This window comes from Manihot esculenta, chromosome 18 (assembly GCF_001659605.2).
Source record: "Manihot esculenta cultivar AM560-2 chromosome 18, M.esculenta_v8, whole genome shotgun sequence".
NCBI classification, from domain to species: Eukaryota; Viridiplantae; Streptophyta; class Magnoliopsida; order Malpighiales; family Euphorbiaceae; genus Manihot; species Manihot esculenta.
This window is the reverse complement of record NC_035178.2, coordinates 31,987,228-32,131,406: the sequence shown is the minus strand read 5'-3', so window position 1 is coordinate 32,131,406 and position 144,179 is coordinate 31,987,228. Positions and strand designations below refer to the sequence as shown.

At 38.3% G+C, this 144,179-nt stretch overlaps 4 protein-coding genes across 10 annotated transcripts; 1 reads left to right on the top strand and 3 right to left on the bottom strand.

The window, feature by feature from the left end:
- Positions 1-37,742: 37,742 nt before the first annotated feature.
- On the bottom strand, positions 37,743-38,830 carry LOC110606302 (root phototropism protein 3). The gene is made up of 3 exons (XM_021745048.2): positions 38,610-38,830; positions 38,448-38,517; positions 37,743-38,339 (listed from the first exon to the last, which is right to left on the bottom strand). Exons 1-3 carry the CDS (start codon positions 38,720-38,722, stop codon positions 37,743-37,745), a joined length of 780 nt encoding a protein of 259 aa, XP_021600740.1. The 5' UTR covers positions 38,723-38,830.
- Positions 38,831-39,618: 788 nt separating this feature from the next.
- On the bottom strand, positions 39,619-40,697 carry LOC110606303 (zinc finger BED domain-containing protein RICESLEEPER 2-like). The gene is made up of 2 exons (XM_021745049.1): positions 40,235-40,697; positions 39,619-40,085 (listed from the first exon to the last, which is right to left on the bottom strand). The coding sequence occupies exons 1-2, from the start codon at positions 40,695-40,697 to the stop codon at positions 39,619-39,621; spliced, it is 930 nt and encodes a 309-aa protein (XP_021600741.1).
- Positions 40,698-43,338: 2,641 nt separating this feature from the next.
- Positions 43,339-116,266, top strand: LOC110606503 (probable cyclic nucleotide-gated ion channel 20, chloroplastic). Of its 7 annotated transcripts, none has more exons than XM_021745345.2 (14): positions 43,341-43,500; positions 45,322-45,846; positions 47,775-47,966; positions 50,642-50,740; positions 64,551-64,688; positions 64,854-64,924; positions 64,997-65,102; positions 74,108-74,377; positions 76,706-76,851; positions 94,277-94,354; positions 109,540-109,669; positions 109,838-110,084; positions 114,920-115,082; positions 116,018-116,266. In XM_021745345.2, exons 2-14 carry the CDS (start codon positions 45,337-45,339, stop codon positions 116,142-116,144), a joined length of 2,277 nt encoding a protein of 758 aa, XP_021601037.1. In that variant the 5' UTR covers positions 43,341-43,500; positions 45,322-45,336; the 3' UTR covers positions 116,145-116,266. The 7 variants fall into 7 exon arrangements, with proteins under 7 accessions (XP_021601036.1, XP_021601037.1, XP_021601038.1 ...); XM_021745346.2 differs by having other exon boundaries at positions 43,342-43,500; positions 74,111-74,377; XM_021745344.2 differs by having other exon boundaries at positions 43,339-43,500; positions 45,355-45,846; positions 64,854-65,102.
- A 2,155-nt stretch (positions 116,267-118,421) lies between these two features.
- On the bottom strand, positions 118,422-122,088 carry LOC110606304. Its single transcript, XM_021745051.1, has 7 exons — positions 122,068-122,088; positions 121,831-121,905; positions 121,583-121,719; positions 121,529-121,533; positions 121,352-121,409; positions 120,371-120,509; positions 118,422-118,556 (listed from the first exon to the last, which is right to left on the bottom strand). Exons 1-7 carry the CDS (start codon positions 122,086-122,088, stop codon positions 118,422-118,424), a joined length of 570 nt encoding a protein of 189 aa, XP_021600743.1.
- Between the last annotated feature and the right edge of the window lie 22,091 nt (positions 122,089-144,179).

Sequence of the window (144,179 nt, the reverse complement as noted above, 5' to 3'; positions counted from 1 at the left end):
TGTTGCCCATCTAGAGCATATGATGAGAGCTCTAGTATGTGGGTTTATGCTTCCAGAGATCACAGAGATAGTGCATGCACAGGTCAAGCTTGGTCCAGGCTTAACGTATAGTATGTTAACCCAACTGGAGCATTTTATGAGGGTTCCAGTAAGGGGTTTTTATGTTTACAGTTTCAGAGTGATACCAGAGCAGGTATCGGTTGTAGAGCATGCTTAGGTTAAGCCTGGTATATAGAGAAAAGTTTTAAAGTGAAATGAAAAGTTCAAAGTTTTATGGAAAATGTTGATCATGTATGGGATTTATCAGATACACAGAGTTCATAGTAGGCTTACTACGGGTCCCGGCGACCTTAAGTCGATCTGGATTCTAGCGCCGGTAGCGGTCCGAATTCCGGGTCGTTACAGTTTTGTAGATGTAAAGTTTCAAATTTTTATGGAAATTGTTGATCATGTATGGGATTTATCAGGTTTACAGATTGCATAGTAGGCTTGCTACGGGTCCCGGCGGTCTTAAGCCGATCTGGATCCTAGCGCCGGTAGCGGTCCGGTCACCGGGTCGTTACAAGAATGGCCTTACGGATTCCCTTCTTATAGCCTGGCATGAGATGCCTTGCTTTGTGGGACTAAAATCCGGATGACTTGACGGATACTTGCCTTGTGGCCTGGCATAGGATGCCTTTATCTTGCGGGACTGACACCCGGATGGCCTGATGGATTCCCACCTTGTGGCCTTTTGACCTTGCTTTTGTCTCTATGCTTTCATCCGATGTTCCTGATAAAAAAAAAAGGTTTGAAGAACACATCATAGTTTTGTTTATAATATTTCTGTAAATGCTATGCATTCTGTCAAGAATAATTAAAAGACTTCTTTATCTAACTCAATTAATTTCAAAACTATAGAGTTTGACTCAGGGGCTAAATATCTTGTGACATTCTATTTCTATAGGCCCTTATTTACAGTCAGCCCTAATAATAGGAATAGCTCCTTTAGGTTCCCTCTCACGGGTGGTCTCGTGAGTTGTTGCCTCGAGTTCAAGTCTTCTCTCCTTCCTACTCTTTCTGGCAAACTTTCGAAGTGTGCCTTCCTTTATTAACCTCGTGATCTTGTCTTTCAGCTGTCGACACTCCTTCATCATATGTCTGTGGTTTTCGTGAACGTGGCAGTACCTGATCCTATCTCATATTTTGGCTTTCTTAGGTTTGAGCTCGGGAGGCCACCTAATCTTCTTGTCCTTTTTCCTAATCCATATTAGAATATGCATTTGTAAGTCCTTTAACGAAATATAATTCTTAGACTTACCTCGGTCATTCTTTATTCAGGAGACTGGATAACTTTTGTGGTATTCCTTGTATCCTTACTCCTCCGGCTTTCGGTCTTGCTTTTGAATCATCTTTTTATCCTCTCTCAACACTTGGACTTCGTCCTTGTAACGACCCGGAAACCGATACCCCTCTGTAACGGTCCGAACTGCCACCGGCGCTAGGATCCAGATCGGCTTAAGGCCGCCGGGACCCATAGGAAGCCAAACATACCTCCTATCACCTGGTCAAATCCCATACATGATCAAAACTTTAACATAAAAACTTAAACATATGATGTAAATACCGAGCTTGACCTGTATGCGACATAACTGAAAATATCAAGAACCCCCTACTAGAGCACTCATCAAAACTCTAGCTGGGTCAACATAACATACATCAAGCCGGAGCCACATCCAAAGAACTAGAACCTAACCTGTGCATGCATCAGAACCACAAATATAAGACCTCCACTAGGGTCCTCATCAAACACTAGCGTGGTAAACAACACATGCCACCAGTTTAGTTCAAACACAACTCAACATCTAAAACATTACATACATCATGAATTAAACAGGGACTAACCAAATCTTAGGGCCAAGCACAATACTAATCCATAAACAATACTCTACTTTGCGTGCATCACAATATATTTCATTATCTTACAATCCATTATATCAATTTACATTACATTACATGTCCACACAACTCTAAATTATTACATAAGCACAACCTTAACCCTTGAGACTTCCCGGTCGACCTTCTACCTGCAACACTAGGGTTAGGGGAGAGGGGTGAGCTAAAAAAGCCCAGTGAGTAGAAACAAAGAAAACAGTTCATTAATTGCATGCTTTCATGAAATGCGTCACAGCACAAACATTTCACATAACAGATTGGACATGACCACCAAAACTCCCTCCTATATCGGTATGCCTGGCCCGACCAGGTCTTATAACCCCTATATGCCTGGCCCAGCCAGGTCTTACAACATCTGTATGCCTGGCCCGGCCAGGTCTTACAACAGCTGTATGCCTGGCCCGGCCAGGTCTTACAATAGCTCTAGGGCTATTGGGGTCGCCTTGGTCCATCCACATCAACAATAAATAATGCAATGCGTCATATTCGTGTAACTAGTGCAATCAACCTATTACATATAAACATGATGCATGAGCATGCTTTAGGCATTTGAATTCATAAATTAACAGATTAAGTTTAGTTCTACTCACCTCTGGCAGACGCTGGACTGACTCTGCAACTGCTAACACTGATGGCCTCCTCGGTCCCTCGGGTCCAATCCTACACAGGTGGACTCGAATGAGGTGCCAAACACACTCTAAACAACTCATAAACAACTACCCAAAAACCCCCTAAAACATCACTTAAACATGCATAGAAAAACAACCATGAAAAGGCTGGACAGGGCATTTCCGGCGGCACCTTCGGCGGCCGAACCCTCTCTCTAGAGGCGAAACTCGGGCACTTTCGGTGGCACCTTCGGCGGCCGAAAGTCCCTCTCCAGAGACGAAAGTCAGGCACTTTCGGCGGCCGAACCTTCCTTCGGCGGCCGAAAGTCTGCTTTCAAGCCAAAACTCAACTTTCGGGGGCAAAGTTAGGCGGCCAATCCATGCATCCAAAGGCAGATTCGGCGGCCGAAACTTCCTTCGGCGGCCGAAACTTCCTTCGGCGGCCGAACCTGAGTTCATCCAGAACTCAGCCTCTGCATACAAGCCTCCCAAGCCTTCCAAACACCCCAAAACAAGCACCCAACCTTACTAAAACATGCATAAACCTTTAACCATGCACAAAGGAGCTTAAACAAGCTTAAACTCCAACAAAGAACATCATAAAGCATACATAAAGAGCTTATGACCCACATAAGCCAAAACCATCAAAATTACTCTAAACCTCACTTGCTCTTTCCCAATCATGCATACACTCTCCCACATGCATAAACTAGCTTAAACCTTCAACATAACTTCACATAAACATACATAAACAAGCATAAGTATACATTGGGCATAAAACCCACATAAACCTAAACATGCATATCTACCCATACTCAACCATTAAAACCTCTTAAAACTTCATTAAAACATGAATGAAAGCAAAGATCTACACTTACCTCTTGGAGCTCGAGGGTTGGTGTGATCCCTAACTTGGAGATGGGAGGAAACTACTCCTTGGGTCTCCAAGCTCCCAAAACTTAGATCTAAGCTTGAAAACTCTTCAAAGCAACCAAGAAACTCATAAAGACATGAAGGAAATGATGAAAAATATGAAAACGGCCAAGGGAGGACAAAAAATCACCTGAGCTCGAGAATGGGGAGAAAACTCGCCCATTTCCGATATGAGGGCTCTTTATAGGTGGCCTGGTCGAAGACCTTCGGCAGCCTAACGTGCCCCCTAAACTCATGCATGTTCGGCGGCCGAACTTGAGGTTCGGCGGCCGAACCTTGGCTCGTTCAAACAAGACTTTCGGAGGCCAAAAGCGCTCCCAAAATCTTCATATGTTCGGCGGCCGAACTTCACTTTCAGCGGCTGAACCTGGCAAACGCCTTCTTGGTCTTTTCTTTTCAAAACTCAATTCTTTTCCATTTAAAACCATGAAATCAGTAAAAACATTTTAAAAAACACATTTTACCCCTCTAGAAGCCTCTGGCATCTTCAGAATTCCAGATTCCAACGGAGATTCCGCCGGAAGGTAGGGATTCCGATGCCGAAATCTATCCGGGTATTACATTCTTCCCCCCTTTACGAACATTCGTCCCCGAATGTTCCACAAACAAACAGGCATTCTCAAATCATAACATCAATCATACATGAACATGCAAGCAAACAAGCAAGCAAAACCTAAAAAACCTCTCTCCTAAATGAGAGACATAGGTACTGCTAGAGTATAAACTCCCAGGTTTCCCAGGTACCCTTTTTCCAAAAGAAACACCTTAGCAATACCCAACCTTCTCCTGAACTCCACACGCTTCTACTGCGCTACTCTGATCCTTACTCTTCTCTTCATCTTTACTAACTGGTTTCTTCTCACTGCTAACCCAAAACTAACTCTAACTCTCACAGGTAGTGCCCGGATTTCAGATCTATCTTGGAAAACAAACAGCTCCTACTAGCTGTCCAAATAGATCATCCATCCTGCATGGGAATACCTGCCTTTGGTAGTGACCTTGTTCAACTGCTTACAGTCAGTACAAAGTCTCAAGGATCCATCCTTCTTTTTCCACAACCATACTGGAGCAATCCAGGGTGAGGTACTAGGTCGGATAAAACCCCTTTTCTACCAAGCCTCACAACTGCTCTAACAACTCCTACAACTCTGCAGGTGCCATCCTGTAGGGGAGAATAGAAATGGTTCTAGGTCTAGACACCACTCCTATGCTCAATTCTATTTCCCTAACAGATGGTGAACCTGATAACTCGTCTGGGAAGACATTTAAAACTCTATAACCAAAGACACTGAGGCTGGTTCCCCGACCCGACTACTAAACTCTCAAACAAGAGCTAGAACCCTCTGACAACCCCTCCTATGCACCCTACGAGTCTGAAAGGCTGACAACAAACCTCTAGGCATCCCTACTGTGTCCCCTCAGAAGACTACCTCTGACCCATCTTGTCCTCTGAACCTGACTACCTTGTCTCTGCGGACCAAGATAGCACTACAAGTAGAAAAACCCAATCCAACCCTAAACTGACGTCCAGACAGTCAAGTCTAGGACCTCAAAGTCGGGTGGAAGGCATCTACCCTCAGCTGACACAGAGCTGAACCGGCAGACTGACTCTGCCACAGATGGATCACACTTGGGTCCATTGACCCAAAGAGAACACTCTAGCCCAGAAGCTATCAACTCAACCTCTCGACGGCTCCTAGAGCAACTAAAGAAAGAGAACCACCAGAGTTTACAAAACATACACATCAGAACATTTGAAAGTGAGCGTACCTGACACCACTGTGTTCGATGTGTCTACCTCCTGTTGAGCTTGGGTGAAGATCCGAGCTGGAGCTGACGGACCTTCTCTGCAGGAACCTTCAGAAGAAAAGGCTGACCCTCTTCCTCTGCCTCGACCACTAACCTGAACCAGGGCTAGAGCTGCTGGCTGAGCCGCTCTTCCTGAAGTTTTCCACTGGGATTGAGCCATCCAGGGCGTAGTGGGACACTCACGTGCTATGTGCCCCTCCTGTCCGCACCTGAAACAAGCTGTAGTCCCCGCCAGACAGACTCCCTTGTACGGCCTTCCACACCTCAAGCATTTTGAACTGCCTGAGCCAGAGCTTGAGCCACCAAAACCCAAACTAGCCTTCAAATTCTTCCAGAACTTCTTCTTCTTCCCCCTCAGGGTTCTGCCCCACTTCTTACTTTTCGTGGAGGCTGTACTCAGAGCGGAGGGATCAATCCCTCCTGCACCTAAAATCCTGGAATCCTGAGTCCGAGCATCCTCCTGAGAATCTCCCATGCCTTCCTCTGGCACTCTGATTCCCAAACTGACATCTCTTCTCTGAACATCCGACTCCTCTTCCCTCACACTAGCTGACATCCTTCTTGGAGCCATTCCTTCTCTGTTTACATCAAAAGACCTTCCCGGGTCCCTTGATGTTCCCCATCTGCTGACTCCCCACGACTGCGCTCTTGGCAGAGCAGGGGGAAAGGTGTCCATACCTTCCCTCTCAGATGGAACTCCAGTCGATTCCACAGATCGACGAGCACTTCGCATTCTGGCTCCTCTGAATAACAACACACAAGCATACAAACAAGCATTAGCATCATACGGTTCAGGTGGAAACACATGAACCTGCAACATACATAGCATACATAACATAACATACATAACATTAATGTACATGCATAAACTCATGGCATTTCACATCATCATCATACAAGACAGGACTCTACATCCTATCCTAGTGGACATGATTTTGCCTATTGTGCTTGCCCTTCTATGACCTCTAAACCAACCTCTTTCCGATGTGCAACACACCGTACTCTCGAGGCCCAAAGCTCTAATACCACTCTGTAACGACTTGGAAATCGATACCCCTCTGTAACAGTCCAAACCGCCACCGGCGCTAGGATCCAGATCGGCTTAAGGCCGCCGGGACCCGTAGCAAGCCAAACATACCTCCTATCACCTGGTCAAATCCCATACATGATCAAAACTTTAACATAAAAACTTAAACATATGATGTAAATACCGAGCTTGACCTGTATGCGACATAACTGAAAACATCAAGAACCCCCTACTAGAGCCCTCATCAAAACTCTAGCTGGGTCAACATAACATACATCAAGCCGGAGCCACATCCAAAGAACTAGAACCTAACCTGTGCATGCATCAGAACCACAAATATAAGACCTCCACTAGGGTCCTCATCAAACACTAGCGTGGTAAACAACACATGCCACTAGTTTAGTTCAAACACAACTCAACATCTAAAACATTACATACATCATGTATTAAACAAGGACTAAACAAATTTTAGGGCCAAGCACAGTACTAATCCATAAACAATACTCTACTTTACGTGCATCACATTACATTTCATTATCTTACAATCCATTATATCAATTTACATTACATTACATGTCCACACAACTCTAAACTATTACATAAGCACAACCTTAACCCTTGAGACTTCCCGGTCGACCTTCTACCTGCAACACTGGGGTTAGGGGAGAGGGGTGAGCTAAAAAATTCCAATGAGTAGAAACAAAGAAAACAGTTCATTAATTACATGCTTTCATGAAATGCGTCACAGCACAAACATTTCACATAACGGATTGGACATGACCACCAAAACTCCCTCCTGTATCGGTATGCCTGGCCCGGCCAGGTCTTATAACCCCTATATGCCTGGCCCCGCCAGGTCTTACAACATCTGTATGCCTGGCCCGGCCAGGTCTTACAACAGCTGTATGCCTGGCCCAGCTAGGTCTTACAACAGCTCTAGGGCTATTGGGATCACCTTGGTCCATCCACATCAACAATAAATAATGCAATGCGTCATATTCGTGTAACTAGTGCAATCAACCTATTACATATAAACATGATGCATGAGCATGCTTTAGGCATTTGAATTCATAAATTAACAGATTAAGTTTAGTTCTACTCACCTCTGGCAGACGCTGGACTGACTCTGCAACTGCTAACACTGATGGCCTCCTCGGTCCCTCGGGTCCAATCCTACACAGGTGGACTCGAATGAGGTGCCAAACACACTCTAAACAACTCATAAACAACTACCCAAAAACCCCCTAAAACATCACTTAAACATGCATAGAAAAACAACCATGAAAAGGCTGGACAGGGCACTTTCGGCGGCACCTTCGGCGGCCGAACCCTTTCTCCAGAGACGAAACTCGGGCACTTTCGGCGGCACCTTCGGCGGCCGAAAGTCCCTCTTCAGAGACGAAAGTTAGGCACTTTCGGCGGTCGAACCTTCCTTCAGCGGCCGAAAGTCTGCTTTCAAGCCAAAACTCAACTTTCGGGGGCAAGGTTAGGCGGCCAATCCATGCATCCAAAGGCAGGTTCGGCGGCCGAAACTTCCTTCGGCGGCCAAACCTGAGTTCATCCAGAACTCAGCCTCTGCATACAAGCCTCCCAAGCCTTCCAAACACCCCAAAATAAGCACCCAACCTTACTAAAACATGCATAAACCTTTAACCATGTACAAAGGAGCTTAAACAAGCTTAAACAAGCTTAAACTCCAACAAAGAACATCATAAAGCATACATAAAGAGCTTATGACCCACATAAGCCAAAACCATCAAAATTACTCTAAACCTCACTTGCTCTTTCCCAATCATGCATACACTCTCCCACATGCATAAACTAGCTTAAACCTTCAACATAACTTCACATAAACATACATAAACAAGCATAAGCATACATTGGGCATAAAACCCACATAAACCTAAACATGAATATCTACCCATACTCAACCATTAAAACCTCTTAAAACTTCATTAAAACATGAATGAAAGCAAAGATCTACACTTACCTCTTGGAGCTCGAGGGTTGGTGTGATCCCTAACTTGGGGATGGGAGGAAACTACTCCTTGGGTCTCCAAGCTCCCAAAACTTAGATCTAAGCTTGAAAACTCTTCAAAGCAACCAAGAAACTCATAAAGACATGAAGGAAATGAAGAAAAACATGAAAACGGCCAAGGGAGGACAAAAACTCACCTGAACTCGAGAATGGGGAGAAAACTCGCCCATTTTCGATCTGAGGGCTCTTTATAGGTGGCCTGGTCGAAGACCTTCGGCAGCCTAATGTGCCCCCTAAACTCATGCATGTTCGGCGGCCGAACATTGGCTCGTTCAAACAAGAATTTCGGAGGCCAAAAGCGCTCCCAAAATCTTCCCATGTTCGGCGGCCGAACTTCACTTTCGGCGGCCGAACCTGGCAAACGCCTCCTTGGTCTTTTCTTTTCAAAACTCAATTCTTTTCCATTTAAAACCATGAAATCAGTAAAAACATTTTAGAAAACACATTTTACCCCTCTAGAAGCCTCTGGCATCTTCAGAATTCCAGATTCCAATGGAGATTCCGCCGGAAGGTAGGGATTCCGATGCCAGAATCTAGCCGGGTATTACAGTCCTCCAACCTGAAGTATTTTTGGGCTCTGTCCATTAGCTGCTGGTCTGTGGCAATTGAGTTGCTGATTAGGGAGTAAGATGTATTTTTCATGTGTTGTGTTGTTTAATGACAAGGAACGATGGGGTTGCCTTCTTCAAAAGAATGAAAGAGCACTAAACAAAGGCCATAAGGCAATTGCCTGGCCATCTGGGTGTTGGACCCACTAAACAAATGCCATAAGGCAATTGCCAGACCATCCGGGCGTTGGACCCACTAAACAAAGGCCATAAGGCAATCACTAGGCCATCCGGGCATTGGAGCCACTAAACAAAGGCCATAAGGTAATTGTTTGGCCAAAAGATCGAGCATTGGTCCCACTAATCAAGGCACTCATGCTAGGCCATAAGGCGAGTTCTGGCAAGTAAGAAAGATTGGGTGGTGGTCCCGCTAATCAAGACACTCATGCTAGACCACAAGGCAGATTCTACCAGGCCAGAAGAACGAGTGTTAATCCCCCTAAAAAAGACGTTCATACTGAGTCATAAGGCGGGTCCTGCCAGGCTCAACAACCGTTAGTACCCCATAGAAGTTTCTAAGACATTTGATACATATAAAAGTTTCTAAGGCATTTGATTCCCAAAGGCAAGTATCCGCTTGGTACAACGGCCGAATGTTGATCCCATATACAGATTTCTCCAAGTCCTTCCATGCTGCAAGGTGGGTATCTGTCAGGCCATACGTCTAAGTGTTAGTTCCATTTTATAAAAGGGACAAGTTATTTTATGCCTAACTGTTGAACCAATGACCGTGTGATATGATCGGGTGTTCACCCCTTGGCAATTCTTATCAATTATTCAAGTCTGGATTGGCAAAAAATTGAGGAGAGTTATGGGTGAGTATAGATCATACAAAGTACGCAAAGATAATGAAAATATGATAAAATAATATTTTTTTCATTAAAGCCTTAGTAAAATTACAAAAGAGAAGGGATGACTCAGGAGACTCAATCACATCAGCATTTCCTACATCTATTATATTTTCTGCAAGGGCTCGATTAATATCATCAATCCTCTCCTCCTCATACTCATCCTCATCTCCCTCCTCCTCGGGAAGGATGTCATATATCCAAGCAAAGTCTTTAGAAGGAAACTACTTCACCAGCTCCTTCTTGACTAATTCTTAGCCCTTGATGAACATCTCTCCTCCCCGAGCCACTGTCTCTTGAAACTCGGCCTTTAATTCAATAATTCTATTGGAGGCAGCCCGGTTCTCCTCAATCTAAGATTGTAGCTCCTAGATTTGGCACTGAAACTTGGCCACTTGATCCTGAGCACTTTTAGCCCGGTTCTTAAGGGCAAGTTAAGAAGCATTGGCCTCACACAGGTTTGCCTGGAGCTTGTCCACTAACTCTAGAGCTTCTTTCATTGTGCCTTCCACTTTATCAACCTAAGTCTTCAATCTCAAGTATTCCTCTGCTAGGAGCCTACTATCCATTTCTTAAGCACCAAAATCCCACCTCATGACTTTATTATGCTCCATGGCCATATAGGCACAGAGGCACTCTCTAAGGTAGAATGCATAACATTGAAAAAAGCTCATCCGTCTCGACCTCTTTCAGGAGACAACAATTCCTAGGCTTCAAAGCATTCTTGGTTAGTAGGACTAGATTAGGATCCTCAAGAAAAAAGGGCATTCGAGTTAGCGCCAAAGCCAAGCGTTGGATGCTATGAAGCCACGAGGAATCAACCCCCATGGACGCAGGAATGGGCTCAGTAGAAGTAGGGACTGTAGCAAAAGGCTTGAAAACAGGGATAGATGTGGAGGTTCCTATCACAGAAGACTCATGCTGAGAGTGAGCCAGCTCTTCTATTGTAGGTTGAGGAGGAGGAGGAGGAAGCATGATTACTTCTTTCGCTCGACGAGCACGCTTTGGAAAGGGACTGGTTACCCCAGCGATAGCTTTGCCTTTATGGGCAGCACGCGCTGCTTCAACAAATTTGCTTCTTAACCCGGCCATATCTGCATAAATTGAAAAGTAAGTAAGGTAGTTTAAAATCTAAAAGAAGGCAGAAAGAAAAATACCTTAATCTCTAACTAGGAAAGTACTCTCCCTAAGGCTGAGAAGGCTGGGTGGGTGAGGACCTCGAGTCTAGGTTGCCTGGAAATAACTCTGCCAAGAAAAAATGGCGTTCCTCATTGCCTTGGTAATGTCCATTTTCTGAGGGGACCTAGCCATTATCAAGAGAAATCCTAAAGCCTCATCCTCATCCCTCCTTAGTTGGACCCCATCCTTCCTTAGTTCTACCCACAGACTCCAGCTCGTTTGGAGGCATCCAAAACCTCCGGACATCCGGTGACAGAGAATAAAAAACTTGTTCTTCCACCGCTTTAATAAAGAAGGTATCCGGTTTAAACATTTTCTGGCATTTTTACCTACTAAAAAACCAAAACTCTTCATTTCTTTGAGTACCCAACTAGTACAATTGGGAGAAGAGGGCCACTCTCAGCTCAATGTTGTTATTAGAAAAAAAAAATAGAAGGCCACTAGGATTCTCCAACTGTTGGGATGCAGCTGGACAACTAAAAGATTATGAAACTGGAGGACCTCAGCAAAAAAGGGGTCCATAACCTTTAGCTGCTCTTCATAAATTATAATGGTATCCTCTAAAAGTATCTGGTCATCTACGCAGATGCTTGAGGAAGGAGCAAAAACGTGAAAGGTTCCTTGGGAAATTTAGTATTTATCATGAAGGCAATCTAATCTTGGTCTGATAGGATGGACGTGATATCACCAATCAAGCTACCTTCATTTTCTTGAGCCACTCTTAGTAGAACGGTAGGAGCTGGGGTGTGGATGGAGCCGTCGGAGGAGGAGTTTGAGAAAAAACCTCCACTAAGAGTAAGAGAAGAAGAGAAAGTATTCCTATTCATCTTAAAAGGAAACAGAAAAGAGAAATTACCATGAAAGCAAGGGAGAGAGATCGAGTCTTTCTAGAAACAAAGATTACAGTTGTAAGCAAAAGTGATATTTGGAGAAGAAGAAGGGTACTTATGAGACGATTTTGATGGCAAGCTTTAAATACGGCTCGAGAAACAAGGTAGCCATCATTGAAGAGTTTGGTAGGAAAAACGACATGAGCAGGGAAAGACCAATCTCAATGGGCCACATGTCTTAGATCGTGAGAACAATTGTTCCCTTCGAATCTAAAGAATCAAAGGCCAGCCGGAGGACCTCTAATATTACACTAGAATCGTCCAAAGTGAGTCATGAGTTGTCACCACAAAATAGGATCACATGACAATGATCTGATAAGCTGGCACTCTGTCCCACCCGAGGAAAGGAAGATCGAACACCATTACACCCGATTCTTCACTAAGACTCGCCCTCCTCTGACGAGGTCAAGCATCGCCATAAAGTTATCGTTAACAGGCAAAAGTCAGTATATCCCCATTACGCCTGTAATCACAGAATTACTGATCAGTTAATTGGTGAAATCTATTATCAAATAGTTGGTCATATCATCACCAGATTATCAGAAAATACCATATTAACTCCGTCCTCTTTAGAGTATAAAAACCAACGATCACAGAAATAAATATACGCAATTCTCTTGCACAACTACTCTCAAGTTCTACATTTATCCTATTCTTCAGTCTACTAATTTGAGCATTAGAGTGACTGCCATGGGCACCCATGACCTTACGTTCTCTTCGTTGCATGATTGATCAATCACAATATAACTCTACTTTTGGCTGCATCATAAAATATACAAAATAATTATTAACAATTTAGTGATTTAAAAAAATAAAATAGCAAAGCGACTATGTTAATTATAAATATTAGTAATTTTATTATTATTTAAATATTTAAAATAAAATAAAATTCTGCTGCAAAATACCATTGTTGTGAAAACTTTAAAAAAAAAAAAAAACACTTCTTGATAGCTTCTAAAGTTGTAAATTTAGAGTTTTGTCTCGAAATAATAAACAAACTGAATCGAACAAATCGATTCTCTATTTTCATATGTAGACTTATTTTGTTTCCTTAAATTTTATTTATTTTTTATTAAAAAGTTATTACTGATTGTGTATGTATATAAATACAGTAATTTTTATCACTGAGAAATGAATGTCATTTTATTTTATAATTTTGTTATCATTTATATAAAAATTTAATTTTCTCGAATACTAAAAAATCTTCTATAAAACAAGTAGTAGTATAGTACGTAGGATAATAACTTATCAGTTGTAATTGAACTGGAAGAGATAATTTTTTTAATCTCTAATTAAGTTTTTTATTAAATTAATTAAAAATTATTTTTTAAAATAAATTTAAAATAATATAAGTATCAATAAAATTACAATTAATAATTACTCGTAATTTTGTTATTTTATTTTATAATATATGATATTTAATAACTATAAAATTAATTTATTGAATGTTATAGCAATTTTTTTGTTATAATATTTATTTAAAGTAAAAAATATTTATAATATTGTACAAGTGAATTTAGTTTAATGTTATTAATTTTAATAAAAATATTTTTTTTTGAAAACAGTAAAAATAATTTATTAAATTTAATATATTTTAAGATTTAAAAATTTTAATTATAAATATATATTATATAGTCTACATTTATCTAATTAGTTATAAGTATATAATTAAAATTTAAGTAGATAATATTTTATTATTTAAATTAATTAAAAGTTAATAAAATTTAAAATTTGTATATATTTAAATCTGGATGATAATTTTATAATTGAAATTAACTATATAATAATTTTATTATTTAAATTAATTTATCATTAATAAAAAATTAAACTTTAAATTGTATATAAATAATAAAAAAATTAAATTTTTGGCATAAAATTATTAAATAAAATAAAAAGTAATTATAAAATTATTAAATAATTATAATTATATATATATAATATTATAACGAGTATTAAACGTCCAACAAACGTTGAATAAGACTAAAAAAAAATATGTACAAATTATTAACTTAGATGTTAGATTTGAACATGAATTTGATGGAAAAATTTACTTTTTTTTTAGTTAATCTTGTATATATAAATTAATTTTAATTGTAAAATACATAATAAAATTATTCTCTATAATAATAGAGTAAAATTATTTTATTCACTAAATTTGATAGTGTTTTTTTAGAGTAGAATATGAGAACTCTCAGATTTATTAGATACACTTGCCACTATATTAAATCTATAAGTGCATTTGATAATGATTTTTAAAACTATTATTTAGACGATATTATAGATAATTTATTATGTGCTTTTAAATGTATGATAAATTATAATTTAATTAATATCTAATTAATCGATTTATATTTTGAAAGGTTATAATTTAAGCATGTGTAAATAAAAATAAATGGTCTTAGACACACTAAAATAAATTTACAATAAATATAATTGGTCATATTTATATTATTTTTTTAATATTAATATTCACTATTATTATATTTTATTTAAATTTATATATAAAAAAACACTCACAGATTTAGTTTGATAGTAAATGCATTTAAATAAATATGAGAGATTTTAGATTTTATTCTTTCAATCTTCGATTTCCAATTTTAAAAAAAAAATTATTCTAACAGTTATTTCCTCTATTCTCTATAAATTAATGCTTTTAATTGTAAAATATATATAGTAATTGTTTAAGTAATTGAGTATTATTATCCGCAATTTAAAAATAATAATATTAATTTAAAGTATTGTAATAAATAAAATATGGATCGTAATTAAAATTAAAAAAAATATATGATACTATATTTTTTTATTATATTTATGAAAAAAATTTAGTTTATAAGATTGTTAGTTTTTTTATTGATTAGTTTTTAATTTATTAATTTTGAAGAAATCAATAATTTAATTAAATAATTATATTAAAATTAGAGATTTTTAATTATTATAATCGGTAATAATATTTTCATTTAAGTTAATCAGTAAAAAACCATGAGAAACGGAATTTGCTATATAAACATTCATTGGGGAGGGGAATTTGAAACGGTATTTATTACTTCGGTGAAACCTAATAATTGAATTCAACCCAATCAATTTAATTTGACCGATTTAATTTTTCAACTTAATAATTTGATTTTTGATTTTTTATATTTTATAATTTTTATTTTTATTTTTTCATTGAAAAAATTAAAATGAATCAACTGTTAAAATTATGTAATTTTAGGGCTGTAAATGAGTCAAGCTATTCGTGAGCTACTCGAGACTCGACTTGATAAAAGTTCGATCGAATTCGGCTTTTTTTTTAAACGAGCCAAACTCGAACTCAATTTTGAGGCTCGTCACTTAAACGAGCTGAGCTTGAACTTCATAGTATTCGGCTCGTTAAGGCTCGCGAACTGGCTCGTTTTTAGGTTTGCGAGCTGGCTCGTTGAGAAGGCTCGCGAGCAGACTCGTTGAGAAGGCTCACGAGCAGGCTCGTTAAATAGGCTCGTGAGTAATATTGTTTAAATAAATTGGTGAACCAATTCGTTAAATAAATTTATGAACAAGTTCTTATATTATTAAAAAAATAAAAATAACTATAAAGTTATAAAATTTGTATTGAAAATTACAAATAATTAAGATTAATTATTATAATTAATATTCTTTAAAATTAAATTATAAAAATCTTTTGTATATAATTATTATAATAAGATTCCATAAAATTAATGTATAATCACAAATAATTAATATTAATTATTATAATAAGTATTCTTTAAAATTATAGTACTACATGATAAATTGAGTTGTAAAAATTATATACATTTTAAAATTAAAGTATAATTATAAAAAAAATTTTGTATATAATTAAGCATACAATATAAAAGATGATAATAATTATCAAAATATATTAATAATAATTAATTAAGGTTATATGGATGTTGAACTTGAAATTCAAGTTAACTAATTGAACAAGTATGAAGATGATTATGAAAATAATTAAATTATATTAGCTTGTTTCAACTGTTGGAAGTTGGAATCAACTTTATTCGTTTGATATTAAACTTTGTGTGTAATTTAATTTTATTATGTTGTTGAATTTATATTTATTTGTGTTATTTTAGTTATAAATTGTGTTACGTAATTTTTTTTATGTACACTCTTTTTTTTTATATTATTTAAATTAATGATAATTAAAAACTGATTAAAGTGTAATTATTAATTCGAGTTCGAGTCTGAAATTGAGCTCAAACCAAACTTTTTAATTTTGAGTTCGGTCTCGAGCTTTTTTAACGAGTTTCTTAATTGAGCTTTCCGAGTTCGAACTCGAGTTTTATTAACGAGTTTCTTAATCGAGTTTTTCGAGTTCGAGCTCGAATTAGGCTCGTTATTAAATCGAACGAACCTTTCACGAGTCGAGCTCGAATCGAGCTCGATTATAATATTTAATTCTCGAGTCGAGCTCGAATCAAATATTAGAGCTCGAGTCGAGCTCGAACTCGAACTCGAATCGAGCTCGAACTCGAACTCGAGTTTCCAAACTTTTTTAATAAACGAGTTTGAATTTTACAAAGTTCGACTTGGTTCGATCCGATTAGACCATTATGTAATTTTAAATTTTATATATATTATTTTAATTTAACTCTAAATTTCTTTACAACCATTTGCTTTATCGTTTTGCGTTCTCTTCTTATTTTTCTCCAATCCTCTTAAAACACATCATCTTATTCCTCCTTTTCTTTTATTACTTGTTTGTCGTGCTGCTAACAAGCTATGGACACCTGCATATAGAAGGACTTTATTGAGCATCAAAGAGAGTATATCTCGAGGCTACCTGCAGTCATCGTATCTCACAATACCGACAAACTCTTCCATTTACGTGCAAAAGACAAGCATCACGCCATTAAATTTAAAATAAATGATTTGTTAAATTAATTTTTTATTTTTTTATTTCAGTTATTCGAAATTGATATTGAGTTTATAATACATAGCTAAACTTAGCCGGAAAGAAAGTCATTCTTTCCTCTTTTATTTTTATTTTTATTTTCTTTTGTTCGCTAAAGAGATTTAACGGCTTTTTTATTATAGTGTTACATAGTTCTATAATTTAGGTCTATATATATAAAAATATCAGGACTTTTTTCTATATCAAGCGACCATTTAATTTTTTTTAATTATTTTTAAGTTAAAAAGAAGCCACAACATATTTATACAGAAAATTTAGAAGCCATATTAACGTTATGCAAAACTTAGCCTGATATATATAGTTGGGTAATTTAACTAAATACCTTCAAGTTTTCAGAAAGAAAATGATAAAATTATATTTATTTAGTTGATATTTTTAATTTATTTTTTAAGAAGTTGAGAGCACTTTTTTTTTTTTAATGAAGAGGAATAATTTTTTTTATTTATTTAATTAAATTACTTTTTGAAAAATTTACTTTTTAAAAAATAACTAATTCAAACTAAATAATGCCATATATTTGAATAAATTCTGAAAGTACAATTATTATGCATATTGATAAATTTAATAATTGACAGTTAAGTGCATTAATCATTTAGTAATTGATTTTTAACTAAAATATATTTTTTTTTTAAATGGAACTGAAATACTTAAAAGTATTTATTTATTTTAGTTTATATTAATATAAGTTTAGGCCGGTGATAAGTGTATTTGAATAAATTTGAGAGATCTCAATTCTACTCGCCCAATTTTCGATTCTCAATTTAAAAAAAAATTATTTTTAAATTAATCTAGTATTATTGCCATTTGTTGCCGGTGGATTTGAAGGTGGCGCAATTAGCCACTATTAACTATCTAATTTTTTATTAGTTAATTAAAAAATAACAATTTTATATCAAATTATGTATTTTGATACTAATTTTATCTTATTTTCTTTTAGTTTTTGAATTGGTTTAGATATAATATTAATTAAATTTTTTTATATTTATATTATTATTAAAAATGTAATGTTTTAATTCAATTATTTTTTACTTTTATTTTAATTTTTAAATTTTTTAATTTTAAAAGTTAAAATTAATTATATTTTTACATATACAATATATTTTACAAATATATTATTTTATCTCTCTAATTATTTTAGATATAATAATTTTTTAAATTTCTATAAAATTAAAATTAATCACATTTATAAAAATTAAAATAATATATATAAATTATTTTTTTAATTTTTAAAAAATTAAAATTAGTAACGTTCCTAAAAAAGTAATAATAATATAAAGAAATTATTTTATTTTTTAATTCATATAAAATTAAAATTAACCACTGAAAAAAATAGTTAAAATAATGTGTAAAAATTATTTTATTCTTTATTTTTTAATTTTTATAAAATTAAAATTGATCACATTTATTAAAAAAATAAAAAAATATATTTAGAAATTTTTTTTTATTTTTTTATTTAATATTTTAATTTCTAAAAAATTAAAATTAAAGTTTTGACTTTTATTTTGAAGTTAACTTTTTTTTTTTAGTTTGTAAAATTTAATAGTCTATAATTTATAAAATCAGTTAGGTATTGTTTGATGTAAATTTAATTATTTTATTTAATTTTATCGATATTTTTAATTTATAATTTTTTAGTTATGTTTTTATTATTTTAATAGACAATATTTTTTCTTAAAACTAACTTAATTTTTTTTCTTAATAAAATATTTTCTTATTAATTTTTTTTTAAATGTTTCAAATATCAAAAAAGTTAAAAAATATTTTTTAGTAAAACAGAAAATCTAAAAATTTTATATAACCATAAGCTCATATATCTTTTATTTATTGGGTAGTAATGAAAATGTGTCTTGTGATTTTAGATATTTTTTAAATTAGGGTTTAAAGTTAATTTTGTGACAAAGTGGATAATGTATTTTTTTTTTAGCAAAATGAAACTTTTTTTGTTAACATATTAAGTTGTAATAGCATAACATTAAATATTTATAAATAAGAAAAATTATAAAAAGGTCACGTGATTTTTTTTTTCAAATTAAAATCTAATATCAATTTTATATGAAAAAAATTCTGTAATTTTTATCAATGACAAATCATAACTTTTTTATTAATCCATTAATGTTTGAAGATAAAGCATTAAATATTTAATTCAAAGTAACATTTAATTATGAATGTAAGTTCCATTTTAAAAAACTAAAAAAATAAAGGTTGAATTCAGATCACTCTCAAATTTACTTTAATGTGTTAGATGCTATTTGTTACCCACCCAAGGAGCTCCCATGTCCAATTGGCAGAATAATCCAATTGGCCAACATCATGGGCTATTGTAGGCAAGAAATTGGCTTGTGAGTCTTGGCGGGCTGAGTTGCTAAAATTGAATGTGGATTGCCTAGCTCGGATTGGCTGGTAGGCCTGTTGACGGATTGATTAGGAGGGTGAAAGGCTTGCTTGGCAGAATTGATAGGCGGAAAAATCTGCTGGGCAAAATCAGCCAGCAAAGTGATGCTCAGTTGGCCTGGCAACAGGCAGCTCGGATGCCCCGTAGGCCTATCAAGGATGAGCTTGGATATCTCGTAGGCCTACCATTGATGAGCCTCAGATGTGTCGTAGGCTTACCACAAATGAGTCCGGATGTGTCGTAGGCCTACCAAAGAGGAGCCCGGATGTCCCGTAGGCCTACCAAGAGGGAACTTGGATACTTGGCAGAGCTGATTGCTGCAGGAAGGCACGATCTGCGGAGTTGGCTAGGGCAGCAGGAATCCTGGGTTGCGGAACCTCAGCAAGGCAGGCTGAACTCCTTGATTGGGTAGCGGGCTTGGCAAGGCTGGTAGTCCGTAGGCCTGTGACCTCGCTAAGCGCTCGAGACACGAGGGAAAGGTGCGTAGGCCATGCCCCAACACGTCCCAGACCCATGCCAGCCCTTCCAGGCGAAGATGGACAAAGGTGGGTGAATTCTCCAAAGAATTCTGGAATCACCAGGCTCAATGTCGACAACACACCTCCTTCAAGGCACATTGGCCAGATGGAAGCCTCTGATTGATCCAGCTGTCCCACCATTTTTGTGGTTGAAGAATTTTCTTATTTTTAATTTACTTTCTCAATTAATCTTAGCCAATAGTTGAGGAGGTGGAGGAACACTAGAAATAGCCCTCCTGCTGAGAATTGTAGATACTGTACATGCTGCATTCTGAGTGAGTGTGCTGTAAAGAGAGCCTCTTGTAATTCTGTTCTTAATCAATAAGAAGCAAGCTTCCCACATTCAATCTTCTGCAAACATTCATCTTCCTTCTTTTTTGCTTGTGTTCATTGGCCATTGCTTCCAAGAGTGTTGTGCACTCTGCTGAGTTCAACCTCCTATTGGTGAACTGCTGTTGGAGAGAAGCTGACTTAGCCTAGAGAGTGGTCTAAGTACCACACGTGGCCTTGAAGAGATGAATTTATTGAGTCTTCTGGCAAGGAACGTGACAAGTGGCGTTAGAGCAGTTGGAAGTGAGCATGGCAGATCCAATTGAGCAATCTGTCCATGATGGCCAAGCTGGTGGTGAGGAGCAACCTGTTGTGGTGTCTCAACCTGCTGGACAAAAGAAAGGGTCCAGAGGTAAGTCTCGTGAACACTCTAGAATCTCTAGTGAGTTGGGTGATATGGAGACTAGGCTGGCCAAGGTAAAGTTGAAGCTCGTGGATGGCGAGGAGAATTTCGAGGAGATAGATTTGCACTTAGAAAAACTCATGTCGGCTACTTATGAGTTTTGGGAGGAAGTGCAAATTGCCTTGAACGGTGCCATCAAAAGACTAGCCAGCGATAATGAGATGACTCGCCACAGTCTGGGGGAGGAAATAGCCATGCTGAAGGAAGAAAATATGTTCTTGCAGGAAGAGCTTGATAGAGTGCTTGGCAGAGTGAGGGAAGTGGGGGATGAGCTTGCCTTGCTGAAGAAAGCTGTGGTACAAGGCAGTGTCGCCAGTCCATCTATGTCCGTGGGGATGGCAGCCACTCCATAAAGGATGGAGGTGTCGAAACCTGCCCCTTTCAAAGGTTTAGGAATACCAAGGAGATAAACAACTTCTTGTGGAGCATGGAGCAATTCTTTAGAGCCATGGGGATCACGGATGAAGGTGTCAAGGTGGACAGTGCATCCCTATACTTGGTAGACATCGCCATGGTATGGTAGAGGAGGCGCTATGTTGACATAGAGAAGGGCCTCTGCACAATTGCTACCTGAAGTGACTTCAAGAGGGAACTGAAGAATCAATTTTATCTAAAAAATGTTGCCTTGGAGACAAGAGCCAAGCTGCATAGTTGACAGGCAAGAGCCAAGCTGCATAGGTTGACCCAACGGGGGAGTATTCGGGACTATGACAAGGAATTTTCTGAGGTAATTCTTGAGATCCCTAACTACCTTGATAATGAAGCCTTGTTTGCATTCTTAGATGGATTACAGCTTTGGGCAAGGCTGGAAGTCCAAAGAAGGGGAGCTCAAGACTTGGCCACAACAATTTCCATTACTGAGTCCCTAGTGGAATTTAGAAGGCAGCCTAACAAAGGCAAGGCCAAGCCACACAAGGGCAAGGGAGCTGCTGATGCTATCCCTAGGGCAAGTGATAACCAAAAGAGTGGCAAGAAGGAGAATACTTTTAAATTCAAGAAGCCTAAGTATTCCTCTAACAAGAACACAGCAGCCTGGCTGCCCATGAAGTGCTTCCTTTATGAAGGCTCTCACTGTACTAGAGACTGTCCAAAGATGTAACGACCCGAAAATCGGACCGCTACCGGTGCTAGGATCTAGATCGGCATAAGGCCGCCGGGACCCGTAGCAAGCCTAACATACATCCTATAAAACTGTTTAATCCCATACATGATCAACAACATACATAAAAATTTGAACTTTTCTTTACATTCATTCATTCTTTCATTCATTCACCAAACTCAACCTATGCATGCACTATACATAACATGATCATAAACATCAACTCCTCTTTGGAATCTCAACAGTGCCCCAATGGGGTGACATCACATATATTGAGTTTGGTTACATAAGCATCATTAAAATCATGAACTCAAAGGGATTAACGACAAACTGGGGTCAAGCACAACTATGAACCTCAATAGATCTCATTACATTACATTTCCATACTAAACTTATACATAACTGTACTCAACATAACATATCAACATTTTATCATGTCCACACTAACTATTACATGACCATGACTTCATTACTCTTGCTGACCTCCTGGTCTACCCTGTACCTGCAAACCTGGGGGATTAGGGAAAGGGGTGAGCTACTAGAGCCTAGTGAGCAGAATAATGAAACATTTAAATCATATATTAAAGTCTCATGCTTTCATGTAATGCAACACATCACAACAAATCATATCAAGGATGGTATTGTCACCAATAGTCCTCTACATTACAAAGTGCCGGGACGTAGAATGGGTCAACCGGTCTTTCTCTTAACATAACATATCATAACATTCCAATGTGCCGGGACGTAGAATGGGTCAACCGGTCTTTCTCTTACATAGTGCCGGGACGTAGAATGGGTCAACCGGACTTCCATACCATAACATACCGTATCATATCACATCGCATCATATCGAGGACTAAGGATCATCCAACAGCCATCCACATCAACATAGAATTATGCAATGCAACATATTCGTGAATTCTAATGCAAAACAACCTAGGATATCACATGGCATTCATGATGCATGAACATGCTCAAAACTTTATAATTTATTCGCCTTAAAATGTAAAGGTTTATTCTACTCACCTCAGCTAGCTCTGATAATGACTGAAGCAGCTGACTCACTGCTGGGGTCCTCGGTTCCTCGGGTCCGAACCTACACAGGTGGACTAAAAGGAGGGACAAAACATACTAGAACATAACTCTAAAAACATCCCCCAAAAACCCCCTAAAACACCTCAAAACAATCATGCAAAACATGCAAAGGAAGGCTGAACAGGGCACTTTCGGCGGCAGGTTCGGCGGCCGAAAGTCCCTCTAGAGCCGAAAGTCAGGCAGGTTCGGCGGCACCTTCGGCGGCCGAAAGTGCCCTCCAGAGACGAAAGTCCCTTTTTCGGGGGCATGCTTCGGCAGCCGAAAGGCTTGCCTCCCAGGCAGGTTCGGCGGCCGAAAGTCCTTCGGCTGCCGAACCTGGTTTCTGCCAAAAGGGCATAAACTCGGCTCACACATGCTCCCATGCCTCCCAAACCTTCAATCATGCATACCACTCAACCAAAACAAGCATAAACACATACATAAGCTCCTAGGGGCTTCAAACTATCTTAAACCCCAACTACAACACATCAAAAGCAACTCAGCAACCTACATTATACATAAACACAACCCAAAACCTAACAAAGCTCAACCAACCTAAGCATGCATTCCTACCCCAAGAATCAACTTAAACTTGTTTAAAAACATAAAACGAGCTTAAGATCGGCTTTTACCTTTTGAAGATCGAGAGAGAGACGACCTAAACTTGGAGAACGGTGGGAGAGAGCTCCTGTGTCTTCCAAGCTTCAAAACTTGCTCTAAGCTCAAAAATCTTCAAGATAAAGTAAAATCTCATGAAAATCATGAAAGATCTGAAGGAAGAAGCTAAAAATTGAAGAGGGGCAGCGGAGAGCTCACCTTGGCCGAAAACGGGGAGAAAAGCTCGCTCGTTCGGACATGGGGACCCCTTTATAGGTGGCTGGCCAGGCCACTTTCGGGGGCCTAACATGCCTCCGCATGCATGCCATGTTCGGCGGCCGAACCTGGACTTCCCTCACTTATGCTTTCGGGGGCCTAAGGCACACCCGAAGTGCATGCACGTTCGGCGGCCGAACCTGGGTCTTCCTCCAAGATTATTTTTCATACAAAAACTCATTTCTTACTTGATTAAAACCATAAAATACATTAAAACATTTTATGAAAACATGGTTTCACCCTTCTAGAGGTTTCCGACATCCGAGATTCCACCGGACGGTAGGAATTCCGATACCGGAGTCTAGCAGGGTATTACATTCTCCCCCCCTTAAGAACATTCGTCCCCGAATGTTCCTCAATTAGCACAAGCAAGGCATAATACACATCATACATAAAACACATGAAACACACATAAAACTAACCTTAGAAAAGATAAGGGTATTGCTGGAGCATGGACTCCCGTGTCTCCTAGGTGCATTCTTCCATATTGTGGTGGTTCCAAAGGACTTTCACCATCGGGATTTCCTTGTTTCGCAGCTTCCTGATCTGGGTGTCAAGAATCCGCACTGGCTGTTCAACATAGGTGAGATCCTCTTGGATCTCCACATCAGGCTCACTAAGAACCTTGCCCGGATCTGACACGAACTTCCTCAACATGGAAACATGGAAAACCGGATGGATTCTTTCCATTGAAGCAGGTAAATCCAGCTTGTACGACACATTCCCAATCTTTTGCAAGATTTCAAAGGGTCCGATGTATCGTGGGGCTAGTTTACCTTTCTTCCCGAAGCGAACCACTCCTTTCATAGGAGACACCTTGAGCAATACCAATCTCCCTCCTGAAACTCTACCTGCCTTCTGCGGAGGTCTACATAACTCTTCTATCTGCTTGTAGCAGTCTTGATTCTTTCTCTGATTATGGGTACCACCCTGCTGGTGATCTCTACTAGCTCAGGCCCTGCCAAGGCCTTCTTTCCAACTTCCTCCCAGCAAACAGGTGACCTGCACTTCCTTCCATATAAAGCTTCATATGGAGCCATCCCGATGCTAGCATGATGGCTGTTATTGTAGGCAAACTCCACCAAGGGTAGATGTTGCCTCCAAGAACCGCCAAAATCCAGCACACACATTCTAAGCATATCTTCAATGGACTGGATGGTCCTCTCTGACTGTCCGTCAGTCTGGGGATGGAAGGCAGTACTGAAGTCCAACCTGGTACCCATAGCATTCTGCAGACTCCGCCAAAACCTAAAGGTGAACTGGGGCCCTCTATCAGACACTATCGAAACAGGAACCCCATGCAGCCTTACCACTTCATCAACATACACCTGCGCTAATTTATCCACAGAGTAGTTGCTCCTGACAGGGATGAAGTGAGCAGATTTGGTGAGTCTGTCCACAATCACCCATATGGAGTCTACTCTGTTGGATGTTGCCGGTAACCCCACCACGAAGTCCATAGCTATATTCTCCCATTTCCACTCTGGAATAGGTAGTGGGTTAAGCATTCCAGCCGGCTTCTGATGTTCCAGCTTCACCCTCTGACATACTTCGCAGGCTGACACAAACTGTGCCACTTCCCTCTTCATAGCTGGCCACCAATAAACTTTCTTCAAATCTTGATACATCTTGGTGGCCCCTGGGTGAACACTGTACCTGGCATTATGAGCTTTCCTCATAATGTCTCCCTTTAGACTGATGTCATCTGGTACACATAATCTGCTCCCATAGCAGAGGATCCCCTTGCTGTCAAATCTGAATTCACTATCTTTGCCTGACTGAACAGTCCTGGCAATCTTTACTAACTCTGGGTCCTCATGCTGCTTTTGAGCCACCTGCTCCAAGAACACAGGTGTCACTATCATCTGGGCTATCAAAGCACCTGTACCAGACAACTCTAGTTGTAGACCTTCATTAATAAGCTTGTAGAACTCTTTCACCACCGGTCTCCTCTCAGCCGTGATATGGGATAAGCTGCCTAGCGATTTCCGGCTTAAGGCGGCTGCCACCACATTCGCCTTACCCAGATGGTACTGAATCTTGCAATCATAATCACTCAGCAGCTCTACCCATCTTCTCTGCCTCAAGTTCAAATCTTTTTGACTCAGGATGTACTGCAGGCTCTTATGATCTGTGAAGATCTCACATTTTACCCCGTAAAGGTAATGCCTCCACATCTTGAGTGCAAAGATTACAGCTGCCATTTTCAGGTCATGTGTAGGGTAATTCAACTCATGCTTCTTCAGCTGCCTAGAAGCATAAACAATCACCCTTTCATTCTGCATTAACACACAACCCAATCCCACTCGGGATGCATCACAGAACACTATGAAATCCTCCTGACTGTTAGGCAAAGCTAACATCGGTGCTGACGTTAACCTCTTCTTAAGCTCTTCAAAACTCTCTTCACACTGGTCGGTCCACACAAACTTCTAATTCTTCCTGGTTAACCTGGTCAGAGGAGCTGCAATCTTGGAGAAATCCTAGACAAATCTCCTGTAGTAACCTGCCAAACCCAAGAAACTCTTGATCTCTGTCACTGAAGTGGGTCTAGGCCAGTTAGCCACAACTTCTACCTTCTTGGGGTCCACCTCTATTCCATTTTCCGATACAACATGCCCCAAGAATGAGATGCTCCTCAGCCAGAATTCACACTTGGAGAACTTGGCATACAAGCCATGTTCCCTCAAGGTCTGCAGAACCAACCTCAGATGATGGGCATGCTCCTCTGCATTCCTGGAATACACTAAGATATCATCTATGAAGACAATAACAAAGTGATCCAGGTACTGGCTAAACACTCTGTTCATGAGATCCATGAATGTTGCAGGGGCGTTGGTTAACCCGAACGGCATCACAAGGAACTCAAAATGCCCATATCTGGTTCTGAAAGCCGTCTTTGGCACATCCTCTTCTCTTATCCTCAGCTGATGATACCCGGACCTTAGATCTATTTTGGAGAAACAACCCGCTCCTGCTAGCTGGTCGAATAGATCATCGATCCTAGGCAAAGGGTACTTATTCTTGGTAGTGACTTTGTTCAACTGTCGGTAGTCGATACAAAGTCTAAGGGATCCATCCTTCTTTCTCACGAACAAAACTGGAGCACCCCAAGGTGAGGTACTCGGTCGGATGAAGCCCTTGTCTACCAGCTCTTACAATTGCTCTTTCAATTCTTTCAACTCAGCTGGAGCCATCCTGTAAGGAGGGATAGAGATCGGTCTGGTTCCAGGTATCAATTCTATCTCGAACTCTATCTCCCTAGCAGGTGGTAAACCTGGCAGCTCGTCTGGGAACACGTCTAAAAACTCTCTGACCACTGGCACCGAGGCGGGCTCTCTAACCTGACTGCTAAGCTCTCTCACATGAGCCAAATACCCCTGACATCCCTTCCTAAGCAACCTACGAGCCTGAAGAGCTGATATCAGACCTCTAGGTGTACCCCTCCTGTCTCCCCTGAAGACAACCTCTGACCCATCCTGACCTCTGAACCTGACTACCTTGTCCCTGCAGTCCAAGGTAGCACCATGGGTAGATAACCAGTCCATCCCTAGAATGACGTCAAAATCTGTCAAATCTAGAACCACCAGGTCGGCGGACAAGCATCTTCCCTCAACAAACACTGGACTACATTGGCAGACTGACTCTGCCACTGATGGGTCACACTTGGGTCCACTGACCCATAGGGGGCACTCTAACCCAGAGACTATTAATCCCAACCTCTGAACGGCTCTCGGAGCAATAAAAGAATGAGATGCACCATGGTCCATCAAGGCATACACATCTGAACAACCAATGACGAGATTACCTGCCACTACGGTGTTAGATGCATCTGCCTCCTGCTGAGTCATCGTGAAGATCCGCGCTGGAGCTGATGGACCTTCACCTCTGAAACCCATTGAAGAAGAGACTGACCCTCTCCCTCTGCCTCTGCCACTGGCCTGAGTTGTGGCTGGAGCTGCTGGCTGCGCTACACTACCTGAAGCTGTCTGCTGGGACTGAGCCATAGGTACTGTCCTAGGACACTCCCGAGCCATGTGTCCCTCTTGCCCGCATCTGAAGCAGGCTGCTGTCCCAGCCCGGAAAACTCCCTTGTGTGGTTTACCACACCTTGCACATACTGCATTATCTGCACCAGAGCTTGAGCCACTCCCTAATCCCAAACTGGACTTGATCTTGTTCCAGAACTTATTCTTCTTGGGCTTCCTAGTGGTGTTACCCCACTTTCTACTGCCCGAAGCTGCTGCACTCAAGGATGAGGGATCTAGCCTTCCCTCACCCGGGGTCTTAGAACCAGAAGACTATGCCACTGACTGCTTAACTGTCCCCTGAATGATGGCACTGGCCTCCATTTTCCGGGCCATATCCACTATGGCATGGAAGCTCTCCCTATCTGCTGACTGGATCAAGGAGGAATACCTGGAATGGAGTTTCATGATATACCTCCTTGACTTCTTCTGGTCTGAGTCAAGATTTTGCCCTGCAAATGGCAACAGCTCCAAGAATCTGTCTGTGAACTCATCCACACTCATATCATCAGTCTGCCTCAACTGCTCAAACTCGATCATCTTCAGCTCCCTTGAACTATCAGGGAAAGCCCATCCTGCAAACTCATTTGCAAACTCTTCCCAAGACATGCTGTCCACCCTCGGGTTCACATAATTCTTAAACCACTCTCGGGCCTTCTTGCATTTTAGTGTGAACCCAGCCATCTGAATGGCTCTGCTGTCATCAGCTCCTATCTCATCAGTAATTACCTTGACCCTCTCAAGATACACAAACAGGTCATCCCCTTTTTCATACTGAGGGGCACCAAGCTTCATTTAGTCGGTCATCTTGACCTTGCTCCCTCCAGACGAGCTAGGTTTAGGTACTGGGGTTTCTGGATTTGTGGGTTCTGTTGGTGGAGGGGGAGGTGCAGCATCCCCTGGGGTAGGGTTTGCTGTACCTGGATAGTAAGGTGGAGGTGGGTACATGGGGTACTGTGGGTATGGTGGGTAGTAAGATGGGTATGGCATGTGAGAAGGGTAAGGATTAAAGCTGGGGTAATCCGATGTACCTCCCATCGAATACCCGGGATTTTGAGAAAATGGTGGGTAGTGAGGTGGCTGAACAAATCCCGAGGCCTGGGTGCCTCCTTGGGACTCTCCCATTCCCTCTTCCGACATGCTCACTCCTAAACTGCCATCCCTCCTCTGATCCACATCCATCTCATCCCCCATATCAACTGACATTCCTCCCTGAACTGTCCCCCTCACTGATCTGCTTCTACCCAGATCCAAAGACCTTCTAGGGTCTCTTACTGTTCTTTCTCTGCTGGACCTACTTGACATTGCCCTAAGCAATGCTGGAGGACGGGCATCAGTGCCCTCGTCCTGGGGTGGTACTCCAGTCAATCGTGCAGATCGACGAGTTACTCTCATCCTGTTTTCTGAAAAACAGTACACATCACATAAACATTAGCATCATATGGTTCATGTGAGAACACATGAACCCGTATCACATACATATCATTCATATCATGGCATTAATGCACATGTATATAATCATGGCATTTCACATCATCATACAAGACAGGACTCCACATCTTATCCTAGTGGACATGACCTTTCCTGTTGTGCTTGACCTTCTATGACATCTATGAGCCCGACACTCTAGGTCCGACCATATGAACCTAGGGCTCTGATACCAATATGTAACGACCCGAAAATCGGACCGCTACCGGCGCTAGGATCTAGATCGGCATAAGGCCGCCGGGACCCGTAGCAAGCCTAACATACATCCTATAAAACTGTTTAATCCCATACATGATCAACAACATACATAAAAATTTGAACTTTTCTTTACATTCATTCATTCTTTCATTCATTCACCAAACTCAACCTGTGCATGCACTATACATAACATGATCATAAACATCAACTCCTCTTTAGAGTCTCAACAGTGCCCCAATGGGGTTACATCACATATATTGAGTTTGGTTACATAAGCATCATTAAAATCATGTACTCAAAGGGATTAACGACAAACTGGGGTCAAGCACAACTATGAACCTCAATAGATCTCATTACATTACATTTCCATACTAAACTTATACATAACTGTACTCAACATAACATATCAACATTTTATCATGTCCACACTAACTATTACATGACCATGACTTCATTACTCTTGCTGACCTCCTGGTCTACCCTGTACCTGCAAACCTGGGGGATTAGGGAAAGGGGTGAGCTACTAGAGCCCATTGAGCAGAATAATGAAACATTTAAATCATATATTAAAGTCTCATGCTTTCATGTAATGCAACACATCACAACAAATCACATCAAGGATGGTATTGTCACCAATAGTCCTCTACATTCTAAAGTGCCGGGACGTAGAATGGGTCAACCGGACTTCCATACCATAACATACCGTATCATATCACATCGCATCATATCGAGGACTAAGGATCATCCAACAACCATCCACATCAACATAGAATTATGCAATGCAATATATTCGTGAATTCTAATGCAAAACAACCTAGGATATCACATGGCATTCATGATGCATGAACATGCTCAAAACTTTATAATTTATTCGCCTTAAAACGTAAAGGTTTATTCTACTCACCTCAGCTAGCTCTGACAATGACTGAAGCAGCTGACTCACTGCTGGGGTCCTCGGTTCCTCGGGTCCGAACCTACACAGGTGGACTAAAAGGAGGGACCAAACATACTAGAACATAACTCTAAAAACATCCCCCAAAAACCCCCTAAAACACCTCAAAACAATCATGCAAAACATGCAAAGGAAGGCTGAACAGGGCACTTTCGGCGGCAGGTTCGGCGGCCGAAAGTCCCTCCAGAGCCGAAAGTCAGGCAGGTTCGGCGGCACCTTCGGAGGCCGAAAGTGCCCTCCAGAGATGAAAGTCCCTTTTTCGGGGGCATGCTTCGGCAACCGAAAGGCTTACCTCCTAGGCAGGTTCGGCGGCCGAAAGTCCTTCGGCTGCCGAACCTGGTTTCTGCCAAAAGGGCATAAACTCGGCTCACACATGCTCCCATGCCTCCCAAACCTTCAATCATGCATACCACTCAACCAAAACAAGCATAAACACATACATAAGCTCCTAGGGGCTTCAAACTATCTTAAACCCCAACTACAACACATCAAAAGCAACTCAGCAACCTACATTATACATAAACACAACCCAAAACCTAACAAAGCTCAACCAACCTAAGCATGCATTCCTACCCCAAGAATCAACTTAAACTTGTTTAAAAACATAAAACGAGCTTAAGATTTGCTCTTACCTCTTGAAGATCGAGAGAGAGACGACCTAAACTCGGAGAACGGTGGGAGAGAGCTCCTGTGTCTTCCAAGCTTCAAAACTTGCTCTAAGCTCAAAAATCTTCAAGATAAAGTAAAATCTCATGAAAATCATGAAAGATCTGAAGGAAGAAGCTAAAAATCGAAGAGGGGCAGCGGAGAGCTCACCTTGGCCGAAAATGGGGAGAAAAGCTCGCTCGTTCGGACATGGGGACCCCTTTATAGGTGGCTGGCCAGGCCACTTTCGGTGGCCTAACGTGCCTCCGCATGCATGCCATGTTCAGCGGCCGAACATAAGGTTCGGCGGCCGAACCTGGACTTCCCTCACTTATGTTTTCGGGGGCCTAAGGCACACCCGAAGTGCATGCACGTTCGGCGGCCGAACCTGGGTCTTCCTCCAAGATTATTTTTCATATAAAAACTCATTTCTTACTTGGATGCTGGTTTTATTCGGCCTTCAAAGTCGCCCTATGGAGCTACTGTCTTGTTTCAAAAGAAGAAGGACAACTCATTGCGAATGTGTGTGGACTATCGGGCCTTGAACAAAATCACTGTGAAGAACAAGTATCCAATCCCATTGCCTGCAGACCTCTTTGACAGGCTTGGTGGTGCACGCTGGTTCACCAAGCTAGACTTGAGATCGGGCTACTAGCAGGTTTGCATAGCCGAGGGGGATGAACACAAGACGGCTTGTGTGACGAGGTATGGATCCTATGAGTTTCTTGTGATGCCATTTGGGCTCACTAATGCACCTGACACATTCTGTACTCTCATGAGCAAAGTGCTCTATCCTTTTCTTGACAAATTTGTAATAGTTTACTTGGATGACATTGTTATATATAGCAATACATTGCAAGAGCATGTTGAGCATTTGAGGCAGGTCTTTAAGGTGCTGAAAGAGAATGAATTGTATGTGAAAAAGGAGAAATGCCTCTTTGCACAAAGGGAGGTACCCTTCCTTGGCCATATAGTGGGAGAAGGCAACGTGAGAATGGACAGAAGCAAGATTAAAGCCATTAATGAATGGGACCCTCCAAAGCAAGTCATTGTAACGACCCGAAATCGAACCGCTACCGGCGCTAGGATCCAGATCGACTTAAGGTCGCCTGGATCCGTAGCAAGCCTAACATACAACCTGTCATACCTGATAAATCCCATACATAATCATACATTTACATAAAAATTTTAAACTTTCCATCTACCAAGCTTGACATGTGCATGCACCATAACTATAAACATAAAACTCCACACTAGAGCTCTCAACAAATGCTTTAGTGGGGCAACATATCAAACATCAAGCTTGGTTTAACATTTCTTAACATTAAAACATTTCATAACGATCATGTACAAAAGGGGATTAACATTACATTAAGGCCAAGCACAACACTAAACCTCATAACATTATTGTACAATACTTTACATCACATTATCTTTCATGTCCACAACTAACTATTACATACACTATACCTTTACTCTTGCTGACCTCCTGATCTATCCTGAACCTGCAAGCCTGGAGGTTAAGGGAAAGGGGTGAGCTACTAGAGCCCAGTGAGCAGAATAGTAAAACAATATATTAAAACATATGCTTTCATGGAATGCATCACATCACAAACAATTCACATCAAGGATAGACTTGTCACCAATAGCCCTCTACATAATCCAACAGGCCAGGACATAGAATGGGTCTCTGGTCTTTCCCTTAAACATAACATATCATAACATTCCAATGTGCCAGGACGTAGAATGGGTCTTCTGGTCTTTCTCTTACATTGTGCCAGGGCGTAGAATGGGCCTCTGGACTTCCATACCGCATCATCATCATCATGCCATATCAAGGGCTAATGGGCCATCCAATATCCATCCACAACAACATCAAATTATGCAGTGCAACATATTCGTGAATTCTAATGCAAGTAACCTAATATATCTCATGGCATTCGTGATACATGAATATGCTCAAAATTTAATTACTTTGAAACATAAAGATCCATTCTACTCACCTCAGGCTAACTCTGAAAAGACTTTGAAGTAGCTATCTCACTGCTGGGGTCTTCGGTTCCTCGGGTCCGAACCTACACAGGTGGACTCAAATGAGGGACCAAACATACACTAACATGACTCTAAACATCTCCCCAAAAACCCCCTAAAACATCATAAAACACTCATAGAAAACATACAAAGGAAGGCTGGACAGGGCACTTTCGGCGGCAGGTTCGGCGGCCGAAAGTCCCTCCACAACCGAAAGTCAGGCACTTTCGGGGGTAGGGTTCGGCGGCTGAAAGTCCTTCCAGAGCCGAAAGTCACCCACTTTCGGGGGTAGGTTCGGCGGCCGAAACTCCCCTCCAGAGCCGAAAGTCTAACTTTCGGGGGCGAGTTTAGGCGGCCAAAACTTGCCTCCATAGGCAGGTTCGGCGGCCGAACATAGCTTCGGCTGCCGAACCTGGGTCCTCCAAAATGGCAGAACCCAAGCCACAAACACTCATCCAGCCACCCAAAACCTCTAAACTCAAACCAAACCACTTAAAATCATGCATAAACACATCCAGAAGCATTTAGGGGCTTAAAACTAACCTATACCCCAACAACATCAACATTTAACATATATTAAACATACATTTCATCATTTAACTCACATAAACCCTAACATTTTACAACTACTCTAAACATGTATGCAACACCCTTCAAACCCCTCAAAACTTACTAAAAATATGAAAGAAGGGTAGGATCTACTCTTACCTCTTGAAAATCGAGAGGAGAGGCGATCCAAACTCGGAGATGGGGAGAAATCGAGCTCCGGGTCTCCAAGCTTCAAAATCTTGATCTTAGCTCAAAAATCTTCAAAACCAAGTTAAGACTTGTTAAAACTTGAAGAGATTGAAGGAAAAACTCAAAATCAACCAAAGTAGGGCGAAATCTCACCTTTACCCGAAAATAGAGAGAGAAAACTCGCCCATTTTTGGACAAGGGGCCTTTTATAGGTGGCTAGCCAGACCACCTTCGAAGACCAAAAGAGCTTCCGCAAGTCACCAACGTTCGGCGGCCGAACATGAGGTTCGGCGGCCGAACTTGGCTTTTCCAACCTTGGTCTTTTCTTTCAAAACTCAATTTCTTTCTTTATTCAAAGCATAAAACATGTAAAAATATTTTATAAAAACATGATTTTACCCTTCTAGAGGGTTCCGACATCCGAGATTCCACCGGAAAGAAGGAATTCCGATGCCGGGGTCTAGCCGGGTATTACAGTCATGGAGCTACGATCTTTCTTTAGATTGGCCAACTACTATCGGAGATTCATTAAAGGCTACTCTTCAATTGCCGCCCCACTGACTGATCTGTTGAAGAACAACAACAAGTGGGATTGGGATGAAGAGTGTCAAAGGGCCTTTGAAGCACTGAAGTAGGCCATGACTGAAGAGCCAGTGCTTGCCCTGCCCAATTTTTCTAAGTTGTTCGAAGTGCAAACTGATGCCTCCAACTTTGCTATTAGTAGGGTGCTAATGCAAGAAGGCCACCTAGTTGCCTATGAGAGTAGAAAGCTGAATGACACCGAGAGGCACTATACGGTGCAAGAGAAGAAAATGACTGATGTGGTGCACTGCTTGAGGACGTGGAGACACTATCTTCTAGGGTCCAAGTTCATGGTGAGAACGGACAATGTTGCTACCAGCTATTTTATGACCTAGAAGAAGTTGACACCAAAGCAGGCTCGGTGGCAAGCTTTTTAGGGGAGTTTGATTTCACGATGGAATACAAGCTAAGTCGTGCAAACCTTGTAGCTGATGCTTTGCCCAGAGAAGCAAAATTGGTAGCCACAAGTGTGCTGACATTACCACTAGAGGAGCGGATAAAAGAAGGTATGAAGCATGACAAGCACTCGCAAGAGTTGCTGGATTGGGCATGACTTGGCAGAGTGCACAAGTATTCTATTGATGGGGAGCTTTTGAAGACAGAATCAGGCTGCTTGTATGTCCCAGATTGGGGAGACTTGCGTAAGGATATTATAAGAGAATGCCATGACTCTTTATGGGCTGGTCACCCTGGCATGAATCGCATTAAGGCGTTGGTGGAGCGTGCCTTCTCTTGGCCTCGGTTGAAGCATGATGTTGAGGCCTATGTTAGAACTTGCCTGGTGTGCTAGCAAGATAAGGGTGAGCAGAGGAAACTAGTTGGACTATTGGAGCCTTTGTCCATTCCAGAAAAGCCATGGGAGTCAATTTCTATGGATTTCATTGTGGAACTTCCAAAAGTGGATGGATGTGGCAACATTATGGTAGTTGCGGACAGATTTAGCAAGTATGTTACCTTCATTCCTATTCCGGATAAATTCAATGCTGAAGATGCTGCCCGGTTGTTCTTCAGATATGTTGTCAAGTATTGGGGCATATCTCGGTCAATTGTGAGTGACCATGACATACGGTTCACGGGGAAATTCTAGACTGAGCTGTTCAAACTACTGGGCACAGAGCTGAACTTTTCAACCTCATTCCATTCGTAAACAGATGGGCAAATGAAAAGGGTGAATGCTTTGCTGGAAATGTACTTGAGACACTTTGTCAGTGCCAATCAAAAGGACTGGGTGCAGCTCTTGGATGTGGCACAATTCTCCTACAACTTGCAGAAATTTGAGGCCACTGGAGCTAGCCCGTTTGAGATTGCCACGGGGAGACAACATCTCACTCCTCACACGATTGCCACAAGCTATAGAGGGAGGAGTCCAGGAGCTTACAAGATGGCTAAGGGATGGCAAGAAAAGAGAGAAATTGCTAAAGAACACCTTAGCAAAGCTTCGAAAAAGATGAAAAATGGGCTAATGCATCAAAAAGGCATGTGGAGTTTAAGAAGGGAGACTTGGTGATGGTCAAACTCCTTCCACACTTGCTAAGAAACTATGGAAAAGTCCATAAAGGTCTTCTTCGGAGGTATGAGGGCCCCTTCCTGATTGAGAAACGGGTTGGAAATATGGCATATCGAGTGAAGTAGCCTGAGCATATTGAAGCTCATCCTGTGTTCCATGTGAGCATGCTGAAACCATTCCACAAGGATGAAGGTGAACCGAGTAGAGGAGTGTCTCAATGAGCACCAGCTGCTATTGGCAGGAGCTATGCTAACCAAGTGAAGGAGATAATATCGCATCAGGTGGTGCCAAGGAGAGCCAACCATCCAAGTTACAAAGAATACTTGGTACGTTGGAAGGGCCTGTCTGATGCCGAAGCAACTTGGGAGCATGAGCTCAATCTATAGGAAAATGAGGATGAGGTGCTAGCCTACTGGCAAGGGGCGACGAGGGCGTCGCCACATTAGCTGGAGGAGAATGTTACCCGCCCAATGAGCTCCCCCAAGTCCAATTGGTAGAATGTCCCAATTGGCCATCATCAGGGGCTGATGTAGGCGGAAAATTAGCTTGTGAGCCTTGGCGGGCTGGGTTGCTAAAATCGGATGTGGGTTGCCTAGCTTGGATTGGCTAGTAGGCCTGTTGACGGATTGGCTGGTAGGGTGGAAGGCCTGCTTGGCAGAACTGATAAGCAGAAAAACCTGCTAGGCAAAATTAGCCAGCAGCGGATGCTCAGCTGGCCTGGCAACAGGCAGCTCGGATGCCCCGTAGGCCTACCGAGGATGAGCTTGGATATCTCATAGGCCTACCACGGATGAGCCTCGGATGTGCCGTAGGCTTACCACGGATGAGCTCAGAGGTGCTGTAGGCCTACCAAGGAGGAGCCCGGATGTCCCGTAGCCTGCCAAGAGGGAACTTGGATACTTGGTAGAGTTGATTGCCACAGGAAGGTACGATTCGCGGAGTTGGCTGGGACAGTAAGAATCCTAGGCCGCGGAACCTCGATAAGGCAAGTAGAACACCTCGATTGGCCAGCGGGCTTAGCAAGGCTGATTGGCCAGCGGGCTTGGCAAGGCTAGTAGTCCGTAGGCCTGTGACCTCGCTGAGCGCCCAAGACACGGGGGAAAGTCGCGCAGGCCACGCCCCAACACGTCCCAGACTCGTGCCAGCCCTTCCAGGCGAAGATGGGCAAAGGTGGGTGAATTCTCCAGAGAATTCTGGAACTACCAGGCTAAATGTCGGCGACACACCTCCTTCAAGGCACATTGGCCAGATGGAAGCCTCTGATTAGTCCAGCTGTCCCACTATTTTTATGGCTGAAGAATTTTCTTATTTTTAATTTATTTTCTCAATTAGTCTCAGCCAATAGTTGAGGAGGTGGAGGAACACTATAAATACCCCTCCTGTTGAGAATTGTAGATACTGTGCATGCTGTATTCTGAGTGAGTGTGCTGTAAAGAAGGCCTCTTATAATTCTGTTCTTAATCAATAAAAAGCAAGCTTCCTACATTCAATCTTCTACAAACACTCATCTTCCTTCTTTGTTGCTTGTGTTCATTGACCATTGCTTCCAAGAGTGCTGTACATTCTGCTGAGTTCAACCTCCTATTGGTGAACTGCTGTTGGAGAGAAGGCTGACTTAGCTCAGAAAGTGGTCTAAATGCCGCACGTGGCCATGAAAAGACGAATTTATTGAGTTTTCTGGCAAGAAACATAACATATTTCTCCTAAAATTATTTAGAATGCTACTTACTGGTAAATCTTAATGCTTGATTTCTGATTAAACTCTCTCTCTCCTCATTGTTTTATTGATACATTGTTAGGGGTGTGCATCGGTTGGTTCGGTTCGGTACCGAATCGAACCGGCCAAAACCAATTTAACCGAATTGTTTCAAAATGTAAACCAAACCGAACCAAATAAGACAGAAAATCGAATCGAACCGAACCGAACTAGTTCAGTTCGATTCGGTTCGAAATCGATTTTTGAGTTTTTTTCTAATTTCATTGAATTATATTATAATTTGAGCCTAATAAGAATTTATTTAAACCTAATATATTTAATTAATCATAAAATCCAATCAATTAATCATAAAATCCAAATTAATCAACAACTTCTAACCTAATATACTTAATCAATGAGGTACTGAGCTTCACCAGCTTAATTGCTGTAATAACTCTAACAAAGTGATCAATTCTAAGGATTGAAACATCCTCAAACCACCAATCAGGAGGAACCAACTGATTTCTACTTGGCCTTGAATCAATCATAGGTGGTTTTCCAGTGTATGCCCATCTGATCCCTCTCGGATTTGCACAAGCTTTCCAAGCAATGGATTCACTGCATCTTCTTACAATCTGGAGATTCTCCGCCCATGGTGAGAGCTTCTCACAGCTTTTCAATACTAATATAGAATCCCTCCATGATGATAACACCACATAACTAAGAAAAGCTTCAGTTTTGAATATGAGATTACCTTCTTCTAAGTCCTCTGTCATTTCTAGATACTCTGCTGCACATCTAAGGCCAGAGATATTGGCTGCTGTCAGATCAACAGCAATTCCATAGCAGAACTTTGCTACAAGCTCAAATCCTTCAGCTCCTCTTGGAAGATCATCTAATGCTATTTTACTCAGGTCTGGGTCACGTGATTCATATATTAATCTGTTCATTTTTCCACACCGAGAAAACAGAGGATACTTGTGCAATAACAGAAATGGAGAAAATGGGTAGTCAATATAAATCAAGAACTAATTTTTCTGCCATTGAAGTTTGAATTTGGAGCTTGAGAGAAGTAAAATGACTACCTTATGCAAGTGGAAATATACAACTCCAATCTGAACTAAAAGATCACTTGGAATATCAGTTGCAACATACCTGCAGAAGAATGATTAGAAGCTAAACTATTAGCCAAAACAAACCAAAACTTGAAAAAGAACAGAACTTTTAATTTCATTTAGCAAACACACCATGACTGGCCCCTGAGCTCAAACCCATCGAACTTGACGCCATGCTTGCTTGAGCTAAGAACTCCATTACCATAATCTCGACCAACAACAGATTCACTCTCAGACTCCCACATGATTGTAAACTAAAATCCAACAAAACTTGGGCAGAATTTTCTCATAAAAAGTGCCTAAAAACTAGAGTTGCAGCAGAGCAACGAATAGGAGAACAGTGGAAAATAAAGGGAAGAATTCCACATGGGTTGGCTTATTAAAACAACATCAAAACAATATCAAAACAATATCATCAAAATATAATAATAAGTAGTCCACACTCCATATTATGTCTATATACTTCATATAATCCACTAACAACCAACCATATATCCATATTCAGATATCCTCCATTTAATAAACATAAAACCTAATAAAATAGTTAATTCCAAAATATCCATCAACAATTATGTCACCAACAATCAACCCTCTATTCTTCAATTCCTTCATTCTTCAAATGCCAATTAATTTCTATTAAAACATGAAAAAAAATATTAGAATTGTTAAACTAAATGAACAAATCCACTGATATATATATATATATATATATATATATATATATGAATAATTACCTAATTTACCTTCAACTATCCAAATTTATCGTATTTTCATTTGTACTATTGCTCATGTCCACATTTGCAAATACTGAAAAATTAAAAAAAAAAGTAAAATTGATACTTTAAAATAAAAATAAATAAAACATAAAAAAGCAAATTAAATAAGATTAATACATACATTCTTCAAGTCTTTCAAGGTCTGCAATTTGTTCTTCAATCGATTTGTGATGTTGGGATTTTCGCAACCAATTTTGTGTGCATATTAAGGCTTCCACTATTTTAGGAGTTAAAGAACTCCTAAAATAATCAAGCACTCTACCTCCAGTGCTAAACGCTGATTCTGAAGCAACTGTGGATATAGGAACCGCTAATATATCTTTCACCATGTGTGATAAGATAGGAAACCTATTAGCATTCATTTTTCACCATTTTAATATGTCAAAATCTTCTTTCCCATCCAAAACTAAAATGTCCTCATTCAGATAAGAATCTAAGTCAGACTTGCTCTTCGCTTCACCAATCTTTATTTTATGTTGCATGAATTGATGTCCCAATCTCATTTTAGGTTTCTTTTTTGTTCCATCTTCGATGCTCTTACTTACATTTCCAATGTGTTCATTTGCATTTTCAGATTGAAATATTCTCTTGTAGTCATCAAATAATTCATACACAAACAATTTAACCTTCTTTGCCAATTCTATACCTTTTTCTTTTCCATACACAGTTGAAAGAGCAAAATGCATAAATTCTAACTTATATCGAGGGTCAACCACCACTATAATGTAAATAATTTTATTCATCTTATCAGGATCCCCCCAATATTTATCAAATTTAAGCTTCATCTTCTCTCCCATACATGACAATTCCAAGTTATTACTTGATTTCCACTCTTGCAACAAACAGTCAATAGAACTAATCTCATCAAAAAATATATTAGAAATAACATATCTAGATCCAGAAATTCTCAAAGTTCATAAAAATGTCCCAAAAATTCAACAATTTTTTCAATATATTCTCATTCTAGACTATCTGGCACACCATTACCCTCACATGATTGAAGATCAATTTTAAAGTATGGATCTATAGTTGCATATCTGTCAAATGCATTTTCAAACTTCAGTGCAGAACTTAACATCAGATAAGTAGAATTCCACCTAGTGGACACATCTAAGCATAAAGAACTCTTACTTTGAATCCCTTCTATCTCACAATATGCCTTAAACCTTTGCAACCTCGCAGGAGATTGCCTAATATACCTAACTGCATCTCTAACCTTTTTAATTGGAGTAAGACCATCCTTCATTCCATCAACAACAACTAAATTGGTTATGTGGGCAATGCATCTCATATGAAGATATTTGCAATTTAAAATGCTAAACCCCCAAGCATTGATTTTCTTTTTCAAATAGGAAATTGCAACATCATTTGAACTGGCATTATCAACAGTTACAGTAAAGACTCTCTTATTTCCCCAATTAAGCAAGCAACTTTCAATTGCCATCCCTATGTCATCACCTTTATGACTTGTAATAAGACAAAAATTAATAATTTTCTTCTGCAGTGTCTAATTATCATCAATAAAATGTGCAGTGACATACATATAGTTGATTCTTTGCAATGAGGTCCATGTATCTGTAGTAATACAAACCCTTTGACTAGTTTTCTGAAAAAAAATTTTTAATTTCTTCCTTTCTTCTAAATACAAGTCATAACAATCCCTAGATACTGTCCAACGAGATGGTATTCGAAACCTAGGCTGTGTATATTCAACCCATTCTCTAAACCCTTCCCCTTCTACAAACATAAATGGAAGCTCGTCAACAATAATCATCTTAGCTAGTTTCTGCCTCGAAACATTCTGATCAAAATGCCATGAACTTAATGTACCTATCTGTGTTCCCCCTCCTCCCTCTTGTGTACTACAGGTAGGTTGCAAAGACAGTTGGAATTGTCTTGTAGTCATACTATGAGGGTTCTTTATGCATACAAACATATGATTTCTAAGTGAAGTAGTACCATTCTTTTTTGGATCAGAAAAAAATTTCTTATCACAATAATTGCACTTGCCTTTTTGTGTACCAGTATTATCGACAAACTTAGTGAAGTGATCCCAAACAGTTGATCTTGGCTTCATACTCTTTCTTTTTGTTTTGGAAGTAGCTTCTCCTACTTCAGTTTGGCTTGAAGTAATTGGAGGTTGATTAGACAGTATCAAAAGAGGATTACTTGATACTCCTTATTGTGACTCTGTCATCTTCAAATAAAAATTGATCTGTATAAATTGAAAATATAAATAGTTACACACAAATTTAAAGTATTATAAAGCACAAAAAATAAAAAAATAATGCACCTAAAACTAGATTAAACCTGACAAGATGAAATCATAAATGAAATCATAGATGATTTATTCTAGCAGAATTTACAAGATGAAATCATAAACGATGAAATACACCTGAATAAATAAATAAACTTTCCTTAAACTCCCAAATTCTTACCATACAGCAGCTAAAAATATAAAGGCAATCATACCAGACATGAAATATATTAGAAAACAAAGGACACTTACTCATGACTGTGATGATAATGACATTATAAAATATAAAACTAGTACTGCAGGGAAACATGTTGTCACTAGAAACACCTCTCAATTGGCTGTAATTGATTACTAGAGCAAACACTAAAACTTACAAGCTAGAATAAATCTCGCGAGAGAGATGGCTGTCAAACACTGAAACTTACAAGCTAAACTTACAAGCTAAGTTCATGAAACTTACAGTGAAAAGAGTCTCGCGAGCGACAGCTATGAGAGAGAGACGTGAGCGATGGCCGTGAGAGAGACACGCGAAGGATGGAGAGAAGAGACTCTGGCTTTGGCGAGTAGGTGGCAGGGTGGGTGGCTAGTGGGTTGCTGTGGGACTGGCGATTGGGTGGGTGGGTGGTTGTGGCTGCGGGACTGAAGCGGCAAAGGATGGAGAGAAGAGACTGGCTTTGGCGAGTGGGTGGCAGGGTGGGTGGCCGATGGGTGGCCGGTGGGTGGCTGTGGGACTGGCGACTGGTGTGAGTGGCTGTGGCTACGGGACTGAAGAGAGATGAAGGTATCGTATGCGCCGCGTGAAGAAGGACGTGGGAATGGGATGGGAAGTGAACTGAATTGATATAACCCTATAATAAAACGCTGCGTTTCAGATTAAATTCGGTCGGTTCAGTTCGACCGAACTATTTTGACTCCAAAATCGAATCGAACCAATCAATCCGAAATTTTTAAAAATTAAAATCGAACCGAACCGATTTTATTTTAAAACTAAACCAAATTATTAAATTAAATCGGTTCGGTCGATTATTTCAATTCTGACCGAACAACGCTCACTCCTATACATCGTCATTGTCATAAAATTTATTTTGCTGGTAGTTGTGATAATTACTTAAAATGATATGAGCTTGCATTATTAAAGCAAATGAAGAATAAATGAGGAATGAAATGGATTAAAAGATGTAATTCACTGTTTTGTTTTGTTTTTATTTTAAGTGGGATTTATTTTGATAAAAAAATAATTACTTACCTAATGTTACGTCATCAGAAGTTATAGTTTTAAACTATTAATAGAAAAGTGCTACTTGCTAATATTGTGAAAGCATGTGTGTATCTATTAGAAACTTCAAGTTTAAATCTTTAATTAGAAGATATAGCGCAGCATCTCGCTACAAACTTTGACTTCCAACCTAATTAACCCCCAGAGATTTTTGTAAAACCCATATCTTTTAATCTCCAACATTGAAATAATAATATAAGGATCGATATTTTATAATAAAAAATTATTGCTAATCATTATAATATAAAAAATTTACTAATTAATAGTTTAATTTTAAAAATTTTTAAAAATATATTAAAATATTATTAATATTTTAAAAAATTTATTAATTAATTTTTTTTTGATATAAAAATATTTTATTTTTTATAATATTTAATGATTAAAATTAATAAAATTTTAATATATTCTGTTAATTTTTCATAATTTACCTTTTATAAATTTATAATTGACCTTTATCTTTATTAAATTAGTCTCGGGCCTTCACCGGGTCTAACCATGAGTATTGGTGAATAGCAACGTCTGTGACTCTGACATAAAACAAATGATAGGAACCCAACAATTGACTGACTTTTCTAAGTCTTTGCTTTTCTTCACGTTCTTCTTTAAAGTCTCTTCCCTCTCTTCTCTTTTGATCTCTCTAAGTATCTATGCCTCGCTGCTTGATGTTCTTTACTTGCTTTCTATGCTCGGAAATTTCACGCCTTCAGCTTACAGGTTTCTTTGCCTCTTTACATTTTTATAATCAACACTATTCTCTCTTTTGGGTTCTTGTCCGTCGTCATGCATATATTTAGATGGTTGGAATTTGGATGTCTCAGATACTTGGATTGTGTTCTTAATTTTAGTTAAAGCTCTTCAAAAATGCCGAAATTGGGTTTGCATTTTCATTTTCTCTCTCTCTTTTCCACTTGGGGTTCTTAACTGACTTTTATCATTGTTGATTTCCCATTGTAAGTCAGATAGTAGTTTATTTATTTCTTTATTTTGGGCTCAAATATGGTTAAACAATGACTGTGATTGAAAGAATAATTTACTGCAGGTTAGGCTTATGGTTAACTTTATCCAATAAACGAACTCTTAGTCAATTTGTCTGTTTTTCTTTTTGGGCTCAAATATGGTTATACAATGACTTGGATTGACAGAGTAATCAGCTGCAAATTAGGATTGTCATTGGATTTATCCAGTGAATGAGCTCTCATTAAGCAATTGCATTGCACGGTGAATTCCCATATACTGCAATGTGAATTGGGTTCTCTTCCATTTTAACATTATTGATTTAACCAATCTTGAGACAGAGCACTAGCGTTATGGCTTGTTCTTCAGTCTTAACCTTACAGCATAGTGAATCAGAGTATATCTTTACTGAGCAAAATTTTATATAGAAATCCATTCCATTCACTTAGAGAACCTGTTGATTTTACAGAGGTCCCAGTTCCTGCTTCTGCTTGGGCATGGTTCATTCGATACGCTAATATCTGATGCATTATTTGTGGCAACTGAACAAATTTATGCTTAATATGTCAATTGAACTAATATGATGCTTTATACACTACCATTAGCAAGCGGGAAAATGTATGCTTAATGTGGTGATTGAACTAATATCTGATGCATTATTTGTGTGATACACTACAGGCGGTAAATAGTTTTCATCTATTCATAATTAACTTTGTTTTCTATAATCTTCCATAGGATAGATCAGGCATTGGATGTGGGTCTGAAAGTGTGTGCCCAAAGACAGATTCAGATAGTGCTTTCCTTGCTATGGTGTACGAGGAATAGATAATAACAGATAAAAGGAGTGTGGATGTGCCCTACTGCTACGTAAAGACATGTTGACCATCAATTTAGTTGCCAGCAAGTGTATATATTATACAACCCCATAAGATGGCTAACATAAAAATTAAGAAGTCATCTGAAATGCAGACAAATACCTACAAGGGGTTGGAAATTTGTGTACATGTAGGTATGGAATGTGTTTATAGGTTTTAGGAAGACCAAAGTATGTAAGGAATAAGTAAGGATAGAAATGATAAGGAAGTAAAGTGCCAATAGCCAGCAATTAAGTTCAGAATTTTCTCTAGTTGGTACCTTTTGCATGAGAACAGCAATAGAGCACAAAGCTAAAAGTGCTGGCTGACATAGCATCATAAATGGTAGTAGGATATTAGTCAGTTGTATTCTATTCACCATCACTGCATCATAATGTGTTTGAGTGGACGTTTTGGAGTTCTGTCCAGTGAGTTCAGTTCATCTTCATTAATTTTACAAATATAGGAAACTAACTGTCGTACTTCTGTCCTACTATGTTATATCAGGATTGCATTGTTTGTGTTTAACATTATGTATTGATGTTATGCATTTGTCGACAAATTTTTTTGAAGCTATAAATATTTGTGCATTGTGCTTCTACTTTTTCACTTTTTATTATCATTTTATTTTGTTGTTAGTCAAATTAATTTTTGTTTGAATTTTTCTTTTGTTGAAATAGTCGCTTATTTATATTGAATATTGAGCTTTTTTAGCAATCTTCTCTAGGTCTTATTTGTTAAAATGGCTAATTTCGACAAGGATGAGGTGCCCATGTTGTCAGATGTGCATCCCCAATTATTAGATGAAAACGTGGATTCTCGAGTCCAGGCATTTACTTCCTGGACTAGGAGTGCGTCAATTTCTATTCCTACAAATTCCATGGAGCCCTTTGGAAATGAAGCCAACCTTGTTGGATATACTGGTCCATTACGTAGTGAAAGAAGAGCTCCATTGATACAAATGAGCGGTCCAATCTATATCAACCGCAAAGCTGAAAACCTTTTTGATCTAAATCATGGTGTAACAGGTCACAAAATAGTAGAACCCAAGGCTGAAAAATTTCCTTCTTTTAATGGGATGGATCAGCATGACTGGACTGATGACAGGTATGCTGGCAAAAATGAACATTTACTGAGGTCCGGGCAATTGGGAGTGTGCAATGATCCTTATTGCACAACCTGCCCAACATATTACAATTTCAAACCAGCACAGCAGAAACATTCGAAAGCTTCAGTTATTTTTGACCCCAAGGTGAACATTGTATTTTCCCTTTTTCTTTTGCTTTAAGAAAGAAATTAGAATTTCCCACGTTGGTAGTTTTTCTAAACCATGTTATCCCATTTCTTGCCTGCTATCTTATGAATGTGGAGTCAAAAGTTCTATTTGCATAATGGATGGATACTTCAACTGTAAATGACTATCTTTTCGCAAATATTATTGTTTTAGTGGATGACCTTGTTCTTGCAACTTTTCCTATTAGAAGCTTATGGGAGTTTATTAGTTTATGACTTTCCATATATATTATTTTTCTGATTTGACTCACAGACAAGCCACATTAATATTACATTTGCAGGCATATTTTTGTTGAAAGTCTTATTTTTTGAGGCTTCTAATGTTTTAGCAGGAAAATACATTTTCCTTTGAATTTTGCATCATATTTGGGCATATTAGTTTGGTTTGCTGTTGCAGTTTTCCTGGGAGCAAATAGGTTGTTTAGTTTATTAACATGTCGAGATAAGATAGCTCACCATTCATGTGTCACCTATTTGTGTTCTCACAGTTTTGTGACTGGAACACCTATCAATACTTTAAGTGGTCTTCATAACTACACTGATGAGATACGTAAACATTTTAACCAATGAATGTATTGAACTGGCTGGCTTTATCTATGTCAGAGGGCTACTTTTGCAGTGAAAAGTGACGTTAAATTCACCAGTTCAAGTGTTCAACAGCCCACAAAAATGTGGAATTGTTTGTTACTGAGGAGATACAGAAACATTTCAAATAATGAATGTACTGAACTGGCTGGCTTTATCTATAGCAGAGGGTTATTTTTGCAGCGAAAAGTGGCATTAAATTCACTAATTCAAGTGTTCAACAGCCTATAGATATGTGGAATTGCTTCTTAGCCCTGGTAGAGATCAACTTCTACCTAAAAGCCAGAGAAGAAGATACACAATTTGTTCTTAATAAATGAAAGTTATGATTGATGATGGTTATGAAAATGCTATAATGGTGTCTCATTTCATTAATATGCTCTCTCAAATGTTGTCACGTTAAGGAATTGCCTACTAATCCTAATTGAGTTACAAACAAGGATAATTGAGTTAAAATGTTAGTGTTGAAATTTATGGATTCTGAGATTTAGAACTAGAAAAGAAGGGTTCGAGACTATTTTAGACTTGACTTATTAATAAATTAATTGAGGTGAAAATGGACTTGTTTTTCTGCCATGAAAAGTATGTCAAATTCCAGTTGTAACAGAGAACAGTGAGCATGAAGCAGGGAAGAAGGAGAATGGGTAAAAAGAACTTCTTTGGAAAAAGAGTAAGGGAAAGAGAGAAATCTCACATTTTCATGCAGTCTGCAAACTAGTTATAATATTAATAATTCCTTTGCCAAAAAACTTATGCAAATAACTATTTACATATGACATGTATTTATGGAGATTATGAGTTGTCCTAGTGTAAATAAGATTTACTAAATAATTATCCCGAATAAAGAATTTGATGAGAAAGGTATAAAATATAGTAATTAAGAATTATGTGACTGTAAATCAAAATCTCCATTTTCTTGGCTGCATCAGTACACAGTAAATCAAAATCTCCATTTTCTTGGCTGCATCAGTACACTTCTTTGAAAAGTTTCTCTTTTGATTTTTTTGTAATGAAAACTTTCATTATCTACCATTGGTATTTTATTTTAGTTGCATATTTCATGTCACTTTTATACTTCTAAGTGTGAGGAAGCACTCTGAATCCAATGATCAGGCCATAATTATTGGAGTAATTTGCTTGATGCTATAAGATATGTATTGTATGGTTGGTAGATAATATGTTTGTTTCCTTCACTATCCCTATGCTTTATTTCCTAGAATTATATTATAATATTGCAATTTGCAACTACACTAACATTAATGCATTTTCTTTTTGTTTTTTTATTTGTTGGCTCCTTTCTAGTTCCATAATGCTCTTTACGGTGATGCGAAGGGTTGGGCTACGAAATTTATATCTTTCCTAAATTCATATATTCCTGGAGTTATGAATCCTCATACTAAAGTCGTTCAACATTGGAACAAATTTTTTGTCTTTTCATGCTTGGTGGCAGTTTTTGTGGATCCTTTGTTTTTCTTCTTGTTGTCCGTGCAACAGGTAAGGCTTTGTTTGTTTTTCATCTTGGAATATTCTGGTAGTTGAATTATAAAGTTCATCCGTTGTTCTTTTATGTACACCTTTAATTACATAATTCTAACAAGCTCTCAAATAAGTTTACAAAATAGTAAATTGAAATATTATGCAGTAATTTAGGAATTGTTATGGTCCCAGCTAATGGATTGCATCACAGGATGATTTGTAGTGAGGACTTCATTAGAGATAGAGAGAGCTAGAGCTCAAACTCGTTAATGAGAGAGTCTTAAGTCTCAATTATGTTTGTTAATTTGCTTGCTTTATCACTCGTGAATTAACCCCTTATATGTAATAAAGGTTATACAATAGCAGAAGGTTTCTAACAAATTAAAAGACCTATAAAATTTGATAATAATTAAAAAGTTTATCCTAATCTAAACATGATAATTAGAAAGTTTGTCCAAATCTAAACAATAATAAAGATTGATCATAATCATAAAGTTTATCCTTGTTAAAATTGATGAGATTCTAAGCTACAATTAAGGGGAATGTTATGGAAAGTTGAATCTATTTAATATAGGAGTTATATTTATAAATAGATAAAATAATTATGTCTATATGTTCCTATGATTATAGGATTTGATATATTCCTATTATAGTCGGAGAATCTCTTCATTTATAGTATCATACCATATATATCTTAGATCTTCCATTATAAATAGTAAACCCTTTATATTAGTGAGATAATCTAATTCACTAAAGATGCAACTAAAGATGTAACCCTTTTGAGGTTTTGCGTCTATGAATGTAGGTTCTCATAACCAAATCACATAAATCTTCTTGTATTATTGTCTTCTCTCTCTTCTGGTATTCTAAATTTAACAATCCTAATCTAAATAATAATTGATATTTATCAGGAAGTTTATCCTAATATAAATACTAATAAAGATAAAAAAGTCCATCCGTTATCCATAATATCACTTCCCTCCTAGAGAAAGAGCTTGTCCTCAGGCTCAAATTCTAGATAAGCTTGTATAAAGTGATATCAGAGCCAACAATTTTTTGGTTCTTGATCCTTTATTTAAGGAAATTAGTCGTTATTGGCTTTGATTCTTGTAACAAACTAGATTTATAGGAAATAGTTGATGTATTTATTCTATTCTGAATGGTGGTATTTATACACATGTACAAGACCTTAAAAAGGAAGAGATCCTACATTTAATCCTATAATTGATCCTATGAATCTTCCTATGATTATGCACTCTATACAAAGTAAGGTAATTATCTTGATTCTCTATATTTACAGCTGTATATTACAACACCCTCCCTTAAACTGAAGCACAAATGTTAATCATGCTCAATTTATTATAAAGATACTCTACTTGATGCCTATTTATGCTTTTGTCAATAAATTACCTAGTTGTTCTCTTATCTTCACAGATTCGGAAGAAATTATATTTTCTTGAATCTTTTCTCGGATAAAATGACAGTCAATTTCGATGTGTTTTGTATGCTCATGGTATTATCAGATTGGAGGTAATGTAAAGGATAACCTGACTATCACACCACAATTTTTGTGGGAACGAGACATCCAAACCAATCTCTACCAATAAATGATTTATTTATAAAATTTCACTAGTGGATTAAGCTATAGCTCTATATTCAGATTCTGCACTGGACCTCGATACAATACTTTGCTTCTTTCTTTTCCAAAATACTAGATTTCCTCCTACAAAGACTAAGTAACCTGTAGTAGACCTTCTATCACTTTTTGATACGACTCAATCAGCATCTGAAAAGCACTCAACTGTAGTATACCTATGATCGCTATAGAGTATACCAAGTCAAGGGTCCTTTTTAGATAATATAAGATTTGTTCTAGAGTGATCTAATGTTTAACTGTAGGTGCAGACATAAACTGGCTTACAATATTTAAGTGAGATAAGATTGTAGCTAGGACTCTTCCTATTAGTTCGGAGTCTATTAGTGTTCGTATTGATTTAGAAGTCTATTTTAGAATTTGCATTTTATATTGATTAGGAAAACTCTCATAGCTTGTATATAAATTATACTCATTATGAATGAAAGAAAATACAATTTTCCAATCAATTAACAATATGTATGCTCCAAATTAAGGGAGAGCGTTGAGATAGAGATGAGCAGCAATTATGTTATATAATTTAGGGTAAGAATTGTGCATAGGAGTGATTGTATTTCATATCCACTTTAATAGTATAGAAACCATTTAGCTTGAGGGAATAATCATGCTTTCTGTTCCCATTTCTCTTCTACTCTCTCTCTTTATTTTCTATTCTTCAATTAGCAATTGAACAAGGAAAGCTAATAAAAACCTTACTGCATAAAATTGATGGAAACTTGGTTTGAAATTTAAGACATGGTAGTTCAACTTCTATCTTAATCTAATCATTTAAATTCTCAAAATGATTTACTTGAATTTGTGAATATTTTCTTATGGTTGTTGCTTCTTTGCTTCCATACATGAACTTTTGGGGTTTATGGTGTTTAGTTTTTCCTTCTTGACTTGTTACTTGCAGCTTTTCTAGTTTCTCAAATTTCTTCTTAGGTTTTCTATTTTTGATAGTTAGGAGAGGGTTGTCTAATATTTACATGCTTTAGATGATATTCTCCTTTGTTCATTACTTCTGCTTTTTTATTTTTTATTATTTTTTTTGATGCAGGACAATAAATGCATAGTTATTAATGGGCCCATGGCGACAACGATTGTAATTTTTAGGAGCATGACTGATTTTGTTTATCTATTGAACATACTTCTTCAGGTACACAACTTTTTTAGCTGCTTGTATTAATCTTTTATTTTTTTTTTTGGTTTATTGTCAATTGATAAATTTACAATGTCATACTCTGTTTTGCTAAAAAATCTCATCATCCTTCAATAACCTAGAGGTCATGCATTATTCCAACTTCATCCATACTGTAGAAATATAATATTTATTATTATCTCACAATAGAGATTACAACCTATTTATACATGAGAGACAGTATCTAAACAGGAAGGAAAATCAAGCCTATGATTTTACAATCTCTAAGATTAAGCAACTGACCCATCTATCAATATTTACTTCCTATATTAACATATTTACTTTCTATAACTTATAACACTCCACCTCAAGTTGGATCATAAATGTTAATCGTGCTCAACTTGTTACATATATAATCAACTCGAGTCCCATTCAGAGCTTTAGTGAAAATATCTCCTAATTATTCTCCAGTTTGAATATGTGCTGTTGATATTATCTTTTGTTGGACCTTTTCACGAATGAAATGACAATCAATCTCGATATGTTTAGTCCTCTCGTGAAATACTGGGTTGGAGGCAATGTGGATAGCTGCTTGATTATCACATCACAACTTAGCAAGCACCGAATTTGTGAACCCAACTTCTTCCAACAGTTGACGTACCCACAAGATTTCACAAACGGCTTGTGCCATAGCTCGATATTCAGATTCAGCACTAGAACGGGAGACCACATTTTGCTTCTTACTTTTCCATGAGACCAAGTTACCTCCCACAAAAACACAATACCCAGTAGTTGACCTCCTATCAACTTTCGAGTCTGCCCAATCAGTATCAGAAAAGCATTCAATATTTGAGTGCCCATAGTTACCATAGAATAGGCCTCGCCCTGGGGCCCCCTTAAGGTAACAAAGAATCTGTCCTAGAGCATCCCACTGGGCAACAATAGGAGAAGACATAAACTGACTTACCACACTCACTGAATATGCAATATCAGGATGAGTCACCGCCAAATAATTCAGCTTGCCAACTAATCTTCTATATCTTCTAGGATCTGCAAATGGCTCACTGTCTTCTGTGGTAAGTTGAAGGTTAGGGGTCATTAGGGCATTACAAGGCTTAGCACCCAATTTTCCTGTTTCTGCCAATAAATCAAGAACATATTTTCTTTGAGATAAGAAGATGCCTTTCTTACACCGCATAACTTCGATTCCCAAGAAATATTTCAAGGAACCCAAATCCTTTGTATGAAACTGTGTTTTAAGAAATTCTTTTAGGGATGTGATGCCAGCAATGTCACTTCCTGTAATAACGATATCATCCACATATACTACAAGCAGAATTACTCCACTATCAGAATTTCTATAAAATACTGAGTGATCACACTTACTCATCTTCATTCCAAACTGTTGGACCACCTCATTAAACCTGCCGAACCATGCCCGAGGACTCTGTTTCAAGCCATAAAGGGATTTTCGAAGTTTATAAACCTTACCTGACTCCCCTGAGCAACAAAACCAGGTGGTTGCTCAATATAAACCTCCTCCTGAAGTTCACCATGAAGAAAATCATTTTTAATATCCAATTGATGCAAAGGCCAGTCATGAGTAGCCGCCAAGGAAATAAACAATCGGACATATGCAAGCAAGCTTGGCAACTGGAGAGAATGTATCAGAATAGTCAACTCCATAAGTTTGTGCATAACCTTTGGCCACTAAATGGGCCTTGAGGCGAGCAATAGATTCATCAAGGTTTACTTTCACTGCAAACACCCATTTGCACCCAATAGCCCGCTTTCCTGGGAGCAAGGACATCAACTCCCAAGTACCATTAGTGTCAAGGGCCATCATTTCCTCTTCCATTGCAGCACGCCAACCAGGATGGGACAAAGGCTCAATAACAGTTTTGGGAATTGAAATAGAATCTAAAGCAGTGACAAAACAACGAGAAGAGGAGGATAATTGATCATAAGAGACACAAGATGAAATAGGATAAGTGCAAGTACATTTATCTTTGCGAAGAGCAATAGGCAAATCCAAATCAGACAGTGAAGGATCAGTGGGAGCAGGATCGGTCGACGAAGAAGCGGGTAGCGGAACGGAGTCAGAGTCCTCTAAGCGTCTAGAATACACATGAAAGATGGGAGGGCGACCTGGCACATGAGCGAAAGGTGTAGGAGTAGTCTGAGGAGACAGAGAGCAAACAGTGTATAATAAGAGGTCATCTTCCTCCTCCTGGGTGTTATAAACAGATGATGGCGGAAAAAACGGAGTGGACTCAAAGAATGTTACATCCGCAGACACAAGATACTGATTCAGATCAGGAGAAAAACAACGATACCCTTTCTGACGTGGAGAGTAGCTAAGGAAGACATATTTGAGTGATTTGGGATCCAATTTAGTAACCTGTGGACGAACATCACGAACAAAACAAGTACAACCAAAGATACGTGGCTCAATAGGAAACTAAGATTTAGTGGGGAACAAAATGTTATAAGGGATATCACCATGAAGGATGGAGGAAGGCATGCGATTGATCAAAAAACAAGCAGTGGATACAGCATCAGCCCAAAAACATTTAGGTACCTTCATTTGGAATAAGAGGGCTCTGGCTACTTCAAGAAGATGTCGATTTTTTCTTTCATCAACTCCATTTTGTGAAGGAGTGGCAACACAAGAGGACTGATGAAGAATCCCTTTTTATAACAAATAAGATTGAAATTCCCCAGAGAGATACTCTTTAGCATTATCACTTTGCAATATACGGATGGAAGTACTGAATTGGGTTTGGTTTTCAGCATAAAATGCACAAAAAATAGAAAATAATTCTGAACGACTCTTCATTAAAAATAACCAAGTAGTACGAGAGAAATCATCAACAAAAGTAACAAAATACTTAAAGCCAGACTTAGACACAACAGGACAAGGACCCCAAACATCTGAATGGACTAACTCAAAGGGGGACGAAGCCCGTTTATTGACTCGAGACAGTGTAGGTAAACGATGATGTTTGATAAATTGGCAAGACTCACAATCTAGAATAGACAAAGAATGAAACTTTGGGTATAACTTCTTCAAAGCCGAGAGAGAAGGATGCCCAAACGACAATGAACATCAAAAGGTGTTAAACGCGTGGAGCATACCAGAGATCGAGGAGATCGAGATAGTTGCTGATCCAAGACGTAAAGACCCTCTGACTCACTCCCTCTACCAATAATCTGCTTCGTCGAAAGATCCTGAAAAACATAGTGATCAGGAAAGAATGAGACACAACAATTTAATGGACGAGTGAGTTTACTCACGGAAAGCAAATTAAATGCGAACTTAGGGAGACATAACACAGAGGATACAGAAAGAGAAGGGGTTAACTTGACATGATCAGAACCCATGACATAAGATTTAGTGCCATCAGCAAGAGTAATATAAGAAGGCGATGTATGAGACTCAAGATTGGACAAAAGAGTAGAATTACCTGACATATGATCGGTAGCACCAGAATTAATAACCTATTTGGAGGATGAAGATACAAGACATGCAGTAGAGTTATCTGACTCGGCAATTGTAGTGATAGAGGAGGAATTAGAGGAGTTTAGTGATGCCTGGTATTGGATGAATTGTGCATACTCATCTGCAGATATCAAAATTCCTTGATCGGAAGATCCATTCAATTTGTGTTCCGTGATTTTAGTCATCATAGGAATCACATCAGTTACGGTGGTGGTTTTAACTTCAGCCATAAGGACAACCAACCCAAAATGATAGCAACAAAAGAAACACAGAATCAGAAAACAGTACCCGGCGTGAACAGTACCACGTGAACAGTATCGATGAACAATACTCGTGAACAGTGCCGATAAACAGTACTGTGAACAGTACCAGTCAACAGTACCCGAATATGAATAGTACTTAAAACACCTCCACCCAACACCCGAACGACAAATAAACTTCAGATCTGACAAGGGGACGGTGTGGCGACTCTAACGACGGTGAGATCCAAAGTAACCCAAATGAACAGAGCCCTAAGTCTCCAAAAAAAAAAAAAAACTTGAGAGAGAAAAAAATTAAATCTCTACGAACCAGGCTCTGATACCATGTAGAAATATAATATTTGTTATTATCTCACAATAGAGGTTACAACCTATTTATACATGAGAGACAGTATCTAAACAGGAAGGAAAATCAAGCTTATGATTATACAATCCCTAAGATTAAGCAACTGACCCATCTATCAATATTTATTTCCTATATTAACATATTTACTTTCTATAACTTATAACACATACAATGTAATTGTTAAGAGAATAGTCCATTTGTTATTTGGGTTTAGACAACATAGAAAATCAACAAATAGAAGTATAACTCCCATAAAAATAGTTGTGCACTTGATTCACCGGTTTGGATAGCTTGGTTTACTATGTGGATGGAATAATACTAATGATTTACCATGAAAGAAATTATAACTTGTTTTAACAAGATTTTGATTGTGAACTTCATGTGTTTGTTATTGAGCCTGTTAGAATATGGGAGATAAGATTTGTGAAGTGAAAGCTTGATCATTCCCTTAAACTTGGTTGGAATTTAAAATATTATAGTATATACAAAATAGGAAGCTTACATGATTGCACAACTATGACCTATTTATAATAGTGAATCAAGGGATAAACCACAACATATCTTTATGCTTCGCTTCGATCTGAGCACCTCAAAGAGACTTGGTGAGAATATTTGCCAACTAGTCATTTGAGTTTGTTAAATCACACATCGATTGTGGAAAGTGTAATGTGCCCCTTATATGAGCCATAGGCACTCCTCCTCCAAGAGCTAGCTTTTGGGGTGAGTTAGGGCTGACTCAAATTTAACATGGTATCAGAGCCGCCCATCCGATGTTGGGCCTCCCATAAATATGTCACGCACTAGTAAAATTCTTGGCGTGAGGGGGTGTGTTGAATCCTATATCAATTGTGGAAAGGGTAATGTGCCCCTTATATGAGCCATAGGCACTCCTCCCCCTTGAGCTAGCTTTTGGAGTGAGTTAGGGCTGACCCAAATTTAACAGAGTTGATGAAATTGGTAGGAGTATATTGTTTATTTTTTTATTCAATAAAATGACAATCTAACTCTACATGTTTTGTTCTTTCACTAAATATGGATTTGAGGGAATGTGGATGGTAGCTTGATTGTTGCATATTAGCTTCATTTGCTCAACTTCTATACACATTTTTTCTTGGAGAAATTGTTTTAACTTAATAAGTTCACAATTAGTTTAGGCCATAACTTGATATTTTGCTTTTGCACTCAATCTAGAGACTATACCATGTTTCTTATTCTTCTAAGATATTAGATTACCTCTAATTGTGACACTTATTCTTCTAAGATATTAGATTACCTCCAATTTTGGCACTTATCCTGAAGTGGATTGCCTATTTGTAGATCTTGCTCAATCCACATCAAAGTACCTAACAATTTGTGATTGACCCTTATTTTCATATGTCAAACTCTGTCATACAGCTCCTTTGATATTCCCTAGGACACGAGTCCTTTGCATGCCAGTAGCTATTTCCATGGTTTTAAATTGATCGCGGTCGTGTTTGCTTGAAATGGAAATAGGGCTACAACGATTATAACATAATAATAATGATAGCTCTGCATCTGATGAGGGGAAATATGAATATATAATGGATATGGATATGAATTTGAGAGGGTACACTTTCAAATTGGCTCTTGTAGAGAAGTAATATTTCTTATATATATTACAATATAGATTATAACATATTTATATATAAAAAAATCTATCTAGAAAGGAAAGAGAATCCTTTTATCAAGTCTATAATCATGCAATTCCTAAGATCAAGCAACTAATAAATTTATCTATATATACTTCCTATATCAACATATCTACTTACTATAACACACCTCCTCAAGTTGGAGCATAGATGTTAATAGAGATTACAACATATTTATACATAAAAAACCTATCTAAAAGAAAAAAGAGAATCCTTTTATCAAGCCTATAATCATACAATTTCTAAGATCAAGCAATTAACAAATCTATCCATAATTACTTCCTATATCAACATATCTACTTACTATAACACTCCCCTAAAGTTGGAGCATGGATGTTAATCATGCCCAACTTGTTATATATGTAGTCAATTCGAGTCCCATTTAGAGTTTTAGTGAATATATCCCCTAATTATTCTCCAGTTCTGATATGTCTTGTTGAGATTATCTTTTTTTGGACCTTTTTACGAATAAAATAACATTTGATCTCGATATGTTTAGTCCTCTCATGAAATACTGGATTAGAGGCAATGTGGATAGCTGCTTGATTATCACACTACAATAGCATGCACTGAATTTGTGAACTCAACCTCGTCTAACAGTTGACGCACCCACAAGACTTCACATACGGGTTGTGCCACAGCTCGATATTCAGATTCAGCACTAGAACGAGAGACCATATTTTGCTTCTTACTTCTCTATGAGACCAAGTTACCTCTCGAAAAAATACAATATCCAGTAGTTGACCTCCTATCAACTTTTGAACCTGCTCAATAAGCATTAGAAAAACATTTAATGTTTGAGTGCCCATGGTTACTGTTATAGATTATAGGAAGTAAATATATTAATATAGGAAGTAAATATTGATAGATGGGTTAGTTGCTTAATTTTAGGGATTGTATAATCATAGACTTGATTTTCTTTCCTGTTTAGATACCGTCTTTTATATATAAATAGGTTGTAATATTTATTATGAAATACAACAATAAAATATTGTTAAATTTGGGCCAGACCAGGTTCGTAGAAATTTATTTTTTTCTCTCTCGTCAAGTCTTAAATTTTTGGAGACTCAGGACTCCTGTTCTTTTGTGTTATCCATCTAGGATAATATTTGTCTCTCACTGTTCACCTAAAGAGGATGTCAAAGTCGCCTTGCAGCTTCCTTGTCAGATTTGCAGTTCGTTTGCTGTTTGGGTGTTGGGTGGAGGCTTTTTTTGATACTATTCATTTGGGTTACCCATAAAGAGTAACTTTTGGAGACTTAGGGCTCTGTTTATTTGGGTTACCCATAAAAGGGTAACATTTGGAGACTTAGGGCTCTGTTCATTTGGGTTACCTATAAAAGGGTAACATTTGGAGACCTAGCGTTCTGTTCATTTGGGTTACTCGTAAAGGGTAACATTTGGAAACCTAGGGCTCTGTTCATTTGGGTTACTCGTAAAGGGTAACATTTGGAGACCTAGGGCTCTGTTCATTTGGGTTACTCATAAAGGGTAACATTTGGAGAGACTTAGGACTCTGTTCATTTGGGTTACTCACAAAGGGTAACATTTGGAGATTTAAGGCTCTGTTCATTTGGTTATCCATAAAGGGTAATATTTGGAGATTTAGGGCTCTGTTCATCAGGTATTGTTCACGGGAATTATTCATCGGGTATTGTTCACGAGTACTGTTCATCGGGTACTGTTCACGAGTCACGAGTACTGTTCATCGAGTACTGTTCACAGATTCGAAATTCTATTCACTGTAAGGTGATTAGTCTTATTAATCATTTTGAATTTGTTAAATAATTAATGGAGTATTTAGAATTTCTATATTCTGGCAAAGGGAATATTTCTCGTATTTATGATGTGTGTAAGGCGTTTTACCAAGCTGAGAAAATGTGGTCTCCCGTTCTAGCGCTGAACCTGAATGTCGAGTCATGGCAAAAACCGTTTGTGAAGTTTTGTGGGTACGTCAATTACCGGAAGAAGTTGGGTTCACAAATTCGGTGTTTGCTAAATTGTATGGGACGAGTTGATTATATATGTAACAAGTTGGGCATGATTAACATTTATGCTCCAACTTGAGGAGGAGTGTTATAGATTATAGGAAGTAAATATATTAATATAAGAAGTAAATATTGATAGATGGGTTAGTTGCTTAATTTTAGGGATTGTATAATCATAGACTTGATTTTCTTTCCTGTTTAGATACCTGTCTTTTATATATAAATAGGTTGTAATCTTTATTATGAAATACAATAATAAAATATTATATTTTTACAGTTACCATAGAAGAAGTCACGTCCTGGAGCCCTTTTTAAGTAGCAAAGAATGTGCACCAACGCATCCCACTAAGCAAAAGTAGAAGAAGTCATAAACTGACTCACCACACTCAGTGAATATGCAAATATCAGGACGAGTTACCGTCAAAGAATTCAACTTGCCAACTAATTTTCTATACATTTCAGGAGACTTAGAGCTCCATTTGTACTGTTCTTTTAGGTTACCCATATAGGGTGACATTTATCTCTCTATCGCCCACCCAGGAAGGACGCCGGAGAGCCGGCGACATTGTCCTAAAGAGCTGCTGAAACAGCCCGGCCCAATCTGGCCCAAATAACTTTTGGACCCACTTTCCACTTGGCCCAAAATGGTTAACCCAAGTTATTTAGTAGTTTCATGCTAGCTATGATGTACAATTCAGAATTACCGTAATTTCCCAATGTGGGAAGCGGTATAAGCTGGCAGCTCAAACAAGCAATTGATTCTTACACTCTCCCTACTAAATTTGCGATGTCCTCGTTGCAACTGAATCGAATACAATTGCTAATCAGGGTCGGACCCTTGGGTATTGTGGTTCGCTAGTACCTCAGGCGGCTCCACCTCGTCTCTCATGGGTAGCCCTTTCCTCGCAGGTCCACTAGCCTCGCACAATTTGTCTGATCCAGGGTGGCTCTAATACCAATTGAAATAGTCCAGCCCAAACTGGTCGAACGCGATACAGGCTGGCAGCTCAAGCAAGCAGCTGATTCTTACAGCTGCGGTTGTCTGACCGGCGAGTGGCCTTCACGCCCCACCACAAGTTTCTAACACTGTCCCACTCGCCAGCACGTGAAGACGCGTCGCGTGTCCATTTTTGCTCTAGTCACCATCACCAGATCGCCTCAAAGTACTCTCTTCAGTTCTGTGGTCAGTATGCCGTTTGGGTGTTTTATGGAGGTATTTTTGGTTTGGATTGCATTTTTGGATACTGTTCACATCACTCTGGTACTGTTCACATCCCTTTTTATTTTTTCCTGTGCCTTATATTGCCATTGCTTTGGGTGGGTTGTTCTCGTGGCTGAAATTAAGAACACCATAGCTGATGTGATTCTTATAATGACTAAAATCACGGAACACAAATTAAATGGATCTAATTTTCTGGATTGGAGTAAGACTATCCGTATGTATTTACGAAGTATCAGAATGGACGATCATTTAACCAAGGATCCTCCAATTGATGACACTAGGAAAGATTGGATGAGTGATGAAGCTTTATTATTTTTGTAGATTCGAAATTCCATTCATAGTGAGGTAATCAATCTTATTAATCACTATGAATTTGTTAAAGAATTAATAGATTATTTAGAGTTTTCATACTCTGGCAAATAGAATATTTCTCGCATTTATGATGTGTGAGGTGTTTTATAGAGTTGAGGAACAAGATAGAACTTTGACTTCATATTTTATGGATTTTAAAAAAGTGTATGAGGAACTTAATGGCTTGATGCCTTTTAACACAGATGTGAAAACTCAACAAGCTTTACAAGAGCAAATGGTTGTTATGAATTTCCTTGTAGGTCTCCCTCCAGAGTTTGAGACAGCTAAATCTCAGATTCTTTCTGACTTTGAAATATCATCGTTATATGATATTTTCACTAGGATGTTGCGTATAAAATCTTCCTCTCCAGTTCCTTCACACACCACTAGTGCCCTTGTTAGCCACAATGACAATGGTAGACAGGATAACAGTGGTGGGAACAGTGGAGGTTTTAATGGTGGTAGAGAATCTCAGCGTCCTGGGAAAGCAGTTTCTACTTCTGACTCTAGTAGAATCATTTGTTATTATTGCTGTGAACCTGGATACACTAAGAAGACATACTTGAAACTTCAGAATAAGAATCAACACTCACAAATGGCGCACATGGCAGTTGAGGCCTCTTCTGATCGTTCTGATCAGGGAATTTTGATACCTGCAGATCAATATGCACAATTCACTTAATACTAGACATCTCTGAAATCCTCTAATTCTCTTCTCACTGCAATTGCTGAGTCAAGTAACTCTACTGCATGCCTCGTGTTTTCATCCTCAAAATAGGTTATTGATTCTGGTGCTATCAATCATATGTCAGGTAATTCTACCTTTTTGTCCAATCTTAAGTTTCACACATCGTCTTATTATGTTACTCTTGCTGATGACTCTAAATCTTCTGTCATGAGTTCTGGGCATGTCTTTTTAAGTTCTCCTTTAATTTGCTTTCTGTTGGTGAACTCACTCATGTACTAAATTATTGTGTCTCATTCTTTCTTGATCGTTTTCAAGATTTTTCGACGAAGCAAATTCAGTCCCCAAAACTGTTATTTAGGCTTTATCCCAAAACTGTTATTGGGAGTTGGTGTCCTTGCCCCTAGGAAAGCAGGCTATTAGGTGTAAATGAGTGTTTGCGGTGAAAGTAAACCTCGAGGCCCATTTAGTGACCAAAGGTTATGTTCAAACTTATGGAGTTGACTATTCTGATACATTCTCTCCAGTTGCCAAGCTTGCATTTGTTCGATTGTTTATTTCTTTGGCAGTTACACATAATTGGTTTTTGCATTAACTGGATATTAAAAATGCTTTTCTCTATGGTGACCTTCAAGAGGAAGTTTATATTGAGCAACCACCTAGTTTTTTGCTTAGAGGGAGTTAGGTAAGGTTTGTAGACTTTGAAATTCGTTTTATGGCTTGAAACAGAGTTCTCGGACATGGTTTAACAGGTTTAGTGAGGTGGTCCAACAATTTGGAATGAAGATGAGTAAGTGTGATCACTCATTGTTTTATAGAAATTTAATAGTAGAGTAATTCTTCTTGTAGTATATATGGATGATATTGTTATCACAGGAAGTGATGTTGGCATTACATCTCTAAAGAATTTCTCAAAACATAGTTTCATACAAAGGATTTGAGCTTCTTGAAATATTTTTTGGGCATTGAAGTTATGCGGTGTAAGAAAGACATTTTCTTATCTCAAAGGAAATATGTTCTTGGTTTATTGACGAAAATAGGAAAATTGGGTGCTAAGCCTTATAGTGCACTAATGACCCCTAATCTTCAACTTACCACAGAAGACAATGAGCCATTTGCAGATCCTGCAATGTATAGAAGATTAGTTGGCAAGATGAATTATTTGACGGTGACTCGTCCTGATATTGCATATTCAGTGAGTGTGTGAGTCAATTTATGGCTTCTCCTATTGTTGCTCAGTGGGATGCTCTGGAACAGATTCTTTGCTACTTGAAAGGGGCTCTAGGACGTGGCCTCTTCTATGGTAACTATGGGCACACAAACATTGAATGTTTTGCTGATGTTGATTGGGCAGGTTCAAAGGTTGATAGGAGGTCAACCACTGGAATTGTGGGAGGTAACCTGGTCTCATGGAAAAGCAAGAAGCAAAATATGGTCTCTCGTTCCAGTGCTGAATCTGAATATCGAGCTATGGCACAAGTTGTATGTGCAGTCTTGTGGGCGCATTAACTGTCGGAAGCGATTGGATTCACAAATTCGGTGTCTGCTAATTGTGTGATAATCAAGTAGCTACCCATATTGTCTCTAATCCTGTAATTCATGAGAGGACCAAATATATTGAGATTGACTTTCATTTTGTTTGTGAAAATGTCCAATAAAAGATAATCTCAATAGGACATATCAGAACTTGAGAATAATTAGGAGATACCTTCACTAAAGCTTTAAAGGGGACTCGAGTTGATTACATATGTAACAAGTTGAGCATGATTAATATCTATGCTCCAACTTGAGGGGAGTGTTATAGGAAGTAAATATTGATAGATGTGTTAGTTGCTTAATCTTAGGGATTGCATGATCATAGACTTAATTCCTTTTCCTTTCTAGATAAAGTTTTCATGTATAAATATGTTGTAATCTCTATTGTAAGTATTAAATTTGGGCGTGAAGGGGTGTGTTGAATCCCACATCGGCTGTGGAAAGGAGTAATGTGCTCCTTATATGGGTCATAGGCACTCCTCCCCCTTGAACTAGCTTTTGGGGTGAGTTAGGCCTGTCCCAAATTTAACGGTAATATACATAACAAATATTACCTTTCTACACATATCAAAAACTTGGGTCAGCTTAAGTATTTTTTAAGAGTCAAAGTCTTGAGGAGTAAAAAAGAAATTTTACTGTTTCAAAGGAAGTATATCCTTGACTTGCAGAAACTGGGAAGATAGGAGCTAAATCGTGTAGCACACTAATTATTCTTAATATATGTCTCACAAAATATGACGGAGACCCTTACGATGATCAGAGAGGTACAGGAGGTTGGTTGGAAAGCGAACTACCTTATGGTGATAACTCGGTCAGATATTGTTTTTGTAGTAAGCGTTGTAAGCCAGTTCATGTATGCACCTACGGTAAAATATTAGGCCGCTCTATGTTATCTAAAAGGGACCTTTAGACTCGATATACTCTACAGTGATTATGGGCATACTGCACTTAAGTGTTTTTCTGATGTTGATTGGGTGGGATCCAAAAGTGATAGAAGGTTAACTACAGACTACTGTGTGTTTATTAGAGGAAACCTAGTATCTTGGAAAAGTAAGAAGCAAAATGTGAAATCCAGATCTAGTGTCAAGTCAGAATATAGGGTCATGGCTCAATCCACTTGTGGGATTGTGTGAATAAATTATCTGTTGAAAAAAGTTGATATGGATGTAGCATCACTCACGAAACTTAGCGTGATAATCAGGTTGCTCTTTACATTACTTCTAATCCATTATACTACGAACGAACTAAGCATATTGAAGTTGATTGCCATTTCATCCATGAGAAAATTCAAGAAAATTTAATCTCTACCAGTTATGTGAAGACAACAAGAGAGCGACTGGGTGATCTACTCACCAAAACTTTAAATGGGCCTCGAATATAGTATCTTTCTAATAAGTTGGACATGATAAACATCTATACTCCAACTTGAGGGGAGTGTTAAAGTGCGAATATAAATTGTACATAATTAAAAGAGATTACATAATCATAAGCTAATTGATATTAATTGATTGATACATGATTTTTAAGAGTCGCCTTAATAAGACCTTATAATTTGTACGTAAACACACTTCAATAGAAAAAAAAACGCAGAAATTACCCAATTATTTATTGTCTTGTTACAATTGTTAAAGGGCTATTAGATGTAAAAGGCCAAAATTTTATGTTTAATTATAATTACAGTTAAAACTTTTAATTTTGAATGACAAAATTCTACATATTAAATTTATTGCAATTTTAGCTAATCCTTAAACTAATTTGTTAAATTGGGCATAAAAGTCTATACCTATACTTTTAATCACAATTAAAAGGTCGGAGTACAAACTTGAAAGTTTTTGGCAATAATCGTGATTAAAATTTAAGGTTTACACACTTTTTTGTCCAATTGGATAATTTCTTTTAGGGATTGGCTATAATTGCAGCAAATTTGGAAAGTACGGCTTTCTCATCCAAAAATGAAAGTTTTGACCATTGTAAAGTTTCGCCTTTTATGTTCAATAAGCCTATTTTTAACTATGCTATAAATCTAGTTGACCGACTCTATGGACCCATATCATTAATTATAATTATCTCAAATGCAGTTGTTGCGATTAATATTTCTTTGAAAAATTGTTTCCATGTTATATGAATGTTCATCTATACAATATTTGATTATTGTCCATATATTGTTAAAACTTATTGAACTGGATGCCTTAGTGCTATTAAATAGTAATTTTTATTTATTAAAGAAATCAATTGCATAATATTCATTTTATTTTATCTTTTTTGTAGTTTAGGTTGGCTTATGTAGCTCCTGAGTCTAGAGTAGTTGGTGCTGGAGAATTAGTTGACCATCCAAAGAAAATTGCTCTGAACTACCTCCGTGGATATTTTTCTTTCGACTTGTTGGTTGCATTGCCGCTTCCTCAGGTACGTTCATTTCTTTTTGCATCTTGCGTGGTGACTAGTTGATGCTTCTCCTTCTTCATCATCTTTTTCTTCTTCTTCTCTCTCCCCCTGTTCTTTTTTATCCATTAACTTTATGGTTAAAATTCTTGCATCTTTATGCTGCCTCGTAATGATAATCATGTGCAGATTATTATATTATTTATCCTACCACGTTCATTGGGATCATCAGGAGCAAATTATGCCAAAAACCTTTTAAGGTTAGCGGTGCTTGTCCAATACATTCCCAGATTGTATAGGTTTTTACCTCTTCTTGTTGGTGTCTCTCCTAGTGGCTTCATATTTGAGACAGCATGGGCAAACTTTTTCATAAATCTTCTCACCTTTATGATGGCTGGCCACGTTGTTGGATCATGTTGGTACCTCTTTGGGTTGCAGGTGGGCAAAAGGCCTTATAATGTCCAAATATGCATTCTTATTGAGCTTTTATTTCTTTATATATATATATATATGCATATATATCGCCTATTTCACAGTCTTAAATATTTTATATAAGCGTTGATACCCTTGTTATTCATTGGTTCATTTTTCATTGCTGTATATTGTAACAAGACAATTGTTGTAGGAAGTAAATATATTAATATAGGAAGTAAATATGGATAGATTTGTTAGCTATTTGATCTTAGAAATTGCATGATTATAGGCTTTGTTGAGATACTTTCTGTAAATAACCTAGATTTGTAGTAATTGTGTGCATAATTAGGTGCTTAGTTTATGTGATATAATTGAGATATGATTAGGCTATAATTAGGGAATTGATTTATGTTGACTTATTTGCTGATTCTAGTGATATGATTCGATTTGATTACGAATTCTAGGCATAAATTAGAATCCTTAATTATCTCTGTAATTATTCTTTAATTATTTGCTTTCTGTTTAGTTGTAATTCTCTGTGTATAAATAGTCATGTCAATCACCGGTATAGATCAAGAGTGAAATACAAGAATACTTTAAAATTTTCCAAAATTCTTTATGATATCTGATTTTAGGGATTAAATTCAATTTTTCCTTTTTAGGATTTCAAAACCCTAAATCTACCATTTTCGTACTACCCTATCTAGAAACCTTTCCACCTCTCACCACTGGCACCACATCGCCAGCCCAACCACCTAGCTTCGACCCTGGAAAGTCCTGCACGTGAGGCTCATGCACCCTCCCTTCCCGGAGCGTGAGACATCATTCGACGCTGCTTCACTGCTTTGATCACTCCGGCGCCGATTTCGATCGTCTTTCCGGCCTTCCCATGCCGCTACTTGGTTTTTTAGTGATTCAGTTGGGCTATTTTGTGTGTACAATCTTGTGTACCTCCTATTCTTTCACGGTTCATTTGTTTTTATCATGGCAGAAGGTAAAAGAGTCTCGATTCCTAACTATGATAATCCTTCCTTGCAAATTAGTCCCGTAAAACTTGATGGAACCAATTATCTTGCTTGGTCAAAGTCTTGTTTGTTGTTTATCAAAGTTAGAGGACTGCAGGCTGATGAATCCCACATTGGTTGTGGAAAGGGTAATGTGCCCTTTATATGGGCCATAGGCACTCCTCCCCCTTGAGCTAGCTTTGGGGTGAGTTAGGCCTGATCCAAATTTAACATGGTATCAGAGCCTCCCATCCGATGTTGGGCCTCTCATAAATATGTCACGCACCAGTAAAAATTCTGGCGTGAGGAGGGTGTGTTGAATCCCACATTGGTTGTGGAAAGGAGTAATGTGCCCCTTATATGGGCCATAGGCACTCCTTCCCCTTGAGCTAGCTTTTGGGGTTAGACCTGATCCAAATTTAACATGATATCAGAGCCTCCCCATCCGATGTTGGGCCTTCCATAAATATGTCACGCAACAGTAAAAATTTTAGGCGTGAGGGGGTGTGTTGAATCCCACATCGGTTGTTGAAAGGGGTAATGTGCCCCTTATATGGGCCATAGGCACTCCTCCCCCTTGAGCTAGCTTTTGGGGTGAGTTAGGCCTAACCCAAATTTAACACAGGCTATGTCATCGGTAATAAGAAGTAACCGGATGAGAGTGATCCAGATTTTTCTCAATGGGACTTAGATAATTGCTTTGTTATGACATGGTTATTTAACTCTATGCAACCTCATTTCTCTAAGTCCTATTTGTTAATTGACACTACTGTAAAAATATGGAAGGTTGTGTCCTTAACTTGTTCTAAGATTGGGAATGATGCCCAAATTTATGATATTCAGAATAAGATCCATAGTACTAAGCAAAGAGAAATGACTGTCTTCTAATTTTATTCGGAGTTATGTGGCTTATGGTAGGAGCTTGATTACTATTAGGACTTCCAGACAGACTCTACTGGAGATGCAGTCAAATTTCGAATAATGATTAAAAAGGAATGGGTCTATGATTTTCTTGCAGGGTTGAATAACGAATATGATTCAATTCGGGTCCAAGTGTTGTGGAAAAATCCTTTTCCTTCTCTAGAAGAGGCCCATGCCCATGTTAAATAAGAGAAAAGTCTCCGACATGCTATACTCTATACTGCACCAGTTGAAAAGGCTAGGTTGGCTACTAGTTTGAGTACACTGCAGTCTCCTAATTCTTAAAAAATCACTTGCATTGTGACTATTGTAGGAAACTGAGGCATACCAAGGAGACTTGCTGGAAGTTACATGGTCATCTCACTGGAGGCCGTGGAGAAACGAGTTACCTCTGGAGCTCAAGCTAATTTAGTAGAAACTGTGGATGAACCCTTTAAGGAGACAACAACTACTAAGTTTCTTTTCCTTAATGAAATTCAGAGTCTCAAGCGCCTCATGTCTCATATTGACACCTCTTCCTCCTCTGGTACCACATCTAACTTTGTAAAGTCAAGTAGTGCTTCTTCTCTTGATACTATTCCATGGATTATTGATTTTGGTACGAATAGACATATGACAGACTCTTTTAAAGGTTTTCTCAATTATTTTCCTTTTCTAGCCAAATATAGTGTTGAAATTGCTGACGACTCTTTTACTCTCATATCCGAGACAAGTTTTGTTATTTGTGCACCCACTATTAAATAATTATTTGTCCTTTGAAACCTTTGATGAAAAGAAGAAAAAGAGAGCAAAAGATTTGAGAGAAAATACTTGATTATTCCTCTCAAAGCAATTGGGGTATATATACTACTTATAAGAGTACATACTAGGTAAAAAAATAAAATAATTTCCTAATTATAGCCTAATCATATTCCAATCATATCACATAATCATATCCCTAATTATCAGTACAAATCTAGGCTATTTACAGAAATAATCTCAACAGTCCCCTTTAAGCTGGAGCGTATATATCATATGCTCCAAGCTTGTTACAAATATACTCGATTCGTGGTCCTCGAAGTGATTTTGTGAAAACATCAGCTAGCTGATCATTTGAGTTGACAAAGCTAGTAAAAATGCATCCGGACTTAATCTTTTGCCTAATAAAATGGCAATCCACGCTATATGCTTTGTCCTCTCATGAAAAACTGGATTTGATGCAATATGGAGGGCAGCTTGATTATCACATATCAATTTCATTTGGTCAATATCGCTATATTTCAATTCTTAAAGGAGCGGCTTCATCCAGATGAGTTCGCATGTTGCTAAAGCCATAGCTCGATATTCTACTCCTGCACTTGATCTTGCAACCACACTTTACTTTTTACTTTTCCAGGATATGAGATTCCCTCCAATCATAATATAATATCCTGAAGTAGATCGTCTATCTGAAAGGGAACCTGCCCAATCTACATCAGAATAGCCAATAATTTGTGAGTGACCCTTGTCCTCATAGAGTAGACCTTGTCCTGGAGCTCTTTTGATATCTAAGAATGCGAATGACTGCATCCCAGTGACTACTGTATGGAGTTTGAAGAAATTGACTAACCACACTTACAGCAAAGGAAATATCTGGTCGTGTGATAGTGAGATAATTGAGCTTGCCGATTAATCTTCTGTATCTAGCAGGATCTTTAAGTGGCTCTCCCTGTTCAGGAACAAGCTTAACATTTGGATCCATGGGAGTGTCCGCATGTCTACAGTCTAATATGCCTGTTTCTTCCAATATATCCAAAGCATATTTCCGTTGAGAAATTGCAATACCTGTCTTAGACTGTGCCACTTCAATTCCCAAGAAATATTTCAGTTTCCCCATATTTTTAGTTTGGAAATGACTGAACAAATGTTGCTTAAGCTGAGAGATTCCATCATGATCATTTCCTGTAATAACAATATCATCAACATAGACTACCAAGTAGATGCATCTATCACCATTATAACGAAAAAATACGGAATGATCAGAATTACTTTGAGACATTCCAAACTGTTGAACTACAGTGCTAAATCGTCCAAACCATGCTTTTGGAGACTGTTTTAGCCCATACAAAGAGCGCCGAAGACGACATACTAAGCCTGACTCCCCTTGAGCAACAAATCCTGGAGGTTGCCCCATATAAACTTCTTTAGCGAGCTCTCCATGAAGAAAGGCATTTTTAATGTCCAGTTGACGCAGGGTACAGTGATTAATTGCAGCCAATGAGATAAGGAGGCGAACAAAAGCTATTTTGGCAGGAGAGAAAGTATCACTGTAATCAAGCCCAAAAATCTGCGCGTAACCTTTAGCTACAAGGCGAGCTTTAAGGCGATCAATTTTGCCATCAGGTCCCACCTTAACTGTGTAAACCCATCGACAACCAACAGTAGACTTACCAGGTGGTAAGGATACCAATTCCCAAGTTCTATTGTTATGCAGAGTAGTCATTTCCTCAACTATGGCATTACACCAACCAGGATGATCCAATGCTTCTCTAACTGTCTTGGGTATGGAGACAGCAGACACAACAGAGACAAAAGTACAATAGAAAGGAGACAAACGATGGTAACTCACAAAATTATAAATGGGATGAGGATTTCGGGAAGAGCGAATACCTTTTCGAAGAGCAAGAGGAGTAGCTGCTGTTGTTGAAGGCATGACCGAAGTAGGTGATGACGGAACGGGAGGGGAGTCATTAGAAGTACCTGCATTAGGGAGAGAAATGTCATTGTTATTAGCAGATGGGTGAGACCGATGTGTATAGACCTGAAGAGGTGGCATAGGAATGGGAGATGGACACACTTGCGGCAAAGAAGGAATAGGAGTTAGAAGTACAGGCAAAGCGCTAGGGACAAAAGTTGTGTGTTGGACTAGAAGAAAAGTAAGGAGAGACTTCAAAAGAGGTGACATCTGCAGACACAAAATATCTGTTAGTAGTAGGGTCATAGCATTTGTAACCTTTTTGAAGCCGTGAATAGCTGAGAAAGACACATTTAATTGATTTGGGTTGGAGTTTGTCTTTGCCAAGAGTATGATCATGAACAAAGCATATACATCCGAAAATACGCAGAGACAACTGGGTGGAATTCTGGTTAGAAAATAGGACAGAATAAGGACTTTGATGCTGCAAAATAGAGAAAGGCATTCGGTTAATCAAGTAACAGGCAGTGAGGATAGCTTCCCCCAAAAACGCAACGGAATATTGTGATGTAGGAGTAAAGTGCGGGCTGTTTCAATTAAATGCCGATTTTTCCGCTTAGCAACTCCATTTTGTTGTGGGGTATAAGAGCAAGAAGTTTGGTGAATAATACCCTGAGTAGACAAGAAATGAGTGAATGAGGAAGACAAATATTCTCTTGCATTATCATTTCGCAGTATCTTAATGCGAACACCAAATTGATTCTAGATTTCAGCATAAAACTTTTGAAAAATAGGAAACAAATCAGAACGATTCTTCATCAGAAAAAGCCAAGTGCAACGAAAATAGTTATCAATAAAGGTAACAAAATATTGAAATCCCAGAGTTGTACTAATCCGACTTGAACCCCAAATATCTGAATGAACAATGTCAAACATGGAATTGGCCCTATTATTGATTCGCTTGGGAAAAGAAGCTCGAGTTTGTTTTTCGAGTTGACAAGACTAGCATTCTAAAGAAGGCAAGGAATAGAGTCTAGGAACTAGTTTTTCTAACTTGTTCAGACTTGGATGTCCGCAACGACTATGAATGAGTTCAGCGGAGGTGGAAGACATAAAAGCAATTGGAGAGTTAGAAGTGAAAAAATAGTACAATCCTTATGACTCATATCCTGCTCCAATCATATTTCCGGTACTCCGGTCCTGCATAACCACAGATTCAGTAGTAAAGATGACTGAACAGTGAAGATCTTTAGTTAATTTGCTAACAGAGATTAGGTTGTATGGACAGTCAGGGGTAAATAAAACATTAGTCAAGGGGATCGAAGGAAGAGGATATACGTTACCGATCCCTTTAACTTGAGTTTGTGAATCATTAGCTAATGTGACTTTAGATGGTGTGGAGGGTGAAACAAGAGTAGAAAAAAGAGAGGGATTATCAGAGATATGATCAGAAGCACCAGAGTCGAGGATCCATGAACCAATGGGTAAAGACCTGGTTAGATAAGTAAAAGAATTACTAGAATGGGCAATATTTGATTGGGCCATGGAGACTGAATCTGAATCTGCCAAAAAAGAAGGATCTGCGCCTATAAACAGTAAATCCGACGTTAGATGGGCTCGGCAAGCGATCGGACCTACTGGGTTAGAGTTGCTGGCGCTGGGCGATGCTGGAAGAGTCGCCGGTGTGAAACAGTTGCCGGAAGATGGTGCACACGCCCGTGCGTGAAGGCGGGCTGAACAGGCGACTGGACCTGCTCGGCTGGAGTTGCCGGCGCTGGGCGATGCTGGAGGAAGAATCGCCGGCGTGAAATGGTCACCGGAAGATGGTGTACGCGTCGGCGTGTGGTCAGAGACAGGCTGCTTGGGGTGGTGTGTGGGGCCGGATCTGGAGGCGGCGCTTCACCGGAAAGCAGATCGGAAGCCTGCGTGGAGAATGGGCTGCGCGTGGCTGGAGATAGGCTGCTTGGGGTGGCGCGTGGGGCCGGATCTGGAGACGGTGCTTCACCGGAAAGCAGATCGGAAGCCAGTGTGGAGAATGGGCTGGGTGTTGAGACTAACTGATTTCCAGAAAGTCATCAAAGCAAGGTGGCAGATCTGCCACTCAAAGGTGAACCAAGTTTCTTGGCTCTGATACTATGAAACCTTTGATGAAAAGAAGAAAATGAGAGCAGAAGATTTGAGAGAAAATACTTGATTATTCCCCTTAAGCCAATTGGGGTATATATACTACTTACAAGAGTACATACTAGGTAAAAAAATAAATTAATTTCCTAATTATAGCCTAATCATGTCATACAATCATATCCCTAATTATTAGTACAAATCTAGGCTATATACAGAAATAATCTCAACATCCTTCACGTTCTCCATTTTTCTGTCATCAATGCTCTTAACTGTAAAATTAGACCCGGTCATTGTGTAAAATTGAGTTCTTTACTGACCATTGAATCTTCTCATAGGGAAGAGGATTGATAATGGTAGATTGCATGATAGCTTATACATGTTGAAGGTGATCTAGTGTTAACCAACATAGAAAGTTTCTAATTAGGAGGATTCAGATCTTTGCGATCCTAATTAGGCTTGATTATAGATATTTTATTCTTGTAATAAGATACGAAATAACTGGGCAATTTCAATATATTTCTCCATTGAAGTAAGTGTGTATATATACAGATTACAAAACCTTATTAAGGCAACTCCTAAGAATCCTCTATCAATCAATTGGCCTATAATTCTGTAATCTCCTATGATTATATACAGATTTTGTTCACACTCTAATAATTATTATTGTAAATATTCATAATTTAGGTTGATTCTTAGTATATATCAAAATAGAATAAACAATTCCTTTCAAATTCTTTATGGTATCAGCGCCTAGTTCTCAGATTTGTAGCTCCTTTGGTCTGTTGGTTTAAAATTTTTCGGTAGCTTGAGTCTCAAATCTGCCATCTCTAAATCACCCGTTTAGGATGAGTTGTTTGTATCACCACCCCTACAAATCAAAATCGCAGCACAAGATCGGCATCATGTCCAAGTTCGGCGACCAGATGAAGCGCATGTAGCCCACATGCGCCTTCCTCTCTCTTCGCTCCGACTCCACGCGCCAGCACGTGTGTCCTTTTCACGCGAGATCAGGCGACTCCCTCTCCTCTTCTGGCATCGATTCGGCCTGGGTATTGCAAGCTTGGGTGATGTTTTGAGGTTTGGTACTCCATTTAAGGTGATTAGCCTTAGTAGATTTGGATTTGGCTTTAGCTACTGTTTGGGCGTTCTGCCACTTGGCAATTCTGTCTCTTGATCTACTAATTCCATTGGTTTTTTTTGTTGGTCTTTTAAATTTGTTTCGATGGTTTTTTCCGGCAGTGATTCTTTTCGGCATACTAGTCATCAAGTCGCGGCTTTGATTTGCCTGATCTTCCACTGTTTTTGACAGAAAAGTTTTTTTTTTTTTTGAAATGGCAGCGACTTGTGTGGGTAATATAAGGACTTTTGATAGTGGTTTTGTTTTGTTTTTTGGTTCTGCTCCGTGGATTATTGATTCTGGTGCAAATAGACATATGACGGACTTCTCTGAAAGCTTCCTTAATTATCTTCCATGTCTATAAAAAGACACTGTCAGAATTGCAGACGGTGTTTTGAGTTTAGTTCATGTGACTTCTACCGGCCAACTTGCTGATGTGTTTACTAAAGGACTCAACAATAGAACGTACCATAATCTGATTTGCAAGTTGAGTATGTGTGACATCTATGTACCAACTTGAGGGAAAGTGTTGACTTATTTGCCGATTACTAGTGATATAGTTTGATTGATTATGGATTCTAGGTATAAATTAGAATCTTTAATTATCTCTATAATTATTTTGATTATTTGCTTCCTGTTTAATCGTAATTCTTTATGTATAAATAATAATGTAAATCACTTGTAAAGATTAAGAGAGAAATACAAGAATACTCTAAAATTCTCCAAAATTCTTCAGGTTCCTATAATATCTATTCTTTTTTGGTTCCAGTACAGTTCTTCAGTTTCGGTATGAGACCCCCAAGAATCATGCATAATCCAAATGCTAATGTTGAAACAAACTGAACTTTTTGAAAATTTGTACCTCTTAAACTTGTCAATGTCAATATAATTTTTATTGTGTAATTTGAGAGCTTGAATGTTATGTGAATGTTGAAATATTCGTTTGATATACCTTGAGGACAATAAAATAGGTGCCAAGTCATTTAGGATTCAATTTCATGATATTTTAAATGTCTTCTTGAGTTCTTTCTGGAATCTTGGAATGTTTTTTTTGTGTTAGGCATTTTGCTTGTTTTCTGATATTTATGTTCTTAGTTTGTGGGAGAAAATTCTGAATGTATTTTTATTAGTAATAATACAAATATACAATCCTTAAGTGATAGTTTTTAAATAATTTATTCTCAATTAATCCTCTCACTTATTTTTGTAGCAGAGGGTTAATCAATGCCTTCGTGATGCCTGCCATCAGTCTAGTATTAAGGAAGTGTGTATGAGTTTCATAGATTGTGGGCATGGGGATAAGCATGCAGAACTTGGTTCCGACCAAACTTGGTTGAATTGGACAACAAATGCCAATGCCACTGCTTGTTTTACTCAAGATGGTTTTCCATACGGAATCTATGTCCAAGCTGTTAACCTCACATCATCAAAGAATAGTGCTATCACCAGATATGTGTATTCACTATTTTGGGGATTCCAGGTAACTAATCAGGCGCATTTGCTTTTAATGGCTGCTCATCATCATCATCATCTTCTCTCTAGTGCACTGATTGTTGTTTTCTGTTGTTTACAATAGGAGGACATTGTATTTATGTGGCTTGTTTGTTTTAATTCACTTTCCCTCTCATGGTTATTTTCTTTTAAAAGATAATTTTCATCCATTTAATCTTTTGTTCTCTTGTAATCATTTCCTTCACCAACTATCTAATTAAATTTTTTCTACGAGTTTGTTGTAATTGTATATTGGACTTATCACTTACTAATTTTGCATTCCCAACAAGTGTATCCAAAATTTAATTCAAGAAAATTTTGAGATGTATTTTTGAAATATTTCATGAGCATTGAGGGGTTTTGCTGTAAGAAAGGTATGTTTAATTTAAAAGAGATTATGTACTTGACTTGAAATCTGGGTGCAGAGCAATGCAATGCACCTATCACTTATAATGGCAACTCAAAAAAAGATGTTAGATTGTTTGAATACTTTGAGAAGTATAGTAGACTGGTTGATAAATGTAGAAATATAATATTTGTTGTTATCTCACAATAGAGATTACAATCTATTTATACATGAGAGACAGTATCTAACAGAAAGGAAAATCAAGCCTATGATTATACAATCCCTAAGATTAAGCAACTGACCCATCTATCAATATTTACTTCCTATATTACATATTTACTTTCTATAACTTATAACAATAAATTAAACTCATTTTGACGTTGCTTCTTAGTTTTACAACTTACAAGTCAGTTCATGTCTCCTCCAACATTTAATGATTGCGCAGCCTTAGATCTTAACCTATGTTATTTGAAGGAAGCTCCATAACTTGGTCTATTTGTTGACGAATCAAATTGATTAAGCAGATTCTAGGCATAATTTCAGTCCTTGAATTGACCTGTGATGTGATCCATATCCAGGGGACTTAACAAATTGATTGTCATTTTGTTCGTGAAAAGATTCAACAAAAGCCATCTCAACGGAACACATCAGAACTAGAGAGCAATTAGGAGACATTTTCACTAAATCTCTTAATGGAGCTCAGGTTAACTACATCTATAACAAGTTGAACATAATTAATGTTGTGCTCTAACTTGAGGGAGAGTGTTGTGGAAATCAAATGTAAATATAGTGTACATTCCTTTCTTGTTAGGTAGCTTGATTCTAGGACTGCTTTAGGGCTTGATTTTAGGATTTAATTAGGTTTTACATTCCTTTTTTAGTAAGAGGACATATATATATATATATAAATATGTATTATTTTTCTATTTGAAAATACATCAGATTATTGTCTTTTACAAGGCTAAATAACAGGACCCATCACACCTTGGTTGCAAGTTGGGCATGTGTAATAGTTGTGCACCAACTTGAGGGGGAGTGTTGACGAATCAAATTGATCAAGCTGATCCTAGGCACAACTTTAGACCTTGAATTGAGGCAAAATTATAGATCTTAATTATAGTGGAATATTTGTATTTATTTGTTCTCTTTTTTGTTTTCAGTTCTCTGTGTATAAATAGATATATAATTGTATGTAACAATTAAGTAAGAGAAGTTCAATATAGTCTTAAAAATCTTCACTATTTTATGGACATCATGGGAATGCTAATGTTAAATGTTTTTTAGATATAGATTAGGTTTTATCCAAGGTTGATAGGGGGATACACTAGTAGATATTGTGTATTTGTTGGAGAAAATTTGGTGTATTGTAGAAGTAAGAAGTAGAATATAGTAACTCGTTATATTGGAGAATCATAATATAAAGTTATGATGCAGTTTATATGTTAGATTGTATGGATACATCATTTATTGAGTGAAGTTGATCTTAAAACCTCACTCCCTGCTAAGTTTTGGTATAAGAATTAAACTGCTCTCCATATTGTTTCTTATCTTATGTTTCATGAGTGAACTAAATATATTGAGATTGATTATCGCTTTGTTCGTGAAAACATTCAACAAACGATTATCTCAAAGAGATATGTTAGAATTGGAGAGCCATTAGGAGACATCTTCAGAAAGCTATAATTGGAGCTTGAGTTAACTTATTTGTAACAAGTTGGTATGATTAATATCTATGCTCCAATTGGGGAGCATTATAGAATACCGAAGTTGTATTTGTGACAAATATTTAAATTCTTGATTAGCATGACTACAAGGATAAAAATATAGATATTCCACATTAGTTAGTTTAATCTTGGGAATATTTGTTTATAAATTTGTATAAACTCTTAATGAAAAGGCACAAATTTTCTGTCCCAATAGCACTAACTATTATTTTTTGCTGATATCATGTGTTGTTTTTGCCTTCTGAAGCAAATCAGTACTCTTGCTGGAAACCTAATACCAAGTTATTTTGTTTGGGAAGTTCTCTTCACAATGTCCATTGTTGGACTTGGCCTCCTGCTCTTTGCTTTTCTGATAGGAAATATACAGAACTTTCTCCAGGCTCTTGTTCGGAGGTACAACTTTTTCTCAAAATGTCAAGCAAAAAATTCACTTGATTTTTTTCTTTTATGTTGATTTCTCTTTCTTTTCTTCTAGATTTCTATCGCTGAACATTCATTTTTGGTGTACCCATCACATATGATGATACTTGATTTCTTTTGAGTTTTTGTTGAAATTCATTTGTGTATTCCTTTCATATGATAATACATTGAAATTGTCCAATTATTCCTTATAATATTGATAAACCTTCTCAGGTTACGGATGTTCCAGGAATGGGAATGACTTGACCATTTAACTTAGTTAGCTTATACCTAGGGGGTGAATAACCTTTGAGACTTGAACGATCATTTTCAATTCTTGCCAACTTATTAAACCCGGCGTTGCCACCCGTCACATCTATTCTTTTAAGGACTAGATCCCTGCGTTGAAGGCACGTGGTCTAACCTTACTGTTGAACATTTGCGACATCTTGTTTCTGTAAACTTCCATTCTAATTGTGGTCTTTTTCCACTGAAATTTTGCTTGGTGCAAATTGAAATGCATTTCTTTTGGATTTTGTGATATCTCAGGGTATTATGTCCTGAAACTACCTACTTGGATTTTTCATTGGAATGACTGCCTTGGCCCCGTATACAAGAGAAAATGGTGTTTCTTCTGTAGCTGTGGGTGGTTCTATATGCTCATAGTATGTAGGGTAACTCTTTGTGCCAGTTGCCCTTGGCCTAGTCAAGTTTTTTTTTTTAGACCCGTAGGATAGTCCTGTTAGTCACCTCAGTCATACAATTGGTCTGGGGGTGATAAGCTGAGGTAAACCTTAAGTTAATTTCTCATTTCTTGAAGAACTCTTTGAACCTGGAACTTGCAAACTGAGTTTTATTATTAGTGATTACTATCTTTGGTATTTCGAATCGAATGAATATATTTTTGCTGACGAAGAAAATCGCTTGTTGGGTGATGATGGATTGTACTGCTTCAGCCTCTGCCCACTTGATGAAATGATCTACCGCATTACACACTTTCTTGACCCAGTTACCTTAGAGAATGGGCCAAGGATATCTATCACCCACTGAAAGAAAGGCGAGGGACTTCCAATATCCGTTTGCATTTCTTCCAGGGTCCTTGGAATGTTTGCATGTACTTGGCATCTTTGACACCTTTGGACAATCTGCTTCACGTCTTCCATTATCATTGGCCAGTAATATGTCTAAATGCTTTCCGAGTTATTATTCGGGCTCCTTCGTGGCTCCCACAATCACCTTTATGGATATCCCTTAAGATTTTATGGTCTTCCTCGGTAACATATCGCAGCGACCTCCTGTACAACCAACCATTAATTAGTGTGTATTTAGAAGACTTCCTTATTACCTTTTTGGCTGATAACTCATCAGCTGGAAGGTCATCTTGTATTACGAATTTGTATAATGGTGTCATCCTTGACTTCCTTATTACCATTGCTGGAGTGTGCAATTCCTCGAATTGAAATAGTTGGGTGAGGTGCTGTTCACCCGCCGTTGCCATTTTGGCTAGAAAATCTGCCTCTTCATTGTTGCTTCTAGTCACCTAGCAATGTTCGCAGCTGTCTTGCTCACCTTTGATCCTATTCATCAGGGACTGAACCTTCTCCTCATACTTGATAAGGTTCGATTCTTGGACTTTGAATTGTCCTTGGCATTGATTAACAATTAATTGTGAGTCACTAAAAATAATAGATTTTATATACCTAATTCCTTGTTGATTCTTAAGGCCATTATTACATCCTTGTATTCGACTACATTGTTAAGGCATTAAAGGCGAGTTTGGCCACATATCGAATCTTTATTCTTGTTTGAGATTGTAACAGGATCCCAATTCTTGAACCCCTGCTCCGTAAGCTCCATCTGTCTAGACCTTCCATTGCTCTGTGTTCTCCTCTGAGAACTCTGAAGGTTCTAACAGCGGAGTCATCCTTGCAATAATGTAGGCTAGCACCTGGACTTTCATGGCTTCTCTTGAGACATACCTGATATCATAGGCTGACAGTATTACCGTCCAGGTGGATAACCGCCTTGACAACTCCGGCCGGTGTAGTACCTTTCGCAAAGGCTAATCTGTTCTGACTTCTATAGTATGTGACTCGAAGTATGGTCGTAACTTTGTGGATAGAATTGCGAACGCTAACTTTTCAAGAGGAGGATAGTTCAACTCTGCCCCCTTCAACACCTAGCTGGCATAGTATACTGTACTTTGCTCTCCATTGTTTTCATGAACAAGTACCGAGCAAACAATTTATTTTGTCATAAACAAGTATAGAAACAAAACTTTCCCTTTAACGGGTGGGCTTAGCATCGGAGGGGATGATAAGAAGGTTTTTAGACTTTCAAATGCCTCTGCACACTTTTCTCCCCATTCAAACTTGCCTTTGCCTTTCAAAGCCTTGAAGAGCGGAAGACACCTTCTGGCTGAGCATAATATGAAATGACCCAAAGCACTGACCCTCCCATTCAGCCTTTGTACCTCATTAGTGGTTTTAGGTGCTTTCATATTTTGGATGGCGCTAATCTTCTCAGGGTTCACCTCTATATCTTTTTTCGAGATTATATATCCTAGGAACTTCCCAGCTTTTACTCCGAAAGTACATTTTTCAGAGTTCAACTTCATGCTCGCCTTGTCTAGAACGTCGAAAACTTTTCGGATATCTTCTAGATGGTCTTCTAAGGATCAACTCTTCACCATCATGTCATCCATATACATCTCCACTGTTGATCCCACCATTTGCTTAGAGATTCCTGACACCATCCTTTTATACGCCGTCCCTACATTTTTCAATCCAAAAGACATTACTTTGTAATAGTAAACTCCTTCATCTGTTATGAACGCGATCTTTTCTGCATCCTCAGTATCCATCATGATTTTGTGGTATCCTGAAATGGCATCAAGGAAGGAGGCCACTGCATGCCCCGAGGTCGAGTCCACTAATCTATCAATGGATGGCAACGGGTAGTGATATTTTGGACATGCTTTATTTATTAAGTCAGTGAAGTCAATGCACATCCTCTAATTTCCATTAGTCTTCTTTACCAGGATCGCATTGGCTAGCCATGTGGGATACTGGACTTCCTTTATTAATTCTGCACTTAAAAGCTTATCAACCTCTTCTTTGATCACCTGATGCCTTTTTGGTGCGAACTTCCTTTTCTTTTTGTTGGATTGGTTTGACGGTCTTATCGATGGATAACTTATGGGTGATGAGAGCCGGGTCTACACCTGTTACATCTTATAAAGACCAAGCGAAAGTGGTTACTTGATTTTTCAGCAACTCTATTAACCGACCTTTATTTTCCCGGTTAACACAGTGCCAAACCGCACCTTTTGCTCCTTCCCTACCTGGACCTTCTCTACCGGATCCGCGGGTTTCAGCTTTATGTGAGATTCCAATTTCTCCAGCAAATCAATGGGCATGATTGCTTTTCCAAGGCTTTTTGCAGGGTGTCCATAATTTTCTTTGGCTGATCTCGGATTGCTTCGAACCACTGCTATTCCTTCGGGGGCTGGAAGCTTAAAACTCATAGCACCCATGTTAATAACGATATCAGTTTAGGACTGGATGGCCGAGTATCAGTTGTATGCAAATAAAATGTCAACCACCACTAACTCTGCATATAGTTCTCGTCTATACTTTTCATCCCTGAATACCAGGAGAAGGTCGATAGTATCCAATACTGCCACGATCTTATCTCCTAACTCTACCAAGAGGTAGGAGACTCTGATAAGGCTGGTCTATCCAAGCCTAACTTGTTGAAAATATTTAAGTTAAGAAGATTAATAGAACTACATATATTAACCAGTATCCTTCTTACCTCCCACCGATTTAGGAGGATTTTAATGACCAGTGGGTCGTTTTGGAAGAATCTAATTTGTCTGCCAGGTCGAACCTTACCTCTTGCCTGGTCCATGGTTTTTGATGGACAGACAATACATCCTCTGCTATCTGCTTATTTTTCTCCTTACCCTTGTCAGGTCCTCCGATGATGATATATACACTTCTAGCCATTTCAAAAAACAAGTGTTAAATTTTGGCCAGGCCTAACTCACCCCAAAAGCTAGCTCAAGGGGGAGGAGTGCCTATGGCTCATATAAGGGGCACATTGCCCCTTTCCACAATCGATGTGGGATTCAACACACCCCCTCACGCTCAGAATTTTTATTGGTGCGTGACACATTTATGGGAGGCCCAACATTGGATGGAGAGGCTCTGATACCATGTTAAATTTGAGCTAGGCCTAACTCACCCCAAAAGCTAGCTCAAGGGGGAGGAGTGCCTATGGCTCATATAAGGGACACATAAATTGAAACAGTCCGGCCTAAACTGAATCAAATAACTTTTGAACCCATTTTCCACTTAGCCCAAAATGGTTAACCCATGTTATTTAGTAGTTTTGTGCTAGCTATTATATACTGTTGAATCCCACATCGATTGTAGAAAGGGGTAATGTGCCCCTTATATGGGCCATAGGCACTCCTCCCCCTTGAGCTAGCTTTTGGGGTGAGTTAGGCCTGGTCCAAATTTAACATGGTATCAGAGCCTCCCCATCCGATGTTAGGCCTCCCATAAATGTATCACGCACCAGTAAAAATTCTGGGCGTGAAGGGGTGTGTTGAATCTCACATCGGTTGTGGAAAGGGGTAATGTGCCCCTTATATGGGCCATAGGCACTCCTCCCCCTTGAGTTAGCTTTTGGGGTGAGTTAGACCTGGCCCAAATTTAACATATACAATGCGGAATTACCGTATTTTGCCGATGTGAGACGTTTTCCCACAAGCTAGCAGGTGAACGTCACTCTTCACTGCTAAATTTGCGACGTTCTCGTCGCAGCTGAATCAGATACAATTGCTAAACCAGGACCGGACCCTTGGGTATTGTGGTTCGCTAGTACCTCGAGTGGCTCCACCTCGTCTCACACGGGTAGTCCTTTCCTCGCAGACCCACTAGCTCTGCCCAATTTGTCTGATCCAAAATAGCTCTGATACCAAGTTAAATTTGGACCAGTCTTAACTCACCCCAAAAGCTAGCTCAAGGGGGAGGGGTCCATGTAGCCCATATAAGGGGCACATTACCCCTTTCCACAACCGATGTGGGATTCAACACCCCTCCTCACGCCCAGAATTTTACTAGTGCATGGCATATTTATAGGAGGCCCAACATCGGATGAGGAGGCTCGGATACCATGTTAAGTTTGGGCTAGGCCTAACTTACCCCAAAAGCTAGTTCAAAGGGGAGGAGTGTCTATGGCTCATATAAGGGGCACATTTTCCCTTTCCATAATCGATGTGGGATTCAACAACAAGAAAGAAAAGTTCCTTCTTTAGAGAGAAAAAAGGAACAAGGGCTTGGCGTAAACCCAAATGAACAGAAAGAATATAATAGGTTTAACGGCAATGGAACCAAATGATATTGTTGTAATTAGATTAATGACGTGGCCAGAATGGAACTGAGCTGCGATTGACTAGAACCTACAAGAGGAAATGTGAGGCGGCGGTGGGTGCCATGGTTTTAAATAACGTAACGGTCGTTATTTATAGGTTTTCGAGCCTACTGTGGCCGTTAAGGCCTGTAAATAACGGCAGGAAAATTTTGTTGCCGTAACAGCCGTTATGGCCGTTACGCAAAGGTAATGGCCGTTATCGGCCGTGATGTAACGGCCATAACGGTCGCTACTTTCTTTACCAGTAGTCGAGCACCAGCCTTTGTATGCATTATTGAAGGGGAAAAAAACTGATTTCTCTACTTCTTCTCTTTGGCCTTTTGTCTTTCTTTACTCTTTACTACTTTGTGTCTTCGCCACAACCAGCAAGCCAAGTAGTCCTCCATTCAACACTCTCTCCCCTTCTCCAGAGTCTAGACTCCAACTCTAGGCTCCAGCGTTCTTCCATGCTTCTTCCATACTTATTTCCAGTTTCCATTTCAACTTTTCAAGCCAAAAACTGCTATATTTCTCTTAAACTTTTTGATAGCAGCTTATATACTTAAATTTCTACTCAAAAACCTACTCTAAAGGATCATTCTGGTAGTATTACTTGAGGTAAGTAACTATATATAATGTTTAAAATTTATGTATTTTATGTTTATTTGATATATTTGCACTTATTATTAAGTTGTATAACTTAATTTTTATTATATCTTTCAATATATTTTAATTTCATGAACTTTACAAATTTTTCCAAAAAATTTGCGCCGCGACAAGCTGTTACCGTTACGTTATGATCGTTACAGGCCCGTTTCCGTTACATGCGGCCGCGACCGCGACTGCAACCGTGATTGCGACCGCGATTTGAAACCATGGTGGGTGCCCACGGCAGTCACTCTGACGCTCAAGTCAGTGTTTAGAAGAATAGAGAGAATGTGATGAATTACTTGGAGTTTGAGTAATATTAAAGATAGCATACTTTTGCTTCTAAGATCGTTTTCCTTTTATACTGTGAAAAGATGGAAATAAATATAGTATTTTCTGAAAATTTGGAGATAATGTGGCCGGTTGCTCGATAACGGACATCTCCAACTAATTAGGTGAGTAATTATGTGATTTCTGACAAAATGGGAATATGCCTGACAACGGTAATTTTGTGTCAATAGTCGGCCTATCTAGGGAGGGCGAGTATTGACGATAGTCAGGTGTTAAAGTGTTCGGTCTCCTTTTCCTGTGGTGGGATCGCGTTTCCCACTTGTCTGATCCTTGCCACTGAATTACTGAAACCTGTTATGTGGTAACAATTCATAGCTTACTTTTGGGCGGATGTTATGTAACATCACTTATGGTTCTAGATTTGAATCTATTTTCTAATAAATCAATTAGGATCTATAGGGTGAATCTTAAATATACCTGAATCTTATGATTCTTGATTTGAATTTTACGATTCTCGATTCAATTCTATATTCTAGCGATTCAAATATATAGAGTATATGAAGTATGACTAAATTAAAAAAATACGATAGTGAAAAAGGTGAATCAATATAAGTCGACCGTATTTTCACCAATCAAATTAATTTTTTATATTTTTTTTATAAAAAGTTTGTTAGATCATATATTTTCAAAATTTAAGATCTTATTCATTTTTACTATAAAAAGGTGTATATAAAACCTTTTCTTAGCTTTTTTTCTTCCATCAACTATTCTTTTCCCTCTTCCTCTTCTGTCTTTTTCTCTTAACTAATTATAATTGATACAGTGTAGCTAATTAACACTAATATATACACTTGTGAGAAAGAAAGTGTACTAGAGAAATTTTCTGTTGTATGCTTTATTAAAGTGAAAATTCAATTCTAACTAGGAAGATTTACAATAAAGGCAACAAATAATTTATACAATCAAATCTCTCTATAATTAAGGCTAAAATCTCTATAATTCAATTTTTTGTTGTATCCTTTCCTTCATTCATGGGACGCTTTACAGCAACTTTGTCTTCTTAGACATGTTCTTTGGTGTTTTGGTTGCGTTGAATTTGGATCAAGTCTAACTTACTTCAAAAAACTAGCTCAAGGAGGAGTATCTAAGACTCTTGTAAAGAGCACATTACCCCTATTCTAAACTGATGTGGGATTCAATACACCGGCTCACGCTCAAAACTTCACTGGGACATGAAATATTTAAGGAAGGCCCGACATCAGTGGAGAGACTCTGATACCATGTTAAATTTGGATCAGGCCTAACTCACTCCAAAGCTAAATCAATGAGGAAGAGTGCCTAATACCCTTATAAAGGGCACATTACTCCTATCCTGAACCGATGTGTGATTCAACAGGTTGTAACTATATCCTGATTGGACCCACCATAGTCATCTGTTTCGACTCTAGCACCGGTGTTAGCTGTTTTGGAAGGATCAAAGTTTCTTTGCATCATCTTGGCTTTCAAAGTGATATTTTTAGCCTTAGATAAGGTTCTCAGTATTTGAAATCCATTTAATCCATCCAAGTACCTTGCAACTTGCTGCCTTATTCATGGAGATTGTTCCTCTCAATGAACCTTAGAAATTTTGTTGTATAGTCATGCACTGTTCGTTCTCCTCATTGGCATCTTTGATATTGCTAAAAAAGAATTTGCTCATAATCCGGGAGCAAAAACTCTTGTTGTAGCATGTGTTTCATTCGGTACTATGTTCAAAGCGGTTCTTTCCTTTTACTTTCCCTCTTAGATTGCAATCTCTTGTTGCCTAATGCAAATCTTGCTAATTAGAAAGATTCAGCTACTAAATGAACAAATCCTTTGGATTTGAAACCTGTTAAATTTGGGCCAGGCCTAACTCACCCCAAAAGCTAGCTCAAGGGGGAGGAGTGCCTATGGCCCATATAAGGGGCACATTACCCCTTTTCATAACCGATGTGGGATTCAACACACCCTCCTCACGCCCATAATTTTATTGGTGCGTGACATATTTATGGGAGGCTCAACATCGGATGGGGAGGCTCTGATACCATGTTAAATTTGGGCTAGACCTAACTCACTCCAAAAGCTAGCTCAAGGGGGAGAAGTGCGTATGGCCCATATAAAGGGCACATTACCCCTTTCCACAACCGATGTGGGATTCAACAAAACCGATGATGAAAAGAAGAAGAAGAAAGCAGAAGCTTTGAGAGAAAATATTTGATTATTCCCCTCAAGCCAATTGGGGTATATATACTACTTGCAAGAGTACATACTAGGTAAGAAAATAAATTAATTTCCTAATTAAAGCCTAATCATATCCCTAATTATCACTATAAATCTTGGCTATTTATAGAAAGAATCTCAACATTCTCCCTCAAGCTGGAGCGTACATATCATATGCTCCAAGCTTGTTAAAAATATACTCGATTCGTGAACCTCGAAGAGATTTTGTGAAAACAATAGCTAGTTGATTATTTGAGTTGACAAAGCTAGTAGAAATGTATCCCGACTCAATCTTTTGCCTAATAAAAGGGCAATCCACCTCTATATGCTTCGTCCTCTTGTGAAAAACTGGATTTGATGCAATATGGAGAGCAGCTTGATTATCACATATCAGCTTCATTTGGCCAGTATCGTTGTATTTCAATTCCTGAAGGAGTTGCTTCAACCAAATGAGTTTGTATGTTGCTAAAGCCATAGCTCGATATTCTGCTTTTGCACTTGATCTTTCAACCACATCCTGTTTTTTACTTTTCCAGAGTATAAGATTCCCTCTAATCATAATACAATATCCTGAAGTAGATCGTCTATCTGAAAGGGAATCTATCCAATCTACATCAGAATAGCCAACAATTTGTGAGTGACCTTTGTCCTCATAGAGTAGTCCCTGTCCTGAAGCTTCTTTGATATATCTAAGAATGCAAATGACTGCATTCCAGTGACTACTGTATGGGGTTTGAAGAAATTGACTAACCACACTTACAGCAAAAGAAATATATGGTCGAGTGATAGTGAGATAATTGAGCTTGCCAACTAATCTTCTGTATCTAGCAGGATCTTTAGGTGGCTCCCCCTGTTCAGGAACCAGTTTGACATTTGGATCCATGGGAGTGTCCACATGTCTATAGCCTAACATGTCTATTTCTTCCAAAATGTCCAAAACATATTTTCATTGAGAAATTGCAATACCTGTTTTAGACTGTGCCACTTCAATCCCCAAGAAGTACTTCAATTTTCCCAGGTCTTTACTTTGAAAATGACTAAACAAATGTTGCTTAAGCTGAGAGATTCTATCATGATCATTTCCTGTAATGACAATATCATCAATATAAAGCACAAGTAGATGTATCTATCGCTGTTATGATGGAAAAATACGGAATAATCAGAATTACTTCGAGACATTCCAAACTGTTGAATTACAGTGTTGAATCGTCCAAACCATACTTTTGGAGACTGTTTTAGACTATACAAGGAGCGTCGAAGACGACATACTAAGTCTGACTCCCTCTGAGTAACAAACCCTAAAGGTTGCTCCATATAGACTTCTTCGGCGAGTTCACCATGAAGAAAGGCATTTTTAATGTCCAGTTGATGAAGGGTTCAGTGATTAATTGCAGCCAGTGAGACAAGGAGGCGAACATAAGCTATTTTGGCTACTGGAGAGAGAGTACCACTGTAATCAAGGCAAAAAATCTGTGTGTAACCTTTAGTTACAAGGCGAGCTTTAAGGCGATCAATTTTGCCATCAGGTTCCACTTTAACTGTGTAAACTCATCGACAATCAATAGTAGACTTTCTAGGTGGTAATGAGACCAGTTTCTAAGTTCTATTATCATCTCCTCAACCATTGCATTACACCAACCAGGATGATCCAATGCTTCTCTAACTGTCTTGGGTATAGAAACAGCAGACATGGTGGAAACAAAAGTATAATAGAAAGGAGACAAACGATGGTAACTCACAAAATTATAAATGGGGTGAGGATTTCGAGAAGAGCGAATACCTTTTCGGAGAGCAAGAGGAGGAGCTGTTGCTACTGAAGGCATGACCGAAATAAGTGATGATGGAACTGGAGGTGAGTCATTAGAAGTAACTGCATCAGGGAGAGAAGTATTACTGTTAGTAGCAGATGGGTGAGGCCGATGTGTGTAGACTTGAAGAGTTGGTGTAGGAGTGGGAGATGGACTGACGTGAGGCCAAGGAGAGATAAGAGTTGCAAGTATAGGCAAAACTCTACGAATAAAGGTTTTGTGCGTTGGAATAGAAGAAAAGTAAGGGGAGGTTTCAAAAATGTGATATCTGCAGAGACAAAATATCTATTAGTAGTGAGATCATAGCATTTATAATTATTTTGAAACCGAGAATAGTCGAGAAAGACACATTTAACTGATTTGGGGTAGAGTTTGTCTTTACCAGGAGTATGATCATGAACAAAACATATACATCCAAAAACTCGCAGAGACAACTGGTTAGAGGTCTAGTTAGGAAAGAGAACCGAATGAGGACTCTAATGTTGTAAAATAGAGGAAGGTGAAACAAGACTAGAGAAAAGACTGTGATTGCAGTAGATATGATCAAAAGTTCCAAAGTCTAGGATCCATGGACCAACAGGTGAAGACTTAGTTAGACAAGCAAAGGAATTACCGAAGTGAGCAATGCTGGAAGATGGAGGATGTTGCTTAGCTGTTTGGAACTGCAAATATTCTTTATAGTCTTCTCCAGTTAAAGTGATTGAATCTAGTTCCTAAGATTTATTGGTAGGTTGAGGAAGCAAGCCTTCTTCATTAGATTGGGCAAGATGAGGTGCTGACTTGCCAGTATTATCGGGTTGATTGGGCCGTGGTGGTCGGCCATGTAATGCCCAACATGCATCTCGTGTGTGACCTTTCTTATCACAATAGGAGTAATGAAACTTCTTCCCTTTACCTTTGTGATTTCCTCCTTATCCTTGATTCCCTTTCTGCACAGTCAAAACTGAGGATTCCATATTTGTAGCATCACTCTTGCTAAGGAAAATACGTAAGAGCTTAGCTGACATATCTTCTAAAGTTGGAATAACTGAATCAGTCAAAATTTCATCTTTCACAGAGCAAAGGTCAGATCGCAATCCAATTCATGCCAAAATCATAAAGAATTTATCACGTTCTTCTTGCGCATCAACATCATTAATAAAAGGCATAAGAGAATTAAATTCATCTTTCAGAGTTTCTACTTGACCCAAGTAACTAGCCATATTCTGATGATTCTGTTGTAAGTGAACCATATCTGACACAACCTTATCTGACACAACCTTATTTGACGATGACTCGTCCTGATATTGCGTATTCAGTGAGTGTGGTAAGTCAGTTTATGTCTTCTTCTACTGTTGCCCAGTGGGATGCTTTGGGACAGATTCTTTGTTACCTTAAAGGAGCCCAGGGCGAGGCCTATTCTATGATAACCATGGACACTCAAATATTGAATGCTTTTCTGATACTGATTGGGCAGGCTCGAAAGTTGATAGGAGATCAACTACTGGGTATTGTATTTTTGTGGAAGGTAACTTGGTCTCATGGAAAAGTAAGAGCAAAATGTAGTCTCCCGTTCTAGTGCTGAATCTGAATATCGAGCCATGGCACAAGCCGTTTGTGAAATCTTGTGGGTACGTCAACTGTTGGAAGAAGTTGAGTCCACAAATTCGGTGCCTGCTAAGTTGTGGTGTGATAATCAAGCAGCTATCCACATTGCCTCCAATTCAGTATTTCACGAGAGGACTAAACACATCGAGATTGATTGTCATTTTGTTCGTGAAAAGGTCCAACAAAAGATAATATCAACAGGACATATCTGAACTAGAGAACAATTAGGAGATATTTTCACTAAAGCTCTAAATGGGACTCGAGTTGATTATATATGTAACAAGTTGGGCATGATTAACATTTATGATTCAACTTGAGGGGGAGTGTTATAAGTTATAGAAAGTAAATATGTTAATATAGGAAGTAAATATTGATAGATGGGTCAGTTGCTTAATCTTAGGGATTGTATAATCATAGGCTTGATTTTCCTTCCTGTTTAGATACTGTCTCTCATATATAAATAGGTTGTAATCTCTATTGTGAGATAATAACAACAAAATGTTATATTTCTACAAAACCCATACTAGAGTCCTCATCAAATGCTCCAGTATGGTCAACATTACATGCCTCAAGCTCGGTTCAAACATAACTCATACTTAAAAACTTTTACATAAAAGGATCATGATACAAGGATTTCAAGGAAGAACCTGGGAAAAACACAATTCTAATCCACAAATTAATACATGTCCACAGCTATACTATTACAACAGGCTATACCGGCAACTCAGCCGACTTTCCGAGCTAACTCTGATCCTGCAAGCCTGGGATTAGGGAAAAGGGGTTAAACTACAAAAGCCTAGTGAGCAGAACATAAAAAAGCAGTTCAATAAAACATATGATCGTATGAATGCGTCGCAACACAAATAATTCACATCATGATAGACTTGTCACCAGTAACCCTCTACAGATTTCAATAGTGCCCGGCCCACGATGGGTGCTCCTCAGGACTTCCTCTTAAACATAACATAACATGTCCATAGTGCCAAGAGCATAGAATGGGCAGTCCTGATCTTTCCATATCCGTCATAGCATGGGCTAGTGGGTCATCCAACGTCCATCCACAACAACAATAATTTATACAATGCATCATATTCGTCAACTCTAATGCAAAACAACCTAATCGTATATACATGGCATTCGTGATGCATGAACATGCTTAAAAAGTTTTATTTCTTTAAAATAATAGATCAGTTCAGTTCTACTCACCTCTGGCTGACGCACGCCGAACATTGAAGCAGTTATCTCAATGCAAGCCTCTATGGTCTGCCAAGTCCGATTCTGCACAGACGGACTTAAATGAGGGACCAAATATAAGTTTTACAATACTTAAAACAACCCCTAAGAAATCCCTAAAAACACACAAGAACACATGTAGGAAACGAGCTGGAAAAGGCTGGGTAGGAGACTTTCGGAGGCAGGTTCATTAGCCGAAGGTCCTTTCACAGATCCGAAGGTCCTTTCACAGATCCGAAGGTCAATCGTTCGGGAGTAGATTTGGCAGTCTAAAACCTGCCTCCACAGGCAAGTTTGGCGGCTGAATCTTGTTTCGGTGGCCGAACTTGGATTCTCCAGTAAGGCAGAACCCGATTCTGCCCTATGCTCACAGCCAAGAAACAAACCCAAACGTACATGTAACAGCCTAAAGACTACCATACACACTTAACACGCATAAGGAACCTCAAAACTTGTTCTAAACTCAACATGCATCAACAAAATCCTAAGAGAAAATCATCCATCATCAAGACTAATTCAAACTTTAAAACTTTAGAATAATCAATCATGCATGCCCTAACGACTTGTAATACTGGTTTAAAACCTTCAGAAAACATAAAAAAAGTAAGGATTGAGCTTACCTCTTAAAGAATACGGAAAACACAACCACCAAAACTTGGAGATTTAAGAGATTTAAAGTAATTTCAGTAAAAACTCAAAATCTTCAAGCTTGAAATCCAAACTCAAATCTCCAAAGGTTCAAGCTTGAAATCCAAACTCAAATCTTCAAAGACAAAGTAAAAACTCATGAATTCTCTAAGAGATTTAAAGTAATTTCAGTAAAAACATCTGGGAAAGGGCATGGACTTATCTTTGCACAAAAATGGAGAAAGAACTCACATTTTCAGGCCAAAGGCCTTTTATAGGTAGCTGGAAGAGCCACCTTCGGCGGCCGAACCTTAAGACTCCTCTAAAACCTTTTTTTTTTAACACGATTCCAAAAACTTCAAATTCATTTTATGAAAATCCTATTTTACCCTTCTAAACATTTCAGTTTCGAGATTCCAAATTCCGATGGAGATTCCATCGAAAAGTTGGAATTTTGACGCCGGAGTTTAGCTGGGTATTACACTTAGAACCTGAGAGTATTCTGCTTCTCAGACATGTCGAGAGAGATTCTGGAACAATAAGGGACTGAATAGGGACCTGAATCTGCCACAAAAAAAGGAGAATTTGTACCTATGAACAGTAAATCCGATGCTTCTATTCACAAGGGGCATGTGAAGATGGGCTGGGCAGGTGACCGAACCTACTGGGGTGGAGTCGCCGGTGTTGGGCGATGCTAGAGGAAGAGTCGCTAGCGTGAAACGGTTGCCAAAGGACGGTTCACGCACCGGCGCATGTACCAAAGATAGATTGCTTTGAGCGACGCATGGAAGGCATGTGAGATCGGTTCTAGCGGCGGTGCTTCACCAGGAAGTCGATCAGAAGCTAGCGAGGAGGATGGGCTTGGTGGTGAGATCAAATTGATTTCCATAAAGTCTCCAAAGCAAGGTGGCAAATCTGCCACTTATAGGTAAAACAAGTTTCTAGGCTCTGATACCATGAAAACAATGATGAAAAGAAGAAAGCAAAAGTTTTGAGAGAAAATACTTGATTATTTCTTTCAAGCCAATTGGGGTATATATATTACTTATAAAATTACATACTAGGTAAAAAAAATAAATTAATTCCCTAATTATAGCCTAATAATATCCCTAATTATCACTATAAATCTAGGTTATTTACGGAAAGAATCTCAACAGAATTCTAATTAGGTTTGATTATAGAGATTTTATTCACTGCCATATTGTAAGTATTCTTAATTAGGTTGATTTTTTGTATACAAATTAGGGGTGAGCATTCGGTCGGTTCAGTTCAAAACCGAACCAAACCGAATAAACCGAAAACTGAAATTTTAGTATTTATAAAAACCGAACCGAACTGATTTTGGTCAGAAATCGAATCGAACCGAACCGGTCTGATTCGGTTTGATTCGGTTCGGTTTGATCGATTTTGATTTTTAATAAATTTTTTATTTTTTACACTTTATTTTTAATATTTTAAAATTTAATTAAAATATTTTAATCTTAATATAATTTAATTTCTCTATATTATTGAAAATAATATATTATTATCACTAATCGGTTCAGTTCGATTTTTTCGATTTTTTTATGATCAAAACCGAACCGAACCGAATCGAAATAACCGAAATTTTTTAAATTAAAAATCGAACCGAACCGAATAAAAAATCGAACCGAATTTTGAAATTAATTCGATTCGGTCAGTTTTTTCGGTTTTAACCGAATATTGCTCACCCCAAATATAAATACCTAAAACTTGTAAAGCTCAATACAATGGAAATTTACACAGAAAATTCTTCGCCTCTCCTGCAAAGTAGAGGCTCTACCCTTCAATCGATGAGCCAAGATCTTTACTTTTATTTTTTAGGCTGTTTCCATGTAGTCAAATAACCTTTATGCATCAGCAATCCAATCTAGAAATTTCTCAATGTTAAAACTCCCATTGAAGTCGTAAATATCGACTTCAAGGCAAAAATCATATCCATGAACCTCCTCTTCCATATTTTCCTTGGTATTGGTACCTAGGAAAATCATATGGTTCAAAGTCCTCTTCCTTCGAATACTCCTCATAGGCGTAGTTCCTATGTGCAGGAATTCATCAGTCAACTGGTCACCACGAGCTGCACCATCCCTTGGCCATCTATTGTCCGCACGATTAATGTTTCCTTCAATTCCTTGAGCATCAAAATCGCAATCTCTTTGATACGTCATTCTATACGCTCGAATCTGAGATCCATTCTTTACTCAAGACGTTGCTCCAATCATTGCAACGTGTTGTATCGAACTGAATCGATTTTGGGCAGAAGCCGATTTAAATCGAACCGGTCTGATATGGTTCGGCTCGATCGGTCAGGCTTTTTAATGTGCTTTTTATTTTTTGCACCTTATTTTTAGTATTTAAAATTTAATTGAAGTACCTGTTCGGTTTTACTAATTTTTTGCTGATCAAAACTGAATCAAACCAAAATAATCGAAATTTTTCAAAATAAAAATCGAACCTAAATAAAATACATGAGAAAGACAACTCCTACTAATTGACAACTCACACAAACACGTGAGAAAGAAAGAGTATGAGAGAAATTCTCTGCTGTATGCTTTATTAAAGTGAACATTCAATATATAAGATAATAAGCTATTTATAGAGTTTTAGTTTAGGATAGTGATAGAACTTTATAATTTAGAAAGACAACTCCTACTAAAATATGAATAAACTAATCCTAACTGATGTAGGATTTACAAAATAGATTTCTAAATAAAATAAAACCTTAAAATTAATATAGAAATAGTAGAAAAATTTAAATATAAATTCAAAATAATTTAGGAATCCCAAATAATATAGAAGTAGAAAAAGAAAGAATTTTAGTCAAAATAGAAGACAAATTTCATATTAAAATATGAGATAGTTGCTCTCAATTCTCCATATTAATAGTTGTCTAAGTTATGACAATTTTATATTTATAATATTCTAATATGCTATCTTTTTTACTATTTAATTATTTAATTAAATTTAAATGAGGGTTTCAGTATATGTATAATAATAACTACCGGCTATATTAAATTTAAATTTACGTGTAATTGATTTTTGGATGTCTTATCGAATCTTGCGAATTCATGAAATGAAGATTTCAATTCTCTGATTTGACAACTATGATTCCATACATAGATTTTGTGACCTATATAAATACCCATTCACTCAAAGTATAATACACACAATTTTCCTCCATTCTTAGTCTGATTTTACAATTCTAATTATGTTTATATGTATTTCTCATTTGTTATCTTCAAAGGCAATAAGTGGATATGCCCACCAAGGAAATTTTAGAAATTTTTTTTTCTTTTTAAAGGGGGTGGGGAGAAGAGGCTCCTCTTGTTCCCCTCCCTCCACCTTTGCAGATGCCATAATATCATCTTGAGAGCAAAATTTATAAATCAACACTCAGACTTTATCTTCTACTAATGATGCAATTGCTGTGTAATTGCTATTATTTTTTAGTTAAATTTGTTGTTCATTTTAGTGTCATTATTAGCTCTCCTTTGATTTTTCAAAGCAGCTATTTGTTTCATGACTTTGCCTGCTATTGCTTCCAGGAGGCTAGAAATGTCACTGAGACGACGTGACATTGAGCAATGGATGAGCCATCGGCGCTTGCCACAAGAACTAAGAAGGTACGCCAATTTTTTTGTCTATAGATTCCTTACAACCATATGAAAAGAGTTGTCTTTTTTTTTTTCTTCTAATTACAGTGAACTATTTACATAAAATGTTAAAACAATCCTATACAAGTCCTTGGAAATAGGTTTTCTGCTAAAAAATATTAGGTTGCTATTTGGCTCTCTCATTGTTGAGCTAGTAATGCAGTATGAGAAGATAAGGATCCTAATATAATTTAGGAATTTTATTTATTGTAGAATTAGGATATTTAGAGTTATTATTTTTAACCTTTGTTGTTATTCTTTTCTAGTTTATGTTATTCGTTGTTAGATTGATTTATGATTTCTATTCCTAGTTTGATTAGGTATGTAAGCTCCATAAATAGGGCTAATTTTCTATTATTTTGATGGCTTTGGGGTATATGATAATTATAAGAAATGATAGAATTGATAATGTGTTTTGTTTTTTCTAAGGATTCTTTAATCATGAGTTGAACCCACCATGCCCTGAACACTGCCTTCACATATGCTTCTTACATTCTTGAAACTGTTATAGTGTGAACATAATTAGAATAGATTGAAAAATCATAGGGCTAATTGATACTAATTAATAGTTGGAGGACTTTTAGGAGAACAATTTGTTACATTAATAAGGCCTTGTAATCTACATAGAAACACTATTGTTCGATAGATAATACATCAATTATTTCCTACAAATCTAGTTTATTACATGGTATTAGAGCCTTCAATTTTGATGTTTTGTGTTCTGTACTGTTCACGGGTTTTATTCACGCACACTGTTCATTGGTACTGTTCATGATGTCTGGAAGTCGTGTCTGGTTTTTTGTTGCCTCTGCCTTGCGATTCTAGCCCTGTGTGTTGTTTTGTTTTTGATACCTCTTTCTTGATGGTGCTTTGAAGTGTTTAATATTGTGGGATTTGTGACATTGTTGGATTGGCTCTCGTTCAATTTTGATTTTCACGTGTTGTTACAACTCTTTAGTTTTGCTTTTTGGTGCGGAGTTGTGTTTGGTTTTTGTAGAAAGATAATATTTGTGGTGTATCACAATAGAGATTACAACCTATTTATACATGAGAGACGATATCTAAACAGGAAGAAAAATCAAGCCTATGATTATGCAATCTCTAAGATTAAGTAACTAACCCATCTATCAATATTTACTTCCTATATTAACATATTTACTTACTATAACCTATAACATTCCCCCTCAAGTTGGAGCATAAATGTTAATCATGCCCAACTTGTTACATATATAATCAACTCGAGTTCCATTTAGAGCTTTAGTAAAGATATCTCCTAATTGTTCTCCAGTTCGGATATGTCCTGTCGATATTACCTTTTGTTGGACCTTTTCACGAACAAAATGACAATCAATCTCGATGTGTTTAGTCCTCTTGTGAAATACTGGATTGGAGGCAATGTGGATAGCTGCTTGATTATCACACCACAACTTAGCAGACACCGAATTTGTGAATCCAACTTCTTCTAATAGTTGACGTACCCACAAGACTTCACAAACTGCTTGTGCCATGGCCCGATATTCAGATTCAGCACTAGAACGGGAGACCACATTTTGCTTCTTGCTTTTCCATGAGACCAAGTTACCTCCCACAAAAACACAATACCCAGTAGTTGACCTTCTATCAACCTTCGAGCCTGCCCAATCAGCATCAGAAAAGCATTCAATATTTGAGTGCCCATGGTTGCCATAGAATAGCCCTCGCCCTGGGGCCCCTTTAAGATAACAAAGAATCTGTCCCAAAGCATCCCACTGAGCAACAGTAGGAGATGACATAAACTAACTTACCACACTCACTGAATATGCAATATCAGGACGAGTCACCGTCAAATAATTCAGCTTGCCAACTAATCTTCTATACCTTTCAGGATCTGCAAATGGCTCACTGTCTTCTGTGGTAAGTTGAAGGTTAGGGGTCATTGGGGTACTACAAGGCTTAGCACCCAATTTTCCTGTTTCTACTAACAAATCAAGAACATATTTTCTTTGAGACAAGAAGATGCCTTTCTTACACAGCATAACTTCGATTCCCAAGAAATATTTCAATGAACCCAAATCCTTTGTATGAAACTGTGTTTTAAGAAATTCTTTTAGGGATGTGATGCCAGCAATATCACTTCCTGTGATAACGATATCATCCACATATACTACAAGCAGAATTACTCCACTATCAGAATTTCTATAAAACACCGAGTGATCACACTTACTCATTTTCATTCCAAACTGTTGGACCACCTCACTAAACCTGCCAAACCATGCCCGAGGACTCTGTTTCAAGCCATAAAGGGATTTTCGAAGTTTATAAACTTTGCCTGACTCCCCCTAAGCAACAAAACCAGGTGGTTGTTCAATATAAACCTTCTCCTGAAGATCACCATGAAGAAAAGCATTTTTAATATCTAGTTGATGCAAAGGCCAATCATGTGTGGCTGCCAAGGAAATAAATAATCGAACAGATGCGAGCTTGGCAACTGGGGAAAATGTATCAGAATAGTCAACTCCATAAGTTTGTGCATAACTTTTGGCCACTAAACGGGTCTTGAGGCGAGCAACAGATCCATCAGGATTTACTTTTACTGCAAACACCCATTTGCACCCAATAGCCCGCTTTCCTGGGGGTAAGGACATCAACTCCCAAGTACCATTAGTGTCAAGGGCCATCATTTCCTCTTCCATTGCAGCACGCCAGCCAGGATGGGACAAAGCCTCAATAACGGTTTTGGAAACTGAAATAGAATCTAAAGCAGTGGCAAAAGAACGAGAAGAAGAGGATAATTGATCATAAGAGACACAAGCTGAAATAGGATAAGTGCAAGTACGTTTACCTTTGCGAAGAGCAATGGGCAAATCCAAATCAGATAGTGAAGGATCAGTGGGAGCAGGATCTGTCGACGAAGAAGCGGGTAGCGGAGCGGAGTCAGAGTCCTCTAAGCTTCTGGAATACACATGAAAGATGGGAGGGCGACCAGGCACATGAGCGAAAGGTGTAGGAGTAGTCTGAGGAGACAGAGAGCGAACAGTGTATAACAAAAGGTCATCTTCCTCACCTTGGGTGTTATAAATAGAGGATGGTGGAAAAAATGGAGTGGACTCAAAGAATATTACATCTGTAGACACAAGATACCGATTCAGATCAGGAGAAAAACAACGATACCCTTTTTGACGTCGAGAGTAGCCAAGGAAGACACATTTGAGTGATTTGGGATCCAATTTAGTAACCTGTGGATGAACATCACGAACAAAACAAGTACACCCAAAGATACGTGGCTCAATAGGAAACAAAGATTTAGTGGGAAATAAAATATTATAAGGGATATCACCATGAAGGATGGAGGAAGGCATGCGATTAATCAAAAAACAAGCAGTGGATACAGCATCAGCCCAAAAACATTTAGGTACTTTCATTTGGAATAAGAGGACTCTGGCCACTTCAAGAAGATGTCGATTTTTTCTTTCGGCAACTCCATTTTGTGAAGTAGTGTCAACACAAGAGGACTGATGAAGAATTCCTTTTTGTAACAAATAAGATTGAAATTCCCCAGAAAGATACTCTTTAGCATTATCACTTTGCAATATACGAATGGGAACATTGAATTGGCTTTGGATTTCAGCATAAAACGCACAAAAGATAGAAAATAATTCTGAACGACTCTTCATTAAAAATAACCAAGTAGTACGAGAGAAGTCATCAACAAAAGTAACAAAGTACTTAAAGCCAGATTTAGACACAGTAGGACAAGGAACCCAAACATCTGAATGTACTAACTCAAAGGGGGACGAAGCCCGTTTATTGACTCGAGATACTGAAGGCAAACGATGATGTTTGGCAAATTGACAAGACTCACAATCTAAAATAGACAAAGAATGAAACTGTGGATATAACGTCTTCAAAGCTGAGAGAGAAGGATGCCCCAAATGACAATGAACATCAAAAGGTGTTAAACGCGTGGAACATGCAAGTGATCTAGGTAGTTGCTGATCCAAGACGTAGAGACCCTCTGACTCACGCCCTCTACCAATAATCTGCTTCGTCGAAAGATCCTGAAAAATACAGTGATCAGGAAAGAATGAGACACAATAATTCAATGCACGAGTGAGTTTACTAACAGAAAGCAAATTAAATGCGAATTTAGGGAGACATATTACAGAGGATACAGAAAGAGAAGGGGTTAAGTTGACATGACCAGAACCCATGATAAAAGATTTAGTACCATCAGCAAGAGTAACATAAGAAGTCGATGCATGAGACTCAAGATTGGACAAACCCATCTAGGAGCCTCTTATTCTCTCACTGCCGGCACCAGGAGAACGGACTGCCGCCGGCCGATCGACCAGCTCCGACGCCGGAAAAGCCTGTGCGTGAGGCTCACGCGCCACCCCTTCCTGGCGCGTGACCCGTCGCTTCCTGGTGCGTGATCCATCGTCTGTCACTGTTTCGCCGCTCCGATCACTCCGGCGACGATTCCGACCATCTGTCCGGCCCTCCCGTGCTGTTACCCGGTCTTTTGCTGAATTAATTGGGCTTTCTTGTGTGTACAACCTTGGGTACCTCCTATTCTTTCACTGTTCATAAATCTTTACTATGGCAGAAGGTAAAAGGGTCTCGATTACTAACTCTGATAATCCTTCCTTGCAAATTAGTCCCATAAAACTTGATGGAACCAATTATCTTGCTTGGTCAAGGTCTTGTTTGTTGTTTATCAAGGCTAGAGGACTGCAGGGTTATGTCACTGGTAATAAAAAGCAACTTGATGAGAGTGATCCAGATTTCTCTCAATGGGACTCGGATAATTGTCTTGTTATGACATGGTTACTGAACTCTATGCAACCTCATATCTCTAAGTCCTATTTGTTAATTGATACTGCTGCAAAAATATGGAAAGTTTTGTCCTTAACTTATTCCAAGATTGGGAATGATGCCCAAATTTATGATATTCGAAATAAGATTCATGGTACTAAGCAAGGAGAAATGACTATCTCTCAATTTTATTCTGAGTTATGTGGCTTATGGCAGGAGCTTGATTACTATCAAGACTTCCAGGCAGACTGCACTGGAGATGCAGTCAAATTTCGAAGAATGATTGAAAAGGAGCGGGTCTATGATTTTCTTGCAAGGTTGAATAACAAATATGATCCAATTCGGGTCCAAGTGTTGGGAAGAAATCCTTTTCCTTCTCTAGAAGAGGCCCATGCCCATATTCAACAAGAGGAAAGTCGTCGACATGCTATGCTCCATACTGCACCAGTTGAAAAGGCTTGGTTGACTACTAGTTTGAGCACACCACAGCCTCCTACTTCTGAGAAAGATCACTTACACTTTGACTATTGTGGGAAACCGAGGCATACCAAAGAGACTTATTGGAAGTTACATGGTCGTCCCACTAGAGGTCGTGGAGGAAAACGAGGTACCTCTAGAAATCAAGCTAAGTTAGCAGAAACTGTGGAGGAGCTCTTTAAGGAGACAACAACGACTGAGTTTCTTTCCCCTAATGAACTTCAGAGTCTCAAGCGCCTCTTGTCTCATATTGACACCTCTTCATCCTCTGGTGCAACATCTAACTTTGTAAAGTCAGGTAATGCTTCCTCTTTTAATAATGTTCCATGGATTATCGATTCTGGTTCGAATAGACATATGACACGCTCTTATAAAGGCTTTCTCAATTATTCTCCTTCTCTAACCAAAGATAGTGTCAGAATTGCTGATGGCTCTTTTACTCCCATATCCGGAACAGGTTCTGTTATTTGCACATCCAACATTAAATTATCATCTGTCCTTCATGTTCCCCACTTTCCTGTCAACCTTTTATCTGTCAGTGCTATCACCAATGCTCTTAACTGTAAAATTGAATTCTTTCCTGATCATTGTGTTATTCAGGATCTTCGCACAGGGAAGATGATTGGCAATGGTAGGCTGCATGATGGCTTATGCATGATGGCTTATACATGTTGGAGGGTGATCCGGCTTCTTCGATATCTGAAGCCTGTTTTGGAGAAAATAAGGATGTCAATCGGGAAATAATACACTGGCACCGGCGGTTAGGGCATCCATCATTTTTTGTCTTAGAAAAACTTTATCCTCATTTGTTTGCTAAAACCCAGTTTGGCTCTTTATTTTGTGATGCTTGTGAGTATGCTAAACACACTAGAACATCCTATCCTTTGAGTCATAATAAAAGTCAAATTCCTTTTGCAACTATTCATTCTGATGTTTGGGGACCTACTCAAACGGTCTCCTTATCTGGTAATCGATGGTTTGTCACCTTTATTGATTGTTGCATTCGAATGACTTGGGTCTATTTGATTAAAGCTAAAAGTGATGTCTTTTCTTGTTTTCAATCCTTTCATAAGATGGTTTGTACTCAATTTGATACTAAGGTGAAAATTTTGAGAACTGACAATGGAAGAGAATACATGGATAGTAGCTTTTCTGCTTATTTGGAGAGTAATGGGATATGTAGAAGGATAATATTTATTGTATATCACAATAGAGATTACAACCTATTTATACATGAGAGACGGTAACTAAACAGGAAGGAAAATCAAGCCTATGATTATACAATCCCTAAGATTAAGCAACTGACCCATCTATCAATATTTACTTCCTATATTAACATATTTACTTTCTATAACTTATAACACTCCCCCTTAAGTTGGATCATAAATGTTAATCATGCTCAACTTGTTACATATATAATCAACTCGAGTCCCATTTAGAGCTTTAGTGAAAATATCTCCTAATTGTTCTCCAGTTCGGATATGTCCTGTTGATATTATCTTTTGTTGGACCTTTTCACGAACAAAATGACAATCAATCTCGATGTGTTTAGTCCTCTCGTGAAATACTGGATTGGAGGCAATGTGGATAGCTGCTTGATTATCACACCACAACTTAGCAGGCACCGAATTTGTGAACCCAACTTCTTCCAACAGTTGACGTACCCACAAGATTTCACAAACGGCTTGTGCCATAGCTCGATATTCAGATTCAGCACTAGAACGGGAGACCACATTTTGCTTCTTACTTTTCCATGAGACCAAGTTACCTCCCACAAAAACACAATACCCAGTAATTGACCTCCTATCAACTTTTGAGCCTGCCCAATCAGCATCAGAAAAGCATTCAATATTTGAGTGCCCATGGTTACCATAGAATAGGCCTCTCCCTGGGGCACCTTTAAGGTAACAAAGAATCTGTCCCAGAGCATCCCACTGGGCAACAGTAGAAGAAGACATAAACTGACTTACCACACTCACTGAATATGCAATATCAGGACGAGTCACCGTCAAATAATTCAGCTTGCCAACTAATCTTCTATACCTTCCAGGATCTGCAAATGGCTCACTGTCTTCTGTGGTAAGTTGAAGGTTAGGGGTCATTGAGGCACTACAAGGCTTAGCACCCAATTTTCCTGTTTCTGCCAACAAATCAAGAACATATTTTCTTTGAGACAAGAAGATGCCTTTCTTACACCGCATAACTTCGATTCCTAAGAAATATTTCAAGGAACCCAAATCCTTTGTATGAAACTGTATTTTAAGAAATTCTTTTAAGGATGTGATGCCAACAATGTCACTTCCTGTGATAACGATATCATCCACATATACTACAAGCAGAATTACTCCACTATCAGAATTTCTATAAAACACTGAGTGATCACACTTACTCATCTTCATTCCAAACTGTTGGACCACCTCACTAAACCTGCCAAACCATGCCCGAGGACTCTGTTTCAAGCCATAAAGCGATTTTCGAAGTCTACAAACTTTACCTGACTCCCCCTGAGCAACAAAACCAGGTGGTTGCTCAATATAAACCTCCTCCTGAAGATCACCATGAAGAAAAGCATTTTTAATATCCAGTTGATGCAAAGGCCAATCATGAGTAACCGCCAAGGAAATAAACAATCGGACAGATGCGAGCTTGGCAACTGGGGAGAATGTATCAGAATAGTCAACTCCATAAGTTTGTGCATAACCTTTGGCCACTAAACGGGCCTTGAGGCGAGCAATAGATCCATCAGGATTTACTTTCACTGCAAACACCCATTTGCACCCAATAGCCCGCTTTCCTGGGGGCAAGGACATCAACTCCCAAGTACCATTAGTGTCAAGGGCCATCATTTCCTCTTCCATTGCAGCACGCCAACCAGGATGGGACAAAGTCTCAATAACAGTTTTGGGAATTGAAATAGAATCTAAAGCAGTGACAAAACAACGAGAAGAGGATAATTGATCATAAGAGACACAAGATGAAATAGGATAAGTGCAAGTACGTTTACCTTTACGAAGAGCAATGGGCAAATCCAAATCAGACAATGAAGGATCAGTAGGAGCAGGATCGGTCGACGAGGAAGCGGGTAGCGGAACGGAGTCAGAGTCCTCTAAGCGTCTGGAATACACATGAAAGATGGGAGGGCGACCTGGCACATGAGCGAAAGGTGTAGGAGTAGTCTGAGGAGACGAAGAGCGAACAGTGTATAACAAGAGGTCATCTTCCTCCTCCTGGGTGTTATAAACAGATGATGGCGGAAAAAACGGAGTGGACTCAAAGAATGTTACATCCGCAGACACAAGATACCGATTCAGATCAGGAGAAAAACAACGATACCCTTTTTGACGTCGAGAGTAGCCAAGGAAGACACATTTGAGTGATTTGGGATCCAATTTAGTAACCTGTGGACGAACATCACGAACAAAACAAGTACAACCAAAGAGACGTGGCTCAATAGGAAACAAAGATTTAGTGGGAAATAAAATGTTATAAGGGATATCACCACGAAGGATGGAGGAAGGCATGCGATTGATCAAAAAACAAGCAGTGGATACAGCATCAGCCCAAAAACATTTAGGTACCTTCATTTGGAATAAGAGGGCTCTGGCTACTTCAAGAAGATGTCGATTTTTTCTTTCAGCAACTCCATTTTGTGAAGGAGTGGCAACACAAAAGGACTGATGAAGAATCCCTTTTTGTAACAAATAAGATTGAAATTCCCCTGAGAGATACGCTTTAGCATTATCACTTTGCAATATACGGATGGAAGTATTGAATTGGGTTTGGATTTCAGCATAAAATGCACAAAAAATAGAAAATAATTCTGAACGACTCTTCATTAAAAATAACCAAGTAGTACGAGAGAAATCATCAACAAAGGTAACAAAATACTTAAAGCCAAACTTAGACACAACAGGATAAGGACCCCAAACATCTGAATGGACTAACTCAAAGGGAGACGAAGCCCGTTTATTGACTCGAGACAGAATAGGTAAACGATGATGTTTGGCAAATTGACAAGACTCACAATCTAGAATAGACAAAGAATGAAACTGTGGATATAACTTCTTCAAAACCGAGAGAGAAGGATGCCCTAAACGACAATGAACATCAAAAGGTGTTAAACGCGTGGAGCATACCAGAGATCGAGGAGATCGAGGTAGTTGCTGATCCAAGATGTAAAGACCCTCTGACTCACTTCCTCTACCAATAATCTGCTTCGTCGAAAGATCTTGAAAAACACAGTGATCAGGAAAGAATGAGACACAACAATTCAATGCACGAGTGAGTTTACTAACGGAAAGCAAATTAAATGCGAACTTAGGGAGACATAACACAGAGGATACAGAAAGAGAAGGGGTTAAGTTGACATGACCAGAACCCATGACAGACGATTTAGTGCCATAAGCAAGAGTAACATAAGAAGGCGATGTATGAGACTCAAGATTGGACAAAAAGGTAGAATTACCTGACATATGATCGGTAGCACCAGAATCAATAACCCATTTGGAGGATGAAGACACAAGACATGCAGTAGAGTTACTTGACTCGGCAATTGCAGTGATAGAGGAGGAATTAGAAGATTTTATAGATGCCTGGTATTGGATGAATTGTGCATACTCATCTGCAGATATCAAAATTCCCTGATCGGAAGATCCATTCAATTTGTGTTCCGTGATTTTAGTCATTATAGGAATCACATCAGTTACAGTGGTGGTTTTAACTTCAGCCATAAGGACAACCAACCCAAAAACGATAGCAACAAAAGAAACACAGAATCAGAAAACAGTACCCGGCATGAACAGTACCGATGAACAGTACCCGTGAACAGTGCCGGTGAACAGTACCAAATAAAACACCTCCACCCAACACCCGAACGGCAAACAAACCTCAAATCTGACAAGGAGTCGGTGTGGTGACTCCAGTGATGGTGAGATCCAAATGTTACCCTTTATGGATAACCTAAATGAACGGAGCCCTAAGTCTTCAAAAAAAATTTTAAAACTTTACGAGAAAGAAAAGAGAAAAAAATGTCTATGAGAAAGGCTCTGATACCATGTAGAAGGATAATATTTATTGTATATCACAATAGAGATTACAACCTATTTATACATGAGAGACGGTAACTAAACAGGAAGGAAAATCAAGCCTATGATTATACAATCCCTAAGATTAAGCAACTGACCCATCTATCAATATTTACTTCCTATATTAACATATTTACTTTCTATAACTGATAACAGGATAATACACCAGACTAGTTGTCCTTATACTAGTGCTCAAAATGGCGTTGCTAAGAGGAAAAATAGACATCTATTGGAGGTAGCTCGATCTCTTATGTTCACCATGAATCTACCCAAAACATATTGGGGAGATGCAATTCTTGCATCTGCTTATCTTATCAATAGAATGCCTCTCAAGACCCTTGACTTTATGAGTCCTTTGGCGGTTCTACAAGGGAAGAATTCATACGCTGCTCCACCAAAAGTATTTGGATGTGTTTGTTTTGTCCATACTAGGACGGCAGGAAAATTGGATCCCAAGGCCCTTAAATGTGTGTTTGTTGGGTATTCTCCAACACAGAAGGGATACAAGTGTTATCATCCTCCCTCTAGGAAATACTTCGTTAGTATGGATGTTACCTTCCGAGAAACTGAACCCTACTTCAGTACCACCCACTCACCTCTTCAGGGGGAGAATAATGAGCAAGAAGAGGTGATCCCGAATTCTGTGATTCTAAATGATATGGTTCAACTAGAAAGTTTGAGTTCTAGTAGACAGGGGGAGATGTCCAATCAGGGAGAGAGAACTGTTCGTTTGGACAAGCCAGATTTGAGAAGGTATTCAAGGAGAGATAAGGCAGAAGAAGCCATTATGCAGTCTACTCAGAGTCAAGAATCTTCTCCTGGTGAGTTACCCACAACTCTTTTTTCTGGTGAGTTACCCACAACTCTTGAATGTTGCAATGACTTAGATAAACCTATTGCACAAAGAAAAGGGGTCAGATCTTGCACTAAACACCCTATTTCTAACTTTGTTTCTTATGAATCTTTATCTCCTTCCTATGGAGCCTTTGCCTTGTCTATTTCCTCTAAGTCTATTCCATATGATTGGAAGAAAGCTCTTGCAGATCCTAAATGGAAGAAAGCAATGATTGAAAAGATAAAAGCATTGGCTAAAAATGAGACTTGGGAGCTTGTCACTCTCCCTCCTGAGAAGAAACTCGTTGGCTATAAATGGGTGTTCACAGTGAAACACAAAGCTGATGGCACAATTGAACGGTTTAAGGCCAGATTGGTTGCTAAAGGATTCGCCCAAACCTATGGATTGGATTACCAAGAGACATTTGCCCCAGTTGCAAAAATGAACTTGATCAGAGCTTTGTTATCTTGCGCAGCCAACTTAGACTGGGACTTGCAACAGTTTGATGTGAAGAATGCTTTCCTCCATGGAGATTTAGAGGAAGAAGTGTTCATGGAAATTCCTCCTGGGTTCGCTGATGAGAAGACACAAGGAAAGGTGTGCAGGTTAAAAAAGGCTTTGTATGGGCTATAACAATCTCCCAGAGCTTGGTTTGACAGGTTTAGCAAAGCCATGATGTCCTTTGGTTACCAACAAAGCAATGCTGATCACACTCTGTTTATCAAACATCAGAAGGGTAAGATCATCCTTCTTATTGTGTATGTTGATGATATAGTGGTGACAGGTGATGACAAAGAGGAAATGGCTCAACTAAAGAGGTTGTTGGCCCAGGAATTTGAAATCAAAGATTTGGGAAAACTGCAATATTTTCTAGGTATCGAGGTGGCTAGATCAGAAGAAGGAATTTTCATCTCCCAAAGAAAGTACATTCTGGATCTTTTGGAAGAAACTGGTATGATGGGGTGTAAACCAGCAGAATCTCCCATTGAAAGTAATCACAAGCTGAAAGCAGGTACTGGTGAGTCCGTGGATATTGAAAGATATCAGAGATTTGTAGGAAGGTTGATTTATCTCTCACACACTCGACCGGATATAGCCTATGCTGTTAGCTTAGTCAGCCAATTCATGCATGACCCTCGCGAGACTCATATGCAAGCTGTACTTCGCATTTTGAGATACCTAAAGTCTGCGCCAGGGAAAGGGCTTCTTTACTTCAAACATGGTCACCTCCGAATTGAAACTTTTACAGATGCAGATCCAACTTGGACTGGGACTTGCAACAGTTTGATGTGAAGCATGCTTTCCTCCATGGAGATTTAGAGGAAGAAGTGTTCATGGAAATTCCTCCTGGGTTCGCTGATGAGAAGACACAAGGAAAGGTGTGCAGGTTAAAAAAGGCTTTGTATGGGCTATAACAATCTCCCAGAGCTTGGTTTGACAGGTTTAGCAAAGCCATGATGTCCTTTGGTTACCAACAAAGCAATGCTGATCACACTCTGTTTATCAAACATCAGAAGGGTAAGATCACCCTTCTTATTGTGTATGTTGATGATATAGTGGTGACAGGTGATGACAAAGAGGAAATGGCTCAACTAAAGAGGTTGTTGGCCCAGGAATTTGAAATCAAAGATTTGGGAAAACTGCAATATTTTCTAGGTATCGAGGTGGCTAGATCAGAAGAAGGAATTTTCATCTCCCAAAGAAAGTACATTCTGGATCTTTTGGAAGAAACTGGTATGATGGGGTGTGAACCAGCAGAATCTCCCATTGAAAGTAATCACAAGCTGAAAGCAGGTACTGGTGAGTCCGTGGATATTGAAAGATATCAGAGATTTGTAGGAAGGTTGATTTATCTCTCACACACTCGACCGGATATAGCCTATGCTGTTAGCTTAGTCAGCCAATTCATGCATGACCCTCGCGAGACTCATATGCAAGCTGTACTTCGCATTTTGAGATACCTAAAGTCTGCGCCAGGGAAAGGGCTTCTTTACTTCAAACATGGTCACCTCCGAATTGAAACTTTTACAGATGCAGATTGGGCAGGATCTCTCGATGACAAGAGATCCAACTCTGGCTACTGCACAGTTGTGGGGAGGGAGGAACCTTGTCACCTGGAGGAGCAAAAAACAAAGTGTTGTTGCTCGGTCAAGTGCGGAAGCAGAATACAGAGCAATGGCTCAAGGAGTATGTGAACTCTTATGGTTGCTGAAATTATTGGAAGAGTTGAGATTGTCCGAGAGAGACAAGATAACTTTGTATTGTGACAATAAAGCTGCTATAAGTATAGCACAAAATCCAGTCCAACATGACCGAACCAAGCACATTGAAATTGATCGGCACTTCATTAAAGAAAAATTAACAGACGGTGTCTTGAGCCTAGTTCATGTGACTTCTACGGGGCAACTTGCGGATGTGTTTACTAAAGGGCTTAACAACAAGATCTACCATAATCTGATTTGCAAGTTGGGCATGTGTGACATCTTTGCACCAACTTGAGGGGGAGTGTTGACTTATTTACTAATCCTAGCTGATTCTAGAGATTTGATTTGATTTGATTTGATTTGATTAGGATCCTTAATTATCTCTGTAATTATTATTTGATTATTTGCTTCCTGTTTAGATATGATTCTCTGTGTATAAATAGTCATATAGACTAATTGTAAAGATTAAGAGTGAAATACAAAAATACTCAAAATTTTTCCAAAATTCTTCAGTATATAATACTAAATGATCAGACATGCTCTTCTTCACACCAAACTGTTGTACTACCTCACTTAACAATGTTACAGTGCCTAACAATATTACACATTTTGCCGAAGCTAAGTAACGATCAAATAGCTCAATTATAGGCACTAGTTTACACATAAATTAAATCTTCTTAGTTGCAAAGTGATTTCCTAATCTAGCCTACATTCCTAATCTAAGGCATAATCGCAATGACTATTTAAATACTTTGCTCAAGCTAAAGCATCCGTATTGTATGCTCCTAGCTTGTTAAAGATGTTAGCTATCCTAGATTCTTCGACTGATTTAGTAAGATTTGATTGGTTGTTCCAATAAACAAAGCTGAGAGCAATACATGCTGTCATATAAAACTCTTTATATTTGTTAAATATTAATTAATAGAATAACTATAAGGATTACATTCTTAATTAGTTAGAGACAAAATATGTATGACAATTACTCTCGAAATATAGATAATAAAAAATTTCCCACAACATATCCCAACTCAATCTTCAATCTGATGAAGTGACAAGCTATCTCTATGTTGTTTTGTTTTGTTTGCTTCCTTTTTTTTTTTTTTTGTGAGAAAAGATGGGATTTGAGGCAATAGTCGTGGACTATCAATAATGATTTTTCTTTAGATTTCAGACACTTGATTGACCAATATGGTTTGAAACAGCTTCATTTGTTTGTAATCTGTACATTTTAATTCCTATAGGAGGTGTTTTAGCTAGATAAGCTCATAGGTGGCTTAGGACATAGCTCAATGTTCTTCTTTCTCATTTATTCTAGCCATTTGAAGAATTTTAGAAAATTTTAGAGTATTCTTATATTTAACTCTTGATATTTATAAGTGATTTACATGACTATTTATACACAAAGAATTACGACTAAAAGGGAAGCAAATAATTAAATAATTACAGAGATAATCAAGAATCCTAATTTATGACTAGAGTCTGTAATCAAATCAAATTATATCACTAGAAATCAGCAAATAAGTCAACAGCATCACATCTTATTGTTTTACTTTTCCAAGACTTTATACTTCCCTGATTATGATACAAGGTTTTCTCTATAAGTGGTTATCTAGTTGTCATTTTAAACGGTTCACATCCCATCCTTAAATTTTTATATTTGCTGGGAAAAAAGGCAGATTTCACTGTTGGCTTCGAATTTTTTATTAAAATCTTTTTCATGATGTGAAAGCTCCTTGTGATGCATCTGTTTGCTCCATGTAGGAAAGTACTAGAAGCTGAACGGTATAATTGGGCTGCAACCAGTGGAGTAAATGAAGGAGTGCTCTTGGAGAATCTGCCTGAAGACCTCCAAAGGGATATAAGACGCCATCTCTTCAAATTTGTTAAGAAAGTGAGATTTAGAATCCCACTAGCAGTAATTGAGAAAAATCTGCTATGCATATTTCATTATTGTTTATCTTAGAAAATCATATTGTGTATTCAAGATCCTTTGGGTTGCTGATGCTGACTTTCTTGTTACGCACTTTGTAAAACTTAAAAAATGCTTACGATTTTATAGGTTTGGATTTTTGCCTTGATGGATGAACATGTCTTGGATGCCATATGTGAGAGGCTAAAACCAAAGATATACATCAAGGGAAGTGAAATTTTGTATCGTGGTGGTCTGGTTGAGAAGATGGTTTTTATTGTGCGTGGGAAACTGGACAGCATTGGAGAAGATGGGACTATAATCTCTTTATCAGAAGGGAATGTCTGCGGAGAGGAACTTCTCACTTGGTGTCTAGAACATTCTTCAGTTAGCAAAGGTATGGTTGTGATTGCAACTTAAGTTGGCCCTCTCGTAATTTCTATATTGACTGCAATTACAAATATTTGAAATTCAGTTAGCTGATGTTTAGTGCATCGCAAGAAGCATACAGATAAACTCAATGGAATAATTTTGTAAAAATTCAATTCAAGTGGCTTTTTTTTTTTTTTTTTTTTTGTCAATTCTCTTGTTGAGAATAAAAGATGTCAATTCTTTTTTAACTTCAAAAAATTTCATTTTAAAGGACATAGAAATCATGCAAGATTGTCTAAGAATTCATTTGAATTCTTTTCTTGCAAAATCATTTATCCAAGCGAAGAGAAATCTTATCAAATCTGCATCATTTTTTTTTTCGTTACAATGTTTAGAAAATAACAATATTGTTCTTAGAGCTGACTTTAAATGTGTATAATGTGAAGAAAAACATTTAAATGTGAATCTTGAGGGTCATGCATAAGTTGGTTAACCACAATTACACATAGGCTTTGTATGGTCTATTGTGAGAAAAATAAATTAACCTTCCAGCCAATCTTTGACAACAACCAATGTCAATAGGTTTCCAAAATGCCAACTGGTAATTTATTATTGGCTTAGTTGGTTACAACCCAACTTACTTCTTCCTAAAGAAGATCGAAGACATTTTCATTGACTGATAAAATTCCCCTTATTTGGATCTAGCAATTTTTACCTTAAGAAAATATTGTAGTTGTTAATCTAAGTGAAAATCATGTGTTTTGTGGAGAATTATGTACAAACATATATATATATATATATATATATTGTTGACTTATTTGCTGTTCCTAACTGATTCTAGAGATATGATTTGATTTGATTAGGATCCTTAATTATTTCTGTAATTATTATTTGATTATTTGCTTCATGTTTAGATATAATTCTTTGTGTATAAATGGTCATATAGACCAATTGTAAAGATTAAGAGTGAAATACAAGAATTCTCTAAATTTTTCCAAAATTCTTCATGGTATCATAGCCTTGTTCAAATTCAATTTGTTCCTCTTTAGGGTTTCAAAACCCTAGATCTACCTTTTTTGGTACTAACCCATTTAGGAGTCTTTCCTCCTCTCACCGCCGGCACCAGAACTGTCGTCGGCCGATCGCCCAGCTCTGACGTTGGAAAAAGCCCGCGCCACGCCCCAGCGCGTGACCAATCGCCTGACGCTGCTTCGCCGCTCCAATCACTTCGGCGACGATTTCGACCATCCTTTCGGCCTTTCCGTGCTGCTACCCGGTCTTTTAGTGAATCGATTGGGCTCTCTTGTGTGTACAACCTTGGGTACCTCCTATTCTTTCACGGTTCATAAATCTTTATCATGACAAAAGGTAAAAGGGTCTCGATTCCTGACTCTGATTACTCGTCCTCTAGTGCCACATCTAACTTTGTAAAGTCAGGTAATGCTTCCTCTCTTAATAATGTTCCATGGATTATCGATTCTGGTGCCAATAGGCACATGACAGGCTCTTCTAAAGGCTTTCTCAATTATTTTCCTTCTCTAACCAAAGATAGTGTCATAATTGCTTATGGCTCTTTTACTCCCATATTCGGAACAGTTTCTATTATTTGCACATCCAACATTAAATTATCATTTGTCTTTCATGTTCCCCACTTTTCTGTCAACCTTTTATCTGTCAGTGCTATCACCAATGCCTTTAATTGTAAAATTGAATTCTTTCTTGATCATTATGTTATTCAGGATCTTCGCACAGGAAAGAGGATTGGCAGTGGTAGGCTACATGATGGCTTATATATGTTGGAGGGTGATCCAGGTTTTTCGATATCTCAAGCTTGTTTTGGAGAAAATATGGATGTCAATCAGGAAATAATACAGTGGCACAGATGGTTAGGGCATCCATCATTTTTTGCCTTAGAAAAACTTTATCCTGATTTGTTTGCTAGAACTCAGTTTGATTCTCTATTTTGTGATGTTTGTGAGTATGCTAAACACACTAGAACATCATATCCTTTGAGTCATAATAAAAGTCAAATTCTTTTTGCAACTATTCATTCTGATGTTTGGGGGCCTACTCAAACTGTCTCCTTGTCTGGTAATCGATGGTTTGTCACCTTTATTGATTGTTGCACTCGAATGACTTGGGTCTATTTGATTAAAGCTAAAAGTGATGTCTTTTCTTGTTTTCAATCCTTTCATAAGATGGTTTGTACTCAATTTGATACTAAGGTGAAAATTTTGAGAACTGATAATGGAAGAGAATACATGGATAGTAGCTTTTCTGCTTATTTGGAGAGTAATGGGATAGTATACCAGACTAGTTGTCCTTATACTAGTGCTCAAAATGGAGTTGCTAAGAGGAAAAATATGCATCTATTGGAGGTAGTTCGATCTCTTATGTTCACCATGAATCTACTCAAAGCATATTGGGGAAATGCAATCCTTGCATCTGCTTATCTTATCAATAGAATGCCTCTCAAGACCCTTGACTTTATGAGTCCTTTGGCGATTCTAAAAGGGAAGAATTCATACGTTGTTCCACCAAAAGTATTTGGGTGTGTTTGCTTTGTCCATACTAGAACGGCAGGGAAATTGGATCCCAAAGCCTTTAAATGTGTGTTTGTTGGGTATTCTCCAACGCAGAAGGGATACAAGTGTCTAGGAAATACTTAGTCAGTATGGATGTTATCTTCCGAGAAACTGAACCCTACTTCAGTACCACCCACTCACCTCTTCAGGGGGAGAATAATGAGCAAGAAGAGGTGATCCCGAATTCTGTGATTCTGAATGATATAGTTCAACTAGAAAGTTTGAGTTCTAGTAGACAGGAGGAGATGTGCAATCAGGGAGAGAGAATTGGTCGTTTGGACAAGCCAGATTTGAGAAGGTATTCGAAGAGAGACAAGGCAGAAGAAGTCATTATGCAGTTTACTGAGAGTCAAGAATCTTCTTTTGGTGAGTTATCCAGTCAAGGATCTTCTTCTGGTGAGTTACCCATAACTCTCGAATGCTCCAATGACTTAGATAAACCTATTGCATAAAGAAAAGGGGTCAGACCTTGTACTAAACACCCTATTTCTAACTTTGTTTCTTATGAATTCTTGTCTCCTTCCTATAGAGCCTTTGCCTTGTCTATTTCTTCTGTGTCTATTCACAGGATTGGAAGAAAGCTCTTGCAGATCCTAAATGGAAGGAAGCAAAGATTGAAGAGATGAAAGCATTGGTTAAAAATGAGACCTGGGAGCTTGTCACTCTCCCACCTGGGAAGAAACTCGTTAGCTGTAAATGGGTGTTCACAGTGAAACACAAAGTTGATGGCACAATTGAACGATTTAAGGCCAGATTGGTTGCTAAAGGATTCACCTAAACCTATGGAGTGGATTACCAAAAGACATTTGCCCCAGTTGCAAAAATGAACTCAATCAGAGTTCTGTTATCCTACGCAGCTAACTTGGACTGAGATTTGCAACAATTTGATGTGAAGAATGCTTTCCTCCATGGAGATTTAGAGGAAGAAGTGTTCATGGAAATTCCTTCTTGGTTCGCTGATGAGAAAACACAAGGAAAGGTGTGCAGGTTAAAAAGGACTTTGTATGGGCTAAAACAATCTTCCAGAACTTGGTTTGACAGGTTTAGCAAAGCCATGATGTCCTTTGGTTACCAAAAAAGCAATGTTGATCACACTCTGTTTATCAAACATCACAAGGGTAAGATCACCCTTCTTATTGTTTATGTTGATGATATAGTGGTGACAGGCAATGTCAAAGAGGAAATGGCTCAACTAGAAAGGTTGTTGGCTCAGGAATTTAAAATCAAAGATTTAGAAAAACTGCAATATTTCTTAGGTATCGAGGTGGCTAGATTAGAAAAAGGAATTTTCATCTCCCAAAGAAAGTACATTCTGGATCTTTTGGAAGAAATTGGTATGACGGGGCGTAAACCAGCAGAATCTGCTATTGAAAGTAATCACAAGCTGGAAGCAGGAACTGGTGAGTCTATAGATATTGGAAGATACCAGAGATTGGTAAGAAGGTTGATTTATCTCTCACACACTGGACCGGATATAGCTATGCTGTTAGCTTAGTCAGCCAATTCATGCATGACCCTCGCGAGACTCATATGCAAGTTTCTTTACTCCAAACATGGTCACCTCCGAGTTGAAACTTTTACAGATGCAGATTGGGCAGGATCTCTTGATGACAGGAGATCTACCTTTGGCTACTGCACAGTTGTGGGGGAACCTTGTCACCTGGAGGAGCAAAAAACAAAGAGTTGTTGCTTGGTCAAGTGCTGAAGCAGAATACAGAGCAATGGCCCAAGGTGTGTGTGAACTTTTATGGTTACAGAAGTTATTGGAGGAGTTGAGGTTGCTCGAGAGATACAAGATAACTTTGTATTGTGATAATAAAGCTGCTATCAGTATAGCATAAAATCCAGTCCAACATGACCGGACGAAATATATTGAAATTGATGGGCACTTCATTAAAGAAAAATTAACAGATGGTGTCTTGATCCTAGTTCATGTGACTTTTACTGGGCAACTTGCGGATGTGTTTACTAAAGACTTAATAACAATATCTACCATAATCTGATTTGCAAATTGGGCATGTGCGACATTTTTGCACTAACTTGAGGGGGGAGTGTTGACTTATTTGCCAATCCTAGCAGATTCTAGGGATATGATTTGATTTGATTAGGATCCTTAATTATCTATGTAATTATTATTTGATTATTTGCTTCTCATTTATATATAATTTTTTGTGTATAAATAGTCATATAGACCCATTGTAAAGATTATATATATATATATATATATAGTTTGATATTGCCTAAGAATGGTTGAAAAAGTTTGTTATGTTTACAGATGGAAAGAAATTGAAGATTCCTGGACAGCGATTGCGGAGCAGCAGGACGGTGAGATGCTTGACAAATGTGGAAGCATTTTCACTTCGTGCTGCAGACCTTGAAGAAGTAACAAATATCTTTGCAAGAAGCTTGCGAAATCCACGTGTTCAAGGAGCCATAAGGTTATTTCTACCCAGTTCTTTCTTTTACGACTGAAGATAGTAATATTAATGAATGCTGCAGTTTGATTCTGTTATATGCAAAATGAGTGCGAGTCAATACTTGGTAATTATTAAGTATTTTGCATTTTCCTTTAATAAAAATCTTCTGTTGGGAAAACCATCCTTCTAGAATTTCTTAGATATCATTTGTTTAGTAGCATCCCAGTTATTCAATTTCAACCCATCCTTGGAAAGATAGCAGATTTTTGAAATACCCTTGTTTTAAACAATTAGGCATATTTTAAAAGAAAAAAGTTCGAATTTACAACTTAAACCTATAGTTCCAATTCTGGATGATTCAGTATATCAAAATTAGAATCGAATTTTGACAATTTTGATTACTTATTTTCAACAAAATTTGTAGTTTGGTGGGATGGCAGTCGTAGCTCTAATTTTGACTAACTAAATGAAATGTGAAGTCTAATTTTGATCAATTACACTAAATTTGCTATTCTTTTTTCTTCTATAACATCGAGTTTATCTTTCTAATTGTTCTCGCTTGAAAAAAAAAGTAAAAGAAAACCCTCATGGATATGAATATCGCTAGGTATTTTGTCATTTAAATCTAGTTACTGGCTTACATTACAATGCAACCTTTCCATCTACTGGGGTGTTTGTAGTTTAGATAGATGCCATTTTTGCCGATGCCATTCATAGCCTATCAATAGAATATATGTTTGAATTTGGTAAGGAGGTTATTGCAAAATAATGACTTCAGCTTTATAAATATGTTGATAAAATCCATATGAATCTAGCAGCTACTCGTCAGGTGAGGATTGTCCATGTCTTATACGAAGCACTTTTATATTGTCGATGTGAGAAAATAGAATATGTGATTTTAGAGCTGCACATTTTATATAATTATTATTATTATTATTATTATTTCAATCCGATAGGTATGAATCTCCCTACTGGAGAGGCCGTGCAGCTACTCGTATTCAAGTTGCTTGGAGATACCGGCAGAAGCTTTTAAAGCGAAGGAGCAGCTCTCAGTCGAATCAGTCTAAAAACTACTTCCGTTGAATTTTATAGGACAACTTCAATGTAATTATGGCTGTTGAGTGATTTTTTTAGTTTAATATTATGTAACAACGGAATCTCCTTCATGGAATTATTGTAAAAGTTGTTCTGATGGGTTGATTTTACTTATGGCTTCTTGCTTAATTTTTTTATGCTGCCAATTTTTAGTTCATTAAATTAAGGTAGTTTGGTTATTTTAAAGTATAGGTAGCGAATAGATTTTTAGTTCATTTTGCATATTTTAAAAAGGGTAATTTACGATTTAGTCCCTGGGTATTGCCATTATTAACAAGTCAGTCCCTATATTTTCAGAAACCTATTAAAACGTCCTTATGTTTTCTCTCCGTCAACACAAGGTGGGAGGTCAAGGGTTCGAGTAGTGGGGGAGGCGACCTAATTTCCAAAGGGAAATTTGGGCCAAATCCACTTGGGGAAGGATGCATTCGATGCAAGAACCCAAGGGGACAAATCCTGCCAGGAACCCGTGAGGGTGAATGAATGTTAAGAGCTGTTCACGACGCCAGTGGAAAGCCCGAGGTGGCAAAGAGGCCAGGCGAGGGATAGCCCTAGGCCGTGAACGGTAACAGTGCCGGGGATCACGTCCGGGCTGTTACACCCACAATGTCAAATTTATGGACTCCTTAATTAAAAATCTAGTCGTGACGTATCAATAGTTAATAGATAAAGCCTAGAAATATATCAAGCTAGACGACAAAATTCAGGCCTTAAAAGAAGATAAGAGGGCGAATCAAAAGCAAAGTCAAAAGGTTAAAAGATAAGGACACGAAGGAGATCACAGGAGTTACTCCATCTCGCGAAAGAGGGACGAACAGAATAAGTATGAGAATTACACTTTGTTAAATGACTCACAAACTCGTATTCTGATGTGGATCAGGAAGAATGATAAAGAAATTAGATGGCCACCCAAGCTCAACCCCAAGAAAGCGGAGAAACGAGACAGGACAAAATATTGTCGCTTCTATAAAGATCATGGCCACACAACAAAAGAATATCGGCAACTAAAGGATGAGATCAAAAGGATGATAAGGGATGGTACCCTTCGAAAATTCACAAAGAAAGGAAAAGAAGAGAAGAGATTTGAGCCCGAGGAAACAACCCCTAAGACAACCCCTAATAGAGAACCTGTAAGAGTCATACATATGATAACAAAAGGATCTGGTGAGGGGTAGGGGAAGTGAGCAGATTGCAAACATTACTGGGTGGGTAGAAAACTTTTGGAAATTTTGGAAGTCATCCGCCCTCAGGAGTCATCCACCCAAGAATCTCATGAGTTAGCCATTTGAAAGAACCGAGTGGTTCCCCTCCTAAGCATGTTATCTATAATAGAATAATATTCTTTTAATAACAAAGATAATGAGGTATTTTCATATATTATATTCTTCAATAATAAGGAACGATATATTGCTTTTCCCAAAAAGTAAGAAAGACTAAAGAGATAAGAAGGGGTTACAAGGCAGGTTCTGCCAGACCATCCGTGCATTCGTCCTGTTATACAAGGCGACAAGGGGAATTTCACCAGGCCAAGTCACAAGGCTGGTTTCGCCAGACCATCATGGTGTTGGTCCTACTATACAAGGCCACAAGGCAAATTCCGTCAGGCCTGGTCACAACGTGAATTCTACCAAACCATCCAAGCATTGGTCCCACTATACAGGGCCACAAGGTGGATTTTGCTAGGTCAAGTCACAAGGTGGATTCTATCAGACCATCCGAGCGTTGGTCCTACTATACAAGGCCACAAGGCAGATTTCACCAAGCCAGGTCACAAAGCGTATTTTGCTAAACCATCCGAGCGTTGGTCCCACTATACAAGACCCCAAGGCAGATTCCACTAGGCCAAATCACGAGACGGGTTCTACCAGGCCAGGTTACGAGGCAGGTTCCGCCAGATCATATGGGCATTGGTCCCATTAATCAAGGCCATAAGGCTACTAAGTTCTTCATTTTATGGCCACTAGTCAAGCCAGTAACCAGGCGTCACGGTCGGGTGTTATCCTCCTGAGCAATCTTCTAAAGAAAATATTTGCGGAACATATAAACACTTAGTGAAAATAAAGAAAAAATTACATAAGAGGAAGGATGTTTTTAGGTTCATCCTCTTGTCTCAATTATATCAATATTTTCTACATCTATTACATTATCTGAAGAGACGCGGTCGATGTGGTTGTTCTTAGCTTGTCCCTCCCCCTCTTCACCATGGTCTTCCTCCTCCTCCTCTAGAAAGATGTTGTTTATACAAGAAAAATCTTCGGAAGTAAATTACTTTACCAACTCCTTCCTTACTGAGTCCTTGCCCTGAACGAACATCTCCTCACCTTGGGCCACCGTCTCCTGCAGCTCCACCTCAAGCTCAGCAACCTTGGTTGAAGCAACCCGAGCCTCCTCAGCTTGAGCCTGTAGAGCGAGGACTTGGCGATGGAGGAGGATCACTTAGTCCTCGGCATTCTTCTTCCGATTTTCGAAGACCAACTTAGAAGCATTACCTCATCCAGTTCAGTCTGAAACTTATCCATGAATTCCATAGTCTCTTTCATGGGCCTTTTGCCAATTTGGAGTTAGAAAAAATTTATCAATTTAGAATTGAGGGAAAAAAAATTGCTAATTTAGAGTTTGACCACCCACGACAGTTAGACTCTACTTTTGGCGCATTTTTACTAGCGCGCCAAGATCTAGCACTTTTAACAAAAGTGCTAGATTTAAAAATATATATATATCAACCAGCGTTGTTGGCCAACATTGTGGTTTTGGCCTGGCGCCACTGTGACGAACGTCAGGCCAAGTTTTTTTTAATTATTAATATATTATAATAATATATTTATATTATAGTAATATATTTATATTATAGTAATTTAATAATATTATTTATATTTTATTTTTTTACAATAATAAATATTTTTCATTACTAGTGAACTTTGTCCATTATTGATACCAACAAACAGTCCGTTGATAATCCGTTAGTGATTATGGGATTTTAGCCGTGGCAACATTTATTTTTTTTTATTATATCCCTAATTTTTATAGCACTATATTTGTTCATTAATATTTATGATCTCAACTCAAATATAATCAATTATATATAAAAATAAGTATCAACTTAATCACTAAACTAAAATTAAAACTAAAAGTATTTTAAAATGTCAAACATTTCGTAAGTAATAAAATATAAGTAAATTATGTACTAAGTTGCACAAATTTAAATAAAAGTGGCATCATCCGTTGAACATATCAAACTAAATCTCCAGTTCATCATTTGTATATTCATCACTATCTACATGCTCATCAGGATCGAACATGACATTATCATCACGGTGTTATTGTGGAGTAGGGGATAGGAGCGGATGTCTGAGAGGATGTCCAGTACCATGATGTGCCATCATCCTATGCAACTCTTGCAGCTGCTCCACAACTGAGTTTAGTCTACCATTCTCCATCTCAAACCGATCAATTTTATTCTTCACTCACAGCAGCATCCACTTGAGGTGCAGAGGAGAATGAGATAGAATAATGTGAAGAACTCCAAAAATATGCAGAAGCCTGGTTCCCTAGTCAATAAACCTGACCCTTCTTTTTCTCGCCAACTGCCTCATGATACAACTGGATTTCATCTATAGCTGGGATTCAATAAACCCTATTTGAGCCGAGAATACATCAAACTTCTGACTGGTGATATATATGTGGTAGGTAAATCTGCTTAAAAGTTAATCACCAATATATTTATAAATAAATACTATGATTTAAAAAAATCCTTCATCAATTGTAATTATGAATATGCAACAATTAAAATTGAATTATATTTGTCTATATATGCTCCTGATGGTGGGGTGGTACATAAGTAAGACTATTAAAATAATATTATTTTTTTTCTTATAAATATTGGCTAGGCTTTTTTTGTTAGGAGAGTATAAAGCAAGGAATTTCAGTTTAAATTACTAAACCACACATTTAGTCATTGAAATTACATATTACCAAATTCCGGATTGGCCATGGCCGATGTGCATTATCTAGCTAGAGCTCTAAGCGGTTTTCCGCAAAGGCAGGCATTATAAACAAACGACGACGCTTCAAGATGATCGAATGGAGCGCCTACAGGAAATTTTCCGAACAGGTGGTTGTGACTCAAATTCAAGTGCCCGATATATGGTGCCGCTGATATAGATTGCGGTATCGGCCCTAAAAAATTATTATAGAATCGTAAAGTAGAAACTCACGCTGAAAACGTTTGGTAAATATCCTCCGAATGTGTTCTTGCTCAGATTTAAATTGCCAATATCTGAATTAAACAAATTCCCTGGTATAACTCCCGAGAGCTTGTTGGCATCCAGATTCAGTGTCGCTAATACTGCCATTCTACCAAAAGAAGGAGTTCGTCTATTTAATGAAACATCCAAATCCACGAGACGGTATTTACACTACAAAAATTGCTGGATTACTAATAAATTTTGCCAACGAATTTTAATCCGTTAAATTTTAATAGATTTATTAATAAAATTGAAAATCAATTGATAATTTTTAATATAAAACATTTTATGCAAAAATTCATCAATAAATTTAAATCCGTTGATATTACTAACGAATTTTAAAATCTGTTATTAATTTGATATTATGTTATTAATTTATAAATATAAAAAATAATTGGTGTTGAAATTTACTAACACACTTAAAATTTGTTAGTAAATTTATAGCTAATTCACTATCAGAATTCAATCGTCAATAAATTTAAAAAAATATTTAAATTACTTCATTTCAAAAAAAAATATTTAAATTACTAATAAATTCTAAATCTATTAATAATTTGTCTAAAAATTTACTAATAAATTTAAAAATTTATTATTAAATTTTATCATTAAATTAATAAGTAAAAAAAAAACTAAAAATTTACCTATGAATATTATCTATTAGTAAATTTAAAATGAAATTCTAGTAAATTTAAAATGAAATCCGTGTAAGACTTCTGTATTTTTTTTAACTGATATTTTCAATTACAAACGAATTTAAAATCGTTGATAATTTTTGAATGGAAAATTTTCAATTTTTTTTTTAAAATTTAGTAATAGATTGTGAATCTGTTACTAAATCTGTTAATAATCCGTTAATAATTCATATTTATAAATATAACACCCCTTTCTCACCTTTTCTCATTCATTCAGCCATGTAATTTTTTTTTTTAAAGAAAATGAAATATTTATTACTTTAAGTCAACAGCAAGAGCTGCGATAATACAATCGGGAGGAATAAAACCCCACAGAGCTGCAATAATACAATCGGGAGAAATAAAACCCCACATATAGAGACATGAATTGAATTGAGCGACTCTAACAAGGTGATGAGCCGTAAAATTTACAGTCCTCTTAATGAACTCAACTCACACATTCTGCAAAATTGACAACACATACCGACAATCTTAACAAATTTCTAAAAACATTGAACTTCCAATATCTAAAAAGCCCCCTTCTTTAGAAGAACATCCCTCATCCATAGAAATGTCATAATGCTGGGCTTCAGTAACTGGGCCTATCCTTTTCCTCTTTGACTCCACATAGTCAACGGAATCATCCTCCTAAAATTCAGTTCAATTTAAAAAATCACCTACCTTTTTAGAAATCCCAATTTATGGCCCTGTTTCCTTGTTTATACCACCAGTTGTCTTTTTTAATGCCACATCACCCACCACTCCCAGCTTCTCTCCAACAATTCCACTATCGACATTATCTCCTACATCATCGCTGGTTACCTTATTTGTCTCCTAAAAATTAGCCCTATTAGTCTGGCCAGCTGCACCAATGTGTCCCGGCACCGCCCCCTTCAGTAGAGGTTTCTGAATCAGCCACCGATCACCAATCATGAGTTTTTTATTACGTCTATTTTGAGTACGCAAATACTTTCTCATTGTCTGCCTCATAGTTACGTTGACAGAATCATTCTCCATGACCAATCAAATCACAGCAGGGAAGACGTTCAAATTTCAGGAGCACTTTTATAATTCTGAATCCCACCACCGTTGCGAATTTTGAGCACAACATAATCCTTCAACAATCCGACGTATATCCTCCTCATGAGCAAATTGAAAAAGAAAACGCTGGGGTGAAATCTCTAAAATGGACACTCCCATACCCGTTCTCCAATTGCTAGCCATGATTTGGCTCATTTCATGGAGTCGTATAAAACGTTCCCCCATAAACCTTCCAACCAATGTCCATCTCAGATCCCAATTCCCGTTTGTTGATTCGCCAGGGGTTATATCAATCTCAATCGACTCATCTTTATCTTCCATTGAAAACTCAGTAACTTTTTCGGCCATTATGTTAATATTTATAGTATGAGAATCCATGTAAAAAAATACAAAATTAGAAAGAGACAAGAAAAAAGAAATAGAGTAATTTTTAGTAAAAAAATATTAAAATAATCTAAAAGCAAACCCTAACTGCCCCTTCCCGCTAACATCTTATTCTCTTCTCCAAAGAAACTGCCGCCTCAAATGTGAAGACTGATTCTTCCCTAAACTTCTCCTTCCCACTTCTTTTGCTCCCTCCCACTTCTCCTTCCCTAAACAACGTGCAGCAAACTAGTGCGCCTCTCGAGTCTTACAATTGCAAATTGGAAAGGGATCTCTGGGGAGATCCCGTGGTGCATAATTTCACTTCCTTTTCTACATATTCTTGGTTTGATCGGGAATCTACAGATTCTTGATTTGATCGGGAATCGGCTCTCAGGTGATCTTCCTGCCGATATAGGGAGATTACAGAAATTAACCGTGCTGAATGTCGCCGATAATCTTATTTCAGATGAGATCCCACATTCTTTGACGAATCTCTCTAGTTTGATGCACTTGGATTTGTGCAACAACCGAATCTCAGGTCCACTTCCTCAAGACTTCGGGCATCTCAGGATGTTGGATGTTAAGCCGCGCTTTGCTCGGCCATAACTATATTAGCGGGTCACAATAAATTTTCGAATTACCCACGAATTTTATTAATAAATTTTAATTTGTTAATAATTTTAATAAATTTATTAATGAATTTAAAAATTTATTATCAATTCTTGATATAAAAAATTTTATATTAAAATTTATCAACAATTTAAAATACTTTAATAATATTAATATTATTAATTTATATTTTAAAATTTGATAATTTATAAATATATAAAATAATTGATGTTAAAATTTAACAGTAAATTTAAAATTTATTAATAAATTTATGGAAGGAAATTTTTTTTTTCAAATTTCAATAATAAATTACCAATTAATTATTAAATTTAATTAATAATTCACTTTTATAAATATAATATAATATTTTATTCTTTAATTATTTTTTTATTTTTTTATTTTTTCATATTTTTTTATAATCTTTTTATTTAACTTTCTTATCTCGTAATTTTTTATCCTTTTTTCTATTATTTTATTTTTTATTTCTTAATCTTTTTTCTTTCATTCTCGTGCATCTTTTATTATTATTTTTTTATTTTTCTCCATTTTTCTATTATTTTCTTCCATTTTCTCCCATTTTCTTTCATTTCCTCTATATTTTTCTCACATATTATTTTTTTATTATTTTCTTTCTATTTATATTTTTTATTATTTCTCTACATTTATTTTCTTCTTTAATCATTTTTCCTTTTTTTCTAATTTCTATAATCACGTTTTTACTCTACTTTCATTTTTCCTTACTTTTTATAATTTTTATTTTTCTATTATTTTTTTTATTTTTTATCATTTTATCTCATTTATTTTTCTATTATTTCTCTTTATAAGTATTTCTAATAAATATTAAACATAAATTAAAAATTTAGTAATAATATTAATATAATTTTAAATTTTATTAAATTAATAAAAAATATTAATAAAAAATTTATTATTTAATCAAAATGATAATTATTTTAAAATTATTTAAAATTTTAATTACCAACATATGGTTAATAATTTACTATCAAATTTATCAATAAATTTTATATTTATTAATAAATTATTTTTCTTTCAATTTACTAATAAATTTAGAATTCATTAATAATAATAACTAAAATTCTATTAGTAAATTTTATATTTATTAATAAATTATTTTTCTTTCAATTTACTAATAAATTTAAAATCCATTAATAATAAAATTAGTAAATTTGTTAGTATTACTAACAAACTTAAAAACTGTTGGTAAAAGTTTATCAATGAGCTTTTTAATAATAGATTATAATTCGTTAGTAATATATTAATAATTCATTTCCCAACGAATTTTTACTAGATTATTTTTGGAATGTTTTTTTTTTTTTTTTTACCAATGCACTAAGAACAATATTTAATATAGCACTAAGGTAAGAGTATATAACAAGATCTGAACCAGCCTAGAAATACAAATCAACTCTCTTAGATCACATTCAAAAAACCAAACTAAAAACATTAAATCAAACCCATTACAAAAATCCAAACTAAAACCTAAGGAAAAATAGAAGATGATCTCGGCAACCACTAAGGACTAGAATCTTCCATCGAGATAGCTACTATCAAAATGAGCAGCCACGCTGCTTATATCCATTCTCCCAAAATCTGAAACAGACACTTGAACACAAAATGCAGATAAGCAACAATAATATGCACATCACCAAAATCTTTCTAGAATGTCATTCATTAGCAATTATAATATGCAGCTATACAGCTTATCTTTACGTACATCTCATATATATATATATATATATATATATATATATACATATATTAAAGTCTCAGGATAAACATTCAACAGTCGATTCTAAAAAGTTGAGGTCTAACCCTACATAAAATATTTAATAAATTATTATTGTTACATTCCACACGCCCACATAAGTATATAAATAAAATAATAGCAGCTGAAAATAAAAATCATAAAAGTCCCAATCATAACAAAAAATTATTAAAAATTTGAATTCTCGATTAAAAATGCAAAATTTTTATTTTTGAAATTATTGTTTGTTGATTTTCTTGAATTCTTTTTTGATACCAGATCATTGCAAATCACAATAATCCAAACTAATTACCTCCGATAGTAATTCACACTAAGATAATGAGAAGTCAAATAACTCTCAAATAGATATAAAAATGGTAAAAAATTTCTCATGATGCTAGTGAGGGATTTGGCTAAGAGAGGAGAAAGAAAAGATGAGAAGAATTAATGTTATGTTTTTGAATACCATAATATTTGGCTTAGTTTGACTTATTCTTAATTCACATAAATTGCTTTGACTTATTTTCTCTTTGTTTAATCCTAATAAAGCTTTTCTCCTACTTTAATCTTAATAAAACTCTTTAATAGAGCTAATTCTTTGAATTAATTAATTAATTGATTTGGTCCATTATACTTGTATTAATTTAAAAATCAACTCTTAAACTCTTTTAATTAATATTTGGTTTAGCATTAACAGCGTCTAGTAAGTGCAGCTGAGTAAATCTGAGAGGTTTCAGGTTCTATTCTCCAATCCCCATTTCAAAAAAAAAAAAAATTGGTTTAATGGACTAAACCATTTAATTTCCTCTCTTAATTAGGCCATGACATCTTTAAATCAAGATTTAAATATGCTCATTGATATTTCATATCAATATTTAAATTATTATTTTACCTTAGATTCTCATTCCTATACGTGTGATTCATGAGACTTTTAGAACATTTTGATTGTATATAATATTAATTAATAATTAATTTATAATTTAAACTCTTTAAATTATAATAATATATTTTATTTATATTAGATGCTCACTATGAAAGACATCTAGTCATACATCATAATTATCAAAATGCAAGAAAGTCAAAGGTGTTTTAATCATAACCCTTCCATATCCACTTACCATATAATAAAAGGATTACCATGCAATAAACTCCTTTTACCATATTACATCAATCACTATTAAATATAATTTTTGTGTCATATATTTCTTTAAAAAATTAAAATTTCTATTCTAATTATATTCTCATGAATCTTAATTATCATAAGTGACATCACTCTAACAAGATATTTATTTCAGAGTACAACGAATCATTTATTGATCATTTAATTATCTTTAAGTATTATATACTATACCCAATCTCTCATTTCTTAATACTTTCACGGTGAAATATAAATTCTTGAGTCAAAGTGTAATACTTGTATATTTAAGGTACTCTTGATGCTCTCAAGTCTAAAGATATTTATATAACTAATATAATATGATATATTTATTTATATCAAGTTCGAATTTTTGATGTACTTGAAAGAATTTATATTTGAGTCTGCCATATGGGTCAACTTGGTGTTTTAACACCAAAAATAAATCGAATGAAGGAACATTAACTAGCGGTTAATGTAAAGTTGGCTTCTTCTCTTCCTTATATATATATAGAGAGAGAGAAAGAAAAAATAGATTGTGAGAAAAATCTTTTTATTCTCTTTAATATTTCTACATACATATCTTGGACGAAAAGGAAGAAAAGAAATAGAGGAAGGAAAGTATAAGCACATATTCTTGATGTCGCAGAGATTAGATTGATGACGTGACCGAAATGAAACTGCATTGTGATTGGCTAGAACCTGCAAGGAAGTGAATGTGAGGTGGTGGTGAATGCTCACAACAGACACTCCGACGCTCAAGTCAATATTTTGAAGAGTAGAGAGAATGTAATAAATTGCTTAGAGTTTTAGTGTTAGAGAATAGCATGTCTTTTTCTCTGTGATCCTTTCCTTTTATACTATAAGAAGGTAGAAATGAATATGGTATTTCTCGATAATCTGACAGTGATGTAACCAACTGTTTGATAAGGGATATCGCTAGCTAATGGACTGGAAATCTCGCGATTACATGCATAATGGGAATTTGCTCTGCCTAATAACGGTAACTTCGTGTCGAGACTCACCCCATCGAGGGAAGGGGCAGGTCTTTGATAATGAATTGGGTATTAAGGTATTCGAGTCTACCTCTTCTTAGACTGGACTATATTTCCTACTTATCATACCTTTGCCACGTGTCCTAGTCCCAAGGTGACAACTCATAATTTACTTTGGATGATTGTTATCTAGCATCAAATGTCCCCCGCCAGTCTTCAATTCTTCAAGATTCGAAAGTGACAGTTTGTCTTTTTTATTACATGGCATATTTTCACCGTTTGCATCATTTTGTCTCCCCTTGGTCATGATGGTGGCCTAATTTTTAAAGCCATATTAAAGACTTTACTGACTATACCACTGCATAAGAACCCTCCTCTCTTCTTTGTGTCTGCAATATCATCTGCGGGAGGCATGAAATGTGGCATTTTCTTTCTCTTTTTTAAGGATAACCATATATGTGTGGAGGATATCATCATAGTCTATGAAGAGTGGCTGAAAGTGGATCTTTATGAAGATGCAAGGATACTACTGAGCGCTATAATCAGCCCCACTATAATGCCTTTTTAGTGTCGCGATCCTTGGGTCTTTATGAAGGTGCAAGCATACTACTTAGCTTTAAGGGCTGCAACCAATCCCATTATAACGCCTTTTTAGTGTCGCGATCCTAAAGAGAGGAGTTGGATTTTGCAAGATTGATTCTGAAGGCAAGGGCAGGAAGATAGTTAGAGAGACAGTCCTTTATATGGCCTTTCAAATAGTATAGTGTCTTCCCAAAGGATGAGATTAAGTTTCTGCTAATAGATTTTTAGAAGATTCTGATATAATAGAGACTTTACCTAAGTTCCTTTTATTCCCTTATAATCTTTTATAATGAAAATACATATTTTGTATATCTTATTTGGCAGCAAAAATATATTCATCTGTGGGTTTTAACACTCGGTTTAACAAATATACCTTATAGAATTTTAGTAAAATAGAATTAATATCCAAACATGTGGCCTGGCAGGTACCCGCCTTTGCACCATAAGATACTTTGGGCGTTTTTGTAATAAGAAGCTTTCACCAATTATTCATCTACTTTCACTCAATTATTTATTTTGATTCTTGGTTATAAGGCTCGTCTTATCGATATTATCCTTTTATTGGCCCAACATCGCATGCTCCAGCCCGGTGACGTGAAGTAGGCCGGATTGACCACACGCGTAGGTCCACTAGAAGATAGCCTAGCCCGGTGACATGACAAGGGGTAGGAGAGTAGGCCCAGTCACATCGAAGCCCTATTAGCATGCGCGCCGGGGGAATTAAACGGCTGCCTGACAGAGAGGGGTACGCTGGCCCTATTAGCATGCGCGCCGGGGGAATTACATGGCCGCCTGATAGAGAGAGATACGCTGGCACGTCCGTATATATGGGCCTGAGTGACAGAGACGGGTGGCACTGTAGCAGGGTGGCATTCATGTGTCACTAGAGGACAAAAGGAAAAGGAATAAAGGGGGAGGGACGTGATCTTCCCTAACTAAGCTCACTCATACACTATAAACCCTATTTTCTAGATCTCAGAACATCACCGATAATGAACCTGATGATAAACACGTTGGCTAGGTCTATAAAGCTTTTAATACTCCCTGCCTCTAGACTGTTGGACCATGCTCGGGCTGTCCTAGTAAGAGTGGTGGAAAAAACTTTACACATGAAAGCTTCCGAGTGGGTTTGCAGCTTTATGAACGTCTTATAGTTCAAGACGTGCTCCCGGGGGTTTTTCGGGCCGTCATATGCGGCCATTGTCGACATCATGAATTTTTTTTTTTTGGATGGTTTCCTAATGTACCCATCTCACGAATGGAAATGAGGTTGGTAGCAGGGGTTATTGTTGTCCCATGCCCCTAACTCCACTAGCAGTTTCTCCTTCGGCCTCTCCAACTTTTGATCTATATCTACCTCTTCTCTCCTTGGCCTTTTTTTTCAAGTGTTACTTTTCAATCTTTCTGCTGGCTCAAATTGATTCAATGGGGCAGCAAGGCTAGAAAATGAGAATTGTGATCCTTTCTAAGCAGAGCTCAAATCATTTGGGGTGTTTCCGGTGTGATTTTCATTGTGATTAACCATGCGGATCTCAGTATTTTAAATGGATGTTATGTAATATCAGTATCCAAACATACTATAAATTTCAAAAAACTTAATATTTACTTGTCCTCTAAGGAAAAAAACCTTAATTATGCTATTATCCATTTTATAATAACTCTTTATTATTTTTTTAATGTAAATGGTTGGATTGGACTCTCGGTCTTAAAAAAAATTAAGAATTAATGAGTTCATATTTATTATTTTTATTTATTAAATTTAGAAAGATGACTAGAATGTTTTTACTATCCATTTGAAATAAAAAAAAAATCGTCATAATTTAATTTAAAATTGATTTCTTTTTTTAATAAATTCAATTAAGACTTTTAATTATTTTTAACTGAAAAAAAATCATTCTAAAAGAGATTGAAATTTTATATTATTTTACAAAAGTTCATATGATTTTTTTCTTTCTGAAGTAAGGAAGCAATAATTTATACTAGGAAAAATTACAAAAAATTATTTTATAATTTAACACATTTTTAGTAGAATTTTATAATTTAATTTATAATAAAAAAATTCTTATAATTTCGCATTATTAGCTAAGTGAGATTTAATATTATTAATAAATTATAATTTACTCATTGATATGTAGTGAAATCAATATATTAGTCTTTGCACATTTAAATTTAATTTTTATAGTTGTGTTTATTAATAAAATAACTCCTTAAGTTAAATTTAATATTTTTAATTAAAAATAAATACTTATACTTTATAAAAGAGAAATTAATTTTTAGTTTCTAAAATATAATATAATTAATGGATATATACTTCTATGTTTAGAAAGAACACTTTCTCCTTCACGCATTTCGTCTAAATGTCATCTCCTTCCATCCAGTGACGAAGTTAAAATTTCAATTTAAGAGGCAAATTTTGATAATCCTATTTTATAATTATAATTTCAATTTAATTTTTTCTTTATTATAATTTATTTTTAAATATTATTTTTTATTAATTTATCAATATACTAATATTTAAAATATATTAAAAAATAAAATTAATTAATTTTAAAATAATTTAATGGGTAGAATTGTTTAATTCTAATATATTGATACAAAGACCAAACAATATTATTTTTTAAGCATATTAATTTTTTTAATAAATAAAAGAGTAGAAAATTATTAAAATTAATCCATTTTGTGGAAAAAAAATCTTGTTTATAAGAATACAAAATTTATAGTATAAAAATTATTGAAATTAATATATATATATATATATATATATATATATATATATATATATATATATATATATATATTTTATAGAGAACTTAACATAATATTATAATTGTTAATCTTATAAAAATATATTTTTTAATATGTGTGACTAAATAATATTTAATCAATTATTAATATTCAATTTTATTATTAATATGGCTGAAATGAAACTGTGCCGTGATTAGTCACTCTGCAAAAAAGAGAATATAAGATGGTTTGCGCCTATGACACCATTTCGATATTCAAGTTAGTAAACTAAAAAAACAAGGCAAATGTAAGGAATTACTTAAAATTCAAGAGTAATTATGTAAGAATTGCGCACCTTGGTCTCTGCGATCATTAGGTTTTATACTGTAATAAGATGAAGTTAATTATTATAACTATTGAAAATCCGGTCGGTACCGGCTAATCGATAGGAGATCTATTGGATTACGCTCTCTAACGATAACTTCCTATAGAGTCTCGCCTTGTAGTTGAGGGGGCGAGTCTTGCTGAGACCTGAAGTGTCCGTATCTTCTTTTCCCTCGGTGGGACTGAGTGTCCTCTAATCAGACTCTTGCCACATGGCTCTGTCTCCGAGTGCCAGCACATGGCCTACTTTGGGCAATTATTGTGCTAAGTCCCCCACTAGTCTTGATTCTTTAGATTCAAAACTTATAACTATTTTTCATAGTTTTGAAACTAGCATCCGATCATATGCTTAGCGGTTAACTACCTCTTAACGCTTTTTGGTAGAAACTCGCCTTTGTCCTTTGAGACTAATGCCCAAAGACTCGCCTAATAGTTATCCGCCTTGTGGCGATTTTCAGCAAAAAACTTGCTTTTATCTTTTGGGCCTAACATCCGAAGACTCGTCTGCAGGATACCCGCCTTATGGTGCTTTTGGCAGAAACTTGCCTTTGTCTTTTGGGACTAATGCCAGAAGACTCATCTGACAGTTATCCCCCTTATGGCGCTTTTTAACATAAATTTATTTTAGTTAGCGGGACTAATGCCCAAAGACTCGCCTGGCAGTTACTAGCCTTATGGCTCTTTTCGGCAGAAATTTGCCTTAGTATTTTAGGACTAACACCTGAAGACTCGTCTGGCAGTTACTTGCCTTGTGGTGCTTTTTGGCAGAAACTTACCTTTGTCTTTTTGGACTAACATCTAAAAATTCACCTAGCGGTTACTCACCTTGTGGTACTTTTCGACAGAAATTTACCTTAGTTAAAGTGACTAATCACCTGGTTATGTGGTCTGGCGGATACCCGCCTCGTGGTCTTAACATAAAATGCCTTATTTAGCGGGACTAATATCCAGATTATGAGTTTGGTGGATACCCGCATTGTGGCCACAATATAAAATATCTTTAGGAGGACTAATACCCGGTCATGTGCCCTGGCAATTATCCGCCTTATGGCCTGGTATAAAATGCCTTGGATAGCAAGACTAACACTCAGTTTGTAGCCTGGCGAAACTCATCTTGTTGTAACGACCCGGAATCCGGACCGCTACCGGCGCTAGGATCCAGATCGGCATAAGGCCGCCGGGACCCGTAGCAAGCCTGACATACATCCTGTAAACTTGTTTAATCCCATACATGATCAACAATTACATAAAAATTTTGAACTTTCTCATTCAATCACCAAACTCAACCTGTGCATGCACAACTCATAAACATAAACATCAACCCCACACTGGAGTCCTCATCTAATACTCCAATGGGGTAACATAGCATATAGTGAGTTTGGTCTACATAATACATCATTAAACCATTATATTTGAAAGATCATGTAACAAAAGGGATTAACATAAAAACTAGGGTCAAGCACAACTCTAATCTTCAATAACATCATTTCATTTCAATATTTATCATGTCCACCACTAGCTATTACATAACCATGACTTTACTCTAGCTGATCTCCTGGTCTATCCCATACCTGCATACCTGGGAGATTAGGGAAATGGGGTGAGCTACTAGAGCCCAGTGAGCAGAATAATAAAACATTTAAAACATATGCTATAATGGAATGCATCACACCACAGACATATCACATCAAGGATGAATTTGTCACCAATAGCCCTTTACACATTCCAATAGTGCCAGGGGCGTAGAATGGGCCTCACTGGTCTTTCTCTTCCATAGCATAACATAACATAACATTCCATTAGTGCTAGGGGCGTAGAATGGGCCTCACTGGTCTTTCTCTTACATAGTGTCAGGAGTGTAGAATGGGCCTTACTGGTCTTCCACAACGTATCATTACTATCCCATAACATATCATGTCATAGTGAGGGCTAAAGGATCATCCAACACTCATCCACATCATCAACATATTATGCAATGCAACATATTCGTGAATTCTAATGCAAGCACCCTAAAATAACTCATGGCATTCATGATGCGTGAATCATGCTAAAACTTTCATTATTTGTTTTGAAACATAAAGAGTCATTCTACTCACCTTAGGCTAGCTTTGACAAGACACTGAAGCAGCTGACTCACTGCTGGGGTCCTCGGTTCGTCGGGTCCGAACCTACACAGGTGGACTCAAATGAGGGACCAAACAAACAAGAACATGACTCTAAAATACTCCCCAAAAACCCCCTAAAACACCTTAAAACAATCATAGAAATCATGCAAAGGAGGGCTGAACAGGGCACTTTCGGCCGCAGGTTCGGCGGCCGAAAGTCCCTCCAGAGCCGAAAGTCATGCACCTTCGGCGGCACTTTCGGCGGCTGAAGGTTCCCTCCAGAGACGAAACTCATGCATATTCGGCAGCACCTTTGGCAGCCGAAACTCCCTTCCAAAGCCGAAAGCCCTCTTTCGGGGGCAGGGTTCGGCAGCCAAAGGCTTGCCTCCACAGGCAGGTTCGGCGGCCGAAAGTCCCTTCGGCTGCCGAACCTGAGTTCTTCCAAAGGGCAGAACTCAGCCTCTTTTATGCACAAATGCCTCCCAACTCATTCAACTCAAAACCAACACTTCCACAATAAGCATACACGCATACATAAGCTCCTAGGGGCTTCAAACTATCCTAAACCCCAACTACAACACATCAAACATACATATACAACTCACATTGCTCATAAACACAACATAAACCAAAAACTCAACATAAACTTATACATGCATTTCTACCCCAAGAAACTTCATGAAACTCAACTAAAACATGAAAAGAAGTGTGGATCTACTCTTACCTCTTGAAGATCGAGAGGGAAGACGATCCAACTCGGAGATGGGGGAGATCTCGCTCCTTGGGTCTCCAAGTTCCAAAACTTGCTCTTTTGCTCAAATATCTTCAAACCAAGATAAAACTTGTTAAAACATGAAAGATTGAAGGAAAAATTATCAAAAATGACCATGGGAGAGCATGGACTCACCATTGGCCGAAAATAGGGAGAAAACTCGCCTGTTTCGGCCATGGAGCCCTTATATAGGGCTGGCCAGACCACCCTTCGGCAGCCTAAAGTGCCTCCAAAAATCATGCAAGTTCGGCGGCCGAACATGAGGTTCGGCGGCCGAACCTTTGCCTCTTTCGGAAGCCTAACTTGCCCCCCTAAACCATCCAATGTTCAGCGGCCGTACTTGAGGTTCGGCGGCCGAACCTGGAAATGCCTCCATAGTCTTTTTCATTCAAAACTCAATTTCTTTCTTGCTTAAAATCATAAAATACATTAAAACATTTTATAAAAACATGATTTTACCCTTCTAGAGGTTTTCGACATCCGAGATTCCACCGGACGGTAGGAATTTCGATACCGGAGTCTAGCCGGGTATTACATTCTTCCCCCCTTAAGAACATTCGTCCCCGAATGTTCACCAAACAAACATAGCATGGTATAAAAACATACACACACAACAAAACACATAACACTCACCTTAGAAGAGATGAGGATATTGCTGGAGCATGGACTCCCGTGTCTCCCAGGTACACTCTTCGATGTTGTGGTGATTCTAAAGGACTTTCACCATCGGGATCTCCTTGTTTCTCAACTTTCTGATCTGGGTGTCTAGGATCTGTACTGGCTGCTCAACATAGGTGAGATCTTCTTGGATCTCCACATTAGGCTCACTAAGAACCTTGCCCGGATCTGACACGAACTTTCTTAACATGGAAACATGGAAAACCGGATGGATTCTTTCCATTGAAGCAGGTAAATCCAGCTTATACGATACATTCCCAACCTTTTGCAAGATTTCAAAGGGTCCGATGTACCGTGGAGCTAGCTTACCTTTCTTCCCGAACCGAATCACCCCTTTCATTGGAGACACTCTGAGCAATACCAAATCCCCTTCCTGAAACTCCACTTGCCTTCTGCGGACATCTGCATAACTCTTTTTCCTGCTTGCAGCAGTCTTGATCCTTCCTCTGATTATGGGCACCACTCTGCTGGTGATCTCTACTAGCTCAGGCCCTGCCAAGGCCCTTTCTCCAACTTCTTCCCAACAGATAGGCGACCTGCACTTCCTTCCATACAAAGCTTCATATGGAGCCATCCCTATGCTAGCATGATGGCTGTTATTGTAGGCAAACTCCACCAAAGGTAGATGCCGCCTCCAAGAACCGCCAAAATCTAGCACACACATTCTGAGCATATCCTCTATTGTCTGGATGGTCCTCTCTGACTGTCCGTCCATCTGTGGATGGAAAGCAGTGCTAAAATCCAACCTGGTACCCATGGCATTCTGTAGACTCCGCCAAAACCTGGAGGTGAACTGGGGTCCTCTATCAGACACTATTGAAACAGGAACCCCATGCAACCTGACAACCTCATCAACATACACCTACGCCAACTTGTCCACAGAGTAGCCACTCCTGACAGGGATGAAGTGAGCAGATTTGGTCAGTCTGTCCACAATCACCCATATGGAGTCCAATCTGTTGAACGTTGCCGGTAACCCCACAACGAAGTCCATAGCGATATTCTCCCATTTTCACTCTGGAATAGGTAGTGGGTTAAGCATTCCAGCCGGCTTCTGATGTTCCAGCTTCACCCTCTGACATACTTCGCAGGCTGACACGAACTGTGCCACTTCTCTCTTCATAGCTGGCCAGCAATAAACTCTCTTCAGATCTTGATACATCTTGGTGGCTCCAGGGTGAACACTGTATCTGGCATTATGAGCCTCCCTCATAATGTCTCCCTTTAAACCTACATCATATGGTACACATAATCTATTCCCATAGCGGAGGATCCCTTTACTGTCAAATCTGAACTCTTCATTCTTGCCTGACTGAACAGTCCTGTCAATCTTCACTAACTCTGGGTCCTCATGCTGTTTCTGAGCCACCTGCTCCAGAAACACAGGTGTTACTCTCATCTGGGCTATCAAAGCACCTGTACCAGACAACTCCAACTGCAAACCTTCATTAATGAGCTCGAAGAACTGCCTCACCATTGGCCTCCTCTCTGCTGAAATATGTGACAAACTGCCAAGTGATTTCCGGCTTAAGGCGTCTGCCACAACATTCGCCTTACCCGGATGGTACTGAATCTTGCAATCATAGTCACTAAGCAGTTCTACCCATCTTCTCTGCGTTAGGTTCAATTCTCTCTGACTCAAGATGTACTGCAGGCTCTTATGATCGGTGAAGATCTCACATTTTACCCCATAAAGGTAGTGCCTCCACATCTTGAGTGCAAAGATTACAACTGCCATCTCTAGGTCATGTGTAGGGTAATTCAACTCGTGCTTCTTCAGCTGCCTAGAAGCATAAGCAATCACCCTTTCATTCTGCATTAGCACATAACCCAGTCCCACACGGGACGCGTCGCAATAGACCGTGAAGTCCTCATTACTAGTTGGCAGAGCTAACACCGGTGCTGAAGTCAACCTCTTCTTTAGCTCCTCAAAGCTCTCCTCACACTGGTCAGTCCACACAAACCTCTGGTTCTTCTTAGTCAGTCTGGTTATAGGAGCTACAATTTTAGAGAAGTCTTGTACGAACCTCCTGTAGTAACCTGCCAAACCCAAGAAGCTTTTGATCTCTGTCACTGTAGTGGGTCTAGGCCAGTTAGCTACAACTTCCATTTTCTTGGGGTTTACCTTGATTCCATTTTCTAACACAACGTGCCCCAAGAATGAAATGCTCCTCAACCAGAACTCACACTTGGAGAACTTGGCATACAAGCCGTGTTCCCTCAAGGTTTGCAGAACTAACCTCAGATGATGGGCATGCTCCTCTGCATTCCTGGAATACACTAAGATATCATCTATGAAGACAATAACAAAGTGATCCAGGTACTGGCTAAACACTCTATTCATGAGATCCATGAATGCTGCAGGGGCATTGGTTAACCCGAACGGCATCACAAGAAACTCATAGTGCCCATATTTGGTCCTGAACTCCGTCTTTGGCATATCCTCTTCTCTTATCCTCAGCTGATGATACCCAGATCTCAGATCTATTTTGGAGAAACAACCTGCTCCTGCTAGCTGGTCGAATAGATCGTCGATCCTTGGCAAAGGGTACTTATTCTTAGTAGTGACTTTGTTCAACTGCCTGTAGTCGATACAAAGTCTAAGGGATCAATCTTTCTTTTTCACAAATAGCACTGGAGCACTCCAAGGTGAGTCGGTCGGATGAAGCTCTTATCTACCAGCTCTTGTAACTGCTCCTTAAGCCCCTTTAATTCTGCTGATGCCATCCTGTAGGGAGGGATAGAGATCGGTCGGATTCCAGGCATTAACTCAATTTCAAACTCTATCTCCCTAGCAGGTGGTAAACCTGGCAGCTCGTCTGGAAAAACATCTAAAAACTCTCTGACCACGGGCACTGAGGCGGGCTCTCTAACATGACTATTCAGCTCCCTCACATGAGCTAGAAAACCCTGACAACCTCTCCTGAGCAACCTACGAGCTTATACGGCTGATATCAAACCTCTAGGTGTACCCCTCCTGTCTCCTCTAAAGACAACCTCTGACCCATCCTGACATCTGAACCTGACTACCTTGTCTCTGCAGTCCAAGGTAGCACCATGGGTAGATAGCCAATCCATCCCTAGAATGACGTCAAAATCTGTCAAATCTAGAACCACAAGGTCGGTTGAAAGGCATCTCCCCTCAACAAAAACTGGACTATACTGGCAGACTGACTCTGCCATTGATGGGTCACACTTGAGTCCACAGACCCATAGGGGACACTCTAACCCAGAGACCATCAACCCCAACCTCTCGACGGCCCTCGGGGCAATAAAAGAATGCGATGCACCAGGGTCCATTAAGACATAAACATCAGAACAACCAATGATGAGATTACCTGACACCACGGTGTTTGATGCATTTGCCTCCTGCTGAGTCATGGTGAAGATCCGTGCTGGAGCTGATGGACCTTCACCCCTGAAACCCGCTGAAGAAGAGGCTGCCCCTCTCCCTCTGCCTTTGCCACTGGTCTGAGTCGCGGCTAGAGCTGCTGGCTAAGCCACACTACCAGAAGCTGTCTGCTGAGACTGTGCCACAAAAGCTGCTCTAGGACACTCCCGTGCCATGTGTCCCTCTTGCCCACATCTGAAGTAGGCTGTCATCCCAAATCGACATACTCCTTTGTGCGGCTTCCCACACTTCATACATACTGCATTATCTGCACCTGAGCTCGAGCCACTTCCTAATCCCAGACCTGACTTGATCTTGTTCCAAAACTTGTTCTTCTTTGACTTTTTGGTGGTACTGCTCCACCTCTTACTGCCTGAACTCAGAGAAGAAGGGTCTAACCTTCCCCCACCTGGGGTCTTGGAACTAGAAGGCTGTGCTATTGACTGCTTAACTTTCCCTTCGATGATTGCACTAGCCTCCATCCTCCGAGCCATATCCACTATGGCATGGAAACTCTCCCTCTCTGCTGACTGGATCAAGGAGGATTACCTGGAATGGAGCCTCATGACATACCTCCTTGACTTCTTCTGGTCTGTATCCAGATTTTGCCCGAAAAACGGCAATAGCTCCAAAAACCTATCTGTATACTCATCCACACTCATCTCATCCGTCTGCCTCAACTGCTCAAATTCAATCATCTTCAACTCCCTTGAACTGTCAGGGAAAGCCCATCCTGCAAACTCATTCGCAAACTCCTCCCATGAAAGACTATCCAACCTCGGGTTCACATAGTTCTTGAACCACTCACGGGTTCTTGCACTTCAGAGTGAACCCAGCCATTTGAATGGCTCTACTATCATCAGCCCCTATCTCATCTGTAATCATCTTGACCCTCCCAAGGTACTCAAACGGGTCATCACCTGTTTCATACTGGGGAGCACCCAACTTCATGTAATCGGTCATCTTGACCTTGCTCCCTCCAGATGAGGTAGGTTTAGGCACTTGGGGTTCTGGTTCTGCTGGTGGTGGAGGAGGTGCAGCGTCCCCTGGGGTAGGGTTTGCTGGACCTGGGTAGAAAGATGGGGGTGGGTACATAGGGTACTATGGGTATGGTGGGTAGAAAGGTGGGTATGGCATGTGAGAAGGGTAAGGATTAAAGCTGGGGTAATCCGATGTACCTCCCATCGAATACCCGGGATTCTGAGAAAAGAGTGGGTACTGGGGTGGCTGAACAAATCTCGAGGCCTGAGTGCCTCCTTGGGACTCTCCCATGCCCTCTTTAGACAAACTCATTCCAAGACTGCCATCCCTCCTCTGGTCCACATCCATATCATTCCCCACATCTTCCGACATTCCACCTTGCACTGCTCCCCTTCTGCTCACATCAAAAGACCTTTTAGGGTCCCTTGATGCTCTCTCCCTGCTAGACCTGCAGGACATTGCCCTAGGCAATGCAGGAGGACGGGCATTCGTGCCCTTATCCTGGGGTGGCACTCCAGTCAATCGTGCAGAATCGACGAGTTCCTCTCATCTTGCTTACTGAAAAACAACCCCCAACACATAAATATTAGCATCAAATGGTTCATGTGAAAACACATGAACCCACATCACATACATCACATACATAGCATATCATTAATGCACATGCATATAATCATGGCATTTCACATCAGCATTCAAGACAGGACTCTACATCCTATCCTAGTGGACATGATTTTCCTATTGTGCTTGACCTTCTAGAACATCTATGAGCCCAACATCCTCTATAGGTCCGATCATATGAACCTAGGGCTCTGATACCAATCTGTAACAACCCGGAATCTGGACCACTACCGGCGCTAGGATCTAGATCGGCATAAGGCCGTCGGGACCCATAGCAAGCCTGACATACATCTTGTAAACCTGTTTAATCCCATACATGATCAACAATTACATAAAAATTTTGAACTTTCTCATTCAATCACCAAACTCAACCTGTGCATGCACAACTCATAAACATAAACATCAACCCCACACTAGAGTCCTCATCTAATACTCCAATGGGGTAACATAGCATATAGTGAGTTTGGTCTACATAATACATCATTAAACCATTACATTTGAAAGATCATGTAACAAAAGGGATTAACATACAAACTAGGGTCAAGCACAACACTAATCTTCAATAACATCATTTCATTTCAATGTTTATCATGTCTACCACTAGCTATTACATAACCATGACTTTACTCTAGCTGATCTCCTGGTCTATCCCGTACCTGCATACCTGGGGGATTAGGGAAATGGGGTGAACTACTAGAGCCTAATGAGCAGAATAATAAAACATTTAAAACATATGCTATAATGGAATGCATCACACCACAGACATATCACATCAAGGATGAATTTGTCACCAATAGCCCTCTACACATTCCAACAGTGCCAGGGGCGTAGAATGGGCCTCACTGGTCTTTCTCTTCCATAGCATAACATAACATAACATTCCATTAGTGCCAGGGGCGTAGAATGGGCCTCACTGGTCTTCCACAACGTATCATTACTGTCCCATAACATATCATGTCATAGTGAGGGCTAAAGGATCATCCAACACTCATCCACATCATCAACATATTATGCAATGTAACATATTCGTGAATTCTAATGCAAGCACCCTAAAATAACTCATGGCATTCATGATGCGTGAATCATGCTAAAACTTTCATTATTTGCTTTGAAACATAAAGAGTCATTCTACTCACCTTAGGCTAGCTCTGACAAGACACTGAAGCAGCTGACTCACTGCTGGGGTCCTCGATTCCTCGGGTCCGAACCTACATAGGTGGACTCAAATGAGGGACCAAACAAACAAGAACATAACTCTAAAATACTCCCCAAAAACCCCCTAAAACACCTTAAAACTGTAACGACCCGAAAATCGGACCGCTACCGGCGCTAGGATCCAGATCGGCTTAAGGCCGCCGGGACCCGTAGCAAGCCTAACATACAACCTGTGAACCTGTTTAATCCCATACATGATCAACAATATACATAAAAATTTAAAACTTTAGCTTTTATACATTCATCCTTTCATTCATACACCAAACTCAACCTGTGCATGCACTATACATAGTCATAATCATAAACATTGACCCCTCTGTGGGATCTCATCAATGCCCCCAATGGATGACATAACATGCATTGAGTTGGTTTACATAAACATTATAAAACATCTGAGATCATGTATTAAAAGGGATAACAATACTCTATGGTCAAGCACACCTCTAACATCCATGAACAATTTTACATTAACATTTCTATACTGTACATATACATGACTGTACTAAACATGACATCTCAACATTATTCATGTCCACACTATCTATTACATGATCAAGACTCCATTACTCTTGCTGACCTCCTGGTCTACCCTGTACCTGCAAGCCTGGGGGTTAAGGGAGAGGGGTGAGCTACAAGAGCCCAGTGAGCAGAATAATAAACATTTAAAAGATATGATAACATGAAATGCATCACATCACAGCTAATCACATCAAGGATGAATTTGTCACTAATAGTCCTCCACATGGTCCAACTGTGCCAGGGGCGTAGAATGGGCCTCACTGGTCTTTCTCTTACATAACATAACATAACATAACATTCTGACTGTGCCAGGGGCGTAGAATGGGCCTCACTGGTCTTCCGTACCGTATCATCATCATATCATAACATACGAGGACTAAAGGATCATTCAACATTCATCCGCATCATCAACATATTGTGCAATGCAACATATTCGTGAGTTCTAATGCAACACCCTATTATATCTCATGGCATACATGATGCGTGAATCATGATAAAAACTGACTTATTTACTTTAAAACATAGAGAGTTATTCCACTCACCTCTGGCTAGCTCTGACAGACACAGAAGCAGCTGAACTCACTGCTGGGGTCCTCGGTTCCTCGGGTCCGAACCTACACAGGTGGACCCAAATGAGGGACCAAACATACATGAACATAACTCTAAAAACATCCCCCAAAAACCCCCTAAAACACCTAAAAATATTCATGGAAAACATGCAAAGGAAGGCTGAACAGGGCACTTTCGGCGGCAGGTTCGGCGGCCAAAAGTCCCTCCAGAGCCGAAAGTCAGGCAGGTTCGGCGGCACCTTCGGCGGCCGAAACTCCCAGACAGAGACGAAACTCATGCATGTTCGGCGGCCAAAACTGCCCTCCAGAGATGAAAGTCCTCTTTCGGGGGCAGGGTTCGGCAGCCGAAAGGCTTGCCTCCCAGGCAGGTTCGGCGGCTGAAAGTCCTTCGGCTGCCAAACCTGGTTTCTGCCAAAAGGGCAGAAACTCGGCTCTTCATGGACAATAGCCTCCCAAACCTTTACAACATGCATAAACCTATTCTACAACATGCATACTCAAGCATACAAGCTCCTAGGGGCTTCAAATCATCAAAAACCCCCAACTACAACACATCAAGCAACTCACATTGTTCATGAACACACATTAAACCCATAAACTCCAAAAACATAACCATAACCTATCATGCATTTCTACCCCATAGATCTACTTAAAACTTGTTTAAAACATGCAATAAGCTCAAGATCGGCCCTTACCTCTTGAAGATCGAGAGGAGAACGACCCTAGCTCAGAAAATGGGAGAGAGAGAGTTCCTTGAACCTCCAAGCTCCAAAACTTGCTCAAAAGCTTAAAATCTTCAAAACAAAGTGAAAACTCATGAAAATCTTGAAAGATCTGAAGGAAGAACTCAAAGATTGGTGAGGGACGGCGGAGAGCTCACCTTGGCCGAAAATGGGGAGAAAAGCTCGCCCATTTCGGCTAAGGGACCCCTTTATAGGTGGCTGGCCAGGCCACATTCGGGAGCCGAACGTGCCTCCGCATGCATGCCATGTTCGGCGGCCGAACATGAGGTTCGTCGGTCGAACCTGGACTTCCCTCACTTATGCTTTCGGGGGCCTAAAGCACGCCCGAAGTGCATGCATGTTCGGTGGCCGAACTTGAGGTTCGGCGGCCGAACCTGAGTTTTCCTCCAAGGTTGTTTTCATGCAAAAACTCATTTTCTTCTAACTTAAAAACATAAAATACTTTAAAACATTTTATAAAAACATGGTTCTACCCTTCTAGAGGTCTCCGACACCCGAGATTCCACCGGACGGTAGGAATTTCGATACCGGAGTCTAGCCGGGTATTACATTCTCCCCCCCTTAAGAACATTCGTCCCCGAATATTCCTCAGCTAGCACATGCAAGGCATACAACATACATACACATAAAACACATAAAACTTACTTTAGAAAAGTTGGGGATATTGCTGGAGCATGGACTCCCGTGTCTCCCAGGTGCATTCTTCCATATTGTGGTGGTTCTTAAGGACTTTCACCATCAGGATTTCCTTGTTCCTTAGCTTTCTAATCTGGGTGTCTAGGATCCGTACCAGCTGCTCAACATAGGTGAGATCCTCTTGGATCTCCACATTAGGCTCACTAAGAACCTTGCCAGGATCTGACACGAACTTCCTCAACATTGAAACATGGAAAACCGGATGGATTCTTTCCATCGAAGCAGGTAAATCCAGCTTGTACGATACATTCTCAATCTTTTGCAAGACTTCAAAGGGTCCGATGTACCGTGGAGCCAGTTTACCTTTCTTCCCGAAGCGAACCACTCCTTTCATTGGAGACACTTTGAGCAATACCAGATCCCCCTCCTGAAACTCTATTTGTCTTCTGCGGATATCTGCATAACTCTTCTACCTACTCGCAGCAGTCTTGATTCTTTCTCTGATTATGGGTACCACCCTGCTGGTAATCTCTACTAGCTCAGGCCCTGCTAAGGCCTTTTCTCCAACCTCTTCCCAGCAAACAGGCAATCTGCACTTCCTTCCATACAAGGCCTCATATGGAGCCATCCCGATGCTAGCATGATAGCTGTTATTGTAGGCAAACTCCACCAAAGGTAGATGCTGCCTCCAAGAACCGCCAAAATCCAGCACACACATTCTGAGCATATCCTCTATTTTCTGGATGGTCCTCTCTGACTGTCCGTCCGTCTGTGGATGGAAAGCAGTGCTAAAATCCAACCTGGTACCCATGGCATTCTGCAGACTCCGCCAAAACCTGGAGGTGAACTGGGGCCCTCTATCGGATACTATTGAAACAGGAACCCCATGCAGTCTGACGATCTCATCAACATACACCTGCGCCAACTTGTCCACAGAATAGCCACTCCTGACAGGGATGAAGTGAGCAGATTTGGTGAGTCTGTCCACAATCACCCATATAGAGTCCAATCTGTTGGACGTCGCCGGTAACCCCACTACGAAGTCCATAGCTATATTCTCCCATTTCCACTCTGGAATAGGTAGCGGGTTAAGCATTCCAGCCAGCTTCTGATGTTCCAACTTCACCCTCTGACACACTTCGCAGGCTGACACAAACTGTGCCACTTCTCTCTTCATAGCTGGCCACCAATAAACTTTCTTCAGATCTTGATACATCTTGGTGGCTCCGGGGTGAATGTTGTATCTTGCATTATGAGCCTCTCTCATAATGTCTCCTTTT

Bases quoted from the DNA above. Each gene is read 5' to 3' on its own strand.
- LOC110606302 (XM_021745048.2), bottom strand. From the start codon at position 38,722: ATGTGGGAGTCTGAGAGTGAATCTGTTGTTGGTCGAGATTATGGTAAT. The intron at 38,518-38,609 runs GTGTGTTTGCTA...ATTCTTCTGCAG, and splicing joins GAGCTCAGGGGCCAGTCATG to GTATGTTGCAACTGATATTC. The intron at 38,340-38,447 runs GTAGTCATTTTA...TTATTGCACAAG, and splicing joins TATATTTCCACTTGCATAAG to TATCCTCTGTTTTCTCGGTG.
- LOC110606303 (XM_021745049.1), bottom strand. From the start codon at position 40,697: ATGGCAATTGAAAGTTGCTTGCTTAATTGGGGAAATAAGAGAGTCTTT. The intron at 40,086-40,234 runs GTGTGCCAGATA...GTTTGTTGCAAG, and splicing joins TCAATCATGTGAGGGTAATG to AGTGGAAATCAAGTAATAAC.
- LOC110606503 (XM_021745342.2), top strand. From the start codon at position 45,337: ATGGCTAATTTCGACAAGGATGAGGTGCCCATGTTGTCAGATGTGCAT. The intron at 76,852-94,276 runs GTACAACTTTTT...TATTGCTTCCAG, and splicing joins CTCCAGGCTCTTGTTCGGAG to GAGGCTAGAAATGTCACTGA. The intron at 109,670-109,837 runs GTGAGATTTAGA...ACGATTTTATAG, and splicing joins TCTTCAAATTTGTTAAGAAA to GTTTGGATTTTTGCCTTGAT.
- LOC110606304 (XM_021745051.1), bottom strand. From the start codon at position 122,088: ATGGAGAATGATTCTGTCAAC. The intron at 121,906-122,067 runs GTAACTATGAGG...GCTAATTTTTAG, and splicing joins TGGAGAATGATTCTGTCAAC to GAGACAAATAAGGTAACCAG. The intron at 118,557-120,370 runs GTGAGTTTCTAC...CTCGCTCTACAG, and splicing joins ATTTACCAAACGTTTTCAGC to GCTCAAGCTGAGGAGGCTCG.